The sequence below is a fragment of the Notolepis coatsorum genome (assembly GCF_963971535.1).
Source record: "Notolepis coatsorum genome assembly, chromosome: 20".
In the NCBI taxonomy this organism is placed as follows: domain Eukaryota; kingdom Metazoa; phylum Chordata; class Actinopteri; order Aulopiformes; family Paralepididae; genus Notolepis; species Notolepis coatsorum.
In genome coordinates, this window is record NC_140184.1 from 39509326 (window position 1) to 39653504 (window position 144179).

The window sequence follows — 144179 nt, forward strand, 5'->3', positions numbered from 1 at the left end:
CAATTTTGAAGGTGAGAGGAGTGTCACAGACGTTCAGTTTAACAGTCCATGGCCTATTGGAATCTGTCACGTAGAGGTATTTTGTTTTTATCTCACCAAGGAAGTGTCCTTCACTGTAACTGTCATCCTGCTGCTCCATTGTTGTCAGCTCATTCACTCTTGCAGAGCGGCACACAACGGCAAAGTGTCCAATCTTCTGGCAGTGTCTCCATTTTGCCTGCCTGGCTGGACACTGCACGTTGTTCGGGTGGTCCCTTCCACACCTAAAACACTTTGTTCCTGTAGCACCACCATCGCGATGCCCTGCTGCTTGGAAGCCGCCACTGCCCCGCGCTCTTCCCCGCCCTCTGTTTTGTTTGAAAGGCGCAGCGCGCGCATTGTGTCTGACCTCACTCAGGAATGTAGCATCTCTGCAGTTACAACAGCTGTGTGTGACCTCACTGAGGAATGCTGCATCTCCCGAGCCCGCTCTGGCCTGTTGGCTAACTTGCCCCTTTATCTGCTCAGACTGTCTCACCATCTCGACGGCTTTCTCCAGCGTCAGATCTGCCATTAATTGTAGCTTTTCTGACATCTCTTTATCCAGGATTCCTATCACCAGTTTATCCCGAATATTTTCTATCTTCACCGGACCAAACTGACAGGTCTCGGCCAGCTCGTAGAGCGTCCGGATGTATTCCTCTGCAGACTCGCCCCTCTTTTGCGAGCGGAGGTAAAAACGAGCACGTTCGTGGATAATGTTTACTTTCGGAATGAAATAACTATTCAACTTGTCCAACACAACCTCATAGTTGTCATTGTCATCAACGTCCTCCCCCTCCTCGAAATGCAACGTGTTAAAAACTTGCTCAGCCTCCTTGCCGAGCACATATAGCAACGTGCTAACCTGCACAGGTCCATCCTCCCTGTCTAGCTTTGTGGCTAGCCGGTAGCGTTGGAACCGTTGCCTCCACTCCGGCCACAGTTCTGGGCGAGTGAAATCAAAGTTGTCGGGAGGGTTAAACTTGGCCATCGTCACTGGTTTACTTCTGACACCATGTTCAAGTTATAAACACTCTTGACGACCTTCTTTAACTCCATAGGTTGTTGTGTTTATTTGCTTCTCGTAGACACCCACACACAGCGTTGTTTCGGTAGCATACATGGAATGACCTACTTCCATGCGCATGAGCGCCTAATATGGTCTGGTCTTAGAGACACACACATTCATTCACATGACAAGCAGATAGACGCGAGACTATTGCAGCGCAGCGTTATTGTTAATGTTGTTATTGATTGATTGATGAGTTGGCATTTAATACAGAGGTGCTGTCGGCATTTAATACAGAGGTGCTTCACAGCGCGGCGTTTCCAATATTATAAATACGGAAACAGCTGTTCTGCGAGCAAAAGAGCTGTGCAGCGGCGCATAACACACGTCGATAAGGGGGCGTGTAATAGGGTAGGGTCATGTGGGGTCAGTGGCCAATCAGAGCAACTGCGGAAACGCAGTTCTGTACAGTTACGTTGTAGGTGGCATTCACGCGGCCCGCTCAGCAGCGCCACCCACCCAATGGCTGAATTGCCAATGGCTGAATTGGAGTATTGCACTGTGCGGGATTGATTGATTGATTGAAAACTTTATTAACAGATTGCAGAATGGGTACAGTACAGCTCAATACACACAATTGTTAAGGGGATGCAGACCAGAGAAAGACCTCAATGCAAATGTTACTGTATGTTACATTTGTGACATACAGTAAATATATACAAGGGGGAGGGAACTGTACATTTATGATGAATTGAAAATGGGGGACCCTGATGTAAACAAGATGGAAGTCTTTCTCTGGTCTGCATCCCCTTAACAATTGTGTGTATTGAGCTGTACTGCAGATATATTTCAATTGCCTTACTTATTTACATAAGTATTATAGGCCTACAGCAGTATTGTACAGCCAGTAACTATACTTTTGCTCACACAATATCTTGAATGAATAAGTTTATTTATTTCGAACATAAATTGAAAATAAATAATAATAAAAAACAAGTAATAAACAGATAAAAAAAAAAAAAAATCATGTATAATATTGTAAAATAGCTTAGACATAGCCTACTTGCATATAATAGTCATGTATAATAATTCCTTAATTACCATCATACATACCCACCACATCACATAGACTGTAGCATATAGCAAATGGTTTTACGTGTTTTTTTTAAGTGTTACCCCAAATCTCCACACAGTAGTTCAGATATGGTATACTAGTGAGCAATATAGAATGTACAGTGATTTATCCCTGCAGATGAATGTAACCTTCTGAGTCTTGGCAAATAACACCTCCATGCAGTCTTTGAATGCTTCAATGCTGGAATCTGGAGCTCTGTATGCACAACTGACAATCACGTTTCTCAGATCTCTACTGAGATACAATCCATCAAGTTGTCAATGGTAGTTGACATGCATTCTACAACCTTATATTTGAGGCTATTTTTTATATATAGGGCTACACCCCCACCTCTTTTCCCAATCCTGTTAATATAATTGAGTTCATATCCATTCAACTCAATGTCAACTATTTTCTCAGAGCTAAACCAAGTTTTGGATATTGCTATGATATTGAAAGGTTTATGGAATTTCTCCAAATATTCTTTAATGTTTTGATGGTTAGCATATAAGCTTCTTATATGAATACATTTTCAATTCATCATAAATGTACAGTTCCCTTCCCCTTGTATATATTTACTGTATGTCACAAATGTAACAGTACTGCATTGAGGTCTTTCTCTGGTCTGCATCCCCTTAACAATTGTGTGTATTGAGCTGTACTGTACTGTACCCATTCTGCAAGTTTTCAATCAATCAATCAATCAATCAATCAATCAATCAATCAATCAATCAATCAATCAATCAATCAATATTTAAGTGCAGCGGTCTGTAGCCAATTACATGACCATCGAAGCTCCCCCCTCTGATGGAACAGTCCACATTCATTCGAGCGTCATCTCGCGTCGTCCAGACTCCATGGGCACTCTGCGCATGTCCATGCGGAATAGGTGCTTTAAAATGGGCTTTTTCTCTGCCGATTTAGTTCTGATCGATTAGTTATGGGTCACGCCGTGTTCAGGAGAGCAAGGCGCATAAACGTCTATTCGATCATGTCTCTAGCACCCCCACAGCCGTATCGGCAACCACTTACATCACGGCTCTCGTCCACATTCATTCATTTGACCCCCCGCAATCTCCTCCCTGATTTCAGAATCCCGGAAGTGTTACGGTGGTCTATTGGCAATTCAGCCATTGGGTGGGTGGCGCTGCTGGGAGCGGGCCTGTGACGGTCTCGTGACCCAAATCAGCCATTGGGAGAGAGGGGCCTGAAAGCGTGTGTCTGAAAGCGTGGGTCGTGTGGCCGTGGGAGGAGCCATGGTCTGCCGTTCTGTAGCTAGTATCCAGCTGCAGAGCCGCAGCTCCTAAGATAATAGAGTGTGAAGCATAATAATAGGACAGGTAGTCAGACTCAGCTCTTTGGACGGTAAAACGTGGGGGGGACACTTTCCGATGTCCCCGGCGTCAGGTACGCCCCTGTGTGAAGGAATACATACGTTTACACTTCATCCATCCTACTCCTGCTTGTTTGTTTTTTAATCTGTGTATTACTTGTTTTTTATAATTATTTATTTCAATTTATGTTCGAAATAAATAAACGCATTCATTCAAGATATCTGGCCTGATGCCTCTCGCGGATCTCACAGCTGTGCCCGCACAGTGCAATACTCCAATTCAGCCATTGGGTGGGTGGCGCTGCTGAGCGGTCCTCAGAGCGCCGGTCCGCCTATAACTGTTCCGCAACTGTAAGTTACTTCCGGGGTAGGCCTGATTGGCCCCGACAGGCACGTGACGCGCAACTTTCTCTGCCGCGCGGCACGCTCCGCAGAGCGGAGCGGCAGAGCTTGCGGAATTATGTCACCGCCCTAATCCGCCATGATTTTCATTCTGCGCTTCAGCTCACCTGGCAGAGCAGCGGTCCTGCGGTCCTGCGGTCCGTTCTTGACGAGTTCGAATCCCATCAAAAAAAAATTTTAACGTGATTTTTTTTTTAACGTGTATTCTTTCGCCGGTTAAGGTTAGGCATGGTTAAGGTTAAGGTTAGGCATTGTTTCGGAGTTGGTTAAGGTTAGAACGGTTAAGTTTAGGCGCTGTTAAGGAGCTGGTTAAGGTTAGAGTTTGTGTTAGAGAATGGCAATAGACAGCCTATTTCCGCGCGACAGCTCTCAGCAGCCTCGTTGCGCGTCCTGAGTTTGCCGCGTCACGTGCCTGTCGGGGCCAATCAGGCCTACCCCGGAAGTAACTTACAGTTGCGGAACGGGTACAGGCCGCCGGTCCTGAGGACCTGAGAGCGCCGCTCTGCGGCTCTGCAGCTGCATGCTTCTCCACTGCGACGCGAGCTGCGCTGAGCCACCGAGTCACCAGCCACTACAGTGCGAAACCAAAAGGAGACCGAAAAATGGCGGATCTCAGGAAAATCTATCCTGAGTCTTCTTCGCCATATCATGTCACCGTCTCACGAAAAACGTATTTCCAAGAGAAGCTCTTCATTCTCGTTTGCATACTCTTGGTGGAGTCTGGGGGAGCTACTACCCACTGGGTTGTCACAGAAGATGGAAAGATTCAACAACAAGTATGATAGCTAACTGACCTGCTCAAGCTAATGATGGCTACTTGTGCTAGCTAACACCCCATTGCATTATGATGGTAGCTAACCATAGCTGCTGCTAGCAATAGCTTGCTAGCTTGTTATGATGACCTAGTCAACATTTAAGTTAACATTAAACACTAACTATAACGTTATCCAATGTTAACGTTGTTTCAGTTAACGTCAACCAACTAACCAGCTGATATTTTAGTGTCAACATTAATCAACTTGGCGTTAAATGAACGTTAGTGTTTTAGCCAGCTAACGCAACGTTAGTTAACTGTTAGCTTTTACCTAACGTTACTGACTAAATTATAACATTAGCTAGGTGAAATGCAAAGTCAGCGTTGAACATCTCTTTATCAATCAAATATGGATGTGACAACTGTCAATATTTGGTCACATTAACATTGCAAGGAACATGTGTGAGACTGTTGCAATCCCAGGTCTCTAGCTGTCATGTTCGAAAGCACATCAAAGGGATTTTTGGATAGACAGCGGTATCTATAGTTAACATGTCCTCCACTGCACTGTAAGCGGAATCAAAACATGATATTTAGAAATGTGCCAGATTTAGATTTCTGGGTAAATCCGTTAAAGATGTCCTCAGCATTGAAACGGACGGGGTGTTTCACAATGCTTGCTTTGCACCACTGTCTGACAATCCACATTGATTGGCCCCCTTGTTACAGGTCGACTCTCCTTTGAATCTCAAGCATCCTCACGACGTTGTGATCTTCATGAGACAGGAGACTCGTGTCAACTACCTCAAGAAGCTTGAGGTACGGGTCTGTCATGGCATCGTCGAGGAAGAATCCACAGTGACACAGCAATGTACTGACATCTGACGTTTGACATTTTGACAGCATGGGTGAAATAGACATACATCATGTTCAACACATGGAAGGGAAAACACCACCCAAATTAAGAATTACAATATTGGCGGCTAAGTGGTGCAGTGGGCAAGGCGCTCGTCACTAATGCAGGAGATGCTGGGTTCGAGCCCAGCTCTCGGCATTGCTACCAGCTTGGCTGGTCGTTCATACTAACACAATTGGCAGTGTTAGGGTTGGGAAGCTGGAGGGTGGGGATCGGACGTTGTGGACAGCGACTCCTACAGGTCGGTTGGTGCGCCTGCGCAGCAGAATCAGGAAGCGACGGGGGCGGCGTGCCCCTCCTACGCAGACCCTCGCCGCTGAGAGATCGCGCTGTGCAGGTGAAAAGATGCGACGGCTGCCTCCTCATGTACCGGAGGGGACACGTGATGCAAGGCTTCGTCCACATTGCAGCCGGCTTGTGGGAGGCATGGCCTAACAGCATTCGAGACAGGGGAGGGTAGAATTGGACAATACCGAATTGGGATCATGGGAGAAAAATAGAAAATGGGAGAGAAAGTAGATACAAAAAAAATAAAAAAGTATTACAATATGTTATTTCCATGGTCAAGGCAAGTTCAATCAATATTGAGCTACACTCCCAAAGCCAGAATGAGAGAAGTCAGACTCAAACATGTGATGTCATCAGGAAGACTGATTTCGTAGACCCACCAAATGTTGTGTATGGGTCTGAATGGGATGACAGGAAAGTATAATTAGATGAGGCACATGTAGATGACAAAGCCAGGATATACGGGATAACTTATAATCATTATCCTGACAATTATAGTTTCCGATGTTTATCGTAATTCTAAATATTACCATATAAATACTTACATTTATCTATGTTCTGGATTTTAACTATGCAGATGGATAAAGCGCATAATACATGACAATGAATGATCGGTATAAAGACATTTGACCCGCTGACTGTCCCATAACCGCGTCGATGGAGCCGAATCGTGAATTGAATGGATTGGTTCGGTTCGGCTGGATAGGCGGAACCCTGGGAATAAGGGGCAGACCAGGGTATGAAGAAATTAAGGGGTGCACGTCATAGTGTGTGGGGCTTCCTCCTGATTCCTTTTTGATACACAAATCAGTTATATTCTATAGTAGTGTTCTCAGTTCTGAAACAGAAAACGTACCCATATTCTCAGAACATTGCCATGGGTCCTCTGTGTCATCTCTTTATTATCTTTCTATGTCTATTCTAATCTTCATTGTCTATGGAGCAGCTTCAGACTTTATACCTGATGACACCTGGATGAGTTAACACTTTCGTTTTGGGAAGGAATTGTTTGTGTTCACTAATATTTCTGAATGATCTTAGACTATAGGAATACAATGGGTCTTTGTCATCCTCTCTATAAGTAGCTAACAAAGATGAGGATCACATTCAGCCCCCCCTCCCCTCACCAGAGTATAGAGATACATCCACATCAATCCATCACATACAGTTTTGGCACTTACAGACCAACTTTGAGTGGAAGCAAACTTCTTAGCATATTGGATACTTGTTGTCAATTTGCGTTGCCTTTTCAAATCCATACTGATCCATGTTGGTCCTCTGTCCCTGACTTGGCATGCAGAAGCAGCTGGTGGCTCAGAAGATTCATATAGAGGAGAACGAGGACAGGGACACTGGGCTGGAGCAGAGACATTACAAAGAGGACGCTGACTGCGTCACGGCTAAGGTGCCTCTGGGAGACCTGGACTTGTACGATGGCACCTACATCTCTTTGGAGAGCAAAGACATCAGGTCAGTACAATGCAGAAGAGCCTCTCTTTTCTGAACAGTCTATCCTATTGTCTCCCCATGCAGTGTTTTTTTTCTTGCCTACATAATCTAGGTGGTCCACCTAAGTGTTCCTCTGATCACCATAATGGTCATCTATGTAGGATTTTCTTGACAAATGAGTCAAGCCCTATTGTGTTATAATCGTTGTGCTGACGTTATCAGGTGCTTGTGTTGTTATAATCGTTGTGCTGACTAGGGATGCACCGATCGATCGGCCAGCGATCGGTATCGGCTAGGGGTGGGACGATACATCGATCCAGATCGATATATCGATCTATTATCAATAATCAAATAGGATCGATGCAACGTAAAAAGATCGATTCATTGGGACTGCCCACCAGTTAAGGCATTCTGGAAAGATGTGTCCCAACAATTATCAATACTCGTATTTTGGAATATACCTGTACACCCCGCGGTATTACTATTGAATGATGTTTTTGAGTGTGCAGTGAATCCACAACTAAAAAGATTGGTTTTATCGGGTATCACAGTAGCTAAAAAACTGATCGCATCACGTTGGTTTCAACCGGAAAAAATGTGCCGAAAAGTGTGGTTTCTTACATATCTCGATGTGATATATCAAGAAATATCTACAGCAAGAATTCTGGGGCTCAATGAATCCAAAATGTCAATGTGGGTAGAAGTGGTGGAGAGAATAAAAGCTAGCTTATAATGGTAGTGTCTGGTTAGGAGTGAGGGATAATGGAGGTACTATCCAAGAGGGGGTCCGGGAGGGGGGGGTTTGAGCTGGAGCATATGTGTGTAGGGTTTTTTGAAAATAGGTATTAGGGGTATATTATATACTAACATTTATATAATTGTAATTTCGCTGGATATACACTGTATACGGCTAAAATGTTATTATAGACTATTTTTGTTTTATCCTGTTTCTGTACTTGCATATATTATAACCACCTTTACTGAAAGTTTCATTATGCATTGTGTGTTGAGTACTGACTTTTAATAATTTTTTGTTTTGCAATAATAAAAAAAATATAAAAAAAAAAAAAAAAGATCGATTCATATTGCGATACTCTTATTTTGAAAATCCCCTCGTGAGCATATCCGCCCGGCCGGAACAACAACATAGCTCAGCGCAGCTCCATGTGTAGACGTTAGATAGTATTTCTTCAGAGTCCGCCTATTTTGCCCGAAATAAGTGCCTGTTGTTTTTTTCCCCACAAGGGGTTAAATGCATCTAACATGCTTTCCATCCTCTCCATTCCTTTATGCCCATGTTGCGTTAAATACCGAAATGAACGTTGCGTTAGCGTGAGCTAACTATGCTAAGTAGCTAACCAGGAGAGGAGAGAGGAGAGGGGACTTGGGAAAGAGCAAGGGTGGGGGCACTGGGCAGTCTACCTTTCTGTGGGGGACTGGGTTGAGGGCCATTCTGTGTGTGTGTGTGTGTGTTACTGAGGATGGACAGATAATGTTGATATTTAAACATGAATACATAATGTATTCATGATCATCATGCAACATAAAACAATTGTAGGAAGTTTGGGAGAGGAAAGGGTTTTAGCTTGCGTATTGTGAGTTCCAAAACATTTTACTTAAAGTTTAAAGCTCAATATATAAAAAGTTAACAGGAGGTCTATTTGTATTAAAAACAATAGATTGTTTTTCATTTAAATGTCTGGAAGAGCTCAAAAATAAAAACATCAATTGATATTTCCGTAGCCTTTTTTTAGTTGATCTAAATGTGACTGATTGTGTTAAATGGGCACATAATATCGCCTCATATCGATCGCAGGCACCTGAATCGAATCGTATCGTATCGTGGCAGACTTTGTGATATCGGCAAATATCGTATCGTTGTCCAAAGAATCGATATCGTATCGTATCGTGATGAAACTGGTGATTCCCACCCCTAGTATCGGCCGATATTCAGTATAAATATGAGATTGGTGAATTCCGATAATGCTTTATTTTAGCTGATCGTGAAAACCGATCGAAAAACATGATCCAATTCTTAGCGGAGATCTCACTCGCTGACTTCTGTAGACACAGAGCTGCAAACTGCCGCTCCTCCTCCTCCTCCTCCTGCCCCTCCCTTACCCGTGTAAACATAGAGGAGGCTCCTATTGCCTCGGGCAATAGTCTGCTCTAGTCTAGTGCATGGGACCGTGAGCTAACGTTAGCTACCTAGCTATCGTTACTCTTTAAACAAAATTACCCATTCAACTATTCACTTTTAGTTTAATACATGAGGCATTGTCTAACGGTATCTAGCCGGCTAGCTACTGATAGCTCCTGATATCAACAAATGCTCCAGCAATAGTCTAGTAGTGCATGTTGATACCTCCGTTAGCTCACGTTAGCTCACTGTTCAAAACGAAATGTCCCATTAAACTAAATAGTTCACTGAGGCGTTGTCTTAACGTTATCTAGCCGGCTAGCAGTAGCTACAGATAGCTCCTGATATCAATGTCTTATAACATTGATTCGATGCGTATTCGAGCCCCGGCTTGCATTGCAGTCACGAACGGGGCTAGCTGAGGAAGTAGGGTATATCGGCAGAGCCGCAGATACAGGGGGCGAAATTAACTTTTTGACTCACCGGCCAGTGGCGGGTAGATGGGAAGAATCTACCCGCCAAGCATATTTCTTACCTGCCAACTTTTTTTTGATTAAAAAAATAATAATAATAATTTTATATAATTTTTTTTTAATAAAATATATATATTATATAATCATACTTGTAGTTGTATTATCTGCGAGACATCGCCACCTCGCTGTCTGCAAACAGCTCCACTGTCTGTATATAGTCGAGTGGCCTCCAGCTCCAGCAAGGATTCTCCGGCGCTGCAGCTGGACCCTAAACTCTACATTCAGCATGAAAGGATTATCCTGCGCTGCAGCTGGACCCTATTCAGCAGCCCTCATGTGATGTAAGCCAGGGGCTCGAATACGCATGTTGTAGGACATTGATGTCAGGAGCTATCTGTAGCTACTGCTGGATGGGTGTTGGGACAACGCCTCTGAACTATTTAGTTTACTGGGACATTTCGTAGTGACTAGTGAGCTAACGTGGGCTAACATGAGCTACCTAGCCAATGGAGGTATTATGCACTGGACACTTGCTGGAGCAGTTGTTGATGTCTGGAGCTATCAGTAGCTAGCCGGCTGGATAACGTTACACAATGCCTCATGTATTAAACTAAAAGTGAATAGTTGACTGGGTCATTTTGTAACAGTAGCTAACATTAGCTCACGGAGGTCCCTCTGACTAGACTAACGTCACGGTGACTGTCCTCTGTTTACATGCAGCATACAGAAACAGGTGCGGGAGGGGTAGGAGGAGCAGTGCGCGGTGCGCTGCATGTCTGTGCTGAGACAGCGAGTGAGAACTCCGCTCAGAATTGGATCATGATTTTCGGTTTTCACATGACTATTTGATTGCCCGCCACACGGCGGGCAGACCTCTCAGTGGGAGTCGCCAAACGTAAAAACTGATCGCCAATGGCGCTTGGCGGGCTCTAGTTTCGCCCCCTGCGCAGATACCCTGCTGAGGGCATGCTGAATGTGATTTGACCAAAGCAGAGTATACACACAGACAGTGGAGATAGCGAGCATTTTGACTTGTTGCATGGTGGCGATGTCTCGCAGATAATACAACTACAAGTATAATTATATAATATATATATTTTATATAAAAAAAAGTATATATATTTGTTTACATTTTTTTTTTAATATAAAACCAAAAACGATCGGTATCGGATCGGTATCGGCCGATATGGCTCAAGACGATCGGTGATCGGTATCGGTGGCAAAAAACGTGATCGCGGCATCCCTAGTGCTGACATTATCAGGTGCTTGTGTTGTTATAATCGTTGTGCTGACATTGTCAGGTTAGTGCAAAGTTTCTTGTTTATATGCTTTACTCAGAAGTGTGTGAATTGATTACCGTAATTCCTCTAATAGTAACCGGTATTCAATTAAAAACCGGGTCTCTATTAATGACCGGGTGCGCTGTTGAGCTAAGCAATTATAAGCCGGCCTCCTAATACAAGCCGGGTTTCATGTATATTAGAGGAATTACGGTATTTCCCTCAATGGATTTACCATAGGCAATATATTTTGTTATTGTTGTTATATGCTGGCCTGGCTGTGCAGTAAATACCATATAATGGTATGGTGTTAATGTTTACCAAGAGAGTAAGCCTACCTCAGAATTGTATAAAACGAAGTTATTATTATTATTATTATACCAGTATTGTGATTGCACTATTTTACTTTATTTAACTTTTTTTGACCACCTGTAATTGCACTGTTTACTAGAGTATTTCATACAGTACTTGGTTTCAATAAATGAACCCAGTACATTTTACTGGGTTCAAACTGACACAAAATGTTGATTTATTCATTATGATCTGTTTGAAAATTAGAAATATAGGCCTCTCTCTTATACATGCCTCCTCCTAATACAAACCTGGTATCCGGTACAGTTGAAACAAATACAAGCCGGGGTTACTATTAGAGGAATTACGGTATATGAAGCATCTGTAGTGTAAAAGTCAGTAGCAGCGTGCATACCTCCGCTGCTAGGTACATAATTATAGGGCAGGGGTGGGCAATACATTTTTACAAGGGGCCACAATGAAACCTGAACTGTGTTGGAGGGCCGAACCAATGATAACTTGAACTTAATTCTGCTCAATATTCATTATCTCCCATTGTAAAAATTTACCGTGGGCCGGACACGGACGCCCAAAGGGCCGGAAGTGGCCCGTGGGCCGTAATTGCCCAGGTCTGATATAGGGGAACCACTGATAATTTTGTGACCACAGTGAGGTGCTTTCTTACTTAGTGGAAGTGATTTTGCAGGGAATCAAGCCTGAAAAATTGAAATTGGGCCAAATGAAAGTACAGAGTATAACAGGCTCCTGTTTGCAGCTGTGATGGCATGTTTTTATTAGCATAATGTGTTATTAACACATTCAGCGCCAGCTATTAGACAGGGCCCATTGTAGCAATGCCAACGCTTTAAAAGATAGGAGTGCGTCACCTTGTTTGTAGAGCTAAATCTATATTCTATATTATAGCCATGGATACAATACAATGGTCATTTGACAGTGACTTTCTTCCGGTCAAGATGCAAAAAAGAGATAATTTATCCTGTGGTGATTATAAGTATAATTTCAGAGTGGTCTGGGGTAATTCCCGAAAGGCTGAGTAATAGCCTTATACGTCAAGTCTATTATAAGCATTGGCGTTTCTTGCCTGGGACATGCTACTATTCCCAAATAAAATCTATATAGTAGGTATTATGAATCATGAATGCATGCAGGGGGGGGGGCGGGGGGGGGTCGTTTCTGATTATTTGATTACCAGTAACGGCATTCGTATTGAACACTAATAAAACGCTTATCAGCCCGATCGGTATAAAAGCATTGCACGATCAAGCTAAAATTGGCATCAGATAGTCCTTACCTGTGATCGGGAGTATTCCAAAAATAATATTCCAATTGTTTGATCGCCATCTGGTACATCCGATGTCCATTTGGTCCACGGCATAACCCACCACAACATATGGATCGGGGATATTTGACACGCTTCAATGGAACCGGGAGTACCGCTCGACTGGCCCGACCCAGAAAACTGCGCCCGGTGACATTTGACCGTTGCACAGGCCAAGATATAAGGTTTCAAAGGGTGCTTGATACCGCCGTCTAGCTGGATGCGGCCGGTATTGCACTTTGGCATCCTCAGGATGATTCCCCATGTTAACCCAGAGTCTGTGTGCCTGTAATGAATAGAAATATTGAATAAAATAAATAACAATCAAATAACAAGTATACTCGTTGTTGGCGTTCAAGCGATGGCGCCCAATAACGAGTATAATTGTTGTTGGCGGGGAATGTGTTAAGGCTAAAATCACAGTGATGAATCGACGCAATAATCCTACATGCATCACTTAATGTTAAGCTTTATGATAAGAGCTGGGTATTGATGATACTTTTATCAATGTTGAGACCATAATGATGCCTTTTTAATCATCTACGTACTTACATTATTGGTATTTAAAAAAAACTTTTAATTAGGCTATTTGTATGGCTACATGGAATCTGGGGGTTGAACATTAATTCAGAGAGTTTTCAGACCTTTATAACATGAACATTACCAAGATTGATTCTCTTATCAAAAACTACTACAATGGACACTACTATGTCATATCTAAAAGAACCATACCAGTCTAATTTTGACTTCTCGCCATTACCAGATATTGCCCCTTTCTTTAGCTACATTTCTGTTTGTAGGTGTATACAGTGTGTGTTTTAGCACATCTCTAAATACTAAATGCCATTCACACTGCCATTGATGTTGACATTTTTTGAAAGTCGCTAGTTGTGAATAGCACAGCACAGTCAAACTCGGATGGGTGCGCTTGTTACTCCCAGGTGTTCCAGATTAATGCACAGATTTGAATGGCTTGTTGTAATACAGTAAGACAGTAAGAGGACATAGCTATTTGCACAAATTGATCATGCACACACACACACACACACACACACACACACACACACACACACACACACACACACACACACACACACACACACACACACACACAGGGGTGGGTATTTATTAACATTTACCTTTCATGTAATGATTTACTGTGGTTACTGCTAGCAAACATAGAATGAGATTACACTATACCCAATAAGAACACTGCTAGAATTGCAAAACAACATTTCTCCATTTTCTTAGGGTTTTCTTAATTTTTTTATCAAATTCCTCCAATCATTCTGATCCTGTTTGTTTTGTTACCGTGGTTATCATAATAAAGGTGATTTGTTGTTAATTTGCAGCCCTGAAGATTATGTGGATTCTCGGTCACCTCTTCCCCCGGATCTGGAGAGGCCTGACTGTGCCAAAGTGTTTGAGTTGCCCTACAGCATCCACGCCTTCCAGCATCTCCGTGTAAGTGTAGGCGAAGCTACACAAGGCTTTATGTACTTGGGAAGGGGCAGGGCTTTATGTACTTGGGAAGGGGCAGGCAAGCCTCTATGGATACATATTTTAGTTACAGTGGTATATCATTTGTTCTCAGAGTGGAACGTTTTCTTGTGCAAACTCTTCATCATTTGCCCAAAGTGACATATTTGTCCACCATTGCACAGTCACAATGGTCACACAAATTTTCAGAAGTAAGTGTGTTAAATTAACCTGTTATGAACAATGTACCGTATGCTACTTTGTATTGTTCCTTTTATGCTAGGCATTGTGGAAGTTCCCTTTATGGCCGCTATTCACACTTTCTGTACACCCCCTCCCCATTTACCCCCTTCCTCTCTCCCTTACACCCCTCACCTGTTCATCCCTCCCCCGTCCCCTTTTCCCTGAAAGCTTAACCTCTTAATCCTTTGGGTGCCGTTAACACTTTTTGTGCTGGCCGTATTTTCCTATTTACCCCATTGAATGCCGCCACCCATTTCAATGATAGAGCTCTCATATTTGCGAACGCATAAACGACATCTTAAATTATGGCTATGTGTCTAATGTGGCCGTCGCTTATCAATGACTTGTTTGCAGTCAACATTGTCGAAACGGATTGTTTTTTAATCGGTTCATTTCCGTTTTATTCCATTTTGAAAAACGCTCGTTTCTTGACACTTCCAGAAGATTCTGTGATAATCGGCCTTTACTGTAATACACAAAACACGTTGTCATTTTTCGGCCTATTTATGAATCGTTTTCAAATAAACGCTAGATTATCGATAGTATATGTGTACTTAAGCACGCTATAGAAGCGGGCTGAAAAATCGATTCTCTTATTTCCTGATCGCACACACACACAGACACACAAAAATAAGCTCTGATTATCCCAAGACTGGTAAAATAGATTCCTTACCTCAGATCAGATGTTCTCCAAAAGGATTATTCCAATTCCTGATCGCCATTCCAAATATCGATTGCGTTTATTGATCCAACGCTGGGTGCTCGAACACATTATTCCACGCTGTTCTGCGGGACTGCAATCGGCTCCGGTTACTTGCCTGAGAAGTAAAATGTGGATTCTGGAAAAAAATTTCCCCATGCGTTTCATTCAATCCATTCCAAAGGGCTGCAGTACCATCCGTGAGACAATAGGGGGCGGTATTTTCCCAATGGAGCTCAGAGAGAGTTTGCAGCACTAACGTGAGGCTAGATTGATGAAATATGAATTGAAATCGCTAATAAAAGAAATAATAATATTGATATTAAAATCGAAAAAAAAGAAAAAACGATCAAAAAACTTAATATTACGTGTTTGGCGCCCAACGGTTGTCGAGCAAACACGTAATAATACGTGGCCGGCGCCCAATGAGTTAAGAGGCAATATCACAGAATTGGGGGGGGGGGGGGGTGCTTGATCCTTTCTCCTGGCCAGAGAAAGTCAAGTCCTCTACTGAACTCCTGAAACTAAATTGTGTTTGATTAGTAATGTTTTAAATTTGCATCAACCATTTGACCACGCGCATGATTAACCTCTTCAGTTCCACCACAATGTGTTCAGTCAAATACAGCAACAAAAAGTTGGCAAATTTGAAATGGCTTTTCAGCACAGGTCTGGTGAATCACTGAACAGTTTTATTGAGATCTTTGTTTGTGTTCATGGACACAGAATAGACACACACACATACTCTGACTCCCCTTGTCTTCTGTCCTGTCAGGGTGTGCAGGAGAGGGTGAACCTGACCTCCCCACTGCTCTCTAAGGAGGATCCCATCTTCAGCTCACTATCCCGTAAGCTGGGTCGCAGCATGGATGAAGTGGGCCACCGCATCCACCAGGGCTTACTGAGGGTAAGGCCTGCCTCAGCTACACTCTACCACTATTTTATTTATTTGTACTTTATTTAACCAAGTTTAGTCTCATTGATGTTAGAAACCTCTTTTATATGAGATACTTGGCCAAGAAGACGGCAATTAAGACACTAGCTCAGGGGTGGCCATGTGGCTCTTTGCCCGTCAATGTGTGGCTCTTCCATCCAATAATTTAAATAATTTCTTCTTTTTTTTGTCACTCATTCCATAAGGATGTAGGGTTGGGCGATATGGCCTCTAAAGGATATCGCGATATTTTTTTTGCTATATCACGATACACGATATATATCGCGATATTTGGACATTTACTCTAAAGCACTTAAAAATGCTTGATTTAACCCTTTGATGCATACAGTCATGCCAATACGATGATTATAATAGTCCCTGCAACATGTTTGCTTTAAACCATGAAGATGCTTTAAAAAAATAATTAAATTAAAAGTTTCAAAAAATGTACTAAGACATTGTCTCTACTGACATACTAATACGTTTTCTTTTTTTTTATAAAATTTTTTATAATCTACTGTAAGACCATTTATATAAAAACTCTTGGGTGACTTTTGCACAGTACTGTTTTCTATCCACTTTAGCTAAAAACACACACACACTTTATATATACACACTAGGGGTGTAACGGTACGCGGATGTGGTCCTCCGGTACAGTACGCGCTGTGCACCGAATGATTGTTTTTGCGGAACTTAAATCCCCCCGGCCCTAATATAACGTGCACAACTAACCGGATGTTGTTTGTTCATTCCACGCAGCGCGCAGCTACACTGAACGAGAGCATATTAGCCTTAGTATGGTGAGTCAATACTAACTGACAAGCCAGAGCTATGTCATTGTTCAACTTTATTGCAAACTTTATCACTAATTTGAAACGGCATCACCCGAATGTGAATATCACTGGTACAAGGAAGAAACGGACCCTAGTGCAAACCCAGCTCCCCGTTAGCATCTCGCTATTAATTCAGACCGGGCCAAAGCAATAACAAACGCCATAGGTGTTTTTATAGCAGCAGATCTGCGACCATACTCCGTTGTCGAGAACACTGGGTTTAAGCACATGTTAAAAGTAATAGAGCCCCGCTACCTAGTTCCCTCTCGTCCGTATTTCAGCCAGCAAGTCATACCACCAGCCCTGTATAAACTAGCCCCTTTCGTGACTGTGATGCAAGCCCTGCCCCTGTATTCAAGCATCACAGTCATGAAAGGGGCTATGTATAAACAAGCACATGCTACAGTTGTCCACGACTTATCCTCCAAGGCATCTGCTATATAATAATCTTCAGATTTACTTAAGTGTTATTAATAGGTTACAGCAGTAAGCATTAGTTTGCTCAGTAAATTATGCCCCCCCCCCCCCTCCCCACTGTACCGAAAATAATACCGAACCGTGACTTCAAAACCGAGGTACGTACCGAACCGTGGATTTTGTGTACCGTTACACCCCTACCAGTTAGTATTTATATTGTAACGTGTGGCCACTTTAAATCATTGAGAGCGAGAGCGAGAGAGAGGTTCCTGCTTGCCGCAGGGCTGTATAACAGAATATAGGGAGGACTGGAAATCTATTGTGCTCCCGCCTCCCACTGTCCTGTGGAGGGCAGCAATACGCCTAGACGTGTAGTCCGCCGGAAATATACAAGAATAAGAAGAGAGAGAGAGAGAGATAGAGAGAGAGAGAGAGCGCGTTTGAGCGTTCTGATGCTCCGTAGCTAACCACACCAGGATTGTCAACACAGTTGGAAGCTGGAGGAAGCGATATAAAGAAACTAATTGCCAATAAATGTGAAGTTATCTTTGGACCTGTTGTCAAGCCTCATCAATATACCCCCCCCCCCCCCCCCCATTTCCTCACTAATGGAAATGGTATCGTGGAGTCACGTTAGTTAGATAGTTTAGCGTTAGCTGAGAAGCTAACAGCGGCTAACGTTAGCCAGTTGCTCAATTCAATTCAATTGAAGGTCTGAGCTGGTCTGTGTCTAATGAAATGACAATTGCTCATCATTGAAAGTCCGCATTGGTCTGTGTCTATAATGAAATGAGAGGAAAACGCTGCGCTAAATAAAGCAAGTCGGTCCGTGTTGATAGTTTGTTTTTAGCCGCGGCGGCTAACTGACGGCTAATACTCGATGTTCACGATATAGCAATTTACTACATCTCACGTAGAACAAGCCACGATACATCGAGTATACTCGATATATCGCCCAGCCCTATAAGGACGTAGAATAAACATTCACAGATTTTTTTTTTAAATGGCTATTTGCATGTTCTTGGTATCTGAATCTAGGGACATCTATGGATCTCAGGGAATGTATTCCCAGTGTCAGAAATAGTGTGTCTGTTACTAGGCTTGAGTAAATTGTAATGAACCAAAGGAGAATATCAATTATATTTAAAAAATATTTTTTATCTTTGACTGTGAATAACACCATGCTCAAATTGACCAGACCTGAAAAATCGAAGCAAATGAATAAAGGGAAGATGATTAAACAGGTTTTGTATATACAGTACTGAATTCTGCCATCTTTTTTTATAATGTAAATTTCTCCACCATTTTTCATCATATTGCAACACCGTTTTTTGCTAGACGTTCACAGAAAGGTAGAGAAACTAACTGCGTTCTGTTTTATGGCAATAACGTTCAGGTTTGTGGGAGATAATCCCCAAAAATAAGAGAAATAAAAAAGTAAATCCAGAAGTCAGATGATTGACAGGGGCTGGCGTGAGCTGGGTAGGGTAGTTTTTCGAAATTCGAAAGCCCAGAGTCTCTTCCTTCAAAAGACTACACTCACCTTTGGCTGCTCCACTTCCTCCTGTCAATATGCGCCGATTTCCGACTCAATGCCCTGAGATTTCTATAATCTTATATTTCACTAATAACAGTTAAAATTAGGGATGTCCGATATTATCGGCCGACCGATATTATTGGCCGATATCGGCAGTAAAATGTGATATCGGAAAATATCGGTATCGGTTTAAAAACAAAAAAAAACAATAACAATATTTGTTATATATATATCCAGTGAAATTATTAGTTACCTGAAATTATTCAGTTTTTTGGACGGGGAAACCCTGCATATATCGGTATCGGTTGATATAGGTTGATATCGGTATCGGAAATTAAGAGTTGGACAATATCGGAATATCGGTATCGGTAAAAAAGCCAATATCGAGCATCCCTAGTTAAAATCATTGGTAACAAACGTAATGCTGAAAATATACACTTTTACTGTATATTTCGGGCATAAGAGGTTAACCCTGTGAGGCCCAAATTAAAAAGGCATTAGCAACTTCAGAGGGTGGGACATATAAACACATTTACTATCAAATAGCATTGTGAGGCTGAACAACAGGACCAATTGACTATACATGTGCTTAATATTTTTTAAATAAACATTTACAGACTTTTTTTTTTTTTTTTTAATGGCTAAACATGATTTTGTAATTTTGCAACCGGGGGTCTCACAGGGTACTTTTAACCCTGTGAGGCCCAAATAAAAAAGACATTAGCAACTTCAGAGGCCAGAGGGTGAGACCTATAAACACATGAAGGGTGCCGTGACTGAAAAAAAAAGGTTGAGAAACGCTGTGGTGTGGCTCTTTGTGGTACCGCAGTAATTTTTGTGGCTCTTAATCTCTGACTGGTTGGCCACCCCTGCACTAGCTAGTCCCTCCATGATAGGCCTGCTTTTACTACACTCTATCACTAGCTAGTCCCTCCATGATAGGCCTGCTTTTACTACACTCTACCACTAGCTAGTCCCTCCACGATAGGCCTGCTTTTACTACACTCTACCACTAGCTAGTCCCTCCAGGATAGGCCTGCTTCTACTACACTCTACCACTAGTAGCTAGCTCTCCAGGATAAGCCTGTTTCTACTACACTCTACCACTAGCTAGTCCCTCCAGGATAAGCCTGTTTGTACTACAATCTACCACTAGCTAGTCCCTCCAGGATAGGCCTGCTTCTACTACACTCTACTAGTGTTGTCAAAAATATCGATTTTTCGATACATATCGATTCTGAATATTTTTTTTTGGATCCACTTTTTCTCCCATTTTCTATATTTTCCTCCCATCCCAATTTCGTATCATCCAATTCAACCCTCCCCTGTCACGAACGCTGTTTCTTGCCTCCCACAAGCCGGCTGCAATGTGGACTAAGTCATACATAGCACAAGTCCCCTCCGGTACTTGAGGTAACAGCAGTCGCATCTTTTCACCTGCGCAGCTCGATCCCTCAGTGGCGAGGAGTAACGTGTGGGAGGCTCACGCTGCCCCCGACACTTCCTGATTCTACTGCGCAGGCGCACCAACCGACCTGTAGGAGTCGCTGTCCACAACGCCCGATCCCCACCCATCAGTTTTCCACCCCCTAATACGGCCAATGTGTATTAGTATGGACGGCCAGCTAAACTGAAAGCAATGTGGAGCGCTGGGCTCGAACAGGCAAGCCCAGCGTCTCCGTCATTCGTGGCGAGCGCCTTGCCCACTACGCCACATAGCCACCCCATCGATTCTGAATATTTAAAACAGTTTCAATACTCATTTCCCGCAATATCGATATTTAATTATTCATAATTTTTTTTTAAAAAATATACAACTGTAATACAAACAGTTCAGTTTGTCAGGTACATGCAACACAGATTACAGTGTTTACTTAATTTTATAATTTAAGATTATATCATTTAGTTATTTTTAAATGTGTTAAAAGATAAACAAAGGGTTTTAAAAGTGTTATATTTATCTTCTCTTATAGTACCAGAGAGAAGCTGAGGAGAATCAACCAGCAACAAAAGCAAAATGTTATAGAATATCGATACTTTTTTAGGTATCGTATCGAAGTTTGAAATTCCAGTATCGTGACAACACTACACTCTACCACTAGCTAGTCACTCCAGGATAAGCCTGTTTCTACTACACTCTACCACTAGCTAGTCCCTCCACGATAGGCCTGCTTCTACTACACTACCACTAGCTAGTCACTCCAGGATAAGCCTGTTTCTACTACAATCTACCACTAGCTAGTCCCTCCAGGATAGGCATTCTTCTGCTATACTCACTTGGCTTTCCCTCCCAAGATTTTGCGATCTTGAGATTGCTAGTGTTGTGGAATATTTTAAAGGAGCCAAACAGTGAAACTGTAGAAATTCAGATGAGTAAATGTGTAACACGAGCGTCTGACCAGAAAGTGAGAAAGAGCTCTGGTCAGACTTACAATTAAATACCAGCTGGGAACAGGGGGTGCTGCAGGGGCTGCAGCACCCCCTGTTGGCAGGGAGTTGTAACTGCAAGGTTGTTTAGGCTTTTATTCCATTGTAATACCGTATCCTACTCAATGTCAAAGAGCGGCACTGCAGATTTACCCTACTCTTGGAATTCATTACCGGCCAGATCCTCATAGGGGCGCTGTCTCGATAATGCAGTGTTATTAAAGCAGTGTTAAAGTTATGTGTGTAGCCGATGGCCTGGAAGCGTGTATATTTTCCCTAACGGAGTTGCACTTCCGCGTTCGGTTTGCGCGATCTGAGGGAAGGAGGCCGTTCACGCTAGTGTAGAGGGGTTAGTCGCTCAAATATATATCGTTTTATATATAATTGTACCAACACAGATATTAGGCAGTACACACATTGTCCTGCAATACATGTACAGTGAATGCACAGCTACATACGCCATTTCGCCCTATATTTCTATCGCTGCTGCAGTCTACAGAGAAATGCAATTCATGCCATGAAACTGCCTAAAATATATTATATACAATATATATAATTGTATCAACACCGATGCACTGCATGGCACACATTGTCCTGCAATAAATGTACAGTTGATGCAGCTAATCACTTGTGTTTGACTTGCATGAAAATACCTGAATTGAAAAAGACAAATATATGTTTATATATTTTTTTATTTCGTGCACGTTGTGCAAATGGAGAGGCTGTGCTCTTTGCACACAACCCGTTTCGGGAAACCCAGCCAGGCGTCGGAGCAGCGGTGTCAGCCTCCCCGCTGGCATCACTGTCTTCCTCCTCCTCCTCCTCCTCCACCTCGTCCGAAACCTCCGGAACCTCCGGGACCCAGTCCGCGTCCTCCTCGCCCCCCGAGCCATCGCTGTCTTCCTCCTCCTCCTCCACTAGCGTGAACGGCCTCCTTCCCTCAGATCGAGCCCACTTGTATCACCGGCAGCTGGACAGCAACATCGGAGCACTGTGATTGGTCCCGCCCCTATCTGCTCCCGGCCAATCAGATAGTGCAAACCGAATGCGGAAGTGTTATCTCAGCACCCCCAACTCTGACTGACTTCCCGCGCCCCTGGCAAATTTAACACTTTGGGTGCCATGGGTTAAATTCATGATATACCATAGATTGCCAGCTCTATTTGTCTATGGAGAAGTACCCCTTCTTTGCATGGCTATAACTTTTTAAATTCTATTGCTACATTGCCATTATTAGGGCCCATTCAAAGTCCTATATGTATTGTTCATTGTGTAGCAACGTTAAACTTTTTCATTCACATATTCATAGTAAAGTATGGTCTAATGCAGGGGTTCCCAAACTTTTCAGGCCGGGGCCCAGAAAATAAGGCGTCAGAGAGCCGCGGCCCAATGCACATCGTCTGGCTTTTTTTTTTTTTTTTTTGTCAGGCGACCGATTTTTTAAGCCAAATATCACTTCAATCCTATTAAGTTAGTTCAAGTTAGTTATTCATTTATATGTGCTATTTATGAGAGGGCTAACTTGTTGCAAAATAATAATGATAATAATAATAGCCTCATTAAAATACTATTGTTAAATCATCTCGCGGCCCAAACGTGGCTGTTCGCGGCCCACCTTTGGGTCGCGACCCCGACTTTGGGAACCACTGGTCTAATGTATAAGTATGTTTTCATCTCTTTCTGCAGCTTTCTCCAGAATGTGATCTATAGCCCCAAATGCATTATATTGATGATGAAATACAGTTTGATGGCAATCGGGGCGATATAAAATTTTTCAATTGGACGTACTTCTAGAATGATCTACGTATGATCTGATGATGACCGGATGGGCGGGGGATCGTTTATAATTCCGTGGTCAAAAATAACGCTGAATCTTACCGGATCTTCCTCACGCCGTTGGACGATCAGCGTGGTGTAGACCGTTTAAGATTATCGGATGTTTATCCTGATGAACCATTTCCAGCTTGTATAATACTATATACGTCCAAATCATGTTGTTTATCGAGTTATTGGCAATGGATCGCTATATATTGTGACGAGCCAGAGTGCCGGCAGCCAAACCGAGTGCCCGGAAGTAATATGGCCGATCAGCACAACCTCCACAGCACTTCCTGTTTGGCGATTGCGCCGATCGGCCACCAGATGGCGCTCCTGAACCGCCAGAGAGCTCAGTGGGTCCTCCTGGTGGATCTCAGGCCAGCGGAGGGGAAATATGAATCCGATCACAGATTTTTGAAATATTGATATTAAAGACGCTGTAAAGCGTCTTTCGGCAACTTGAGCATGGCCGGGAATGACGCTGTAAAGCGTTTCCCGGCAGTTAAAGTGTTAAGGTTTAGGGGTTTTGTCGTGTCTGACACAAGACTGGAGACAAGGCCAAAATGGTTTTCCGTGAATAATGTCATACCTAAGTCAAGCTGTCCTGGGCCTTGGGTTGTTGTTTAAAGAACACTGTGTTAGAATGTTTGCTCTATTGCCTGAGTAGCTGTACACTAGTTGAACTATATTAACTAGTCAAGGCTGTACAGATAATATGTATTTAAACAGCTATGAACTAATAGGCCCAGTAAGCTGTACAAATGATGTAATAGGATGGAACATATCATATTTACCATAATACTAGATTTGCTAGATTGCAAATTCAACCAAACTCCACAATATTTGTTTGCAAAGGTGTTTGCAGTTTTCTGGTTCCTGTTACTTTGCAACATTTTAGCAATAAGGAACAATGTTCATATGACATTTCACTTTTCAATCGCAATCGATTCCATGGACTCACAATTTTCACAATATCCTGCAAAGAAGACATCATTGGAGCTTTTGAGAAAAGCCATCACATCAATAATTTTTGGATCTCAATGATCACCAAAAAACTTTAAATCCTGGGTGGGTCTGACTATGTACTGATGTTATGATTTAATCCATACACGTATGGTAAGATTTAAATTGACCCATGTCAAAATGAGGGAAGCAACAGTTCATCTTCATCAAAGAAAAGAGGACAGTGTTTGAGATAGATCAATTGGTACCCAACAAAAAAAGTCTATTTTGTGTATGTGTTCCAGAACTCGTCATCCTGGGTGCTTTACAACTTGGCTTCGTTCTACTGGCGCATGAAGAACGAGCCGCGGAGGGCGGTGGACTGTGTGGTGCGTGCCCTCCACTTCTCTCCCAGGTACTGTTACAATACTCACTAGGAGCTTGTTTCCTCCCTGTGTGAAACTGGGACTCCCTAAACATTTGGTCTAAACCTACCTCTGCCTTAACCTCATTGGACCTCATGTCAGATGCCAAGTTTTTAGCTTTTTGAATCCAGTCTGAGCATGTTAAAGGTCCCATGCATTGCTATTCCTTTCACTATTTGGGCAACTTTACACAATTCCTGTGAGTCTATGGAACACATATGTAAAGTTTCTTTCAAAACAATTCATTGTTTTATATTTTTAATCAAGTCCTCAAAAGCAAAAAATGTCGACCTCAGGATTTCATGCTGTTTGTGCTGGGTGACAGTCACCCACACAGTCTGCGACTGGCAGACAGAGAGAGAGATGGAGAGATTGAGGGGGATACTAATTAATTTCGCCGCGGGGGGGCATAATCCCACGGGACAATCACATTGGTAACTTGTTTCAAATGACAATATATACCTCTGTGAATATTATTGCATGGATCGGAATACGGGCGTTTTGACAGTGATATTGAGTGCTCCCCGCGGCGCACACACATTTACACACACTCCTGCACCGCGGCCCCTCTCTCTCTCTCTCTCTCTCTCTCTCTCTCCCTCTCTCTCTCTATCTCTCCCTCTCTCTCTCTATCTCTCTATCTCTCCCTCTCTCTCTCTCTCCCTCTCTCGCTCGCTCGTTCTCTGCTGTCTGTCGCACCCTCTGTTTGAGGAAGTAATTTCACTGCTCTGCTCTGAGCGAATTGTGGGCGGTGACCAATGTTCCCCCTAAGGTGCACCCGTGCGCGCGCGCGCACATGGCAAAACGCTCCCGCGCACATCTGAAATCTGTCGCGCACAAACGTTTGTGTAAAATATGCATGTAGTTAAATTGACTGGCGCGTTGCACGGAATACTACGGTAACCTGTTGCGTGTGACGTTACCAAGAGAAGCCTCGCTTTCAGTGCCGTGTGGGCGGCGCTACTGCGCGCTCACACAGACACACACAACAGAGCAGGAAGCGGACAGATCCGACCAGCATCGCTGGCTCATCACAATGCCAACGTGAAAATGTACATTACAGATTAACTGCAGAGAAAATTCCCAATTTATCGTCCCAGTCGAGACTAATTGGAAGCAGAGTGCAACGCGTGCAAAGCTTGACCATATGTTTCTGTGTCTAATAAAAGTGGTGGCGATCTCGAAACTCACACGGACACAGAAAAACATTACAAACAAAGCAGTGCGAGGCGAGAGTTTGATGGCAAAGTTGACCGAATTGATTGAAGTATGCAGCTATACAGAGAGAGAGAGAAAATAATTGAAAACTATTTTGATCTTGATTTTGTTATGATACAATCATTCTAATGATTATGTGTGTAATAAATTAGTTTAGTACACTAATTGCAACCAATCTGAAACTGCATAGTGCACTTTTAAATTAGTATCTTTCAGGTTACTGTTTTATAATTTACATTACATTGAAAAGATACAAAGATATATTTTTTAAGCTGGATTTTCTAATACAGAAGAGGTATTATTTAGAACATTACTTCATATTTTTCTTGTTATTTATTTTGTCCAGTAAGACTTGAAAATATATATTATTTTGTCATAGGTTGATTTAGTTATTTTCTTGAGATTTGTCAGATAGATTACTTTAGGCATAATACAGCATGTTGAGTAACTTTGGTTATAGAGAGATATTATTTTGTTATATAAAATAATATAAACAATAATTTTATATCCATACAGAGGAGGCATACCTTAAATATATTATAATGATAAGGCATCTTTGAGTAAACTTTGAGTATCATTAAGTATCTTGAGGCTGAAGGCAGTGTCCTCTTTAAAAAAAAATCACAATATGGTCACCCTTGAAGTCGCATTATAATTCACTTAATAAAATAATGACGAGTCAGCCTCCTAAAAAGACAAAAGTTAGTGACACGACTCACACCGCCGCCGCCAAAGTAAGGACTTTGCTCTGTATCGTCAATCAATGGTTAAATAAATATTTGATTAAGGAATATAATATGCCTTTTTGTATTATTTCTCTGTGTATCAGCTAAATGTATATATTTTTATGTTGGACATTGAGGGAAATTAAGATTCTTTTTACAAACCGCCGCTTATCAACTAACCGGTTAATCGGCAGGTGATGTATGTTGCTCAGTAGTTGCTGATGTCTGCTCAGGAGGTTTAAGTGTTTGCTCAGACAGGAAAAAATTAGAGGGAACATTGGCGGTGACTACAATCAGTATTATTCACGTCAGCAAAACAGTCGAATAAGAATGGCTTAGTTGAGTGAGGGAAGATCTTGTGAACTCGAGACTAGACTGATGAGTCAATATGATAATTAGAGACACAGACCACATTGATGATCCCCCTTCATTGCCAGGTCTTTATTCAATGGATATAGTTTTAGACTGCGACATTTGCGAGTGCTTAAAATATATCTTATATTATATCTATGGGTCTAATAACGCAGTCGACTGTCAGTGAGTTGCTTCCAGTCAACAGGCCCAAAACAGATTGTTTTTTCATCCGTACATTTCCGTTTTATACCGTTTTGAATAGAGTATGGTTTGGGTGCTTTTGAGTAATTCCAGGAAAAAGACTAATCATCTAATCATCCTGAAATCAACGCTAGATTATCATTATTATATCTCGTTGTGCATACATGAAATTACCTTTGTAGCGGGGCGCTCGCCCCCCCCCCCCCCCCCCCCCCCCTCCCCACCGCAGTCAACGGTAATAAGCACATAGTGTATTACACACAGATAGCTGTGATCGCGGTAGAAATAAATATCAGATCAACGATCAAATTTATATATAGTGTTCTTACCTTGTATCTGATGTAATGCAAAAGAAATAATCCAATGATCTGATCGCCATTCCAAATACTGCTCGTGGAGGTCCGTACCACACTACTGACCGTTACATATTGGCAGGCGGGCGGGGTTACTGTTCGATGCCATCGTTGTATAGAACTGGCTCGCCTGAGTATTTAAACCCGCCCGCCCGGCTCAGATCGGCTCCTAAAACACACCTGCCAATTTCCAATGAGATGCACTAGCTCCGCATGGTAGTAGAGGGCGGTGTTGACCGTCTGCCAGCTCAGACAGGGTCTGAAGGGTATACCAGAGGCTGCAGCTATGGATTATGAATAGATAATAGCGAATAAACGAAATAACGATCCCAAAAACGAGTTAACTCGTTTCTGGCGCTGAACGCATGGCGGGCAACAACGAGTTAACTCGTTTCTGGTGCAGATTGTGTTAAAGGGACACACACAAAACATCTGGCACATCAGCATCTCTTTCTACTGCGCGGAAGCAACGCATTGAACTATTGTTTTGACATCAGCATGTTTCTTGCGGCTACGGCTGCAGCGATGAGTCCACGGCAACTAGGGTTGGGCACCGAAAACCGGTTCTAATAGGAACCGGTTCCTAACTTCCGGTTCTGGAATTAATTTGTTAATTAATACCCTAGTTACAGTACAGCAACCAAATTAAACTGTATCAAGTCAACTGAAAATGTTAATAGTATGATTATTTTTTTTTTGTCAAAAAAAAAGTCTCCTGCGAAATAAGCTGTGACCTGTTTTGACCTGCACCTCAAAGAATCGGAATCGAGAATCGTTTAGAACAGGAATCGAAATGGAGAATCGGAATCGGAATCGTTCAAATCCAAACGATGCCCAACCCTAACGGCAACCATGAAATTGAGACTATTTGAACATTCATGACCGACACATCGTATTGTTACTTATGTGCCGTCTTTGCTGTGGAAATGGCAGACGTTCAAAGTCATAACATGCGCAACATGTCATCCAACTAGTGCGCAATGAATGAACGTTCCAAATATAAATAACTTCTCTTAAACCACTGTTCATGATTCTGCCTAAAGCCAGGACTCGAGTCTAAGCTACCCACCATAGACGGTATATTCACAGAGCGGTGCGTCAGCAAGGCACACAGGATCCTGAAAGACCCCAGCCACCCAAACCACAAATAGTTTGAGCTCATGCCGTCTGGCAGATGGTACCGCAGTCTCAGGTCCACATCCAAAAGAACACTGAACAGCTACTTCCACTGGGCAAACAGACTACTGACGGACAGACTCTAAATCATCACACAAGCATACACACAAAAGCACCTTAGAGACTTACATGGCACACAAGCATACTTATTACACGCGCACACACTGCTGCTAACAGATACCTTGTATTGTATACGTTTGTAAAGATAGAATATACGTTGTGTATTACTATTATGTTTAGTTCTATAGTTTAGTTCATAGTTTTATTTTATAGTTATAGCTTATAGTTATAGTTTGTATAGATAGAAATATACGTTGTGTACCATGTTTACAAATGTACTAGGGTTGAGCTGGGAAAAACAAGCATCATGTTTTTCTGAATATGTACATTTAAAAAACTGACAATAAAATCTGAATTTTGAAATGCAATGAGCCTGTTATATGTAACGTTATACTCCCCCCTGTGTGAGATTGTACCAACCTGTTCATCCTAATACCTAATCTTAATACCTACATGTGTGTGTGTGCGTGTGCATGTGTGCGCGTGCGGACCACGCAGGCAGCATAAAGATGTAGCCCTGGTTAACATGGCCAACATCCTTCACCGAGCTCATTTCTCTGCTGATGCTGCCATCTTGGCCCATGCTGCCCTGGACCTGACCTCTGACCTTTTCACTAGCCACTACACCCTGGGCAACATCTATGCCGTGAGTATAAGACTATTCAATTATTTGCAGTAAAACCTGCTATAGTTGAATCTCTGACTTATTAATCAAAATGTAATGAGCATGTGTACCACATACTAGACTTAGTTGGTGTAACCTCCCTATTGATAGATGCAGCCAAAAGCATTTCAACTTCAAATTAGTCTGTAATGAGCCTGAATTAGGGCTGGGCGATATGGCCTAAATATGATATCACGATATTTTCTGACCTTTCGGCGATACACGATACACATCACAATGTTTTTCTTTTTTACCCCAAACAATTCATTATGAGGCTTACCAAGACAGTATTTGATTTTGCAAGCTAACATTAAAGACAAAATAAAATACCCATGCATTTAGCATTTTTATATTATATATTAGATTTAGATTATATATTGCATATATTTAGCAATGAGATATTATATGATTTAGATATGAAATATGATGAATTGAAAATGGGGGACCCTGATGTAAACAAGACTAAAGTCTTTCTCTGGTCTGCATCCCCTTAACAATTGTATGTATTGAGCTGTACTGTACCCATTCTGCAATATGTTAATAAAGTTTTAAATCAATCAATCAATAAATAGCATTTTAGCATTTTTATGAAACTACTGTATATATGTATGTCTCTAAATGTTTTGATGAATTGAAAATGGAGGACCCTTATGTAAAAAAGTCGAAAGTCTTTTTCTGGTCTTCATCCTCCTGTACTGTATTGTACCCATTCTGCAACCCTTTAACAAAGTCTTCACTCATTCATTCTGACGGAAACATAATAATTTTGATTGACAGTCGAGTCTGCCAATTACGTCACAGCGCTTGCACCCGCCCTGCTGTTCTTAGCACCAATCGGCAAGCGCTACTAGTTTTTGACTTCCTGAATGTCCTGTGTGCTGAACAACGTCAACAAAGCTACTAACGTTAGCTCCCCGCGGCCGTCGAGTAGGAGACCAGTGCTCCACAGGATGACTAAATGAGGCATAACGAATGTTATAATAAAAGCCTTTCCATACATCTGTCTGATTGAAAACTTTATTAACAGACCGCGGAATGGGCATATCTCAGCACGGGCTGAGACAGACGGATTGACACGACACAATCCTCTTGGGCAAAACATCACGATATCCACGATACGTTGAAAAAGTGTATCGTTAATGAACTGTACCCGATATTTATATAATATCGTCATATCGCCCAGCCCTAGCCTGAATGTGTCCATTAGAAACCATTCAAGCCATTTGAAAGTAGCATGGCTCCAGAATTTCAGTGTGTATTTCATTCTCACAAAGAGCCTGCACCCCGGAGAGGGTCAGATGTAACTAAAGAGATTTATTTTATATTTAGTGATAAAACAATTGCCCCCCAAAAGGAGATCAATCAGCTACTACCAGGGTTTCCGTTAGCTGGTATTTACTGGCCAATGGCCATCTAGAATTTCAATTGACCCGGCAAATATAAATCTTGATGGTGATCCTGGGCGGTAAAATATATATCTATATTACATTGATTGTGGCGAGTGAATATGCGTTACTGTGTGGTAGGGATGGGTACCGAATTCGGTACTTTTGAGGTACCGAACCGAAACACGTCGGTACTATCGGAGTATCGATTCATTTTTTTCATGTCAACGTTCACACGCACAATATATGCTTACCTAGGATTTGACTTGATTCAACAACAAAGCAGTCGGAGTAGAAAAAGTTTGAGAAGCACTAACTACTCTAACACTTTGAGTGCCAACGACGAGAGATCTCGTTTTTTTTTTATTAGCAATTTGAATTCATATTTCATCAATCTAGCCTCACTGCAAAATAACGCCCCCTATCGTCTCTCCCTGTGGTACTGCACCCCTTTGGAATGGATTGAATGAAACGCATGGGGGAAAAAAATCCTGCTTCCTCATTTTACTTCTCAGGCAAGTCACCCGAGACTATCGGACTCATTCTGGAGCCTCAGAATAGCGTGGAACATATATTTACAGTACCCAGCGTTGGTTCAATAAACGCGATCGATATTTGGAATGGCGATTAGGAATTGGAATAATCTTTTTGGAGAACATCTGATCTGAGGTAAGGAATCTATTTTACCAGTCTTAGGATAATCGGAGCTTTTTTCACAGATATCAACGTGTGCCCTATGTGTGTGTGTGCTGATCAGGAAATGAGATAATCGATTTTTCAGCCCGCTTCTATAGCGTGCATAAGTACACATATACTATCGATAATCTAGCGTTTATTTGAAAACGATTCATAAATAGGCCGAAAAATGACCGTGTTTTGTGTATTCCAGTGTATTCCAGTAAAGGGCGTTTATCACAGAATCTTTATTTTCTTCTGGAACTTTCATAAAACGAGCATTTTTCAAAATGGTATAAAACGGAAATGAACCGATTAAAAAAAAATAAAATAAAAAAAGAATAATCCGTTTCGACAATGTTGACTGCAAACAAGTCATTGATAAGCGACGGCCATATTAGACACATAGCCATAATTTAAGATATAGTTTATGCGTTCGCAAATATGAGAGCTCTATCATTGAAGTGGGTGTTGGCACGCAACAGGGTTCCGGGGCACCGGACCCGTGGCACTCAAAGTGTTAACTTTGACCCGAGGGTGGAGAGGACTTGAATGTGCATGGGGATGGCATTTGTGCGTTTTGTTCCACACTCCAATTTGGGTCCCAAATTGCGGTACAAATCAAGGAGAATGTGTCTCGGGTAGCGGACTCTAGTTATGCCCCTTTTCCACTGCATGGTACCTACTCGACTCTACTCTACTCTACTCGCTTTAGGTACCTGGTACTTCGTTCCTTTTCCACTGCAGGTACTAAGTACTCAGTTTGTGTACGTATGCACGCTGGGGCCGCAATCTGATATCGGATCTGATATATTTCCTGATCGCTCGCACAGCCAAACAGCCATATGACACATAGGGGAAAAGCGTATATTTCCGTGAAAACAGGTCTGATTATCCTAAGACTGGTCAAATAGATTCCTTACCTGAGATCAGATGGTATCCAAAAAGATTATTCCAATTCCTGATTGCCATTCCAAAAATCGATCCTTTTATTGATCCAACGCGTATACTTACTTACTTAGGCCTTTAAATTCCCAAAGGAACATAGGCCATCGACGAAGCTCCTCCATCCTCTTCGGTCTTGTGCCCTCCGCTCCAGATCTTGCCAGGACAGCCCTTCTTTCTTCATCTCCTGTTCTGTGGTTCTTCTCCAGGTGGTTTTCGGTCTGCCTCTCTTCCTCCTGCCCTGTGGGTTCCATATCAGTGCCCACTTTGTGATTGATTGATTTCTTCTGAGTGTGTGACCTATCCACTTCCACTTCCTCCTCCGGATTTGAATTTCTATTGTGTCTAACGCGTATACTAGGGATGCCCCGATCGATCGGCCACCGATCGTTATCGTCCGATAATCAGTATAAATATGCGATCTGTGAATTCCGATAATGAGTCATATTCGCCGATCGCGGAAACCGATCAAGCGGAGATCTCACTCGCTGTCTGTCTCAGACACACAGGACCTGCAAACTGCCGCTGCTCCTCCTCCCTAGCCCCGCCCGCACCCGTGTACAGTTTGTAAACAGAGGACTGAGAGGCGGCTCCTCTGCTCGAGTCTATAGTGCATTCGACCTGAGCTAACGTTAGCTACCTAGCTATCGTTACTGTTTAAACAGAATTACCCAGTCAACTATTCACTTTTAGTAGGCATTCTCTAATGGTATTTAGCCGGCTAGCTACTGATAGCTCCTGATATCAACAAATGCTCCAGCAAGTCTAGTAGTCCATGTTGATACCTTCGTTAACTTGCGTTAGCTGACGTTAGTTCACGGTTCAAAACGAAATGTCCCATTGAACTAAAAAGTTCTGTCTTAACGTCATCTAGCCGGCTAGCAGTAGCTACAGATAGCTCTTGATTAACGTCATCTAGCCGGCTAGCAGTAGCTACAGATAGCTCTTGATATCAATGTCTTATAACATTGATTCAATGCGTATTCGAGCTGAGGGCTTGCTGAATGTGATATGACCAAAGCACAGTAATGTTATCAATAGGGTCCAGCTGCAGTACAGGAGAATCCTTTTTGGAGCTGGAGGCTACTAGAGTACACACAGACAGTGGAGCTGTTTGCAGATAGCGAGCATTTTGACTTGTTGCGTGGTGGCGATGTCTCGCAGATGATACAAGTACAAGTCTAATTATATAATATATATATTTTATAAAAAAAAAAAATGTTATATAAAATCATTTTAATTTCTTTTTAATCAAAAACGATTGGTATCAGATCGGTATCGGCCGATATGGATCACGACGATCGGTGATCGGTATCGGTGGCAAAAAACGTGATCGGGGCATCCCTAGCGTATACTGTAAAACACAGATTACACGCTGTTCGGAGGCTCCACAATGACTGGGATCATCTCTGGTTACATGCGTGAGAAGTAAAATGTCGATTCCGGAATATTTTTTTCTCGTTTGTCGTAGAGACTTGCGGGTTGTGGCATTGTACTCAGTAGGGATATCCTCTTTCATTGGTCTATGTTGACCACGCCCCCATGGTTCGGCTCCTCCCCCTTCAGGGTATTAACCCTTGATCCTTAGGCCATGCCCCATTTTTGTATCTTTTGAACCGTTTGTCGTAGAGACTTGCGGGTTGTGCTATTGTACTCAGTAGGGATATCCTCTTTCATTGGTCTATGTTGACCACGCCCCCATGGTTCGGCTCCTCCCCCTTCAGGCGATTAACCCTTGATCCTTAGGCCATGCCCCCTTTGTGTATCTTTTGAACCGTTTGCCGTAGAGACTTGCGGGTTGTGGCATTGTACTCAGTAGGGACATCCTCTTTCATTGGTCTATGTTGACCACGCCCCCATGGTTCGCCTCCTCCCCCTTCAGGGGATTAACCCTTGATCCTTAGGCCATGCCCCCTTTTTGTATCTTTTGAACCGTTTGTTGTAGAGACTTGCGGGTTGTGTCATTGTACTCAGTAGGGATAAACTCTTTCATTGGTCTATGTTGACCACTCTCCTGATCCTTAGGCCGCGCCCCATTTTTGTATCTTTGAACCGTTTGTCGTAGAGACTTTTTTTTTTTTAAACTTTGGCCATTTCCCTGGCTCTTTTATACGTTTATCGCATTTATACTTGGTCAAGTTCGACCGACAGAAGCAGGCTGAAAGGGTTCAGATGGGGGGGAAGACACTCTGGGAAAGGCACGGCTGCAGTCCGGGATTCGAACTCGCTCAGCCCCAGATCCGCGCGAGCGCGGTTGTCCACGGCGCTGAAATAGCACTTGCGGTACGTGGTGAGCTACTGGAGCTCCCCTTGTCGTAGAGACTTGCAGGATGTGCCATTGTACTCAGTAGGGATATCCTCTTTCATTGGTCTATGTTGACCACTCCCCCGATCCTTAGGCCACACCCCATTTTTGTAACTTTTGAACCTTTTGTTGTAGAGACTTGCGGGTTGTGCCATTGTACTCGGTAGGGATATCCTCTTTCATTGGTCTATGTTGACCACTCCCCCGATCCTTAGGCCGCGCCCCCCTTTTTGATATTTAACCCCAAAATGGCATCTGGTCATAAATCAATATTTTTCAGAGTGTTGCAAAAAAATTTGCGATTTTAAAATCAAACGTATTCAAGTATTAACATCACTAACATGTCACAAAAGCATGTAGAATGTATATTATCATCAATACGTTAGTTTAGCAATTGGTTAAAAGTGCCATTAGATAGTTTTAACTTCTCGATTTGCTGAAGTCTATTGCAAGACGGTTTTTGACAAATATTGAAACGCAGTTAGTTTCTCCTCCCTATTGTTAGCATGTAGCAACAATTAGATCTGAAATTTGTTTCAAAATGGTTGCACTGTGGCGAAAATAAAAAGGTACAGTAAATTACAGTAGATATCATTATCTGTTCTTATGCACGCCTGGTGATACTAAATCCAAATTGAACTCGGGCATTTGAAAGATAATATATGTATATATATTAGGGCTGACCCCTATTAGTCGATTAGTCGACTAATTGGTCTAAAGGAGCCGTAGTCGACTAGCCAACCTCTTAGTCGAATAAAATAAAAATTTTATTTTATTTTTTTATCATTCTTTCCAAAAGAAAAGAGGTCTAGAAGCGTGGCTAATGGCATGCATACCAGAGGCTAACTGCCTATGAAAACAGGCACAGAGGCACTGAAAGAGGATTTCACCCATCTAATGAACACACTGACTAGACTAGACAAATATCAAGATATATCCATCAGTGGACCAATTGCATGCTTTTGCAGAGGACAAGAAGCTTTCAGCCAACTCCTTCAGACATTAAGCACCCCCCACAGCCCAAATGGAATGATACAAAAATAATAATACATTTTTTTTTATAATTTTTTTTTATATATATTATACTTTTCTTTTAGTCGACCAATAGTCGACTAACGGCAAATTTTGGCCAATCATAGTCGACCATCCAAATCCTTAGTCGGGGACAGCCCTAATATATATATATATTAGTGCTGTCAGGCGATTAAAAAAATTAATCTAATTAATTACATGATTTGTAATTAATTAATCTAATTAATCACATTTTAATCGCATAACCATTTTATGCCTGATATTCTATATTATATAATCATATTTCAAATTGCATGTGTCCGGATGGCAGAATGCAGTACTGTATCTACAAAACCTTCTGTTTAATCATCTTCTATCTATTAATTTGCTTAAATTTTTCAGGTCTGGTCAATTTGTGCATGGTGTTATTCACAGTCAAAGATAAAATCTTTTTTTTATTGATATTCTCATTTGGTTCATTACAATTTACTCACGCCTAGTAACAGACACAGTATTTCTGACACTGGGAATACATTCCCTGAGATCCATAGATGTCCCTAGAATCAGATACCAAGAACATGCAAATGGGCCATATAAAAAAAAGGTCTGTAAATGTGTATTCTACGTTCTTATGGAATGAATGAGATACAAAAAAAAATTATATATATTTTATTTTTTTGTAATTAATTTGAGTTAATTTTCATAACGCGATCATTTGCTGTGTAATTAATTAATCTAATTAACGCGATAAACTGACAGCCCTAATATATATATATATATATATATATATATATATATATATATATATATATATATATATATATATATATATATTAGTGCTGTCAGGCGATTAAAAAAATTAATCTAATTAATTACAGGATTTGTAATTAATTAATCTAATTAATCGCATTTTAATCGCATAACTATTTTATGCCTGATATTCTATATTCTATAATCATATTTCAAATTGCATGTGTCCGGATGGCAGAATTCAGTACTGTATCTACAAAACCTTCTGTTTAATCATCGTCCATCTATTAATTTGCTTAGATTTTTCAGGTCTGGTCAATTTGAGCATGGTGTTATTCACAGTCAAAGATTAAAAAAAAATATGTATTGATGTTCTCATTTGGTTCATTACAATTTACTCAAAATAAAATGTTCAATCACAAATTGATTGATTGAATGAAAATGTTATTAACAGATTGCAGAATGGGTACAATACAGTATGGCTCAATACACACGACTGTTAAGAGGATGCAGACCAGAGAAAGACTTTCATCTTGTTTACATCAGGGTCCTCCATTTTCAATTCATAATGAATTGTAAGTAAGGGTGCAACTTGCACCGTGCAATCCATTCTTTGTGAATCTAGCCCACAGTATTTCTGACACTGGGAATACATTCCCTGAGATTCATAGATGTCCCTAGAATCAGATACCAAGAACATGCAAATGGACCATATTAAAAAAGAAATCTGTAAATGTGTATTCTACATTCTTATGGAATGAATGAGATAAAAAAAATAGTATTAAAAAAATAAAAATAAAAATTGTAATTAATTTTGAGTTAATTTTCATAACGCGATAATTTGCTGTATAATTAATTAATCTTATTAACGCGATAAACTGACAGCCCTAATATATATATATAAATGTGCGAATTGGCTATATAAATTACCTTATTAATAATAAGGTAATTTATAAGCATCATATTCTATATTCTATAATAATATTTCAAATTGCATTGGTCCGGATGGGAGAATTGAGTACTGTATCTACAGAACCTTCGGTTTAATCATCTTCCCTTTATTAATTTCCTTAGATTTCTTTTACACATGATCTCAAGAGGGTACTGAACGAGATCAGTGGCAGTTTTTTAACTTTGGTCATTATTATCATGGTGTTATTCACTGTCAAAGATGCAAAGAAAAATCATAATTCATATTCTCCTTTGTTTCATCACAATTTAAGCAAGCCTAGTAATAGACACAATATTCTGACACTGTGAATACATTCCCTGAGGTCCATAGATGTCCCTAGATACCAAGAATATGCAAATGGTCCTTGTAGAAGTGGAGCAATATTCCATTTACCTAGGTATATATTTTAGGCGAAAATATTCCACGGGTGGAACAGGTTATGTTGATCAAGACAAACACTTGAGTGCATTCGATCGCTTTCGAGACGCAAGAATCAATATGCTTTCGGCGTTTATTGCGTCATACAAACGGAAAATGCATCTAGCAGATCGAAATCAAATAATTGGAATTTTTCTTCGCCAGACTCATCGGCCACAGGTAAGAGGAATCTAACGTTAATTCCAGCTTGATTTTCCGATGAAAAAAGTAAAACGTTCCTACATCCTGAACGATAGCTAATCGATGTTGAATGGGCCATAGTAATGTCAATTTAGCAATACAATTTAAAAAGTTATAGCCCTGCAAAGAAGGTGAACATCTCCATAGACTTACAGTACTGGCAGAGAATGGTTTAGGATGATCAAAGTGGTGGCAGAGAATGTGTTAATGGAATATCTACATAGATGTATAGAGGCCCATTTCCAGCAACCATCATTCCAGTCTTCTAATGGTACATTGTGTTTGCTAATCGCGTTAGAAAGCTAATGGATGATTAGAAAAACCTTGAAAACCCTTGTGCAATTACGTTAGCACAGCTGAAAACGGGTTTGCTGGTTAGAGAAGCTATAAAACTAGCCTTCCTTTGAGCTATCTGGAGCATCCCATTTGTGGGTTCTATTATACTCTCAAAATGGCCAGAAAAAGAGAACTTTCATATGAAACTCGACACTCTATTCTTGTTCTTAGAAATTAAGGCTATTCCATGTGAGAAATTGCTAAGAAACTGAACATTTCCTACAACAGTGTGTACTACTCCCTTCAGAGAACAGCACAAACAGGCTCTAATCAGAGTAGAAAGAGAAGTGGCAGGCCCCAGTGCACACCTGAGCAAGAAGACAAGTACATTAGAGTTTCTAGTTTGAGAAATAGACGCCTCACAGGTCCTGAACTGGCAGCTTCATTAAATGGTACCCGCAAAATGCCAGTGTCGACGTCTACAGTGAAGAGGCGACTCTGGGATGCTGGCCTTCTAGGCAGAGTGGCAAAGAAAAAGCCATATCGGAGACTGGCCAATAAAAGGAAAAGATTAATATGGGCAAAAGAACACAGACATTGGACAGAGGAAGATTGGAAAAAAGTGTTATAGACAGACAAATCGAAGTTTGAGGTCTTTGGATCACACAGAAGAACATTTGTGAGACGCAGAACATGTGAAAAGATGCTGGAAGATTTCCAATTTCCTCCTACAACAGGACAATGACCCAAAGCACACCTCCAAATTATGCAAGAACTATTTAGGGAAGAAGCAGGCAGCTGGTATTCTGTCTGTAATGGAGTGACCAGCGCAGTCACCAGATCTCAACCCCATTGAGCTGTATTGGGAGCAGCTTGACCGTATGGTACGCAAGAAGGCACTTCAAGCCAATCCAACTTGTTCAAGTTTCTTTATTAGTTGTCATACAGAAGTACAGAATACTTTTATACAAAATGCGTCTCACTGTTACGCTCCAGAGACTGTGCTAGACAAAAATAGATAAGTATAAAATAAGTATAGCAAGTAAAAAATAGAAGTCACGTACGTGGACACAAGTGTTCAGTATGTACAATGTTCAATGCAGAGTAGAAGTAACTGAGTTACCATACAATATACTATATAGTGCAAAGCAGAAATGGGATGAGGTACAATTTACAGTAAGGTGTAATGAGGTATGGGTTGTAGTGCAAATTCTTTACCAATAAATATAAAGTGTGTTTAGGTGTTCTAAAGTGGGTGCTGCAGTGAGTTGTTTGTTTAAGTGAGTGTGTGCGAGTGGATGTGTGTGCTGTGAGTGCATTTGATGGTTGTTACATAGTGTTATTGTTCGTTGAGCATCCTGATGGCCTGGGGATAGAAGCTTCTTCTGAGTCTTTCTGTGCTTGCCATGAGACTCCGGTATCGCTTGCCTGACCGCAGCAGTTCAAAGAGGCAGTTGTTTGGGTGGCTGGAGTCTTTGATAATTATCTTAGCCTTACCCATGCACCGCTTGTTGTAAATGTTCTGGAGAGTGGGAAGCCCCCCTCCAATTGTGCGTTCGGCTGAACGGGCCACTCTGTAGTCTGCTACGGTCTTGTGCGGTGCTATTCCCAAACCAGGACATGATATTGCCAGTCAGGATGCTCTCTATTGTGCATGAGTAGAAGTTCTTAAGGATCTTCTGACTGACTTGGAACTTCCTTAGGCGCCTGAGGAAGTAGAGGCATTGCCGTGCCTTCTTCACAACACTGTCAATGTGTGTGGTCCATGTCAAGTCCTCGGATATGTGGACTCCGAGGTACTTGGGAGGTGCTTCAGGAAGCGTGGGGTGACATTTCTTCAGATTCCCTCAACAAATTAACAGCTAGAATGCCAAAGGTCTGCATTGCTGTAATTGCTGCAAAGGGAGCATTCTTTAACGAAAGCAAAGTTTGAAGGACAAAATTATTATTTTAAAATAAAAATCATTATTTCTAACCTCGTCAATGTCTTGACTATATTTTCTATTCATTTTGCAACTCATTTGATAAATAAAAGTGAGTTTTCATGGAAAACACGAAATTGTCTGGGTGACTCCAAACTTTTGAGAGGTAGTGTATATATATATATATTTTTTTGTCACTCTTTCCAAAGGCAAAGAGGCCTATAAGCATAACTAACGCTAATGGCGCGCATATCAGCGAGGCTAACTGCCTAAGAAAACAGGCACAGAGGCACTGAACGAGGATTTCACTTGTCTAATGAACACACTAGACAAATATCAAGATGTATCCATCTGGTGGACCAATTGCATGCTTTCGCAGAGGACAAGAAGCATTCAGTCGACTCCTTCAGACATTAAGCACCCCCCAAAATGAATGAATGAAATATAAATATAAAATGAATATATATATTTTTGTTTTATATAAAAAAAAATTATAGTCTAGTTCATAGCAGCGGCGGCCCTGATTCAGCAGTGGATATAAGGGAAACACTGCTCTTTTAAGATCTATAGATCTGTCAGAGTAGATGTCTGCTGTCAGATATTTACATTATGTACACATCTGAAAAACTGCTATTCTTTCACCCACTACTAACATTAACAATGTAGAAGAACAAACCAATGTATGAAGTACACAGGACGAGCTACACTAAACTTGCTAGTTATGTTAATTTTAAATAACATAACTTTAGCAGTATTAACATGAGATTGTCCGAAGCCGAGGAGTCATCTGGCAATCAAGTTACATCAGAGAAAGAATTTATTCACAATGTGACCAATAAGTACTTGATTATTTCCACCTAACTATGTTTTCATACATTTCTTTATGGCTGCACGTGTATTACATGACATGGCTGTTAAATTATAATCTTATCAGCCACATTGGCTGGCCAAACCATTTGCTAGCAGAAACCCTGGCTAGTACTATTAATCCACCTTTTGTCAGTGGCTAACCCACCTATGTGTACTGTGTACCCCCTCTAATCCCCTCTGTGTGTACCCCCGCTTCTCTCCTCTGTGTACCCCCCGCTTCTCTCCTCTGTGTACCCTCTCTTCCCTCCCTGGTGTACCCTCTCTTCCCTCCCTGGTGTACCCTCTCTTCTCTCCTCTGTGTACCCCCGCTTCTCTCCTCTGTACCCCCGCTTCTCCTCTGTGTACCCTCTCTTCGCCCCCTGTTGTACCCTCTCTTCCCTCCCTGGTGTACCCTCTCTTCCCTCCCTGGTGTACCCTCTCTTCCCTCCCTGGTGTACCCCCTCTTCCCTCCCTGGTGTACACCCTCTTCTCTCCTGTGTGTACCCCCTCTTCTCTCCTGTGTGTACCCCCTCGTCTCTCCTGTGTGTGTAACCTCTTCTCTCCTCTGTGTGTACCCCCTCTTCTCTCCTCTGTGTGTACCCCCTCTTCTCTCCTATGTGTGTACCCCCTCTTCTCTCCTCTGTGTGTACCCCCTCTTCTCTCCTCTGTGTGTACCCCCTCTTCTCTCCTCTGTGTGTACCCCCTCTTCTCCTCTGTGTGTACCCCCTCTTCTCTCCTCTGTGTGTAACCCTCTTCTCTCCTCTGTGTGTAACCCCTCTTCTCTCCCTGGTGGCTCCAGATGCTTGGGGAATACAACCACTCTGTGCTGTGCTATGAGCAGGCGCTGCAGGCACAGCCAGGCTGTGACCAGGAGGCCCTGAGGAGGAAGCATGCAGTCCTCTGTCAGCAGAAGCTGGAGCAGCGCCTAGAAGCCCAGCACAGGTAGGCGCCTCAGCTTCACACACAGTGTTTTACTGCATCAACTCCCTAACACCTCCCTCTTTCCTCCTTCTCCTCTTCCAATTTATGGCCCCTACCCTTTGGAACACCCTCCCCCTTTCTTTGCGTTCACTTGACTCCCTATCCACTTTTAACACTTTGAGTGCCAGCAGGGGGCGCACGATTTAGCGCTTGAGTGCCACCACCCACTTCAATGATGGCGCTCTCATATTTGCGAATGCATAAACTACATCTTAAATTATGTATATAATCTGGCCGTCGCTTATCAATGACTTGTTTGCAGTCAACATTGTCGAAACGGATTGTTTTTTAATCAGTTAATTTCCGTTTTATACCATTTTGAAAAACACTTTTTTGAAACTTTCAGGAAAATATAAAGATTCTGTGATAAACACCCTTTACTGGAATATTCTGGAATACACAAAACACGTTGTAATTTTTCGGCTTATTTATGAATCGTTTTCAAATAAACGCTAGATTATCGATAGTATATGTGTACTTATGCACGCTATAGAAGCGGGCTGAAAAATCGATTATCTCATTTCCTGATCAACACACACATGCACACACACACAGGGCACACGTTGATATCTCTGTGAAAAAAGCTCTGATTATCCTAAGACTGGTAAAATTGATTCCTTACCTCAGATCAGATGTTCTCCAAAAAGATTATTCTAATTCCTAATCGCCATTCCAAATATCGATTGCGTTTATTGATCCAACGCTGGGTACTGGAAATATGTATTCCACGCTGTTCTGGGGCTCGGCAATGAATCCGATCGTCTCGGGTGACTTGTCTGACAAGTAAAATGAGGAAACAGGATTTTTCCCCCCCCCATGCGTTTCATTCAATCCATTCTAAAGGGGTCCAGTACCACAGGGAGAGACGATAGGGGGCGGTATTTTCCCAATGGAGCTCAGAGAGAGTTTGCAGCACTAACGTGAGGCTAGATTGATGAAATATGATTTCAAATTGCTAATAATAAAAAAATACGAGATTTCTCGTCCGTGGTACTCAACGGTCGGCATGAAATAACGAGAATTCTCGTCCGTGGCACTCAAAGTGTTAAGGAACAGTTGAAAACGTTTTTATTCAGACAGGGTTTTAATTAATTTGAATAAATTCCTGGTTGTATACTTTGTTTATTTATTTATAATTGTTGTTTTGTTTTTAGGACGGACATTTATATTGCACTCATATTTAGTTATTTAATTTACTTATGTTATGCCTATGCTTACGTTGTGTCAGAATTGTTTTGTGTAGTGCGTTTATCTCTATGTAACTGTTGCTATGTTTTACTTCTGTGAAGCACTTTGTGATTTTTATCTGTGAAAGGTGCTATACAAATAACGTTTACTTACCGGAATTTTCGGACTATAAGCCGCTCCTGTTCCCCCCATTTTTCGACCCTGCGGCTTATATAACGGTGCGGCTTATATGTGACTCGATGTGACCAAACCCGAAAATGTAAAAATCGAAATATTGCTTTTTTGACTGCATTGAAATGTTATTTATCTGTTCCCTTATTTGCTAAACTTAATACAACTTGTAAATGAGTTAATTCTTGTTATTTGTCCGACAGTATTGTGTCCCAATGCTAATTACATATGGTAATTAAACATTAAAACACCTGCGTCTTATAGTCCAGTGCGGCTTATATATGTACACATCATTCAATTTAGCTGCTGCGGTTTATATTCAGGTGCGCCTTATAGTGCGAAAATTACGGTACTTACTCTTGCTTCTCCACACCGCTAGGTCTCTGCAGCGCACACTGAATGAGCTGAAGGAGTACCAGAGGCAGCATGATCACTACCTGCGCCAGCAGGAGGCGCTAGACAAACACAAACTGCTGCAGGAGGAACAGATTCTACGCAACATCATCCACGAGACCCAGATGGCCAAGGAGGCTCAGCTAGGTAAGGTGCAAATAGGATTTAGAATAGTTTTTTGTTAAAAAAAGAGAGAAATGGTTGAGTTGCCACACATTTACATATTGCAGTCTTGCACTTCTAAACACAATGTACAAGTTAACTGATAATGTCTCACAGCATAGCCACACATTGTTGCACAGACATGGACATCTTGAGACCTGTATGCTGAACAGTAACTGCTCTCCAGGGAACCACCAGATGTGCCGTCTGGGTCAGCAGCAGCACAGCCTCTTCTGTCCCTTTGACCTTCCTGTGCGCTATCACCGCGGAGACCTGTTTGAACATGTCCACTATGTCCAGGTGACTCTCTCAGCCACTGTTGATGTTGATGATGACTGTACAACTCAGTACAGGGTGTGTTAACTTGTACTAAAAGGATAAGAACCTGGGTCTTATATGTTATCCAAGTTTCATTCAATGTTTAGGTTTCATCAAACACTTGAAAGACAAAAGGAAGTCTAAAAGAAACGCCATGCTAGCGTTTCAGGAAGGCTTTGGTTTCTTTGTTCAAACAGGAGCAAACGAATCTTTCTCAGTCTCTCTTATTTTCTCTCTAAATCTCTAGTTTGGGGAGGAGGTTTCTGTGGCGTCTAGCGTGCCTCTGATATCAGATCGCAGCTCCAACCAGACAGCAGCCAGTCCACAGCTTCACCCCTCTGTGTCTGGAGACCAGGACCCTGCCACTGTGCTCTGGGGCCATGACCAGGACCACACACCGGTAAGACCTGGGGGACGGGAGCTCCCGTAGCTCACCGCATATCTCGGAGCTATTTCTGCGTTGGGGAAAACCGCGCTCGTCACGGATCTGGGGGACACGAGTTCGATTCCCGGACCCGCCGTCATTTCTCAGAATGTCTTCCCCTGCTCTACATCCCATTTCAACCTGTTTCTGTCGGTCATGCTTGACCAGAAAAGCGATAAACGCTAAAAAACAAAGTTTAAAAAAAAGACCTGGGGGACCACATACCAGTTGGTTGACTCTGTGTGTGTGTTAGGGCTGAGCCCAAACGTTCGAACATTCGGACCCTCGTTCATTACGTTGGCATTAAATTCTTAATGAATGGGTTCGAACCTCTGCTTATTTTTTTTTTTCAATTTCCGTTTTTTTATTTTTATTTATTTTACACTAAAAATATATATCAGAATATCACAGTACTATGTTGTGTTTACAATCATTTGAAAGTCACGCGCGAACACAGGTCACAACAACACAGTCTAGTCGGGATGAGGAGGGGTCCCCGTCATACATTATCAGGAAATAAATCAATCATGAAAAAAAGAGAGTTGAGTGACTCGCAGGCAACGTGTCCGAATGGACGTTTGGATTAAACAAAGTGTATGCAGTTGTACCGATACCAGTATCGGAAATGCCGCCTGTAACTGAGGGGTTACAAAACCCTGACTGTATTAAAGATTGTGATAGATTAAACCACTACTACATATTATTATTACTTGCCAGACAGTACAGTTAAATATGGCAGACACTCAATAGACGGCACGGTGACAAAGAGATAACGTTTACAGTATTTTATTATGAATGTCAAATATACAACTGAGAATTATTTGGTCGCTCTTTTATGGCGAATGATATTAGAATGTCAGAGTATCAAAGTCAGTGGGAATGAATAATTCCTAGGCTAAGGATACTAGACCGGAACGCTGCATGGTGTGAGATGGCGATATAGGGGGGCAAACGAGGGTATAGCTGGAGACTGGTGATTTCCCCCACGGAGTGGTAAGCTCCAGAGGATTGAAGAATAGACGGATACTCCGGCTGGTCACTGGAGAAAGGGGGTCTCATACGGATCCGGTCCTTGTAATCCAAGTGCTCGATAGCAGGGTAATGGCTCTTAATCCAAAGCCCGACGGCAGTGATGATAGCTAGCTAGCTTCGTCCTCGAAGCTAGCCCGATGCAGATCTTCAGGGTAGTTAAATCCAAACGACAATGGTATTAACGATGCTCTTCTCCACGGTACTACGTTTCCACAATTCACTATAATCCACCAACAATGGTTCTACAATATCAAGGTCGTATCTAAGGAGCTACTAGTTATCCGTAACGATACACCGCGGGTAGGTTCCACTGCTCACATGTCCAATAGTTCTGCTGCTAGGTTCACCTCGTGTTCTGATACTAATTACGTTAAGTCCACACACACTTGCTAAGGTTCACACTAGTTACTAGGTTCACGCTTCACTCTGCTACTAGACGAACTTTACTGCTGCATTAGATTAGGTCGAACTGCTGCTACTTGCGCCTTCCACAATATATACTTAGAGTGCTTTCTAGGGCGCAACCGAATCTCTTGTCCGTAATCAATGCGCTGGCCAAGGGCATGTCTCAACTTGTCCGAACTCGTCTTTGAACTTGTCTGGGGGGCGCGACAGTTGGCGCCGCCAGTGTCAAGGGCGTTGTCCAATGAGGAAAGCGAATAATGCTATGATTCAAACGGAGGCTTAAAGGGATATAGCTTATATATATAAATAATATACAAGTTATATAAATAATAAAACGTAGATTCTCAGTGTTAATCTGGCCCTTCACAACACCGCCGATACTGCCTAAAATGCTGGTATCGGTATCGGCAAATACCCTCTAATTTTGCGCTCCGATACCACGTAATTTATCAACAACACTGCGGTCTGCTGTGAGCATTATAAAACAAACGTGTGTTTAACCGACCGTGAATTAAAGTGTCAATGCTGTTTGTCATTTCAACAGCAGATACTTTCTTAAATGCCATCCTCCCGACAGAGCGGTGTTGACGGGGAGCTCTGATGGGTTCATTTGGTTGTGTTATTAGCATTGAACAGCTAACCGAAAGCTAGCGTTAACTAACGTTAAAGGTTTAGCCATAACGTTACCTTGGCTAAAGTTGGGGCTATTCATAATCCAGCAATAATGGCTGCAGACCTGCAAGCAAAGTACAGCAAGTTGGCAAAGGAGTATTCCAACGTAAATCACATTTTCACCAGTAACGTTAGTCTTTCCATCTCCCGGTAGCTCATGCTAGCTAACCTAGCTCACGTTAGCGTCGTCACTGAACCACCTCGCGTACACAATTAATGACATGTTGCGGACAGCCATATCGGTGACTGTTTAGCTTTTAGTGCCAAATGATAAGAGTCTGAGGCGGAGTCTCAAAAGAGAATGTTGAATATTTATTGTGAAAAAATCACAACAGATCCTCTGCTACTTCAACGGAGCCTTCTGGAAGCAAGTGCAGCAACGAATAATGTCCGTGTGGATCATTGGAGTAGGGTATATCTGCAGTGCTGCAGCCCCATACTCATTGATTAATGATACTAATACAAATCTATACAATCACCTGTTGTTGAATAAATACCATTACTTTCTAGTTATTACTAAAAAACAGTATATATAAAACAGTAGCTGTATAAAAAAATTAAATAAAAAATTATAATTTATATAATTTTATTATTTTTTTATTTTTTTATTTTTTTTAATGTATGCACTGGTATCGGATCAGTATCGGTATCGGTCGATACCCAAAAGCTTAGGTATCGGAATCGGATCGGAAAGGAAAAAATGGTATCGGAACATCTGCAGTGATGCTGATGCTTTCCCAGCGGAACACAAGTAAGTTATGTTATGCACGTTAATTATGCACAGTGCAGCCCTTTAGCTGTAGCTTGCTAACGTTAAGGTAGCAGGAGCCGTCGGCCAACAAAGTTGTTTCAACAAATGTATTCACAAAATGGATTATCATCCAAATGTTATTGAAGCCTCCTGTGACCAGTAAGTAGGTACTACTACTCAACCGCAGCAATGTGCGCTATGTGCCTAAAGTCAAGACTCGATAGTAACGGAATATAGACCAATCTCAGTCACTCTTATTGTCTGAGACCAAATTCGGTCACGCCCCATTTTGCACGACATCCAGGCTTTTTTTTACAGTCTGCGTTTGGGAATTTCATGTCGACAGGTAGATGAAGTGAAATTATACTTATTTTAGAATATATATATATCAAATTTCATGAGTATTCATCTATATTTAGTCATCTAAAGACTATTAGATATGAACCTATGTACCAGTAAAAAGTGGGAATCTCTAGAATGTGTTTTGGGCGACAGTGTTTACGGAAGTGCGGGTAGCCTCTCAGGTTGATGATACACAACACTTTCTGTTGTCAGTAGATGGCAGCATTGGTTTAAAATTAAAAGGTGAAAATGTTATGACTACAACATGAATACAATTCCCAAGACCTTTAGCGCCTAGTGTAGTTCACAGGTCACAGGTCACTGGCCAGGAAAACGCGATCTGAACAGCGTTAAACTATTAATGAGACCTGAGTACAGTGATCGAGAATGGTCACCCAATTATCATAACAAAAGTGCATCATTAGCATTATGTTTGTTGTCTAAACGGGAACATAATGGTACAATTTAAGATTTGAATGTTATCCGCATATAAAGGACAAATAAAACATTGTTAGTTTGTAAGAAACCTCAATGAAAACGGTGCAGGGTAAGTTATATTCGCTATTGTTATGAAAATGTGATCGAATCCTATAAAAATGTGGACGCATTTGGTCACTGTGACGTTACTGAACTAGAAAAAGTATTTTGGAGAATTTCTTTTGCACGATTAAAAACGATGGTTCGATCGTCCGTTCGAAAAAACCCTGGCGAATGTTCGAATCCCAAAAACAGTCTTGGGGACAGCTCTAGTGTGTGTGTTGTGTGTGTGAGAGAAAACCCTTACGATAATCAGCCTTTCCCATTGCCAGCTTGTGTGGACCATGAGGATGGCCTGCTTGACTGAATCTCTAGTCTAATCAATAGAGCGTCACTCTATTGCAAACTATTGAAATGTTCAAATATTCTTTTAATCCATTGAAATGGAGGCGCAAATGGGTTTGAAATGTGAAAGAAGCAAGACAAATAACACAGTGGACAGGACTTTTGGGAAACGTTAGTGTGATGCAGTGAGTATGAAGTATGTATGTTTTCTCTCCAGGACATCCAGAAGAGGCTGTGGCCTCGGAGGGCCGACTGTGCTCACGAGTTCCCCAGTGTCCCTCCTGCCCACCTGCTGCCCACCTTCTACCTCCCACCTGAAACACAGGGCCTCAGGTCAGTGCAGATAGCTGGATGGGAGCATTCGTGTGTCTACCATGCCTTGTCTCTTTGCTATTAACAAAAGATTTCCAGGTTAGTGAGGTTTATAGATATTGACTTAACTGGCCAACATTATTGAAATAGCACAATGTAAATTCTGTTTTTGGGTAGATTTTCCCTGTAATGCCATTTCAGCTATCTAGATAGCTAACCTGCAAAACACTCCAGTTTCTGGTGTTCTCTCTGTCCTCTAGTTTAGTAATTTCTCCCGTTAATCTCCTGTGTATCAAAGCATTTCATTGCAGCCATTACTTGAACTGGTGATTTGCATCGCCAGTACCTGGTAGGAAATATTTCTGGGTAAATAATTGTCTAACTCCAGCAATCATCCGAGGAAATTGACTAGATCCATTATGACAATAGACTGCCTCATGGCAAAAGTCAGTAGTGTAAAAAAAAAACTGTAAATCATCATGATCTCAAGTGTACTAAAAAATTGTGGCATTAAAAGGTCTTAAAAAGTCTTAGATTTAACTTGATGATACCTGTAGACACACTGTGAATGTGTGTTTGTGTCTCCAGCCCTGTTGCAGCTGTCCTCTATGGCAGCAGTGGTCCCTCTCAGACTGTAGCCCTGCCGGACTGTGGTCCCATCCCCCAACTGCCCCTGGCCCTCCTCCCTGACTCACTGGACTGGCCCCTGGAGGACAAGGAGCTGCCTGACCATTTTGCCACACAGGTACATGTGTGTATGCAGGGCTGTACCTTAACTGTTTTTGCACACACTGGTGCTACAGAGGTTGATAGTTTTGTAGCACATGCCAAAATATTGTAGCACGAGTATAAAATGTGTTACATTTGTAACAGTCACAAATGTGCCTATTGTATTTGTGTTGTTATTTAGTTGCAGTGCCATGTTTGGTCACTAAGTGGTGCTCCATTGTTTGTACCTGATAAGCTGCTACAGGCTTAATTTGATTTAACCTGATGCAGTGACTTCTTCACTTCCTGTTCCACCTGACGTCCGACAGCAGCGTCAAGCGTCAACTTGTTATAGTAGTTTCTCTAGTAACGATGTGGTTAATAGTTGTTTTAATATACCGGTAGTTGTGTATATTGAATAATGCCGATGCCGTCTGACCAGGCATCGTATGGCCATAGTCCTTATTGTATATTTTTGTAAATAATAAATGGGTTTGTGCCAAATCCCAGAAGCGACAATGTCTGTTAAGCTATTGTGCTGATGTAACCCAGGTTTCAGATTCATAACTATTTAGTTATAAACATAAATAGTTAATGCTATTGTATAAGAACTTGAACAGTTAATGCTAATTGGTTATATGTATATTCATGTGAGGTTAACAACGTTTTGACCAAATCCTTTGAATTGCCTCACTGCCCCTTTAAGTGATCTCAGAACGCTAGTAGGTGAGCAGTTTGTGCCTTACGCCAGATGAGATCAGAGATTGGCGGAGACTGACGCAGATACAGAATACTAATAGAACTGGCATGAACTAGCACCATGATAATAGTTATCAAACAGTCATAAAAGATTCCCCCAGTTACAAATCCGAAGAGGGTGTTGCTGTTAAAGAACCTACCACTTCCCAAGATTTCCCAGGAGTCCGACGACCGACCACCGCTCATCACGTGTGCGCACGCAGGACGAGGCAGTTTGTCGGACCGACACAAGATGGCGAGCCAACCCTAAGAACCTCAGATATACAGTAGCCCAGGTGTCTGATCTGTCACCCCTGTTACCGCATACAAACTGCCCGGACTGTTGCCTCAACAATCGGGTAGGATTGTGAATTGCCTTTCTCACTCCCAGTGAGGAAGTGGATCAGGGATTAACGAACTAATTCGAAAGGAGCCGTAGTCGACTAGCCAACCTCTTAGTCGAATACAAAAAAAATATTATAATTCTTTATTATTATTTTTTTTTTTTTATTATTCTTTCCAAAAGAAAAGAGGCCTAGAAGCGTGGCTAACGCTAATGGCACGCATACCAGAGGCTAACTGCCTACGAAAACAGGCACAGAGGCACTGAAAGAGGATTTCACCCAGCAGCGTAGTCCTCTAGGTCAGTGGTTCCCAAAGTCGGGGTCGCGACCCAAAGGTGGGCCGCGAGCAGCCACGGATGGGCCGCGAGATGATTTAAAAAAAACAAAAAAATAAAAAAAAAAAAACATTTTTTTTTTTTTTTTTTTTTTTTTTTTTTGTCAGGCCACTGAACTTAGAAGCAGGCCAGGACAGTGTTTCTAGTTGTATTCTAAAATTCTATTCTATTGTATTCTAAAATGTGACTATATGGTTTTATATTAACTTAATAAATAAACAAAAACGAAAAATCTACTTATTTCAACGAACATTTCAAACTAAATAACAGATTATGCACATAAAACGCTGAAAACAACCGAAGCAACAATAGTATTTTAATGAGGCTATTATTATTATCATTATTATTTTGCAACAAGTTAGCCCTCTCATAAATAGCACATATAAATGAAGAACTAACTTAATAGGATTGAAGTGATATTTGGCTTAAAAAATCGGTCGCCTGACAAAAAAAAAAAAAAAAAGACAGACGATGTGCATTGGGCCGCGGCTCTCTGACGCCTTATTTTTTGGGCCCCGGCCTGAAAAGTTTGGGAACCCCTGCTCTAGGTAAGGAGGTGGCTGACGTCTGCGCTGCGGGCGTTCTAGCTTAGGAGAGCCGTTTGTGGAGTGTTCACCGCTGGCCATGGTTAATATCAATATTATATTTAGATATTACACTGATATTCCTCCGGCTTGAAGGACCAATTGTAACTGAGGGTACAATTCCCTGACTGTATTGAGAGTATGGTATCATTAAACCACTACTTAGTTATGTACTTTAATTACTGGCCATACAGTACACGGTATATCTGGTGAACACCCACACAAGAATACGGCTTAACAAAGAAAGTTATATTTAGAAGTATTTATTATTAGAGCAGCAACAATAGGTTACAATATTGAGAATTATGAATTGCGCTTATATGGCGAAGAACACTTAAGTAGGTCAAGAGCGTAAGTCCATGACCATATTAAGATGGGTATAACTGACACCACCTGTAGCATAAGAATTACATAAGGCACACTCGTAGTCGGCTGGAGATACTAAGGGGGTTCCCTCCGGTTGTAAGCCAGCAGGGGAGAGGAATGGTCGGGAGCAAAGTCTGGATCAACAAGGAATAAAGAGACTCCAGATACAGGAGACAGTGCAATAATCCTTTGGTCCGTAGACAAAGCAACAGCTATACTCCGGTATGCAAGACAGCATGGATGAAAGCTAGCCAGCCTCTGTGGGTCCTAGAGGCGGGCTCGATGGTGCTCCTCACAGGGTAGATCCCACACAGCAGTGGGGTAGACGGTTCTCTGCTCCAGCAGCCACAGTACCAAAGCAATATAATCCAGCCGGAAAAGGCTCTGCATTCGCCGGTGTAGGTTCTCCGGTGTACATATCCAACGGTTCTCGTCTAGGACTCCTCGGATGGCGGCACGAGTTTAGGCCGCCTAGCCTGGATAAGTGCACTAGCTCGGTACGACGAACCGGTGGTAATGCTGGTCACTGTAGAACGGTAGCCGCATGATACACTATAAATAATAGACTATTACTTTACAATAGAATAAGTCGAACTCGACGATACAGCGTTAAACTCTGACACTTTAGCTATCTATTCGCACGCGGTTCTCAAGGCTCTATTTAGGGGCAAAAGGGGCCCACTTCACGGCACGTTGTATCGTGGTGAAGGCTTCAACGTTTTGGGTCAACTCACTTTTAGGCTAAGTGCTTCTGTATCCACCTGCGACGTATTTATACGTAAGGTGAATAATCTAGTGCCAACCTCAGTTCTGTCTCGTATTACTGCGCAAACCTGGACATGTTGAGACATGTCTTAGCGGTAGCTTTGAACTTGCCATTGGGGGTATGGCCGTTGGCGCCTAGGGGTCGCTGTCCAATAGGAGAACGAATATTATGGTCTGGCCTGTACCTAGGTAAAGGGATATTCCGTGTATATATACAAAGAATATACAAGGGATATCAGACGATATACAAATATTATACAATATATCTCAAGTAATAAATATATATATTCGGTTTAATCTGACCCTTTGTAACACTTAGACTGGTGGCAGTGATCATACATTGATGGATAGAAGCGTGGCAGGGAATGTGTTAAGAAGTTAAAACAATAAGGCATCTTTGAGTAAACTTTGAGTAGAGATTCAGGATTCAAGAGGTTTATTCATCACATACATACACAAGACATATAGTGAAATGAAGGTGGCCATGCCCGCTTCGATTGTGCAAAGTATCATTAAGTATCTCGAGGCTGGGGCCAGCATGTCCTCTTTTTTGGAAATCAAAATATGGTCACCCTAGCGTAGAGCCTGTATATAGTAATAATAATAACGCATGGCGATATACTAAAAAGCTATTTCAAATTTTTGGCTGGTAAAAAAATCTGCCTGGCTGGTAGTTTTTTTTATCTACCAGCCACCTTGGCTGGTAAGCCAAAAAGTTAATTTTGTTCCCTGGGTGGGAATCACCAGTTTCATCACGATACGACACGATATTGATTCTTTGGACAACGATACGATATTTGCCGATATCACGAAGTCGGCCACGATACGATACGATGCAGGTGTCTGCGATCGATACGAGACGATATCATATGCCCATTTAACACAATCGGTAACATTTAGATCAACTCAAAAAAGGTAGCGAAAATATAATTTGGAAAAAAAATTTAGCTCTTCCAGACATTTAAATGAAAAACAATCTATTGTTTTTAATACAAATAGACCTCCTGTTCACTGTAAAGTGCCACGTTTTGATATATTGAGCTTTAAACTTGAAATAACTACGTTTAATTTTTTGAAACACACAACCTAAAACCCCTCCCTCTCCCAAACCGTTCCTAATTGTTTTTTATGTTGCATGATCATGTATACATTTATTATGTATTATGCTTTAATTGCATATTAATAAAAAAAAATACATATTATACTGTATTGTACGTAGGGATGGGAATTGATACGATTTTATCGATACGATTCCATTATCGATTCTTTTTATCGATTCCTGATACATTTATCATTTAAATAAATAAATTGGAAATGCAACAGAACTAAGCTGGCTAGAATAACAACATGCAACTTGAGATTTTTTTTTTTATTATCTTATTCCCCCTCCTTTTTTCCGATTCTTCTCCCATCCCACTGTTAGTCGTTATGCCAATTCCCAACCGCCTTCCTGGTTGTTGCGCACTTTCCCCTACTGTTGGTCCGAGAGGCCGGAGACTGTCACATGCTTTCCTCGGACGCATGTGCAGCCAGCCGGCAGCCAGCCTGGCCGCGCAGATTCTCACTGGGAGAGTGTAACGTGTGGGAGGCCGCACTACCTCTCACCAGATCCTACCTTCGCTGAGCAGGCGCCCTGACCGAACTGTAGGGGTCGCTGTCCACAACGCCCAGGACCCACCCACGGCTCCCCTCCCCCTAACTCAGCCAAACGAGTTAGTATAGCGATCAGCCCGAGCCAAGGCAATGCTGACTCTCCGGGAGTCGAGACCGCAGCCTCTTGCATTGGTGACGAGCACAATCTCCGCTACGCCACCTGACCGCCCGCAACTTGAGATTTCTGATTGTCATTTATCATTTATTGTTGAGCCCCCATGTCAGAAAAATACAAAAACTGTAAAAGATAAATTAACTATACACTTAAATAAAATAATGTATTTGAGAACTAATTTAATCTATTGAACTGTAGTTGCATTCAACAGGTCGTTATTGCAAAAGAGAATTTGTTAGCAATAACCTACCTGTATAAATAAAGGCCAGCTCAGTGTTCTCTCTCTGTCTCTCTGCAATGAGCATGGCTATTTAGCTAGTTAGCGGCTAACGTTAATTTACCATGTAAATGAATGACTAGGATGCAAAGCACTTTCAGTTTTCACTGCACACACAAAACGGTCGCAATATCAAGCCCTTTAGGTTTTCCTAGTCAAGGAATCAAATAGTCTGCTATGGCTGCATGCGTGACGCTAACGTTATTGTTTTTAAATGCGCAACTGTCGGAAAAACATGGCATCGATAAGAGGAATCGATAGTCACACAGGCATGCGATTCCAGGAATCTGACAATTAGGAACCGGTTCCCAATTGATTCCGATTCTCGATTCCCATCCCTAATTGTACGTTATATCATGTTACATTATATAATCATATAATTAATTTGTATATTATATTAAACTATATTTACACTATATACTATTATATTATGGTACTATATTATATTGTATATATCATGTACTATATATCTCATATCACATTATATATGTTGTATACACTATTATGTACTATATACTATTATATATACTATTATATACTGCAGGTATACTATACTGTAATGTGTACTGTAATGTGTACTATATGTATGAGTATCGATATGAACCGAATGCCTATCGCACGGGTGCTAGTGCAGTAAATTCATTCATCGCACAGACCATTTTTCATAGCACATGCAACATATATGTCGCACTGTACAGCCCTGGTGTATGAGAGATGGTGCACAATGGGCATGTCCGTACTTCAGTGAGGGAGAGATGAACAATACCAGTCAAATGTGAAGAATCTTGAACATGGTTTGTCTGTGTTTGTTTGTTTCCAGGTGCTGCAATCTCGTAGTGCAGGCTGGACCTTGGAGCAGATGGGCTCCAGTATAGCTCAAGCTATGAAACAAGTAAGAGAGCAGCTCACATTTTTCTCCCATCACTCCTACCATTGAAATATGGACACCATGATACGTGTTCCATAATCTCACTGGGCCTGGGATGAAGTCAGACCTTGGTCATATAGTATAGTGTTTCATATCATGCACACACACACACACACACACACAGAAAGGGAGAATGGCTTATATCAGACTTAATGATTTTAGAATTTTTCAGCTAATGAAGTTAAATGTTTATTATCATCAACTATCTAGTTCGTTTTTATAGTGTAACGTTTTGCTACTTAAAATCATTGAAGAGAGAGAGACCTCCCCCTTTCCTCACTAATGGAACTCTGTTTTCTCTATGCCTCTGAGCAGGGTTATCTTAGGTAGCGTAAGCAGCTAACGTTAATTTAGGTATTTAACGCGATGTGGGCATAAAGGAATGGCGAGGATGCAAAGCATGTTAGATGCATTTGAGCTGTGTGGGGGGGAAAAGCAGGGGCTTATTTCTGGTTGCAAAATGCGACCAAATAGGCACACTCTGGAGCCCTGCTGTAACGTCTACACACACAGGCGTTTCACATGCTGTTGTTGTTGGGCGTATAGCCATCCCGCTAACCTGACTCTGTCAGATGGTTTGTTTTCACATCTCACGTGATGATCTTGCGCGAATCCAGCTGCCGGAGCTGCGCTTGGGCATAATGCGACTTGCCACGGGATTTCGATATGAACCGCTTTCTTTTACGTTGCATCGATCCTATTGGATCATTGATAATTAGATCGATGTATCGATCTGGATTGATGTATCGTCCCACCCCTACCATTTTATATCATACTGTATACCGTTTCATATCATACAGTATACAGTTTTATATCATACACTATACCGTTTCATATCATACAGGGCTATTTGCTGCAACTTAAAAACATTATTTCAATAAAATTGCGAACAAAAGTTCCAATTTTTTTTTTATTTAACCTCTTTAGCCCGAGCGGTCCATCGGCGGACCGCAAATGACATCACATCATAAATCAATCTCTCTAGACTGTATGACATTAAGTAGTTTTCCCAAATGTATCCAGCAGTCATAGTGTATATTTTCAGCAATACGTTTGTTTACCAATAGGTTAAAGTGTTATTAGTGAGATTTTAGTTTATGGAATGTCTTTATTATTTAGCGAATATCCGCCATTTTGAATTAGCAAAATGCCGCCAGTTGTCATATGAGCAGAGGGCATCCAGAGCTCTCAATGAGCGTTGACATTTCGAAAAACTACAGTACCCAGCCGATTCTAGCTTCCTGCAAGCAAATTACTTGTGTATGATTTTTAGATAAGATAAGATATTCCTTTATTGATCCCCTTGGGGAAATTCAGGGAAGATGTGGGCAGGACATGCGACAAATGCACTATGCGGTGCGCCACAAAGGCCATTTTTGTTAATTTCTCTGGATTCTCTACCACAAAACTGAATGTTATTGGCATAGATTGGATCGCAGTTAGTGTGTCTACCTTCTGTGAACATTTAGCAACAATCCGCGTTGGAAATAGATTCAAATTGGCGGAGCCATATCCATTATTAGAATGGAACTGTACATACAGTAGATTTCATTCACGGTTCTTCAGTGCACGCCTGGAGATACTAAATCCAAATTGAACTCTGCCATTTGAAATAGGAGATTTGGCCCGATCCATAGATGTGCGAGTTGTTTTTTAGTTTTTATTTTTATTTTTTTTAAACAACAGATGTATGTTTATATTGCAGCAATTCTTTGTCGTTGCCACCATCTTTAGTGTTACAGCCCCTCAATCTCCAGTCTGGTGTGCTTTTTGTGAATCTATGAATTGTGTGCTGGACTGGTGTTTTTCTCTGGTCTGCATCCCCTTAACAATTGTGTGTATGGGCTAGCCCATTCTGCAGTGTGTTAGTGGAGTTTTCGTTAATTTATTCATTTACCCCTTCATGGGTGCACACCACAGTGGAGGTTGCTGCATTCCTACTAGTGAGGCAGTGCTTCACTAGTAGTAGTCTTTTGTCTGCAGCCACCACTGGTGCTCCGTGCTTGTGAAGCAGGTGGCATCAGTCCTTTGCCTCTGACATGGTGTCCCGCCCGGCCGACGCCATGAGGCGAGTCGGCCCGGCAGGTGGCTGGTGGGCTGTTAAAGCCTATACCGCCCAGGGTTTCCGTTAGAAAAAATTGTTGCCGGTCTCCGTGACCTGCAAGATTTCAACTACCGGACAAATGAGATTAATTCCGGTCATAGTTTATTAAGCTTTAAAACAATTGATAGGCAGGCTATATAAAGAATGTCATCCTCAAGGCATGTAGATTTATAATATTATTACTTAAAACTAGGCTACTTTTGCGTATACAGTCATTAATATATTCCAAATAAAATAAGTCCCTCGATACTCCGTCTCCGTGCTGCTGCTGACTTGAAATAAAATAGACCGCGTATGTGGCAGTCGGTCCGACAATAAACAGCAGTCTGTTATAATCACATTTTTATGAGCTAACGAATTCCGTTATATTGGACATTTGTATTAATTATATCAAGCGAAGAACTGAGAAAGCAGAGAGACGGCAACATTATTGTGGTTTGCGTGACTACTCTCTCCACCTCAATGTCACGCGGTCGAAAAGGGCGCTTGTCTATTGGACAGTGGAAATGTGTGTGTGGCTGCGATCCTGTGTGTGCGCGCGCGCGTGTGTGTGTGTCTGTGTGTGTACTGCGGAGCCCAGATCAGCGGAGCCGAGTTTTGACATGGCATTGATCCATTGTTCTATTGAAGCACATTACCAGTACACCATCCTCTCGCTAAACAACTTGTAGACCACAGTGTTTTTATGAGTGCCCACAAGTAGCCGTTTTAATAATATAATAAGCCGCGCGCCTCGGTAATAATAATAAGCCGCGTTTTTTCTTCCTTCTTCCCAAGATGCACAGACATAGATAGATAGAGAGATAGATAGATAGATAGATAGATAGATAGATAGATAGATAGAGAGATTAGATGCAGTGTGCTTGTTTTGCAGTGAGTGCTGCGAGCAGTGGTAATAATAATCACTTCCTATATTTGGTTCGCGTTTGGTCCGATGAAGCGAACCGAGACCTACGTTTTTAAAGCTCTCGCTGACAACGTCGTTGTCATTATTAGAAGCAACGAGGAAACAAATGTAATGATCGTTTCGTTCATCGCATAGGCTATTTAATTTTAGCCTATTTTAATACAATTCAAATAATCAAATTGTGCTTAGACTCAGGGAATTATTTTCACCGGACATTAAGACCGGAGAAATTAAATATGTCGGACTTCAAGAGATTTTGCCGGACAAATACCGGTAATTACCGGCTAACGGAAACGCTGATACCGCCGCGGTATAGAATTAGTAGCGACTAGCGACATTGTTTGAATTGCTGTTTTTTCTGTCAAAAATGGTGTCGGGTGGTGGGGCCTTAGGGCCAGCCGACGTTGAAACATCGCGCAAGGTTTTGAGGTTATTAGCTTTTGACCTAGCCGCAAGCTATAACCGCAGGGAGGGCTAGGATGCTGTCAACGCTTGTTTACAGACATCTTTGGTTGGATCAGTCTCCCCTTGAGGAGGAGAGCAGTTTTTTCCCTCCTCAGGGCTCCCCTCTCCGCAGAGGGACTTTGGTCTTTCCGCAGAAGCGCGGTCGGTATTTGACCTAGGTCCCACACCGCGCAGCCAGAGGTGAGGGCGTGGCCTCGCCAGTGGCTGTGGCGAGGCCCCCAACCAGCGGCCATGTTTCCCCCGCCTGAGGTACCCTGGACACAAAGACAACAGGTGATCACAAGGCCGACAGCCTTGGCGGCCGAGGGATCGGCTACATTAGATGAGCACGCCCTAAAAAACCGTTGCCGTCTAGCTGTGTCTAGCTCGCTCTCCGGTCACTCCCCCCCCCCCTCCCCAACACCAGCGGGATACGGGCTCTGATTTGCTCCCTTTGGCTGCGGGCCGCGTGCCTTCAGTGAAGCACGAGCGGCCCCACGTTTCGCTTCTCATGGGGACAGGGGCTGACACCCAGTTGCTGGCTAGGCCTGGGTCTGTCCGTGAGAATGCTGTGCTGTAGGGCTGTAACGATTAGTCGACATAATCGACGATGTCGATTATAAAAATTGTTGAGAAATTGTTGCGCCGATTAGTAATTTTTTTATTTATTTTTTGCACTACCTATCTTTGTGAGAGTGGCTTCTCAGGGTTCCAGACAACATCATAACATGATGATCCCATAGCAAATTTTGGACATTGAAAACATTGTTCCCCTGCAGGAGATGATGATCAGACTAGACACACAATACATTACACACGCACTCCTCTCACTCACACACAGCGATCAGAGTAAGACACACACATACACACTCCTCTCACTCACACACAGCGATCAGAGTAAGACACACACACATACACACTCCTCTCACTCACACACAGCGATCAGAGTAAGACACACACACATTCACACTCCTCTCTCTCACACACAGCGATCAGAGTAAGACACACACACATTCACACTCCTCTCACTCACACACAGCAATCAGAGTAAGACACACACACATACACAAATTACACAGTACACACCTCTCACTCACACAGCGATCAGAGTAAGACACACACACATACACACACGGACTCCTCTCACACACAGCAAACAAAAGACCTAGAAGTCTGTCTGATCTGACTCATCCCCCTCTCCCCTTACAGCTGTTCCACGTCACCCTCCTGGTCCTGGACCAAGTTACAGCCCCATCAGCCGCGGTGCTGGGGGCAGATGCTGATAGTTATTTCTTTTTTATTATTATTTTTTTAAGTTATTTAAAGTACACTTCCACTTTATTTTGTATATTTAATTTATTTATCTTGTTATGAGTGATTGCTGTATTGTTCTTCAAATACATTTTCATTTAAAGTGGCTTAAGATCCAAATTCAAATGTTTCATGAGTCATTATTTTAATTTGCTATGGGATCATCATGTTATGATGTTGTTGTTTGGTCCTGACAAGAGTCTCAAAGTCTGGGGTGATGGTAGACAAGCAACTCTGAGGTCATGCTCAATGTCCAATCTGTTCCTCTGCTCTGTCTTCAGCTGGACCAGAGCTGAGAAGCCACTTTCACAAAGATAGGTACCGGTAGTTAAAAAAAAAAAAAAAAAAAAAAAAAAAAAATTGTTTTGTTTTTTTGTTTGTTTACATAATTGGTTTTCGATTAGTCGATTAATCGAAAAAATAATCGACAGATTAGTCGACTACCAAATTAGTCATTAGTTGCAGCCCTACTGTGCTGTCACGCGGCTCCCACGCCACACGTGTGTTTGGTGAGCCTGGTGTTGTCTGTCAACGACGAAGGTTGTCAGCGGGGGAACTCGAGGCCCAGGGGGTCGCAGCGCGAGTTCCCCCAGCCCCGCCCTCGCCAGGCCGGGTATCACGTTAGTGCCTCCCACGGCCGGAAGACCGGCGAAGCTCAGTCAGGCGCGTGTGATTTGGGTGGTAGTAATATCACTGCAGGGCTACGGTGTGTAGGAACCCACCCTATCGGGCAGTGTGGGGACCTCACGCCTTGCATGTCCAGCTGTAGAACAGTTCCTCAGCAATCCATGCCGGGGAGGTGTTCAGTGGGGGAGCTTTTGTCACCCAGTGTGATGTCAGCTTCCCCCGTATCAAACCGGCCCTTTCTGTCGGGGTCCCCCCTTGGGTGCAATTGCCTCGTGTCAGGGTGCGATATCCCAGTTCCACGAGACGCCCTGCTCGCACGGTTGGTGAGTCCAGGGTTGGCAACGCACAGTGGGTGGGACCGGGCCGCCTATCTACGGTTCCTGGCGGACCAGCGCCAAGTGGCGGCGGGTGCGCTTGGGATTATCATCACATATGGCTACAGCAGTGCCATATGTCGAGGTGGATGGAGAGAACGCTGAGGCAGGGACTTGTGTTGCAGTTTGCACAACCCCACCCTCCGTTTTCAGGTTTGGTACAGACCCTATTGTCAGGGTCAACAGCAGTGACAGCTCTGGCCGACGAGATCCAATCTCTGTTGGCGAAGCAAGCCATCGTCGTGGTCCCAAAGGAGGACGCGATGCGTGGCGTTTCCTCCCGGTATTCTCTGGTGCCCGAAAAATTGGGGGGGGGGGGGGGGGGTCAGACCCATACTGGACCTGTCCCATGGAAGGTTCAGAATGTTGACCGTCTCCCGCCTGTTAGACGCTGTCAGGTGGGGGACTGGTTCACCTCCATAGACCTGTAGGATGCGTGTTCGCATCCCGATCTTCCATCCTAGGGCTTACCTACACTTTCTTTGCAGGGTTTAGCATACGGGTACCAGAGGCTGCCGTTCGGCTACTATTTGGATCCCGCATCTTCACCAAGTGCGTGGAGACCGAGCTGGGGCCTCTGCGTCGTCGGGGGTTACGAATTGTATTCTGCCCTGGATGACGTTCTGGTCCTTTGGCCGGTCAGGGTAGATCGCCAGCTATCATAGAGTGTTTATAAAAAAAAATAAAGATTGTTTAGAAAATGTTCAGGTTTATTTCTTAACACTTTGATTGCCAGGCAGCAGGGGGCACTGGGCCTTCAGTGCCAGCGTTCTATTCAATGGAGAGAATGGCATGTTTGCAGTGCTAAAAACTATATTTTATATTATAGCTATGGATCTAATAACGCCGTCAATTGTCAGTGGGTTTCTTCCGGTCAACGTGCAAAAAACGGATAATTTTTTCATCTATACATTTCCGTTTTATACCGTGGTGAATATGAGTATATTGGTAGTGTTCCTCTGTAATTCCAGGGAACTCCGTCAAAACAGCCCTTTAGTCAAATCCACTTAGCACGTTGCCATTTTTCCGCCTGATTATTTAATCATCCTGAAATCAACGCTAGATTATTGGCATTATGTCTCCTCGTGCACGCATGAAATGGGGCTTGGAGCGGGGCCGTCTGCGATCCCAGACACACTCAGAATAGCCTGCACAGGCTGCCCCGATGAATTATGAATGGCAATAGCGAATAAAAGGAAAACTGAAACAGAAACGTAGTACGTTTCTGTGATGTGTCCGGCACTCAAGCGTTGGGCCACAGACACGTAGATCTCCGTTTTCGGCAACCAAAGGGTTAAGGCGCAATCACATCCCTGAACATAATACCTATTATATACAGTAGTAGCCCCCGACCCCCTCCCTGGGGAAGCACTTAAGTTAAGTACCCTTCCTTTGTTTACGTTTTGACCCAGCCACCAACTCCCGAAAATTAACACCTGAGTGCTAGTTCTAAAGTGACAGAGGAGTGGCAGAAGGGACTTTAATCTGAAGGGCTTCATCTGTAGCAGAATTCACGTAGCGCCCTATAACTCAGCTTTTCAGTAATTATCCCGGATCACTCCTAAACTATACAATATTCCCCACGAGATATACATGAAAATGTTTCTCTTTTTTGCATGTTCGACGGAAGAAAGTGACTGTCAAATGACCATAGTATTGTCTCCATAGCTATAATATAGAATATAGATATAGCTCTCCAAACATAGTGACGCACAGTGAAAGTAGGCTATGGAAACCTGGCGCGTTAGCTACAAGGATAAAGGTAATGGCTGGCGCTGAAATTGTTAAGAGGTTAATATGGACTGTATTGATCTATTTGTGATGTGAAATAAATCTCGGCCCGATCGGGCTTAACACTTTCCGTGCCGGAGCTCGATGCCCCGGAACCTCCTTGAATGCCGCGACTAGGGATGCACCGAATGGGAAATTCTTGGCCGAAACCGATACCGAAAATAGAAAACGGTTGGCCGAAAACCGAAAGGCCGAAAATGATTCATAGAATAGATTTTTTTTACCAATGTTGTGGAACATTATGATTATGGAAAAATATATGATTATGGCGAAACTTAACTTAAATAATAAATAATCACTATTATGGGTCCATAAAACATTTATTCAGCACTTCTGAATGCATATAGTACATTAATTCCATCTTTTCTCTGGCTGCCGCAGCGGACATCTGTGCTCTACTGAGCGCACCTTTCTAGTCCCCAGATGAATGTGCTCTCTTGACTTTGGCACAGTAGACGCGCGACAGACAGACAGCATCAATGTGAGAAACACAATCCCCCCCCCCCTCTCGCTCTGAATAATATGCATATTAGATCACTCGGTGATTAACCGCGACGGGCATATAGTAAATAAGGATATAAAACCATGTTAAAGACGTATTTATTGGACGCGTTGCGCGCAGAGTTTACATAGAAACAGCGCGACTCCCGACAGCGCGACATCATCACAACAACACGCGTTAGGTTACAGGTTGTTTCTGTTTCGGTGATATATTTTCGGTGAAAAAACTCTTTCGGCCGAAAACTTTCGGTGGCCGAAATTTCGGTGCATCCTTAGCCGCGACCCACTTCAATGTTAGCATTAAAAACGCCTAATCTATGTTTTAAATTATGGCTATGTGTCTAATCTGCCCGTCGCTTATCAATGACTCGTTTTCCAGTCAACATTGTCGAAGCGGATTGTTTTTTTATCGGCTCATTTTCGTTTTATAGCATTTTGAAAAGCCCTCGTTTTCAATGAAAATATAAAGATTCCATGATAAAAGACATTTACTGGAATATTCTAGAATACACAAACGTTGTCATTTTTCGGCCTATATATGAATCGTTTTCAAATAAACGCTAGATTATCGATAGTATGTGTACGTATGCACGCTATAGAGGCGATCTGAAAAATCGATTCTCTTATTTCCTCACCAGCGATCACGCACAAACAGACGCATCACACATAGGGCAAACGCTGAGATCTCAGCGAATACAACTCTGATTATCCCAAGACTGGTAAAATAGATTCCTTACCTCAGATCAGATGTTCTCCAAAAAGATCATTCCAATTCCTGATCGCCATTCCAAATATCGATCACGCTTATTGATTGAGTATTGGCTGCTGTAAATATATATTCCAGGCTGATTCCCGTCCCGCGATGACTTCCATGTTGATCAGACTGCTCGCCAGCACAAGGAACCAGCTGGCTCCGCCCCTACATATATATCTACAGATCCCAGGTCAGTCTAAGCGACTGACCTGCAGTTACACAGGGATAGACGAAATGGGGCGCTTTTTCCATTCTGAGCTCCTGTAGGGGCTGCTGTACCAACGGGAGACTCGGTTGATGAAATATGATTTCAGATCGCTAATAAAACAATAAAACTATATTTGTCGTCATCGGCACTCAGTGGGGGGGGGCTAATAAAACGAGATATGACGTCCCTGGCACTGAAAGTGTTAAGAGGTGAAGTGTAGCAAAGTTCTAACATTGGTGTTAACATGTGTTTCTGATGGCTCACTTTGGACGTCAAGGACGTGAGGGCGTAACTAAAGTGCATAAGGCAAAGTAAACATTCCCTCCTCTGGTTCTCCCTGCAGGGTGGTGTCCCCCGCTGGCTGGCCCTCAATGAAGCAGCTCTGTTCTGGCGGGCCAAAGGTAACGGCAGCTGTGCCCTGCAGTGTCTGCACCAGGCCCTGGGCTCTGCCCCACCCCCCCACCGCCACCTGGTCTACAGCAACGCCGCCAACCTGTTGCTACACCATGGCATGGCCGCCCCTGCACTCATAATGCTGGAGCAGGCACTGGTGCTCAATGCTTCAGAGGTATACAAACGCACCAGGGTTTCCATCAATTGTCCGGCAAATATAAATCTTGATGGCCATCGTGGACGGCATATAAATATTTGGACATTCACACAACTTTCACAATTTTGGCTCTGTACACCACCTCAATGGACCTGAAATGAAACAATCAATATGTGCTTTAAGTGCAGACTTTCAGCTTTAATTTGATCAAATCAGGTGAATAATGTAGGAATTACAACAGTTTCTACATGTGCACCCCCTTTTTTTAACTCTTTCAGTGCCACGCCTGGTTTTCCGTTTTACCGCTTGAATGCCACCATCGGCGCCAATGTTAACGTTAATATCGCCTAATCTATGTTTTAAATTATGGCTATGTGTCTAATCTGCCCATCGCATTATCAAAGACTATTTTCCAGTCAGTGCTGTGAAGGCAGATTGTTTTTTTATCGCGTCGTTTCCGTTTCAGAGCAGTTAGAAAAGCCCCCGTTTTGATATAAAAAACAGCTCATTCTGGAGCATTCTATGAAAATCGTCTTTTAGTGGAATATTCCACAACGTTGATATTCGTCTGCCTTTTTATGAATCGTTTTCAAATAAACACTAGATGATCAATATTATACGTGCACGCAAGCACATTACGGCCGCGCACTGATAATCGCTCCGTTGATTTCCTCACAGACTTTTACAGTGAAACCGAAAGAAGACATTTCACAAAACAGCTTATAACTTCATCAAACTTACTCCGATTATCCTACCACTGATAACATAGAGTCCTTACCTGACATCAGATGGTATCCAACTGGTATATTCCAATTCCTGATCACCATTCGAAAAAATCGATACGTGTATGGATCCAACGCGACACTGTAGATCTCCATGTTCCGCGGGGATCTGAGGCTCCAGAATGAACTCTGGTAACCCCGGCTGGATCAGTGAACTGGAAAATGTGGAGTACCGGATTTTTTTCCCCATTCATTTTCATTGAGTCCATTCCAAAATCACTTATGTCATCTGGGAGACGACAGGGGGCGCTTTTTTCCACAGTGATCACCGGCGCAGCTCGGCTATACTCGGGTAGGCTTGGGTGATGCAATAATTTTTCAGATCGCAAAAAAAAATAATAATAATAATTCCGAGAAATCTCGTGAGTGGCACGCAACCACCTATAAAAAAACCCGAGAAATCTCGTGAGTGGCACTGAAAGAGTTAAGGGACCAAAAGTAATTGGAAAAACCATAAATAAAATGGTCACTTTTAATTAGGGATGAAAATCGAAAACCGGTTCCCGTTGGGAGCCGGTTCCTAATTGTCCGATTCCTGGAATTGCATGCCTCCGTGACTATCGATTCCTCTTATCACTGCCATGTTTTTCCGACAGTTGCACATTTTAAAACAATAACGTTAGCGCCACGCACGCAGCCATATAGCAGAATATTTTATTCATTACGGGCTCGAAATTGCCTGGGTTTTGGTCGCATATGCTCCCGAAATGCTCCCGCTGTTTGACTGTTTCTATGTGCAGTGAAAACTACTCCAATGCTTTGCAACCTAGTCATTCATTTAATTCGGGGTAAACTAGCATTAGCCGCGGAGCTAACGCTAGCTTTAAGGGCTCGAAATTGCCTGGGCTTTGGTCGCATATGCTCCCGAAATGCTCCCGCTCTTTGACTGTTTCTATGTGCAGTGAAAACTACTCCAATGCTTTGCAACCTAGTCATTCATTTAATTCGGGGTAAACTAGCGTTAGCCGCGGAGCTACCGCTAGCTAACCTTGCTCATACTGTACACACACACACACACACACACACACACACACACACACACACACACACACACACACACACACACACAGAGAGAACAGCTGATCTGACTAGAAAGGGTGGGGGCGAGCGGGGAGGGAGCCCTTTGTGTGTGTGTGGGACAGAGGTCTAAGAGTCAGAGGAATAACGACCTGTTGAATGCAACTACAGTTCAATAGATTAAATTAGTTTAAAATAATCTCAAATACATTATTTTATTTAAGTGTATAGTTCATATTATTATTTTTTTTACAGTTTTTGTATTTTTCTGACATGGGGGCTCAACAATAAATTACAATCAGAAATGTCAAGTTGCATGTTGTTATTCTAACCAGCTTAGTTCTGTTGCATTTCTAATTTATTAATTTAAATTAGGGCTGTCAGTTTATCGCGTTAATTAGATTCATTAATTACACAGCAAATTATCGCGTTATGAAAATTAACTTAAATGGTCCATTTGCATGTTCTTGGTATCTGATTCTAGGGACATCTATGGATCTCAGGGAATGTATTCCCAGTGTCAGAAATACGGTGTCTGTTACTAGGCTTGAGTAAATTGTAATGAACCAAATGAGAATATCAATTCAATTATTTTATTTATTTTTTTGTTTTACTGTGAATACGGTAAACACAATGCAAACATTTACCAGACCTGAAAAATCTAAGCAAATGAATAAAGGGAAGATGATTAAACAGAAGGTTTTGTAGATAATAGGGCTGTCCCTGACTTAAGGATTTGTATTGTCGACTTGTAGTCGCTGATAGTCGACTATTAGTCGACTATGAGAAAAAGGGAAAAAAAAAGTATAAATATTTTTTTATTATTATTATTTCTTTTTTTATTATTCCATTTGGGCTGTGTGGGGGTGCTTAATGTCTGAAGGAGTCGACGGAAGGCTTCTTGTTCTCTGCGAAAGCATGCAATTGGTCCACTGATGGATACATCTTGATATTGTCTAGTCTAGTGTGTTCATTAAATGGGTGAAATCCTCTTTCAGTGCCTCTGTGCCTGTTTTCTTAGGCAGTTAGCCTCTGGTATGCGCGCCATTAGCGTTAGCCACACTTCTAGGCCTCTTTGCTTTTGGAAAGAATGATAAAAAAAATAAAGTATAAAAAAATAATTATTTAAAAAAATAAAATGCAGTCGACTACGGCTCCTTTCGATCGATTAGTCGACTATTCGACTAATGGGGGTCAGCCCTAGTATGATCAGTTCCTTTCCTTCTCCATACTCTTCTCTTCTCGTCATTCTGGTACAAGTTGATCTTTGTCTCATCTGTCTATATAGGATGTTGTTCCAGAACTGTACAGGTTTTCTTTAGCCTGGTCTTCCTGTTTTTGAGGCTCACCAATGGTTTACATCTTGTCTTGTGGTGAACCCTCTGTATTCACTCTGGTGAAGTCCTCTCTTGATTGTTGACTTTGACACAGATATGCCTGCCTACCTCCTGGAGAGTGTTTTTGATCTGGCCGATTGTTGTGAAGGGGTTTTTCTTCACCAGGGAAAGAATTCTTCTGTCATCCTGACTTACTTACTTACTTACTTACTTGACTTAAAGTGGAGATGAAGCAGTGAGCAATGTGATCCTAGTTTGTTTGTTGTGTACCTTGTGTAAGACAGGGTTCTATAATCAAATGTGAAATCTATCTTATTTGTCTGAAAAATATAATATAATATCCCTGTTTTCAACATGGGCGCCGCCATTTTGTTGCTGACGTCATACCGTGGCTTGGGTGTATACACTCTGGTTAGCTGCCTATATTGAATGGGTCGGTCAGCAAATAAAATGTTGCCTACAAAACAACGGGACCGCGGTGGTTCTGTTTGTATTGCTCCTGGCTGTTCAAACTAATTTTACCATGTGAGAGAGAGGAAAGTTGGTTAATTTCCACAAACTACCAGTGAAAAAAACAGTGTTGTTGACATGTTGGCTCGGGCTGCCTGCACCCAGACGGCGCGACCAGCCTGTTGTACAGGGAAGGAGGATCTGCAGCGAACACTTCATTGCCTCGGATTATGTTGTTGGGGTGGGATGTTTGTCCAGAAGACCACTAATCAGCTGAAGCCGGACGCGGTTCCCTCGGTCTTCGACAGACAGACCGGCGTTAGCTCTCGGGAGCTAGTTGGCACCAGCCGGGGCCAGGCGTTAGCTCTCGCTAGCTAGCGTTAGCAACCGGAGCGTCGCGGAGCATTCAGCCTGCTGGCTACCTAGACCCACTTCAACCAGCGTCGCGGAGCATTCAGCCTGCTGGCTACCTAGACCCACTTCAACCAGCGTCGCGGAGCATTCAGCCTGCTGGCTACACAAGCAGGCTGAATGCTCCGCGACGCTCCGGTTGCTAACGCTAGCTAGCGAGAGCTAACGCCGGGCCCCGAGAGCTAACGCCGGTCTGTCTGTCGAAGACCGAGGGAACCGCGTCCGGCTTCAGCTGATTAGTGGTCTTCTGGACAAACATCCCACCCCAACAACATAATCCGAGGCAATGAAGTGTTCGCTGCAGATCCTCCTTCCCTGTACAACAGGCTGGTCGCGCCGTCTGGGTGCAGGCAGCCCGAGCCAACATGTCAACAACACTGTTTTTTTCACTGGTAGTTTGTGGAAATTAACCAACTTTCCTCTCTCTCACATGGTAAAATTAGTTTGAACAGCCAGGAGCAATACAAACAGAACCACCGCGGTCCCGTTGTTTTGTAGGCAACATTTTATTTGCTGACCGACCCATTCAATATAGGCAGCTAACCAGAGTGTATACACCCAAGCCACGGTATGACGTCAGCAACAAAATGGCCGCGCCCATAATGCTAAATGCTTCAGAAATGTACACAACAAATCGTTTTTTCTTAGAAACTGCTTATTTTTATAACGTGACTTCTTCTGTGGCTTATCTAAATACTAATGTGATGCTATGAATATGTATTTATGCTCACTGCTTCATTTCCACTTTAAGCCTTTGCACTCCCTGCAGAGCATTGGCCACTGACGATTTCTTTCCATGTTGCACGTTTTTGGCCTCTTCGGTCATCCACCACAGTTCTTTCCTGTGGTCTTCCGGGTCTTTTGGTGTTGCTCAGCTCACCAGTGCGTTTCTTTTTAGAATTTACAAAACAGTTGATATGGCTACAGTGCCACACCTAATGTTTTTGCTATCTCTGTGATGGGTTTGTTTTGGTTTTTCAGCATAATGATAGCTTGCTTCACTGATAGTGACAGCTCCTTGGAACTCTTATTGAGAGGTGACAGCAACAGATTCCAAATGCAAATACCACACTTTAAATGAACTCTAGACCTTTTATTTGCTTCTTGTAAATGGAATAATGAGGGAATAAAACACACCTAGCCATTGAACAGATGAGCAGCCAATTGTCCAATTACTTTTGGTCCCTTAAAAAGGAGGAGGGACATATAGAAATTGTTGTAATTCCTACACCGTTCACTGCCACCAGTGTAAAATGTTAGTCTTAAGCCCTGCATTTAGTTGCTGTTTGTTGTCCTTTGACTAATGTTTCTGTGTGTCTCTCTTCTACACCACCCCAGCCCCACACCCTGCTCAGCATGGTCAGCGTGCAGTTGGCCCATGGCAATGTGACTGGTGCCTTGGCCCTCTTCCGCCACACCCTGGAGGTGGTCCTCTCTTCTACCTCACCCTCGGCCAGCTGTGACCAGTGTCGTGTCAGCCTACCCCTGCTCCGCTGCCTGCAGTTCTACCCCTTTCTATACAACCTTTCACACCGGCAACCCTGCCCACGTAAGCACTGGAACACACACACACACACACACATACATTTGAATGATGTAATTATGATCAAACAGACAAGGGACATAAACTATAGAAATGCATTCAAATATGTAGTCACCTTTCAGTTAGATTTGTGCTCAACTGACTATCAGGGTGTTGCATACACCACAATTCGGCAGACAGCACAATGACATCGAGATTTTTTCAATAATATAACAGGCAACCTCTCTTCCACACTGCAACTGCAAATGAAGGTAGATACCAAACATTACCGTGCCAACAACAGCTTGACTGTCCTCATATTGAGACCAGCTGTCTGAAAGCCTCTTATAACTAACCATACATGACCCAGACTACCAAATATGAAAACCAGGAGTTTACACCTGTAACCTAGCAGGGAAATGGTTCTGCTCGAGCTGTCTGTTCTTTCTGCTTGTTTAGGCTCTAAACGTCTCTAAACGGCCTCAGACAAAGTTGAGTAGTTTCTTGTGATATATCACATTCACACTCCCAAGTGACTTAGATTAACTTCACATCACAAAAAAAGATGCTAGGTTCAATTAATGATTCATTTTCACCCAGAAACCCCCTGAAAATTTTACATTTTCATTTAAGTCTACTTTTAAGTCAAATTTTTCCAACGAATGCACTCTGAAATCAAGATAAAGCACGTTAATACTTTCAGAGCCGGCCGTGTTTTCCTTTTTACCCCCTTGAATGCCCAGCACCACTTCAATGTTAACGTTAATATCGCCTAATCTATGTTTTAAATTATGGCTATGTGTCTAAGCTGCCCGTCGCATTATCAATGACCCATTTCCAGTCAACATTGTCGAAGCGGATTGTTTTTTTATCAGTTCATTTCCGTTTTATATCATTTTGAAAAGCCCTAGTTTTCACGGAAAAAATAAGAGATTCCATGATAATCGCCCTGTACTGGAATATTCTAGAACGTTGTCATTTTTCTGCCTATTTATGAATCGTTTTCAAATAAACGCTAGATTATCGATAGTATATGTGTATGTGTGCACGCTGGTGCCGTGCGCTGAAAATCGATTCTCTCAGTTCCTGATCGCTTTTACAGTCAAACAGCCATATCACATTATAGGGGGAAAGCTTATATCTCCGTGAAAACGGGTCTGATTATCCTAATACTGGTAAAATAGATTCCTTACCTGAGATCAGATGGTATCCAAATGGATTATTCCAATTCCTGATCGCCATTCTGAAAATCGATCCTTTTATTGAACCACCGTGTATACTGTAAAACACATAATCCCTGCTGCTCTGAGGGTCCAGAATGAAGCTGATCGACTCTGGTCACATGCGTGAGAAGTAAAATGTGGAGTCCGGGTTTTTTTTTCTCATGCCTTTTCATTGAGTCCAATCCAAAAGGGTGAATTACCATCTGGGAGACGATAGGGGGAGCTTTTTTCACATCTGAGCGCCTGGAGTGGCTGATTTACCAACGGTAGACTCGGTTGATGAAATATGAATTCTGATCGCTAATAAAAAAATAAACGAGAAAAAAACGAATATTGGGCATCCAAAGTGTTAACAGGGTCTTTTTAGAACATTTTGAATAATCTCAGTGCTTCTGAAATTCTTCTTCTTTTGTATTTCCAGACTAGACACATTGTAACATTTAACTGCCATCAATGAAATGTTTAGAAGTAGGGGTGGGCAATATGACTATATTAAATAAATATAGGGTACAGTTCATTAACGATACACTTTTTAAACGTATCGTGGACATCGTGATGTTTTGCACAAACCCTCATCCATACAGTATATATGTGTGTTTTTGGCTAAAGTGGATAGAAAACACAGTACTGTGCAAAAGTCTTAGGCACCCAAGAGTTTTTATATAAATTGTCTTGGATGTTAATACATTTTTTTCCAGTATTAGTGTGCCAGTAGACTAATTTTGAAACCTTTCATTTAATTATTTTTGAAAGCATCTTCATCGTTTAATGCAGACATATGTTGCAGGGAGGGACTATTATAATCATCATATTTGCGTGACCGTATCCATCAATGGGTTAAATCAAGCATTTTTAAGCGCTTTAGAGGAAATGTCAAAATATTGCAATATATAAAATTTCGTGTATCGTGATGGAGCCAAAAAATATCGTGATATCATTTAGAGGCATCAATGCAGTAATTTTTATATTTTTTTTTATTTGTTATTTGTACAGCCTACCTGCACAATGAAACACTGAGCTCCTCCTGAACAACAGAATACGTCAAAATCATCATTACTAATAAATTAGGGATGTTCGATATTGGCTTTTTTACCGATACCGATATACCAATATTGTCCAACTCTTAATTTCCGATACAGAGCGCTATTGACCAATCACAATCAAGCATTTTGGCGAATGTTAAAACGCCATGTAATAACGGCCGATAATATCGGACATCCCTATAATAAATCATGAATATTCATGGTTTAACAGTGGAATGCTTAGCATTATAGATTATTAGAAACTACCGGTAGATGCAATGCTCTTTGCACACACAAACACAAGTAGATTTTTGCAAAACCAGTCACCAACCTTCATTAACCCGTTATTAACAGTTAACTAATGATCCTAAAATCTGCTAGAAACCAATGGACTCTCACATCTGTGATGTCTGATTAAAAATGTAATTAATGTTATTTTTTTTTCAATCAGTTTAAGACGGTCCCTAATAGGGGTGTAACAAAAACCACGGTACGGTACGGATTTTCCGTACAGTGGGGGAAAGTTTGGCTTTCCATGTTCCACTCAGGGGTGATGTAGTGTGCAGTAACTAATTGTACTTGTAGGGCAGTCAACGAATATTCTTTTTTTGATCCCCTTTTTCTCCTCCTGTTTTTCTCAGATTTTCTCCCATCCCAATTATTTTGTCGTTATGCCAATTCCCCCCTCCCCTTCCTGGTTGTTGATCGCATGTGCCCCCCACTGGTCGGTCTAGGGAGTCCTGAAGTCTATCGGATGCTCCCTCCGTCACATAGGAGACAGCCAGCAACCTCTTTTTCACCTGCCAGCGCGGACTCTCATTGGTGAAGTGTAACGCGTGGGAGGTCATACTACCTTCACTATATCTCTTCTTCGCTGTGCAGGCGCCCTGACCGACCTGAATACCGACCAGAATACCACCCCACTGGCTTCCCTCCCGCTGACTCTGCCAATTGAGCCAGTATGACGGCCGGCCAAGCCGGAGGCAACGCTGACAGCCGGATTCGATACCGGTGTCTCTTGCGTTGGTGACGAGCGCTTAGACCGCTGCGCCACCCGGCCGCCTGTCAACGAATATTCTATATTGAAATTAATAATCGACTTGTACAAATAATAATAATTATATTAGATTGTGAAAAAAACAGCCCCCGGTGGGCGGTCGTTAGTGGTTAACATACCGTTGTATTCGTTCTGTACACTACACAGCCGTTCGGTACGGTACACACTGAAATGGTTCGGTTCGGTACGGATACGTGTACCTTTACACCCCTAGTCCCTAATGTATCACTTGCCTGGCTTCGCATGCTCATCGGTCTTTATGAATGAATGTGTTTAATCCATTTTTTAAACAAATCACTTACCCTAAACGTGACGTTATTAAATGTACCACAGAGCAGTTCACCCTGTATAGCAGTTTATACATTGATTTTACAATCGCTACAACTGGAGAAACTTAAAGGGGAACTATTTTACTATTTCTTTCACTATTTGGGCACTTTTACACAATTCCTGTGAGTCTATGGAACACCTCTGTAATATATATATTTTTTTTATTCATTGTTTTGTATTTCTAATCAAGTCCTCAAAAACAGCATTTTTCTACCTCAAGATCTCGAGCCGTTTTGAGCTAATGTGGACTGGGGTGCAGGGGCCTGTGTGCAGCTGTTCTTGTATCTCAACATTAACATGCAGCGGTGTCTTTCTGACATCACATATCGCGCACATTTTCAAATGACTCAGTTCAGTGAGGGTGAATATTGTGAGAGGAGAATTGGAAGAATGCGCCAATATGAGAATTTTGAGACATAGATCATATTAATATAAGTTCACATAGCTAGGAAACAATGCTAAACACTCAAAAAGGCCATTTATAAGATAGTTCCCCTTTAAGAGAATGTTATGATTTGGCAAAGCACAATTTTCAATATAGCTCTTGTTTTTAGATGTGAAGCATGTCTATAACCGACAATGTCACTCACTCACTCACTCACTCACTCACTCACTCACTCACTCACTCACTCACTCACTCACTCACTCACTCACGCACTCACTCACTCACTCACTCACTCACTCACTCACTCACTCACTCACTCACTCACTCACTCACTCACTCACTCACTCACTCACTCACTCACTCACTCACTCACTCACACTTAGCCACCCTGCCCCCTAGTGGCAATTTGCATGCATGGCATTTTGTGTAAGACCAGTTCAATCTGAGTGTTTTGCATCTATGACACTGTGTGTCCTTGTTAGAGGATGACATATTTTCGGGATTCCCGCGGGATGGGAGTCAATTTCACTTAGAATCCCGTGATTGGGCAGGACCGGGAGTAAAAGTCAACGGGAGCAGAAGGGAGTGGGAACTATGACAACAAAATCAACAGGATTTGGACGGGAGTGATACATCGGTGCATCACTAATGTAAATGTTTGGTGGTTTTATATTTAACTAAGGCAGACATCAGGGCTGTACAGCGTGCTATGAAAAAATCGGTCTGTGCGATGAATGAATTTACTGCACTAGCAACCGTGCGATAGGCATTCGGTTCATATCGATACTCTTATTTTGAAAATCCTGTGGCAGGTCTCATTTCCGCCCAAGCGCATCTCCAGCCATAATATCTATGGCTCCGGCAGCTAACAACGTTCGGTTCATATCGATACTCTTATTTTGAAAATCCTGTGGCAAGTCTCAGTAATTTCCTCCCAAGCGCAGCTCCGGCAGCCCAACAACAACAGCGTGCTATGTTATGTTAGAGTGCGCATTTTGCGACCAGGAAATAAGCCCCTGCCTGTTTTTCCCCGCAACGCTTCCAATGCATCTTGCATGCTTTGCATTCTCACCAAAACTAACTAGTTAGCTGCTACCGGTAACTAAGCTAAGCTAACCCGGCTCAGAGGCAGAGAAAACAGTGAGGAAAGGGGGGGGGGGGGGGGGGGGGGGGCGGTAAAGCCTCAGCCTCTCTCTGTCCCTCTCTCTACGTCAATGATTTTAAGTAGGTGAGGTCAAAGTGAATACCACAACCACTACACCAGAGGAAGCTCAACAAATCATGTTGAACCCAGATTCGGATCAAACAAGGGACTAAACACGTTTCGCAATTATGCCACAACAATGTGGAATGCCCTACCCAAAGCTGTAAAGGAATGTGAATCCCTGCCCACATTCAAAACCGCTCTTAAAGAGCACCTACGGGAGGCTGCAATTCGAAACTGGCCACCGTAAATGCCCAAAACCCCCACCACCTCCTAATAGACAGTCTCCTCCCCACCGCATGTATATATTCCCTCCCCGCCGTATGTATATTTCTCTCCCACCCACCCACCCCCTCCTAATGTACAGTCCCCTCCCCATCACATGTATATACTCTGTCAGGATCTAGGGGTAACTACTGTATATTTGAATACCGTTTGTCACAAATGTATCGGTACTAAATATCTATATGTCCCTATGCCATAAATGTCATGTATGTTGTGTATGTCATAAATGTCTATATGAATTGAAAATGGGGGACCCTGATGGAAACAAGACAAACGTCTTTCTCAGGTCTGCATCCCCTTAACAATTGTATGTATTGAGTCGTACTGTATTGTACCCATTCTGCAATCTGTTAAATAAAGTTTTCATTCATTCATTCATTCATTCAAAGGAGTTTGATAGTATTTACTGAGGATGGCCAGATAATGTTGATATTTAAACATAACAAATATAATACATAATAAATGTATACATGATCATGCAACATAAAAAAAAAATAGGAACTGTTTGGGAGAGGGAGGTAGGGAGGGGTTTTAGGTTGTGAGTTCCAAAAAAATTTACTTAGTTATTTCAAGTTTAAAGCTCAATATATCAAAACGTGGCACTTTACAGTGAACAGGAGGTCTATTTGTATTAAAAACAATAGATTGTTTTTCATTTAAATGTCTGGAAGAGCTAAATTGATTTTTTTCAAATTATATTTTCGTTACCTTTTTTGAGTTGATCTAAATGTTACTGATTGTGTTAAATGGGCTTATGATATCGTCTCATATCGATTGCAGGCATCGTATCGTATCGTGGCAGACTTTGTGATATCGGCAAATATCGTATCGTTGTCCAAAGAATCGATATCGTATCGTATCGTGATGAAACTGGTGATTCTAGTAGAGTCCATACATCCAACACCAAATCCCATAATTCCTTACATGTAACATGTCTGGCTGTGTGACGTCAACTTGTTAGCATGAATATGACAGCCAAACATGGCACTGCAACTAAATAACACAAATACAATAGGCACACGTTTTATACTTGTGCTACAAGATTTCGGCCTGTGCTACAAAACTATCAACCTCTGTAGTTGATAGTTAACATACAGCCCTACAGACATGATGTGACCCATGTAACGCATATTTTATACTGAGGAAGAAAAACAGAGCAGGATTAGTAAACGGGAGTGGGATGGGAGTGGGAGTGGGATTCTATAAAAGTTTGGCTCGGGATTGGGACGGGATTGGGATCAGTCCTCTGTGGGAATGGGAGGGAGTGGGATTTTTTCGAAACTCTCACTTGGGATTGGGATGGGATGGGATTATTTCTGTGGGAGTGGGAAGGAGCGGGAGTCAAAATCCACTCGCATGTCAGCCTCTAGTCCTTGTCAATGAGAGAAAGTGTCACGCCTCTCGCACAATATACATTGCTTTGTGTTTTTAACTGAATTTAGGATTAGTCTGTCAAAATCCTGACAGTTAATGGTTTAGCCATTGCCATCCCTAATATGCACAGTCATATTGGAACTGTAAACATCTTATTCCAGTTCCTCCTCTCTTGCTTTCATCTAGTCTGTAGTTTTCCATTCTATCCTCCCCCTTGCATAGTTCTGCATCTCTGCTCCTCTGGGTCTCTCTTCCTCTTCCCCCTCTCCATACTATCTCTCTTTCTTTATCTTTCTCCTACTCTTTTACTCTCTCTTTACTCGCTCTTTTCTTCTCTTCCCATCTGTCTCAGCCTTACTCTCTTTTCCATCCTGCACCCTCCCTCCCTCCATGTTTCCGCCTAGCATGGGGAGTGAAGGGGAAAGTGCTTTGAAGTGGAGAAATCTTGCTGCTCAATAATTTAAGCTGCTGGAAATAGCTGCTGCCTAATTTAGAAGGCTCTATATTTTTACCCACCAAAGCTAAATATTGCTCCCATTATGCACACGGATTACCAAGAGTACAAACACACTCATGTGAGAGAAACACACACACACACACACACACACACACACACACACACACACACACACACACACACACACACACACACACACACACACACACACACATATATACAGACACATGCACAAACAGACACACACACACACACAAATTGGGGCTAAGGGTGAAATACACGGATGCACACAGGTAATGGTATGAATAATGGAAACACCAGCAGTTTCCTAGCAGTGACATATTTTGGTGGCTGGTATAGAATGAATTTCACATCACGTCTTATATCTGTATGTGTGTTTATCCAGAAGGTGCTGCCTGCATGCAGGAGGAGGACCTGGGCATACAGCTGGATGAATGGGAGACCAGTAGTGAGGAGAAACCGGACCCTATAGGTTTTCAAACACCGCCTGTTTCCACCATGGAAGAGTCCCTGCTTTTTGAGAGTAAGAATCACTGAAGCAGTGCACAAAGCATTCAGGATTAACCCCATAGTCACATAACCAGCTAAATTAAATTAAATACCAGGATTCTTGTGCAGTATGGCTAACAAGGAACTTACAAACATCTTTGTCAAGTTTGGTAGAAATTGGACAGTGCGCCACTTATCACTTCCTGTTTACCACGCGTTTAATTGGATCTGGTGGTCAAATGGTTTGGCCAATCAATGATCTAAATCACACATTTCCAGATGTTAGTTTCCAGATTGGTGCACACAGTAAGTTTGGTGAGAATCAGGTGAACAGGTTAAGGGAGTAGGGAAATACAAATAAAAAAAATGGCGGAAATTCCAATATGCCAGTCCTGATGGCAAATGTGTTGCCCATGAGTAGATACATCTCTGGATATCAGTTTCATGACTGTATGGTAATGGATCATGATATACACTAATTTGAGTTTGGCCTGATGGTGGCACTGGAGGAAAAGTCAGTCTTCCTCTAGGGGTCATGAATGAGCACAGCAAATTGTATAAGATTCAAATGAAAGCTACTCCAGTTATCACGTTCACACTTAGGATCTGCTGCAGCAGCGCTGGACACTGTTGTTCAGGTATATAATAATGAGGTTCATTCAAGGGCATCCCATCGCGCTACTCAACCCATAAGTGCTAATACAACAAAAGCAATATTTTATTTGCAGTTGACTTTTTATTGATTATATTCCAGAACGACAGTGTCAGAGATGGTATGGATTTACCCTGACCCCGCCGCAGCAGATCCTACGTGTGAACGCCATAACGCATCAGCTTTCAAATTCTGGCTTTCTGCTGTTGGCTCACAAATGCTTGGTGATTCGACCACAAAGTTTAATCACAAAGCACTCGGAGTCGGATCATAAAGCACAGTAACACTACGAACTGAAGCATGATGTGTGGTGCTACTACATTTTGTACTGTTGCTACTAAATGTTTCAGTAGTGAGACTAGTGGAAGAAGTTACATTTAGTCATTTAGCTGACTCTTTTATCCAAAGCGACTTACAAGTTCTGTACAACAAGTCAGCAGGAAGGGTATAACTCTGGCAGCTAAGGGTAAGTAACATTGTTACAACATAACTAGGGCTACAGACTTGAGTGCATATTAGCATAGTAGGTAATAACATAGGCCAGGTAGATTCCTTAGTAGGAGAGTGCATACTAGTAAAAAACAGTACGAATAGTTAGTCTGGAGCCCTGTGGTTTAGTTTAATACTCTAGCAGTCTGCTAGATGTGCTTTTAGCTTAATGTACAGTAGTTTACTTCTCCTTCATCTCATCTTCCTTTTTACCCATCCTTGCTCCCCTCTCTTTCTCAGAGGTTGTCCTGGACAGCAACGGTTCAGGTGAGGCAGCTGGACAACAGCGGGCATCTCCCTCTGCTGCTGGGGTGGCGAAAACCTCCTCCTCAGTAGGAGGTGGAGGAGGAGAGGGGGAGGAGGATGACTGGCAGCTGAAGGAGGAACTGATGGGAGCCTTTGAAGGGGCTCTGGATGTTGGGGGAAAACGTGGGGACCTACGCGGCATCCGTGTTCTCAAGAACGACCGTGTCATGGGGGCCCGCACTGGTGGAGGGCCCTGTTTTGGAAACTGTGAAGACGATGAAGGGGCAGAATGGGTATGTGTTCTTATGCCTCATTGTTGTGATTCAAATGTGGGATTTGGCTTTGTAGTAGTGTCATGTACGAAGGTCTAACGACCGCACCGAATAGTATCTGGAGCAGGCTGTACATGAACAGAAACAGCCTCTCTCAGTAAATGCTTTCAAAATAGTCCCGGGCAGGTAGGTAATAATAAACACAAGACGTTGTTCCGAAAATAGTAAATTATATTTATTATGCCGGGTAGGAATTGAAACCTCCACTGATGTTTAGATAGGCAACAAAGGGAAAAAACAACCCACAAACAATTAACAAACAGGGAGAAGGTTAAGGGGAGAACAGACAAGGTAAATATAATAATCACAAACAATTAACAACCAGGGAGAAGGGTAAGGGGAGAACAAACAAGGTAAGTATAATAATAAAGTAAACTAGATAAGCGCCCACAGACACTCACCAACCAGCCAGAGGTTGGTACTGGGAAACCCCCAACAAAGGTACCAAAGGTACAATTCCACACTCAGTGGGATTTAGGCCTAAAGCCAACAAGAGAATACTTACTCCAATGGAGGAGTGGCGCAGAGGCCAACAATATCTATATACATATACTAGTACTTTAGTCCACCCGAAGCAGTAGCTAAGCACAGTATCAATTCCACCACAGTGGCAAGCAATGGCAACCTCACTCTTCTCTGGTCACTGGCAATTGACAGAATGAGGCGCCCAGACGTGTGTGTGCTGTCAGGTATTTGGCTACCCATCCCTCTCGAGGTGATTGCCATCAGCTGTCATTCATTAGGCAATCAGCACTCTTCAGTAGGGATGGGCAGCACCTGACAGGGAGAGAAAAGAGACAGCATTAGCTCTCATTTTTTTTGATCCACTTTTTCTCCCATTTTTCCATATTTTCTCCCATCCCAATTTCGTATCATCCAATTCAACCCTCCCCTGTCACGAACGCTGTTTCTTGCCTCCCACAAGCCGGCTGCAATGTGGACTAAGTCATACATAGCACAAGTCCCCTCCGGTACTTGAGGTAACAGCAGTCGCATCTTTTCACCTGCGCAGCTCGTTCTCTCAGTGTCGAGGAGTAACGCGTGGGAGGCTCACGCTGCCCCCGACACTTCCTGATTTTACTGCGCAGGCGCACCAACCGACTTGTAGGAGTCGCTTGTTCACAACGTTCGATCCCCACCCTTCAGTTTTCCCTCCCCGTAATACGGCCAATGTGTATTACTGCGGACGACCAGCCAAACTGAAAAACAATGTGGAGAGCTGGATTCGAACACGCGAATCCTAGCGTCTCCACACTGGTGGCGAGTGACTTGTCCACTACACCACCTAGCCGCCCCCCAGCATTAGCTCTCATATTCACACACACACACATCACAACACATTAAATATACTAACCTGATGTTCAGAAGGTGTCATAAATACAGTAATAATGGTAATGACCAACCCACGTACCCAGGTACGTCACAAGTAGTACAACAGGTAGAAACATGCAGTCAGAGTCATCTTCAGTGCTCAGCATGTCGCCACTTGTTTCTGATGATCTTGCAAATCCAAAATTAAATAGCTCATTGACATGGAGGCCTGATTATCTACCCAATGTCAGAATAACACAAATAAATTAAAGGGTTTGACCGATGATTCAAAGAATGTGAAAAAGGTATTTCTAATGTAAAAATACATTATCACAAATTTACATTTACATTGTAAAAATTGAGCTATTCAAAGTTATTGTTTTGCTTTCAGTGAATATTGGCCTCATATTGTCTCTGAATTTGTTGTTAGCCATTTAACAACAACTCATTTGTTGTTAGTAACTGCGATTACAACCATTCATCTCTAGGAGAAGAAAAAGAATGACCAGCTTTGTGGTGCATTCCTTGGCACTCAATTTAGACGCAAGAGTCTTTTCACAGAGATTATTTTATTGATACTTGAAAACATAGCACCCTAATTCAACATTATCATATATTTAAAGAAGAAAAAAATATCTTAAGGAATCCAGTGTGTATTGCTAAGAGTGTTCTCTGTCATGGCCGGTCAGATCACATTCCAGGTGAAGCGGGTGAGGAAGGCCAAGGTGGATGGCTTAGAGAGTGGTGCCAGCTCTGAGGACACCCAGCAGGGGGAGCCATTGTCTGGGGGACACTCTGTCCTGGAGATCAGTGGGCCAACCATCCCCTCACCTGGACCGTCAGGTAAAAAAAATATACACCTGTATTTATTTATATACATTGAGACGGTGCCTGTAGCATGTGAACACTTTGAGTCTGTTTACATACACGTTGATATTCCGGATATGTCATCATATGGCATAGGTTAAGGTCTTAAATTGGATGAGGTGTTATATACTCATATATAGTTACATACTTATGTATATACTTTTTCCAATCCCGATTACAATTATGCACATATATATAAAGAAACAGAATATTACGAGTTTTACCATGGAAACAGAACTTTAACAGAACACAAAACCCAACCATAAACAGGATGAGGTGTTTACATACGGTACCTCTTATGTCCCAGCTAAAATCTGCACATCCGAGCATCATATTCAGGTTTCAGTGGGGATATGACCTTATCCTGGCTGCGTCTATTCTTTTACCAACGGATTTCCAGTTCCGTGTTCTGCGTTCTGATTGGCCACTGACGTTTCTGGTGCGATCTGATTGGCCACTAACGTTTCTGGTCATGTGACATGTGCGCCCAATCACGTGACGCGCCCATTTCCGCCTCGAACAGCAGCAAACTACCTAACGCCTAGTTTATCACTGGTGAGAGATTTGGGGTGCTTTTTCAATGTATGTGATGTATAGATTGGGGGAAGATGGTAGCATCTAACGGTGCCAGGTCAGAGAGGGCAGAAATGTGTTTGGCTTAGCAGAGCACCACACTGCCAGCGAGAGAATGTTTGTTGACATTCCTTGTGAGAACATCTGAGATAAGAGCGGTTTATTTTAATGAAACAGTAGAAACTGCATTTTAATGTGTGAAAGGTTAGCAGTTGTCATGACAACTCGGCACATGACAACGCGGCACATGACAACCAGAAAGGGGTGGGCTATCGTTGCTACGGCGAGGATCTATGAGTCGAACGGTGTTTTCGGGTGTAAGGCAGACTAGAATCGGACCAAGAGCGAGTAGGACTGAGATCACGCTTCCGTGAGTCTGCCTCAGGGCAGCTCTGGCTGCAATTGTAGCTTACCACCACCGGTATGACTGTGTATGAACGAATAATGGGCTCTGTGAAGCGCTCTGAGTCAGAGCAACAGTCAGTCAGAGAAGAGCGCTATATAAATCCAATCCATTATTATTATTATCACACGAAGACACTCTCTCCTCTCATTGAGAGGGGGGGGGGGGGAGGAAGAATGCCACATCAGCATTAGCTTCGGCTACCACGAGGATGGTCTCGGCTAACGAACAGGCCTGACCACTATTGGACTGAATAACAAAAGGACGATAGACGGACACACCGAAAGATCATTAGAATAGACTCTTCAAGGACGATACAATTTGATAACATCTGATTATGAGGTTCTGTTTATAGCAATAAAACAACGCTTTTCCTCATAAGGTATTTCACGGTGACGAAGTGTCGAATTCTTACGGAGGTGGAGAATTAGTATGGTTTATGGATTGCACTAACGGGGGAGATAAGGATCTTATCAGCCAGTATCAGAGACGTCAGGACCATTAAAAGTATACAACGCAGAGGAATTGGATGGAGAGCCAAACAGACGAAGACGTGATACTGGCCAGTTTGATCAGGATCTTACAGTTGGTGCCGTGACCCGGATTATTGCTTGCTTTGAAGTTGCTTGAAAGGAAGAGACTGTGCAGTGCCGAGGCGTGAAGGGGTAGCCGTGGACGCGAGCCAAGCCAGCGAGCGAGCAAGGCCAGCGCCATGGACCCAGCGAGCGAGCCGAGCAAGGCCGGAGAGATAAACAGTGCCATGGACCAGAACAACTGACGGTGAAAAGATAAAGTGAGTCTCAACAACTTCACAAGCCAATAAGAAAACGAACAATAGTGTATCCGTAAATGTAATTAGTTTGACACAGAGAATGCCAGCTGTAATAGTGTGTTTGAATAACAGCAGAGCGGCACCGGTTTTTGTTTTGAAAATCGAGAGTCTTATCTACAGAGCACAGAAGCCACTGTATAGGAGATGGGAAGGGAGGCAAAGGGGAGATGTTCATTCAGTTAAAGGGGCAACATCGTATTTAGTTTGATTACTGTTCAAAACGCAGAAAGCGGGAAGCGGGACTGTGACGTGAAGGGAGCAGTGAACAAACGTTACGGGTGTGGTCGGTAGCGAGAGAATGTTCGAGGCATTAAAGGGACGGTGAAAAAAAAAAAAAAGGAAAAACAGCAGACGGCGGGGCCCTAATTGTTATGAGTCTATTTTTGTGTATAATTAATTGAAAAACCAAGTAGTCTTATGATTCTGAAGGTTGATTAAGAATCAAAGGGGGGAATGAGAGATTTGGGGTGCTTTTTCAATGTATGTGATGTATAGACTGGGGGAAGATGGTAGCATCTAACGGTGCCAGGTCAGAGAGGGCAGAAATGTGTTTGGCTTAGCAGAGCACCACACTGCCAGCGAGAGAATGTTTGTTGACATTCCTTGTGAGAACATCTGAGATAAGAGCAAGTGTCTCCCAGAGCGAGGGAGAGCGGTTTATTTTAATGAAACAGTAGAAACTGCATTTTAATGTGTGAAAGGTTAGCAGTTGTCATGACAACGCAGCACATGACAACGCGGCACATGACAACCAGAAAGGGGTGGGCTATCGTTGCTACGGCGAGGATCTATGAGTCGAACGGTGTTTTCGGGTGTAAGGCAGACTAGAATCGGACCAAGAGCGAGTAGGACTGAGATCACACGAAGACACTCTCTCCTCTCATTGAGAGGGGGGGGGGGGGGGAGGAAGAATGCCACATCAGCATTAGCTTCGGCTACCACGAGGATGGTCTCGGCTAACGAACAGGCCTGACCACTATTGGACTGAATAACAAAAGGACGATAGACGGACACACCGAAAGATCATTAGAATAGACTCTTCAAGGACGATACAATTTGATAACATCTGATAATGAGGTTCTGTTTATAGCAATAAAACAACGCTTTTCCTCATAAGGTATTTCACGGTGTCGAAGTGTCGAATTCTTATGGAGGTGGAGAATTAGTATGGTTTATGGATTGCACTAACGGGGGAGATACGGATCTTATCAGCCAGTATCGGAGACGTCAGGACCATTAAAAGTACACAACGCAGAGGAATTGGATGGAGAGCCAAACAGACGAAGACGTGATACTGGCCAGTTTGATCAGGATCTTACACTGGTTAAGCTTAGGCGACTCTTTCGAAGTTGGTTAAGGTTAGAGTATGGAATCAGGGCTGGTGTTCTATCGCCCTGCTCTAAGACAAACTCTAACCATAACCAACTTCGAAAGAGTGCCTAAGCTTAACCGGTGAAATAAACAGGCGTCACGCGATTGGCGCGACCATAAACGTCAGTGGCCAATCAGAGCGCAGAACGCGAACGCGGAACTGGAAATCCATTGGTAAAAGTATTCAGGCATCATAAACAAGATATGTGGTTTATCAAAAAGAGGATATGGAGAGGGCTACAGCGTTCTTGGTTTTGTGTTTCAATAGGTGCTCTTTGGATTAAATTCGGGGTAGGATCCGTTATAGTTATAAAAAAAAGTAGAAGTCCAAGGCAGCTCTACACATTTTAAAAAGCCTTTATTTAATGGCTCACATTATTTAGAAACCAACATGTTTCGGCCTACATAGGGCCTTCATCAGGGTATAGATAACTAAGACCAAACAAAACTCTGACTAATATAGAGAATCCAGAACTCTGGGAGCGTCTAATTACAATTAGAGACAGCTGGTGCTAAATGAATGGAGGCACAGCATATACATAATAGTTAGAAAGGGTCAGCAAAGATACAATCCACTTAATGGTAGGCTATGTCAAAAATATGTCACTGTGGAAGGAATATACAATAATACTAAATATATATAAAATAAAAGATGAATACATTATATAATTATATATACACACTCAAAGTATTGAATCAACATAAGGAAATGAGTCAAATCAAACAATAGAATAGAAAAAAATAATAAAGAAAATATCAAAAATATCAATGTAAGAGCAATGAGCAATGCAAAAAAATATACAAAGAATACTATATAATAAAGTAACAAGATATGTGGTTTATATGGGCCAGCTCAAATACAGACTACTCGACTATCCTGAACAATGTTGGGAAGTGTTATTAGTGAAATATGAGGGCATCGAGTCAAAAAAATGCGACGATTGATGCTAGGGATGGGCGTGAGTAATCTAATCGATTACTCGTAGCTATGAGAAAAATCGATCTTAAATTATTAATCATTTGTATGAAATAATGTTTTTAAATGTTTATTTTACATATTTGTTTCACATGTATGTGTAAGATTACAACTGTTTGTTGGTTTCCTTAAACATATACGTGAATGATCAAAATTAAGTAAAAAAAAAAAAAAGTAATACACGATCACTCGAGTATAGCATGCGATCAATCGATCTGGATTTTTATTTAAAATGCGCATCCCTAATTGACACAAGGATTTGGCGCAACCTAACTTGAGTGTAGTGTAGTCTTTTGAGAGAAGAGACCCAGGGCTTTCGATGGGCTTTCAAATTGAAAAAAACTACCAGCTCACTGTCTAATCTTTTTCATTTTCCTCTTTATTTTCGGGATCGTATCTCTCGGGTGAAACAAACCTCAGCGTTATTGTCATAAATTACAACGCAGTTAGTTTCTCTACCTTTCTGTGAACGTCTAGCAAAAAACTACGTTGCAATCTGATCTGAGATCCATAGATACAAAGAACATGCAAATGGTCCTTGTAGAAGTGGAGCAATCTTCCATTTACTTAGGTATGTATTTTTAGGCGGATTTTCTGAAAATAGGGCTAGGGCTTAAAAGGTTAAATGCTGACCACCAGGATTAACAGTCTCAACTCCAAAACAGGCCAAAGATGTTAGAGTGCAGACTCAGGAACATTTCAGTATAATTTGATCTGCACTCGCAAAGGTATATTTCAATGCTATTAATGCAGCTGTTGTGTATTGAAACTCATTGAAATGTACCTACCTTATGAGTGTGGACAATCATATTGTACTTTACATGCTGGCCTCCGGCAAGCTGAGGAAGGTGTCTGTGACATGTGGGCTGTGTGCAGGACACTGGAGGGACTACACCAGTCTGGGCTGGCCTGGGCCTGAGGAGTGCCAACGAACAAGAAGGGTGGATCTGACCACGGTAGCCAGCACCTGGCTGGCTGTCTCCGCTAAGAACATTGAGTAAGATCCACATTACTTCCCTCATCATATTGTATTTTCACTGATAAGGACTTGTGTCCTTTCTAGGAGGATTAATTAAACGGGCTATGTATAGGGCTTTCTCTTTAATTTATCACTGTTAAATTGTTTGTGACGATGCATTCTAATGCTAGCTAAATACAACACAGTGGTTTCCATTACAATATGGACCCTCAATGATCTCCTTCATGCTTCCAATTGCTCTAATTTGCAAGTGCACAGGCTCAAATCCCTACTAAATTTCCCCTGTGGCCTCTTAATGATGCCACTATATCACAAACAACTCATATGGGGCTGTAGACCATCCATAGCTCTAAAACTCCACATCACAATTAATTTCATACAGTGAACTTATTGTTCAAATTGAGCTTTACTTATAAGAGTTCTATAATGGAGTCATCACTAATTTTAGCCTTAATAGTTTGAACAGTGTTTTTGAGATGTATACCATCAGTATTATTTATCCCTCTCTCCATGTTGTCTACCCTCTCAGTATCACCGAACACATAGACTTTGCCACTCCGCTGCAGGAGCCAGCCGCTGAACCTTTATGCAACGCCAACCTAGCTGCCAGCATGCACACCCTGGACCACCTAGTAGGGGTGGCCAACCGTGCTGCCATACACTACACTGGAGAGAGCCAACTTAAAGAGGTAAGGGGAATGGAGCCAATTGGTTGAACCATACTTTCTGTATTTTGGCATATTTACTGTTTAAATTACAGTAAATTGTAGTTTGAACTGAATGCTGAGATTTGTAATTGTAAACCTGCAGTATAGTGTGATGTCTTTCTGTATTAAAGGTCCCTTGTCTTATAAATTGCCTTTTCCAGTGTTTAGCATTGTTTTCTAGCAATGTGGGGTTGTACCAACACTGATTTGATGTGAAATCTCTAGCTACTCCCGTTTCTTCAGTTCAGCTCAGACAAGAACCTCCCCCACAGAACCAAGCCAAACTTAAAACTAGGCTACTTTTGCGTATATACAGTCTTTAATATATTCCAAATAAAATAAGTCCCTCGAGACTTCGTGCTGCTGCCGACTTGAGGTGTCGGTTGGCAGTCTGCCAGACATTAATAAACAGCAGTCTGTTATAATCACATTTTTATGAGCTAACGAATTCCGTTATATTGGACATTTGTATTAATTATATCAAGCGAAGAACTGAGAAATTTGGCAGAGAGAGACGGCAACATTATCGTGGGTTTGCGTGATGTATATCTCCACCTCCCAACGACTTGGTGCTGGTCATAATGTCCGGTGAAAATAATTCCCTCTAAGCACAATTTGATTATTTGAATTGTATTAAAATAGGCTAAAATTAAATAGCCTATGCGATGAATGAAACATTTGTTTCATCGTTGCTTCACCAAGCAGCTTGTCTAATAATGACAACGCTGTTGTCAGCGCGAGCTTGCTGCTGCTAGATTTGCGAGAAGTATCCAGCTGCAGACCCGCAGAGCAGCGGTGTTTTCAGGTCCGGTCTGGGGACCGCTCAGCAGCGCCCCCCACCCAACAGCTGAATTGCCAATGGCTGAATTGGAGTAATGCACTGTGCCGGCAAAGCTGGTGGGTTCTGTGGGTCTGCAGCTGCATGCTTTTCGCAAATCTAGCAGCAAGCTCTCGCTGACACAGCGGTGTCATTATTAGACCGGCTGCTTGGTGAAGCAACGATGAAACAAATGTAATGATTGTTTCGTTCATCGCATAGGCTATTTAATTTTAGCCTATTTTAATACAATTCAAATAATCAAATTGTGCTTAGAGGGAATTATTTTCACCGGACATTATGACCGGAGAGATTAAATATGTCGGACTTCAACAGATTTTGCCGGTCAAATACCGGTAATTACCGGTAACGGAAACGCTGGCACACACACGCACACACACACACACACACACACTCTCGCACCCACCACTGCACTTTGTATCAGTCATTAGGATGGTCCTCTCTGTACCAAAGAAGACAATCACACATGTTGATTTTTATCCTTACGTCATTGCTAGGTAAGCTGCCCTTATATATCTCCAGACTTCTGTCCTTTTATACTTGCTTTTTTAATACCAGACGAGCAGCAAATGGGATGCTTTTAAATGTTCCTTTGATGCAGTCAGAGCTTGGTAAAGCTGCATTCTCCCACTATGCTCCCTTTTTATGGAATACGCTGCAAGTAAAACTTTGTCTAGAGGCACTTCCTACTGTGAATGCTTTTAAAGGTATGCTACGATTAGCCCTTTATGAAACATGTAACTGTTTTACCTGATGCTATTGCTGATCTGATTATGCTCCTTGCCACTGCACAAATGGCCTTCTGTATTTATATTTGAATTGTATGTTTTTTGTTTAATGCCCTGTTTTATGTTGAAACTTGTTGTGTGCCGTGTTGGTCAGGACTCCCTGGAAGAAGAGATCTTGTATCTCAATGGGACATTCCTGGATAAATAAAGGATACATAATTTTTTTTTATAAAAAACCTTCATTAACCAGTTATTAACAGTTAACTGATGAGTTTAAAATCTGCTACAAAGGACTCACATCTGCGATGTCAGATTGTAAATCATTTTAAGACGGTCCTAATGTATGATGCTTCAGATGCTCATCAGTCTTTAGCATATTCCCTATAAAATCTGTATAAAACCAACTGACAATGCAGCTGACATTGCTATCTTTTGGAGGCTGTATCGGGCTCAGTTTTAAAGCTAGAGCTATGATAGAGGTATCATCTGAAACAAGGAAACTGAGGAATCTGTAGATACGATCGATTCCATAGCTTACTCGAAAACAGGTGGAAATGTTTGCAATTATAACACAATTTTGATTGGGAAAATGGGTATGGCCATCTATAATGGGGTCCATTGTTCTTTCTTTAAGATCTTAGGTGATGCCTCTGTCTTTGCTCTAGCTTTAGAATTAAGCCCACGGTCCCACCTCTGAAATACAGTAATGTCGACTGAATAGCCGGAAAGTCAACCAGTTCTATTGGGCTTTGTCACCTTAGGTGGTACAGAAATCTGGTCTGACCCATAGACTATAAGGGGTAAAAAAAAATGCAGAGACCCAGTCACTATGCTCTAGTCTGGCACCCGCACCCGACATACAATAGATTTTTCAAAGTGGTCCACTTGATAATCTAGTTAAGTATCCCTTGCATGCAGTATCATTGTGCTTCATAAAAGGTTGGTTATGTTAACTCATTCAGCGTCAGTCACGAGTAAAGTCGGGTTAACTCGCCAACCGTTCAGCGCCAATCACGAGTAAAGTCGGGTTTTAATCGTTATTTCTTTTATTAGCTATATCCATACATTTTTCATCCATCCAGCCTGATGTTATCATTGGGAATGGGTCTGAGCTTGCAAAAGGGCAAATACCGCCGCCTACGCCTTCCAGCCGGTATTGCACATCATTGAAATCCCTTCCCCTTCGGCTGTACGCTGATCTAAGAAGTCCGGTCCAGGTTTTCCTTCTCGGGCAAGAGTAATGTTTATAACACATGGACTGGGGAGACTGGGAGCAGCGTGGATTATGTCTTTCAGACATATAACGTTGGATCAATAAACGCGATCAATATTTGGAAGGGCGATCAGGAATTGGATTAATCTTTTTGCAGGACATCAGATGTGAGGTAACAACTCTGTTACGAATCTTGGGTTAATCCGATGTTCTGACGTTGGCTGCAGGCAAAGCACTGAGAAGCAATTTTTCAGCCCCCGCTTCTGTTCGCGCATGATGACACATATAATACCGATAATCTAGTGTTATTTTCAGAACGATTCATAAATCAAGTGACAAATGGCACGATTTCTAAGGAAATACATTGAAGCGCCGTTTGCTTGAGTTTCTTGAGATTAGACAGAATGCTCTGGAAATATACTCGTATTCACCACGGTATAAAACGGAAATGTACGGATGAAAAAACAATCTGTTTCATGCATGTTGACTGGAAGCAGCTCACTGACAATCGATGGGTGTATTAGACCCATAGCTATAATATAAGATATATTTTAAGCACTCGCAAATGTCGCAGTCCCCCCCATTGATTAAAGCGATGGCCCTCTAGCTCCCTCTGGCGCCCCGACCCGTGGCGCTGAATGAGTTCATATCTATCATGTGCTATATATATATATATATATATATATATATATATATATATATATATATATAGAAGAGAAGTTGAGATCCAAGGCAGCTCTACACATTTTTAAAAGCATTTATTAGTTGGCTTACATTATTTAATTTTTTTTTTTTAAACCGACATGTTTCGGCCTATACATGGCCTTCTTCAGGGTGTAGGCCATGTATAGGCTGAAACATGTCGGTTTTTAAAAAAAAATCTAAATAATGTAAGCCAACTAATAAAGGCTTTTTAAAATTTGTAGAGCTGCCTTGGATCTCAACTTCTCTTCTATAAACGAATCCTACCCCGGATTTAATCCAAAGAGCACCTACCGAAACAAAACAAGAACGCTGAAGCCCTCTCCATATCCTCTTTTTTTATATATATATATGATGTCAGGTTTGAATCCAGCTCACAACCTTCAAATTCCCTCTTCTTCCTATCTTTCTTTTCACTTTTCACTCATATTTCTCACTTGAGTCTCTTATTGTTATTCTCCAGGTCCTGCAGAACCTCGGTAAAGACAAGTACCCCCCTCAGTCCTTTGAGCAGGTGGGCACACGCATCGCCAAGGTGTTAGAGAAGGTAAGGACCGCTGCTTCCTTTGAGGTAGAGTTGTATAGTATAGATTTATTGTTTATTATAGTTGTTATATAGAGATTGATAGAGAAAAAGCAACAGCTCAGTGTATTGAGGTATCAACTGCTCATAAAAAAGCAGGAATGTGGAGAAATGTGTGTAATTATATATTTTTTCTCACTCAGCAAAACTTTGTTACATCAATAATGTGCTGTCTGAGCCGTACCGTGCTAACCGGAGACTAAACAAAATGGTGCTGCCCAATAACCAAAACAATGATTGATTGATTGATTGAAAACTTTATTAACAGATTGCACAATGGGTACTGTAACTGAGGGGTACAATTCCCTGACTGTATTGAGAGTATGGTATTATTAAACCACTACTTAGTTATGTACTTTAATTACTGGCCATACAGTACACGGTATATATGGTGAACACCCACACAAGAATACAACAATGACACCTAAAGTTCTAGTGAGAGGGATTTATTATTATAGCAACGATAGGTTACAGAATGAGAATTATGAATGCGCTTATATGGCGAAGAACACTTAAGTAAGTCAAGAGCGTAAGTCCATGAGCATATTACGATGGGTATAATTAATACCACCTGTAGCATAAGAATTATATAAGGCACAATGGTAGTCAGCTGGAGATACTAAGGGGGTTCCCTCCGGTTGTAAGCCAGCAGGGGAGAGGAATGTTCGGATGCAAAAGTCTGGATCAACGAGGAATCAATAAGCTCCAGCTACGGGAGGCGGTACATATACTCCCCTCGATCGGCAGACAAAAGCAGCAGCTATAATCCTGGTCGGCGCGACAGCATGGATGAAAGCCAGCCAGCCTCTTCCTAGAGACGGGCTCGAGTGATGCTCCTCACGGGTAGATCCCACACAGCAGTGGGGTAGACGGTTCTCTGCTCCAGCAGCCACAGTACCAAAAGCAATATAATCCAGCCGGAAAAGGCTCTGCATTCGCCGGTGTAGATTCTCCTGTGCACGGTACTTCACATTAACTAGGTCGAACTTGACGTTATTTCACTAAGCTCTGACACTTTTACTATCCTATTCGCACGCGGTTCTAAGTGCTCTATTTAGACGCAAGGTTGCTCACTTCACTTGGTCGTTGACTCGTGATGAAGGCTTTAACGTTGGATAAGACGATACGTTACTTTGAACGAATGATGAACTGAACGAACTGTGGACTAAGTGCTGCTGTATCCACCTGCGACGTATTTATACGTAAGGTGAATTATCTAGTGCCAACCTCAGTTCTGTCTCGTATTACTGCGCAAACCTGGACATGTTGAGACATGCCTTGGCGGTGGCTTTGAACTCGAACTTGGGGGTATGGTCGTTGGCGCCTAGGGGTCGCTGTCCAATAGGAGAACGAATATTATGGTCTGGCTTGTACCTAGGTAAAGGGATATTCCGTGTATATATACAAAGAATATACAAGGGATATCAGACGACATACAAATATTATACATGGGATCTCAAGCAATAAATATATATATTCGGTTTAATCTGACCCTTTGTAACAGGTACAGTACGGCTCAATACACAAAATTGTTAAGGGGATTCAGACCAGAGAAAGACTTTCGTCTTGTTTACATCAGGGTCCCCCATTTTCAATTCATAATGACATTTATGACATACACAACATACAGATATACAGATATATATCATGACATTTATGACATACAGGTATATAGTACTGTTACATTTGTGACATACAAGATAAGCAAATATACAGTACTGTTAAACAGAGATTGCAATGCTTCTTAAAGTGACTGTGTCTTCCTAACACAGAAAGGCACACAATTTAACTGCTTGTGCAAAACTTACAACAAACCACTGATTATGGTGAATTATGTCCATGAAGTCTGCTAGATTCAATAATAATAACTGAACATGCTAAAGCCATAACCGAACATCATTGCTGTTGTAGCAAACACACCAAAGTCAAGCACTTTGATATACTGTATGCTATGTTGTCTGTTTAATAAAGTGCAATAAATGTTTTCATTATTGAAAAAATAAGAATTGTATGAGAGAATCGTGATCTCTATCCTTAGGGAGAGAAATTGGGATTCCTATTTTAGCAAGAATCATGCAGCCCTAATAGGAAGGGTGATGGGATGCCTGTTAGAAACGGGTTCCAAGCAAAAGGGGACAGGGCTTATTTCAATGGACAGTGATGGAAATTGATTATTGCATACATTTATTTTGGCATAGGTATACGATAATAGGTTCACTATAGAATTTCCATGTTATAAACAGGGGCCAAAGAGCTGATTCCCTGAGGCTAGGAGCAGTGAACCTGTGTCTTATCGCCCTCTTGTGTTCAAAAGGTGTAACTTCATATTGAATCTACTGTATTTCAATGGCCAATGATGGAAATTAATGCAAATAAAATACTTGTAGTTGACCGATGTGCAACATTTCATGCACCTCAGCCTTTTAGTTGGTGAGATATGCCGCTCACACACACACACACACACACACACACACACACACACACACACACACACACACACACACACACACACACACACACACACACACACTCACTGACAGATGCAACCTATTCTGCCTGGTGGTGATAAAAATGTCTAGCTGGTAGAACGAGACTTAGTGTATAGTATTGTATATTTGTACAGGCCAGGGTAGACTTTTCTTATTATTCTGCCAGTACCCCTCGTCTCCTGTTACTGCATTGCTGACACCCACAGGGATGAATAGAGATCCATCTTATCTTATAAACTTACTGCCACCAGCGAGTGCTCTGGGAGGCCTGGCTTGGCCTGGACTTTCTGCAGCTTCCGTCTCCTCCAATGGCATGAGATGTTCTCTCATGGCGTTGATTTAGCGACAAACTCCCAGGGCACAGTCTGTGTGCACTTTTTCTGTCTTGTCAACAGTGTTGGACCTAGCAAGGTTCAGATTGTCCCCAAAGCAGCACAACCAGGGCCAGCCTAAATTACGAACATGTTTATGTTACGAACATGTTTATGTTGCTTCCAATGTCGGTCATGAGACAGGACACCTTAGCCTATTTTAAGCCCCATTAATGCAGAGCCTCCTACAAGTTGTGGTGTGGTCCTCTGGCAAAAAACTTGATTGCAGGCATTTGGATACCAAGGTCCATTCTGTGTCAATGAAATGTAAAGTCAGTATTTGAGTGTAATTTTTAGCTGGATAACATGTCTGTTGTGAGGGGAAATTACTCGACTGTTGAGATAGTCTAATGCAGTTCACTGTGGAAACGGGTGTAGGCGTGTGGGAAGTCTGCCCTGGTACCTCATACTGGCGGTTGAGTGTGTTCTACAAAGGAACTGGCGGTTCCTTTTCAACTGTGTTGAACAACATAATTTCCTTGCAGATATATTTGGTCAGTGCTTCAGTGCATGTGTTAAACCTCATACTGTCCTTATATTTAGTGGATCGCACAAACGCAGCTATTGGGTGCTGTGTCTGCCTTCTCCTGTCAAGTTTTGCCGCTATTTGGCCCATCTTGGCAGCCTCACTCTTGTGGTGCATGAAGGTGTGTAGATTAGAGGTATTGCCTCCTGATGCTGCCACTAGGGTTGCAATGATGAGTCAACGTTGTCGATGAATATAAATAACTTTAAAAACTCTTAAAACCACTGTTCCTAATTCTGCCTAAAGCCAGGACTCGACAGGGCACGTTTCACTCACGATAAGTTTTGTTTTTGACATCAACTCCAGCTGCAACAGTGAGAAATGGGAGGGGCTGAGCTAGGGCTGGGCGATATGACCAAAAACGTTATCGCGATAAAATTATAAAATTATTTTCATATAACTCGATATCGATAATTATCGTCGATATAATGTCTGTCAAGTTTAATTAACTTATTATGCCCGGCGCCGATACGCGGGCTGACTTGTTTTGCTGCTGTGAATGTCTCGAGAGTCGAGTTGATGTCGTCATCAGTCCGCGCACGTTAGCAGTTAGCCAAAGCAAGCGGAGTATTTCATGACGATGTACTAAAAAATGACCCTAAAATACTCTGTTCCGCCCAATTCATTGCAACGACGTCCACCGTATACCCCACACTACTATAACAGTTACCCTCAGAATTCAAAACACACACCAACTCGGCAGGTAACCTGTGAAATAGCGCCATGCAAGCTAATTAGCCATAGCCAGCCTCGTTTCCGAGCGGAGTATTTCATGACAATGTACTAAAAAATGACCCTAAAATACTCTGTTCCGCCCAATTCATTGCAACAACGTCCACCGTATACCCCACACTACTATAACGGTTACCCTCAGAATTCAAAACAAACTCGGCAGGTAACCTGTGAAATAGCGCCGTGCAAGCTAATTAGCCATAGCCAGCCTCGTTTCCGAGCAGAGTATTTCATGACAATGTACTAAAAAATGACCCTAAAATACTCTGTTCCGCCCAATTCATTGCAACGACGTCCACCGTATACCCCACACTACTATAACAGTTACCCTCAGAATTCAAAACACACACCAACTCGGCAGGTAACCTGTGAAATAGTGCCGTGCAAGCTAATTAGCCATAGCCAGCCTTGTTTACTGTGTCCTACCTCCGCGCCTCTTTCCGGGTCTCCTTCCGCTATCGGCCATCTCCTTCACTGATTGGTTGTTAGTGCGTGTGTTCATATCCAAGCTTGGAAAATTGATATATCGAAACTTTGCGACCACGTTTCATGTTTATTTCGAGGAAATAATTTATCGCGATAGTTATCGTTATCGTTTTATCGCCCAGCCCTAGGCTGAGCCCGATACCCCCCCTCTCTCTCCCTACATTCAATGGTTTGAAGTTGCCAAACGTTACACTATAAAAACTGGATAGTTGATGATAATAAATATTGCACTTCATTAGCAGAAATATTCTTAACTCATTACGTCAGCTATAAACTACTCCCTCTTTTTCTGTGTGTGTACATTTACTATAGGCTACTCTTTTTGACATGGATTAGGCTAATTAGCTTTAACAATCAGGATTCCTGAGCCAATTGTATTCAAAAGGAAGATATTGATTTACATATGTATATATATTGTCTTTTTTATAATCTTATCTCCATTACCATAGCGTGGAGTGGAGAGATAACATATAATATACTATATACTATATATATATATATATATATATATATATATATATATATATATATATATATATATATATATATAATAACTAGGGCTGGGACTCGCATTAATTTCTATTAATTAACTACAGAAAGAATTAAAAGTAAAAAAAGAATGTATGCATTTAATCGCATGATGATTTTTCTTTATTGTGTAAGAATGTTACCTTTCAAAGGAGACCAGACTCATACATGTGCTATAAGTATAAAGTATAATACATTGCAAATTACTTTTTTTCTTAGTCTGGTTTGTTCATAAAAAAAATAAAATAAGAGAAATTTAGCTCAATCAAGAGTCGTCCCCCCTTGAAAGTACTGCGTTTTACTTTTACCTCGAAAGTGCGTGAGTTTACAAAAGGTCCTTTGCGCTATATACCGTACTTTTCACACTATAAGCCGCACCTGACTATAAGCCGCAGCACCTAAATTGAATGATGTGTACATATATAAGCCGCACTGGACTATAAGCCGCAGGTGTTTTAATGTTTAATTACCATATGTAATTAGCATTGGGACACAATACTGTCGGACAAATAACAAGAATTAACTCATTTACAAGTTGTATTAAGTTTAGCAAATAAGGGAACAGATAAATAACATTTCAATGCAGTCAAAAAAGCAATATTTAGATTTTTACATTTTCGTGTTTGGTCACGTCGAGTCACATATAAGCCGCACCGTTATATAAGCCGCAGGGTCGAAAAATGGGGGGAAAAGCCGCGGCTTATAGTCCGAAAAGTACGGTATATATTATTCCAAAAATGTATTCACTTTGTTAAAAATTGCATTGATCTGTTGGTCTGTGTAGTAGCTAAAACAGGATTTTGCTGCTTAAACGTATGACTGTATAATGTATATTCATTGATTCACTTGTATACCAAAATTCATTTGAATTGAATGTTGCTTTTCGCATCAAATATTGATATGCGATTAAAATGTGATTCATTTAGATTAATTAACTATAAAGTCTTGAATTAATTTGATACATTTTTAATCAAGTCCCACCACTAATAATAACACATACTAAAATACAAAAAAGCTATAACATTTTTGGCAGATAATACTCTGGTTGGTCGTTTTTTAAATATAAAACCCAAAAGTAATTTTTTTACAGATTAATCTATAACAGAATAATCTTTAGTTGCAGCCCTAGCTGCCACCTTCATCATACACAGTTTACAGATTGCCTTGTTAATGTTAGCAGGATCCCCTATTAGCATTGGGTTTAAATCTGGTATTATTTCAAAATAGGCCTTTTTGCTGTTGGCTTTGACACCAAATTCTCCTCAGCTATAGTTGTGTTGTGAAGTGAAATCTACTCCACTCTATGGAGTAAACACTTTAGGTCTATAATTATGTTGTCTGACTAAGTATTGATAACATGTTTAGTATATTAGATCTCCTGGCCGTGCCAGGTGGGCACAGTGAGCAAGTAAGGTACTCTGTGGATGGTTGAACATAGAGTAGCACCGACTACCCCAGCAAGCCTACTTCAAACCAGTAATAGAGGAAAGACATTGAAGTGCCTCAGGTCTGCTCACTTTCCACTACTGATGTCATGCACACCATTTTCCGAAGATTGCTAGGAGACACGAGGGGCATTGCCAAAAAACAATTGCCTTTTTGAAAACTCAAACTATTAGCTTTTTCTTTAAGGGCCAATCATAGTCCACACGTAGCATACACAGCCTGAACTCTGCTAGGATCCACGTTGGACTAAAATTATGCAATAGCAGACCTCAGCATATGTCCGCATAGGCATCAAGTAATGTATAATAGGAGAGCGGACTTTCTGACCACATAGTGTTTGTGCTCTGTACTTATAACACCATTCTGCCTGTTTTTTCCACCAACGTTATCACCTAATGTAACCAGAGGATGCTCCAGGTTTGCACATTATAATCAGTACATACAGTATTTAGGCTAATGTTACTCCCTTGCCCTTCCACATTTTCTGGTTTATTTAAGAGATTAGTGACAAATTGCATAACTTCTCACTGAATTCTTGCAGAACCAAACATCGTGGGTGTTATCCAGCATGGCTGCCCTGTACTGGAGAGTGAAGGGCCAGGGCAAGAGAGCCATCGACTGCCTGCGCCAGGCCCTCAACTATGCCCCTCATCACATGAAGGCAAGTTGACTCAACAAAGCCAACCACTGAAACCTGTCTCAGGCCCAGGTTACACGAGGGGAAAACAGCAACGTTGTATTTTCGAATGATTTCGTTTGCATGTCCAAGTTAAATGGCAACAGCGTTTTAGCTGGCATTTTCGTTCTTCTAGCGGCAACGCTCCAAGGGGGTTTTCATTCTCAAAGTCCCTTGAAATGGTGCCATGTAACCTTGCGCGATCCAGAGCCGTTCACGACCAACGCCCATGCGCACTAGACACCGACGTCCGCATGCCCTCACCAACGTCCGGTGAGAACAGGATCCAGCCATATTTTTCCAGCACTGGATTAGTCAACATGAACGGCCAAGTAGCTCAGGTGTTCGCGGCCTTTATTCATTTTAACTTCTTTAATTCACATTTCTTTAGTTTGCAATAATGCAACTGCAAGCCAATGTTCCGAGACATATTTACTTGTAATTGTTAGGCTATTTGAATCCATTTAGGGCTAAACGGTGTATTCAAATAGCCTAACAAATAAGTAAGGGATAATGTATAGCTACGAGGTCATTGTCGCAAAATAATTGACCGACACGTAGTTTAAAATACCGAGCCGCTTCGGCGAGGTGTTTTAAACGTCAGTGAAGGGCAATTATTTTGCGACAATGACCGAGTAAAGCTATACATTATCCCGCTTATTACATGGCTAACTTACTAACAATATACCTAATTCATTTGACAAATCGCAGTTGTTCTGTGGCTCTGTCAGCCCAAATAAAGTGATTATTATTATCGCGGGCAGCTGTTCTGGCTCCGCTGACACTCCGCTGTCAGTGCAGCGCTATACATTATCCCGCTTATTACATGGCTAACTTACTAACAATATACCTAATTCATTTGACAAATCGCAGTTCTGTGGCTCTGTCAGCCCAAATAAAGTGATTATTATTATCGCGGGCAGCTGTTCTGGCTCCGCTGACACTCCGCTGTCAGTGCAGCGCTATACATTATCCCGCTTATTACATGGCTAACTTACTAACAATATACCTAATTCATTTGACAAATCGCAGTTGTTCTGTGGCTCTGTCAGCCCAAATAAAGTGATTATTATTATTATCGCGGGCAGCTGTTCTGGCTCCGCTGACACTCCGCTGTCAGTGCGCGGCAGGTGTGTCTGATTTGCTGCACTGATGTGGGCTTGATTGCCAACAGCTGCGCACTGCGGTCATTATTGAAAAAACAGCGGTCATTATTGAAAAATAATGACCGCTGTCGGGGGGCTATTGACCAATCACAAGCAAGCATTTCGGCGAATGTGAAAACGCCATGTAATAAAAGGTAATATGTCTCGGAATATTGGCTTGCAGTTGCATTATTGCAAACTAAAGAAATGTGAATTCAAGAAGTTAAAACGAAGTTTAGCCTATTCAATTGTTTTAGAAGCCTATAGTCAATGTTCTGAGGCAAACTGGAGTTAGACAAGAAGATGCATACCTTTTTTGTCTCTGTGCGGAGCTAACCAACAAACACAGAACCGGGCGGACACTAAAGCAGATAACGAGGGTAATAGCTTCCGGTCGGGGGGGGGGGGGGGGGGGGGGGGGGGTTTCAAAATAAAAGAGCGACGTCTATAGCAGCGGAAATACGTTTATTTTGTACATTATCTAACATTAACATGAACCTAAACTAACTTTAGGTTAGTTGTAACGTTAGTTTAGGTTCGTGTTAACGTTAGATAATGTACAAAATAAACGTATTTCCGCTGCTAATAGACGCTCTTTTATTTTGGAACCCCCCGACCGGAAGTTAGCCTAGTTATCTGCTTTAGTGTCCGCCCGGTTCTGTGTTTGTTGGTTAGCTCCGTTAGCTAGCAGCCTATCAAGACCAGCCATTGGAATACTGTTTTCTAAATTTGGGAGGCTTTTAATCGTCAAGGTAAGAGGATTTTAAGTCATGGTATCCATAAACTTCAATCTGTTCGGATCCTTTGAATGAATGAGAATGTAAACAAACATGGCGTCACGTTGAAATCACTGACTGCGCCCAGAGAGGAGTGGTTAGGCAAAAAATTGTTCCGAGTATATTTGCTTAGAAAACGTAATTGTCGAATTCAATTATTTTTTATTTCTCCACGTGGTAAATACACAGGTCACAACATGTCTACAGGAACGTTTTGGAGTGTATTTCGTGACTGTAGGGCACTGTAGGGAACGTCAGGGTACAAGTCTGACCAACTTCCAGTGATGAAGCTAAGCTACGCTAACGGAGCGGCTGTTCTCTAAGCCTAATGCATGCACAGAGACAAAAAAGGTATGTATCTTCTTGTCTAACTCCAGGGAAGATGTTAAATAAGCTAATTTCCCAAAATGTTGGAGTTTTCCTTTAAGTCAAAAGCACACGGCAGGCCACAGATAATAAACTATCGATTTATATGGAATTCGTTAAATGTATCCGTTGTCTTATTTATTATTAAACGTATTATTTATTTCTCCCAAATGAAGGTTCCGAAAGTCTGTCTCCGTCACAAGCGTAATGTAGGATAGACCGGTCTATCCTACATTACGCGCAACCAATGAGTCTATCGAGAGAGAGAGAGATAGACCGGTCTATTACGCTTGTGACGGAGACAGACTTTTCGGAACCTTCATTTGGGAGAAATAAATAATACTTTTAATAATAAGTAAGACAACGGATAAGTTTAACGAATTCCATATAAATCGATAGTTTATTACGGAGCTGCCACACCTTATTAAACCGTCCGTGGCCACCAGTTAGACTCATTGGTTGCGCGTAATGTAGGATAGACCGGTCTATCAAGAGAGCGAGATAGACCGGTCTATTAAAAATGATTAATTAACAAACAATTTAAATAAATAACGTTAGGGCGGCCGGGTAGCGCAGCGGACTAAGCGTCTGTCTACCACCGCAAAGACAGTGGGATCGAATCCAGTTGCGGTACCTCTGGCTTGGTCGGCCGTCCATACTGACACAATTGGCAGTGTCAGCGGGTGGGAAAGCCGGTGGGGTGGGTCCTGGTCATTGTAAACAGCGACTCCTACAGTTCGGTTGGGGCGTCTGCACAGCGAGGGAAGGATCTGGGGGAGGTAGTGTGACCCTTCCACACGTTACACTCCCCCAGTGAGAGTCCGCGCTGCCAGGTGAAAAGTGCGGTGGGCTGGCTACACATGTGTCGGAGGAAGCATGTGATATTGTGATAGTCTCCGCCCTCCCAGACCGACGGTAGGGGGTAGAGTGCGCAACAACCAGGAAGGGGATTGGGAATTGGCATAACGACGGAAAAAGGAGGGGGGAAAAGATTAAAAAAAAAAATAAAAACGTTTGTTGGAGAAGGTGTAGTCGCCGCTTGTCAACACATTGTGCGCCAAAATCGCTTTCCAGCATTATTGGCCACCATGCGTTGAGCGCCAGACCACGCTGTCCAGTGATATTGAGCTCAATAATTAATTTTTTCGCCATGGCATTCATAATTCATATATACACCCTGCACGCTGCAGCTGGACCCTATAGGTGACGGCAACGACGGCTCAATACCGCCGCCTTGTGGATGGTCGGGCGAGTTACACTCGCCTACAGGATGTGGCCGATGTGCGTCGATGAAAATCATCCGGCCGTCACATATCGTTGCGGGACTCCCGACAGACATTATGTACATAATGGATCGCTTTCTAAACTTAATAATCGATATGATTTTGGCGTTTATTGCGACATACAAACCGGAAATGGACCTAGGCGATCGGCGTAGTGTACTTGGGATATTTCACCGCCAGTCTCATTGACCCACGGTAAGAGGAATATAACGTTATTTTCAACCCGATTGTGAGTTTCCTTGTGAGTAAACCGATCTGATCAATATATCACCCAACCTAAATAAAGCATTTACTGATGATCGGGGAATTATAAACGACCCCCCCCCCCTTTCCTTCACGCATGATGAAGCATAACGTATACCGATCATATACATTTGAATTTTTTAATATAGCGTGTATAGGGAAGAAACGCCAATCGATAATATATATGCGTTTGGGCCTATAACTCACGTTCTAGGAATTACTGCAGAAAACGATAAAAACATACTTATATTCTAGAAGGTATTTTTGTATGAATGAAAAAGTATAACGTTCCCACATCCTGAACGATAGATAATCGATGTTGAATGGGCCATAGTAATGTCAATATAGCAATACAATTTAAAAAGTTATAGCCCTGCAAAGAAGGTAAACATCTCCATAGGCTTACAGCGCTGGCAGAGAGGAGCATTAGATGGGCATAACCCCCGGCGGGCAATGTGTTAAGTAATAAATGGACAATGCACCACAATGCACCTACTTGTATTGTTTTTATACTCGGATAACAAAAGAAGTTGTGGATGTTGACAGAGTTGAATGTCCAGGCTGCAACTGATGTAGTTTGTAAGGTTTATTGTCCAAAGAAAATGATGGTTGAGAACAGAACAGTTTGCGTCTTCCGTGAAAAAACTCTCTCTCAGCAGGTGCCAGGCCACGTGAGCGGATCGGCGCGGCTGAGAAATCCGCTCTTCGCTCTTTAAAGCTTGGTCCGCTCCGCTAATCGCTCATGTTGACCCCGCCCCCAAGTCGCTCTCCACTCGCTCCCCGCTCACCCTGAATCGAGCACTCCCCGCTCCCCGCGCCAGATCGCTCGGCAGTTTTTCTTTTTCTTTTTTGGAGCATGGTGTAAATTAGCTCAAACTACAACAGTCTACACCCCCTGGGCCCCTTAACAATTGTTTGTATTGAGCCGCATTGTAATTGTACCCATTCTGCAATGTTAAATAACGTTGTTTATCCATTCACTAGCTCTATTAAGCGATGATAGGCTAGCCGAGCCACAATGCTATGGTCGCTGCCATTAACGTTAGCATGTAAGCTAACGTCAACAACAATGGCGTCGATACTTTTTCTAACAGGAGTGAGTGAAGGAGGAGGAGTGAAGCCTGAACAGGATATCACAGGTTCACCCTTCTCATTGGTTGAAAATGGCCTTCATGTTTGTACATCGCCATCTGTTGCTTTGGCATTGTACTGCATGTATATTACATCAACAGTGTTAAACCACTGAGCGACCTGGAGTGGATTGGAGCGGAGGAGAACTCTCGCTCCGGACGTCGCGCCGACTCATTTTAAAACCCACTCCTCGCTCACGTCAAAACCGGCCGCTCCGCGCCCCGCGCCGCTCACGCTCCGATCCGCTCACATGCACTGGCAGGTGCATAACATTACTTGTCCAATCTGTGATAGTGAACGTATTGTAGCGATCTGTCGTGCAGTAATGTCAGGAAGAATGAGGAGAGGTTGTATTCGTATATGGTGGTTTAATTCCAGCTCAATATGGATTTTACAGCTTAATACTTTCCCTTGTAAATGTAATGCACAACACAGCTACCTGCTCGCTTCACGACAACCTAACGTCTGGTCCGTCCTCCCATATCTCCCGGGGGGAAACAACACCCCCAGCTAAACAGAGCGACACATATAGCTTATTATACCTGAACAGCCGTGTCTGGTGTGGGGTACTAAGCGAGCGACAGCTTAACCCCCGAGCTTGCGCGTTTGTGCACGCGACAAATACCTCCTGCGCATGCTCAGTGTTGAATTCAGTGACGAGATCCGTTGCTGTCTGACCACGCCTAGCTTCTGACAACGAAAATAATTCAGGAGACAAACGTTGTCTAATCTGACTGTGATTACGCAACGTTCTGAAAAGTGAAAATGAAACGTTCCTGTCTTCCCTTCGTGTAACTTCAGCCTCAGATGACACAAAGATACCTTGAAGTACCCCAACTGCAAGTCTCAAACTAATTATGTCAGTTGTGATTTACATTATGTAGTGTCGAGGAATCCTTTTGGTTGCCCCAAACAATGGTTTAGTTCACACTACGGCCCCCACCCCTCTCTACTTAAACTCTTTGTCTCCTTCTCTTCCTAAGTGTTTTATAGTGGGCCACGATGAGAGCACTCTTCTTAGCCAAGCTCATTTAACCTACATGTACTTTGTACTTTGTATTAATTGTTTTTACTATTAACCTCTTAAGCCCTAGCCATATTTTCTGAGAATTCGCCTAAAAGTACATACCCAAGTAAATGGAAGATTGCTCCACTTCTACAAGTACCATTTGCATGTTCTTGGGCTATGGCCCTCAGGGAATGTATTCCCAGTGTTAGAAATAGTGTGTCTCTTTACTATGCTTGAGTAAATTGTAATGAACCAAAGGAGAATATAAATATATATTTTAGTTTTCATCTTTGATGGTGAATAACACTATGCTAACATTGGGTCTCATTCTCCAACGGACTTACGACAAAAAGGGCTTTCTCTTAGGGCCATTTGAGACCTTTTCGGGCAAGACATGAATATAGACAATATATTATAATATAATATTAATTATATATGTTTTATTGGGACGGTTGGTGAATCCCAAAATCGGCCCGAAAAGGTCTCAAATGGCCCTAAGAGAAAGCCCTTTTTGTCGTAAGTCCTTGGAGAATGAGACCCATTGACCAGACATGAAAAACTACCACTGAGCTCATTCAGCACCTTCTTGTGATACATACATCTATGGATCGGGCCAAATCTCCTCTTTCCAATGGCAGAGTTAAATCTGGATTTAGTACCACCAGGCGCCCGTTACAGGGCAGCAAAGACCGTGAATGAAATCTACTGTAAGTACAGTTATTTTTGTATAATGTCCATAGCTCTGCCATTTTTTACCAGATTGCAACACGTTTATTCACAGAAATGTAAAGAAACAATACACTTATTTTATTGCAATAATGTTAAGGTTTGTTCGAACTGTGAGATATAATCACGAAAATAATGTCAGAATTTTTCACATCGAATATTTTCAGCAGCTTTGACAGAGGCTAGTGTGAGCTGGGTAGTGTAGTTTTATGAAATTGCGACATCCATCGAAAGCCCTGGGTCTCTTTCTTAGGACTACAACGATTTCGTGACGCTGTAATTTCCTCACGTCTAATTCATCCGGTTTACGATGCAATGCTGAAAATCTGCCTAAAATACATACCTAAGTAAATGGTATATTGCTCCACTTCTACAAGGTCCATTTGCATGGACCTCAGTGAATGTATTCCCAGTGTCAGAAATATTGTGTCTATTACTAGGCTTGCTTAAATTGTGATGAAACAAAGGAGAATATGAATTATGATTTTTCTTTGCATCTTTGACAGTGAATAACACCATGCTATGACCAGACATGAAAAACTGCCACTGATCTCGTTCAGTACCTTCTTGAGATCACGTGTACAAATAATCTAAGGAAATGAATAAAGGGAAGATGATTAAACAAGGTTTTGTAGATACAGTACTGAATTCTCCCATCCGGACCAATGCAATTTGAAATATTATAGAATATAGAATAGCAGGCTGATAAATTACCTTATTATAGCCAATTCGCACATTTATGGATTGTGCCAAAGCTTATCTTTCAAATGGCCGAATTCAATTTGGATTTAGTATCACCAGGCGTGCATAAGAACAGATAATGAAATCTACTGTATGTACACTACAGTAGGTTTATTATTATGGCCAGAGTGCCGCCATTTTTAAACAAATTTCAAATATGATTGTTGCTACATGCTAATAGGGAAGATAAACTAACTGCACTCCAATATATCTCAATAACGTTAGGTTTTGTGGTTTATTATCCCGAGTAATAAGAGATATTAAAAAAATTCATACAGAAGTAATTTGCTTGAAGCCCCATAGAGGCCTTTGGGAAGTGTTGTTCGGAAAAATTCCAACTCTCATTCAAAGCTCTCGATGTCCTCTTCAAAATGACGTAAAAATACGTAAAGAATACAATTCCCATCGGTAAACTAACGTATTGATTATAATATACATTTGAACTGCTGTTGTGACATGGTTATGATGTTTATACTTGAATACGTTTGACAAAAAACACGATACTTTTGTCAGTCTGGAGAGGTTGATTTATGACGTGATGTCATTTGCGGTCCGCCCCCGGACCGCACAGGCGGAAGAGGTTAAGGGGTTAAACCTATTTTGATCAGAAGATCTGTCTATGGTATAATTGATAAATCATAATCCACCACAGTAGTGATGCCTTCGTAAGGTAAACCCAAAGTACCCAATTTATGAAAAATGTTATACATGTGTAGGGAATTGAAGAGGCTGATGGTGTTTTTGGTCTTCCTCCTCTAATATTCTCTTCCCTCCGGTCTGTTGAACTAGGACGTGCCCCTGATCAGTCTGGCCAACATTTTCCAGAATGCCCGGCTGTGGGAGGATGCCCTTACTGTGGCCCGCATGGCCGTTGAGATAGCCCCGCACTTTGTCGTAAACCACTTCACCCTTGCCAACGTCTACATAGCAATGGTGAGAGACAAGACATCTAAAGTGTGAGAGACATGGTTTTTGTTAAGTGAGGTTGTGTGCACAAGTATTAACTCTTTGGGCGCCACGCTCTTTCCCCATCTGTACTCAATGGCGCCAGCGTTATTGACCATTTTAGCGATGTTTGCAGACCCATCGTTTGTTCTGTATTATAGCTATGGAGACAATAGTATGGCTCATTTGACAGGCATTGTTCATAGTCCATCACTGACTAATCAGTTCATTTCTACATACTGTAGTTTGTGCGCTATTACACGCTAAACATTGCCCCATTCCAAAATAATCCAGTCTTTTTTCATAGATCGCGAGATGCAATATGCCCAAATCGTTCTGGTTGATCGTCTGAAACTCCAAATACTTCCAAATAGTTTTAACTAGAAACTGCGATTGTGTTTGTCGAGCATGTTTTACGTCCGGTATGCTAAACTCTCATTGACTGTCCCCTCACGTGCACCATGCACCTTACCTGGACTTGATAACTGATAATCTATTATGTTTACCGCTCATCATGCACTTTAAAATATTTCTGTTATATGTACAGTGTTATGTTATGTGTTGCATGTATGGTTGTACTACGGTCATGTGGGAGCTCCCCTGAAATTTCGTTGTATACTTGTGTGCAATGACAATTAAAAGTCTATTCTCTAAAACACAACACTGTGATCGGTACAGAAGCATGTTTTACGTAAAAAAAAATACCAGCAGGTTACCTAAGATAGACCTTACCTCAGTCAGAAATGACTCAAATGAATAAATCCCAGTCGATCCCATGCCGATCACAATTACTTGTGTACATTGGGCATGGCTACCATACGGGAAAATATAGCTCTGAGGCACCAAATCTTCCACCGATTGCTATGTTGTGATCCACTTCTAGGCGGAAACAGTCGGAGGTAAACCTCAGTACTGGGGACAAATGATATCCCCAGTTCAAAAGGTAGGTGATACTGCCACCTGGTGAGATTCTATCATCATTGCAATTCCAACGTAGATGAGCCAGGGAGTCCTAGGGAGCTCCGGCTGAGTGTTTAGAACGGGGATCAAAGGGAAAAGATCAAAGGGTCTAAAAGCGAGATATTGCGTTTTTGGCCCTCAAGCGTTGGCGGCGAAACACGAGATATTACATTTTTGGCGCCCAATGAGTTAACTCTTTGAGCGCCACAAACTTTCCCCATCTGCACTGGCTAGCGCCAGCTTTTCTTGACCATTTTCACGATATTTCACGATCTTTGCGGAGCTATTGTATATTCTATAATGGAGACAATAGTATGGCTCATTTGACAGACACTATTTCAAGTCCAACATGTAAAAGAAATAAGTTTCTACACCCTGTAGTTTGTAGTTTATTACACGCTAAACATCACCCATTTCCAAAATAATCCAGTATTTTTCCATAGATCGCGAGATAAGACGCGTTATATGCAATAAGCCCAAGTTGATCCCCTGAAACCCCAAATACTCCCAAATCAAAGGTATATACCATGTACATATGTGACTTCACAAAATCATCAAGATTGGGGGGTGGGGGAGTCTTACCCCGAAAATGCGATCGTTACAAAATGCTTGGTTTAGGTCCGGTAAAATAAGACACTGTGATTGTTACAGAAACTTGTTTCAGGTTCGGTAAAATAGACATAGAATATACCTTACCTTAGCCAGAAGGTACTCCAAAAAGAATAAATCCAATGATCCCATCTGCGATCGCGATTACTCGTTTACGTTTCGTTTATATGTAATTACTCGTGTTTATGGGAAACTATAGATTTTGAGGCGAGCAGATCTCTTAGCGATTGCTCTGCAAGAGCTCCTCCCCCTCAGAGCGAGTCTTGACAGAAAGGGATCATTAGAGACAATGGCTGAACTGGACTATCAGAGTTCAAAAGGTAGGCGATACTGCCACCTGGTGAGATTCAATCGGCATTGCAATTCCAACGTAGGCAAATGAGCCAGGGACACCTAGGGCGGAATCCACAGAGAATGTATTGCACGAAGCAAATTGCATCCGCGGAGCCTGCTCTGCGTCTGGGAGCTATCCACAAAAGGACATTGCTCGATGAGATACCAGCGCAGAAACGCCCAATATGTGTGGCTCGCGAGCAGTCTGCACTCTGAACCCCTGACAGCGCTCTTGGCAGAAATGTGTGTCAAAATGTAGCGCGCTGTCAAGTTTAGCGCGCTGTCCAAAAAAAGAAAAAGAAATTAGAAATCAAGATGGAAAGCAGTAAAAATAAACTTGCAGTTAAAACCAAGAATGGCAAACGACACATGCCGTTCCTTCGAATGCGGAGAGATCTAATTCTGTATTTTAATCTGTATTTAACCTTTATCTATTCGGTGAAGACCAGTTATTCTAATTAAAGAATTTACATTATCTATCTGTCCCACTTTGTCCCACCAAAATCTGACTGTTGCCCCCCCCCCCCACTCCATCCATTAACTCAACTGGACTGTCATACTATTTATTTGCACTAGCACTATTGCACTTGGGACATTGATATTATATTATTGATATTATTATTTTGTACATGCTATATTCAGTATGTTTGTATGTGGTGATGCTCTAAACTCAATTTCATTGGCCAACAATGACAATAAAGATTCTATTCTTTTGCACTCCTCTATACATTACGAAGTAAATTAAATACAATACAAAATGAACGGAATACTAAAGAAAATGGATATGAGTTATGAACAGTATCTAACTTGTTAGAGAAATATAAAGCTGCGTGCCAATAGCTTTCGCAACGCGTGATTTATAAATAAGGCTATAGCTGACATTTCAAATCCTTGGTTCTGAGATGAGCAATACAGTAAACATTTATTTCTGATATAGGTGCTGATCAGCAGTAATGCAATGTCATGATTATTATTATTCAGAAGTTATTATTATTATTAAATAAAAAATGTATTAATGAATTAATAAGAACTCCTCTCCTTCACTAATCTAATTATGAAATCAGATATAGGCCAGGGCTTATACTTAATATAAGAGATTGAATATAAATGGGATAGAAACTAAATTAAATGTATACCAATATAATTAGAGCACTATATAATTTCATTGTATATGGTATACATTTAATTTAGTTTCTATCCCATTTAATATATATTCAATCTCTTTATTAAGTTGTAAAGCCCTGGCCTATATCTGATTTCATAATTAGATTATAGTGAAGGAGAGGAGTTCTTATTAATTCATTATTAATAAATTTTTTATTTAATAATAAAAATAATAACTTCAGAATAATAATAATCATGACATTGCATTACCGCATGAGCAACCTAATTTCACTAATTTGAGAGCGAGATGCACCGGCTCTGCTTCGGAAAAAGCAGCGCAAAGCCTTTGAGGATTCCGCCCCTAGAGTGATCCGGGTGACCGTTAACACATCCGGTGCCGTTAACGTAGAACTACGTTTCTGTCGCCAAATCGTTGAGTGCCGGAAACGTAGATCTACGTTTTTCTCACGGTATTTCTTTTAATCGCTATTGCCATTCATAATTCAGCAGGGCACCTTGTGCATACTGTTCTGAGTGTGTCTGAGCTGGCAGACAGTCTTATACCGCCCTCTAACGCCTTCGGCCATTATTGCACCCAGTTAGAAACGGGTTTGTTTCTTTTCTCTACCGAGCTGCGGCGTGGGGGTGGGTCCTAAACACTCCGGCAAAACACACGCTTGTAGGGATGGTTTGGACTACTGACCCTGCCCGCCCGTTGAAGTGCAGTGCCCAACAACGTCGGAAACAGGATCGCTGTGGATAACTGGAATGGCGATCAGATAATTGGATTCTTTTTTTTTTCTCATTACATCAGATACCAGATAAGGACACTTATCAGCTTGCGTTGATCTGATATTTATTTCTACCGCGATTGAAGCTATCTGTGTTTTATGTGTGTGGCTGTTGGGTTGCAGGAGGGGGGGTGCCGGTCTAAACCACATTGCATGCTTGCACGAGGAAGGATAATAATGATCTAGCGTTGATTTCAGGAAGATCCGATAATCAGGCGAAAAATTACAATGTGTAATTTTCCCTGGAATTACTCAGAAGCAACCAAACTATATTCATATTCAAAGCGGTATAAAACGGAAATGTACGGATGAAGAAATCAGTTTTTTGCACGTTGACTGGAAGCAACTCACTGAGACTCGACGGCGTTATTATACCCATAGCTATACTATAAAATATAGGTTTAGCTCTACAAACTACAACTATGTTTACATGGGGTTAATGGACGGCAAGGCCAGGTCACTTCCCAGAAGGGGCGTGGCACTCAATGTGTTAAGAACGGGGATCAAAGGAAAAATATCAAAGGATCTAAAAACGAGATATTATACTTTTGGCGCTCAAGCGTTGGCCGTGAAACACAAGATATTACGTGTTTGGCCGTCAATTTCTTTTTAACTTGAACTTGAGGACTGCATACCTTTTTAGCATGAGCCTGGTCTCTTTTGAAAGATAACATTCTGAAGTTACTAATTCAAAAAAGGAAAATCACTTTTAGTGCTAATGAAATAGTGTAACAGAGGTCTGAACTTGAGTTGAACTTGTGTACTCACATTTTTCTGTAGTGGTTGCAATATCCTAAATAAATATATATAAATAAAATAGGTATAAGCTGGAAAACACAGCGGATCCATAGCCTTAAGTCTTATGTAGTACAGGTTTGATACAAATCTGTTAAAAAATTGCTCTTTGAGAGAGATCTGGGTAAACCGTGCGCCAAAAAAAAAGCTCTCCAGAATTCCATTTCCTCGTCCACAGCCATTCATTAAAAAAAAATTCACTTCTGGTTTTCGCTTGTCAACTTTCACCTAGATCCCTTATTCGCACCCCCCCACGTTGGGTATCATTGGGAAGCTACACTATAGGGCTGTCGCGGTATGATATTTTCTCACCACGGTTGTGTGTGTGGCTAATTACTGCGGGATGCGGTGGTACCGCACTTCTACATTTCTTTATTTTCTTTTTATTCATTTTTTTATTATACTTTTTTTATATACCTGTATATATATATTTTTATTATTAAGACATGCGAGTTTACCCTGGTGATTAGATAAAAAATCTAAGGCCGTAGGAGTCCCGAAACTATTTTAAACATGTTTGATAATCTATCCATTTGTCCCTCAACATTCTGAAATGTGATTAGGGTGTTGCCTGCTCCTTTAAGTTTCAAGTTTCTTTAATAGTTGTCATACAGAAGTACAGAATACTTTTATACTAAATGCTTCTTACTGTTACGCTCCAGAGACTGTGCAAGACAAGATAAGTATGAAATAAAATAACATAGTATCGCATGTAAATGTAAAGTCATGTAAAGAGTGATGCGTTGTGGGATATATATATATGCCCTTCTCCAACTTAAAACAAACGTTATTTGCGTGAACATTTAACGTTATTATAACACTATTTTAACGTTAGTGAATTTGAATGCACATACATAGCTAGTTAAATATCACAACTTGTGTCATCATTGGGGGAAACTAAGTGCTGCCTCTCCGCCGTCCCCGCCACACTCGGGACCACACCAACGTTATAGATAGCTAGCCTATAGCTAACGTCGGGACCACACAAACGTTATAGATAGCTAGCCTATAGCTAACGTCGGGACCACGGCAGAGAGAGGCAGCACCCAATCTGCGTGTAACGTTAGTCACTAACATGAATTAATGAAGTAAGTAGTAATTCACATCAAATTAGGTCTCACACACAAGATAGTTCAAAATACAGGTCCGAAATATCTATCCAATTACTTTAATCGATTCCGTGACAATCATTCATACTCCACTAGAAGGAGCAGTACGGATTTTATTCTGCCAAAATTCAACTCACTAATGGGCACAAATACTTTTTTATATTCTGCAGCACTGGAGTGGAACAAGCTTCCAGTGGCCCTGAAAAACATCGAAGAGGGGGGAAGCTTTAGACGTGCCACAAAGAAATAGCTAGCCAGTCAAGTATAGAATAGCTACGTCTAGGAAGGAGAGGGTAGGGAGTGTTTTATGGGGTTGCTATATGTTTTATTATGATGCTCTGTTTTTTATTATGATGCTCTGTTTTATTATGATGCTCTGTTTTATTATGATGCTCTATGTTTTATGATGTCTGTCCATGTCCAAAATCAGGGATCATGATTGAAATAAGTGCTTGCACTTTCTCATGTTTTTATCCCTTGGATGCTGTCTTTTACTCCACAATAAAAATCAATCAATCAATCAATGAGAGCTGCAAACGGAAATAAACGCCCAGTCCTTGAGAGAACGGTTGTCTGGTTTACAGAGGGAATTACCCCGAAGTCCGGCTAGTTATAACAAGCACGTTACATGACCGGCACTTCGGCCTGGGATAGTTAGGAGAACGCTCCCCTGTACTCTACTACGGTTCAGATTAATACAGGAAAAGGTATACATTGGGGGCTTGTGTCCGGGATGCCTATTGCTTATTAACAGCGGAGGAGTGCTGCCGAGTGCTTCCGCGTTTTCCCTGATTGGCTGCGACACGCCCCGCGGCAGGCGCAGAGCGGAGCGGCAGAGCTTGCGGCATTATGTAGCCGTAATCCGCCATGATTTTCATTCGAAGCTTAGCTTACCTGGCAGCGCTGCGGTCCTGCGATCCTGCGGTCCGTTGGTGACAAGTTCGAATCCCATCATTTTTTTTTTTTTTTTTAATAAACGTGTATTCTTTCGCCGGTTAAGGTTGGGCATGGTTAAGGTTAGGCATTGTTTCGGAGTTGGTTAAGGTTAGAAGGGTTAAGTTTAGGCGCTGTTAAGGAGCTGGTTAAGGTTAGAGTTTGTCTTAGAGAATGGCAATATTCTTTCTATGGTTAAGGTTAAGGTTAGGCATGGTTAAGGTTAAAGGATAACTCCACTTTTTTTTTAAATTAGCTTATTTAACATCTTCCCTGGAGTTAGACAAGAAGATGCATACCTTTTTTGTCTCTGTGCGTGCATTTTAGCTTTGGGAATAGACGCTCCGTTAGCATAGCTTAGCTTCATCACTGGAAGTGGGGGAGGACAGTAGCCTTACAGTGCCTTACAGTGTATTGCAAGGTCTGACATTGACCAAACTTGATATGCATGACCTTGGTGGGCTCTAGGTCAACTCCTGAAAAGGGGGTCAATGTCAGACTTTGCAATCAAAAGTTAGGGGGCTAATAACCCTTGCCATAATTTCAGTGCGCCCCTAACTTTTGATTGCAAGGTCTGACATTGACCCCCTTTTCAGGAGTTGACCTAGAGCCCACCAAGGTCATGCATATCAAGTTTGGTCAATGTCAGACCTTGCAATACACTGTAAGGCACTGTAAGGCTACTGTCCTCCCCCACTTCCAGTGATGAAGCTAAGCTATGCTAACGGAGCGTCTATTCCCAAAGCTAAAATGCACGCACAGAGACAAAAAAGGTATGCATCTTCTTGTCTAACTCCAGGGAAGATGTTAAATAAGCTAATTTAAAAAAAAAGTGGCGTTATCCTTTAAGGTTAGGCATTGTTTCGGAGTTGGTTAAGGTTAGAAGGGTTAAGTTTAGGCGCTGTTAAGGAGCTGGTTAAGGTTAGCGTTTGTCTTAGAGAATGGCAATAGACAGCCTATTTCTCTCTCGCGCTGCCGCGGTCACATGGTCACATTGTCATATTCTTGCACTCCGCTGTTAAAAAGCAACACGCGTCCGGGATATGAAAATAAATCCTGATTTCATCTATGAGTTGTAAACTGTATGGAAACGTGAAGTTAGCTCATGCTACTGGAAAACGGACGCCTCGTCATTAAATGAACAGTTAAAAATGATGATGCCCCTTTTATTTTACCACGGTTGACGCGGTTGTCTGTTCTACAACCGCGGGTGCCTTGACACACCGCGGGATTGCGGTGATGCGATTACCGCGCAGCCCTACTACACTATGCGTTCCGGTGCACGTTAAGAGGTTAATCAATGGTGTAACACAAGGTGCTCATGCTTACTGACAAACATGATACCTAAATTGCATTGTAAATTGAATACATTAATAAAATATCATCAGAAATCTTGGATAGTGCTGGAAAACCAAAAGGGCTACAGGTAAGTTTTTCAGAAGTTACCAGAAATGGGCTTATAGAAAATATCCTTTGACCCTAAAGTAATAATGATCTCCCTGAATTGATCCACATTTATCTTAAGCAACATAATTAGATTAGATTGACACTTTTTCTTTTTAAATGGCACCACTGCATCCAAATCTTCCATCCTTTATGACAATCCTGGTAAATCCAAATAGTGTTTTATTAATGTGTCCAGTTAATAACGTGTCTTTTCCGCTTCTTGACGGTAGGAGGAGTTTGAGAAGGCCATGCGTTGGTACGAGTCCACTCTCAAGCTGCAGCCAGAGTTCGCCCCGGCCAAGGACCGCCTGAGGACCATCCAGTGTTATCTGCTCACCAAGAAGGACCGTCGCCAGCCTTAAGCTGATCCCAGGAGTAGCCTGCGCATACACACACACACACACACACACACACACACACACACACACACACACACACACACACACACACACACACACCTACACACCTACACACCTACACACACACACACAGAGACACATATCAGTAGACCACACTTTGGTTACGCACAAGAAACCAGAAGAGTGTGTCAATTATTTTTGTTTCGAATGTGATTTCATACGTTGAAGGGGATTTTGTAATTCCTTGTTAAGTATTGACACCTGTCTGGAGACTTAAAACCCTTGAAAAATAGATGAAAATGTTGCGAACTGAAGCTGTAGATAATTTTGTCTCACAGCACTTCCATCACATGGATGAACTTTATTGTGCAACTGTCAACATGTTGTAACTATAAAACAACTTTGCAGTCTTACTCAATGTTCACTTTACTGCCTGTAGAATGAAAGGGAAAGACTTGGCAAAATACTCGTTCAGAAGCTTTCATTTAACTTAAAAGTGTACATCCTTCCTCCCTCATTTCCTCATAGCCTTCAATCCAAAGTTGGATACAGCGGAAACCCTTTTAGATACAAATTTTAAAGATTGGAAGAATAGCAGTTAATTTGTAGTATTGGAGCTGTACATTTTTTAAGACGGTTTAGCATTATCCTGTATGGATAACCTAAGGAAATAATGGTATCGTTTTTTATCACTACATTTGAGGACAATACTGCAGTTTTTTTTTTTTCTGTCATATGACATATGTCCAGGAGATCGTGACATCTTTTAATTTAATGTTTAATTTTTTTTATACATTTGCTTTTTTTATTTAGAAATCTTTGCTGAGATGGTCATTGATGTTGCTTATTATCTCAAGATCTCAAGTATTGGGGGTCAAGTTGAATAATTACCCCCCCTCCCATTGTGCTTGCTTCATAAAATGAATTGGAGTTTTCAGATTTTGCACTTTTTTGTTTCTATCTTAGATCATTCCTATTTATGTGGGACCTAGGAATTATTTGATTTTGCTCAAAGCAAAGTTAAGTACATTTCAAAAATAATAATTTTAAATATGCTATTGCGTTTGCTACTTAATTTGTGGAAATCATCTGGCAGAGGAAGATATCAGTTGTTGACCATCTTTAAAAATGAAATTGAAATTCGAATGTCCAGTGTATAGTATTAAGGCAGTGTGTGAATATAATTTCATCAATTCATCATTTCAGTGTATCATTGTCTCTTTTGGAAATAAAAGCAAGGTGTGTTGATGCCTTGAAGGTTAAATTGAACAATATTCAATGTTTGACTTTTAATTTATACTTTACACACACAATGCATGAATCGAAACATTGTCATGACATGTAGGCTACATATTGCAAATTGATGTTGCACCTCCTACATGTACACTGTCAAAACAAGTCCTAAAGGGGGCAGTGTCTCCCATTATTTGACTATGCAGTAGGAAATAGTCTTCACACATTCAGAAGATTTGCCAACACACATGTACCAAAACCAACTAAGCTTTACACCTCCACCCAAAATATGTATAAGCCTAATGCTTGAGATGGATATACTTTATCAGTATCACCATTGCAAGATAATGGATCTAAACTTTATACTTATAGATTATATATACTTATAACATAAGGGAAATATACAGATATATAAGTACAAACATGATGAGCAGTAATAGTCAGGTGTAAGCAGTGCAAGTCGGCTAATTATGTGCATACATGATATGTCTAGGTAATTATAGATTATGAAAACTGACATTAAAACTAGTCTGGTATGTACAGAGTATGAACATCTACTGATGATTAGAATGTGCAGGTGTTGAACTATAGTACAATATGCCAGAATATACAGGTTCCTAGTGGAAATAATGAGAATGTACATTTGAATAAATAAAAAGAGCACATGTCCCGATTACAGTCAATATGCAGGTGGTGGATAGTAGTACACCAGTGACTAGCAGCCTCCCAGTTGGCTGAGAGTTGACATCAGCACAGGTGGACGTATCATAATAGCAAATGGCAATTGGCACAAAGGAATGCCTGAACCGCTCCTTGTTACACCTAGCTGGCGGTGGAAGTTCATCATATGGGATGGGAGACCTGGATGGAGGTAATGTTACCATCCTTTCCTGAACCTGGAGTGTCCAGAGACCAGCCTAGTGATTGAGCAGGCCTTTCTAACAGGTTTATTCAACCTGCTAGCGCCATCCTTTTTGATGTTGCCACCCAGCAAACAAATTTTCTACAGATGTAGCAAATGCATGTACAGTACATCTGAAGGCATTCTAACAAATAAGTCACTTTCTACTAGATATCATGAATGAAGCTCTGCATTAACTAAATGGTTAGGAGCATTGCAGTTCAGCAGAAAACCAGAGGCTAAAGTAGAGCATGGCCATTTACTTGGATTAAAAGGTATTGTCTATGAAGCATCGTCATCACAATAGAAATGACATGCAAAGAGATGGATAAAATATGCATCTACATATCTGAGGAAAGGCATTGTTTTCCAGTTGCAAGTGCCAGAAATATGAGCACAGTGCAGCTTGCTATTTTTAGAAGCCTGTGAAGGAACAAGACATGTTGCAAAGAAGCCTGAGCACATACATGGTCTGCTATAAATACCAACACAACACATGAGAAGACAAATTTGCACATATGCATGTTTCCCCCTCCCTCCAGGTTCAGTACCACGGAGAGTGAGCGGCCTGCTGCGCTTGATTGATTGATTGAAACTTTTATTAACAGATTGCGGAATGGGTACAATACAGTACAGCTCAATACAAACAACTGCTAATAGGATGCAGACCAGAAAAATACTTTCGTCTTGTTTACATCAGGGTCCTCCATTTTCAATTCATCAAGACATTTATGACATCCAAGACATACAAATCTGCTCCAATGGATCACCACCTTAACGCGTTGGGGCAGTTTGTGCGTCTCAATGACCCCTAGAGCTATGTCGGCAGGAGTCTTGTACTCCTAGCAGGGTCACCCAAGCCGAACAGGTCGAAGGAGAGAGACCAGACGAAGAGTGATCCAACTGGTCCTCCAGGTTGGGGGTTGGGCTAAGGGCCGATAACCCGCTCCCGGAAAAACACTTTATTACAGAAACAGAGCAAATTCACACAATCTTCGAGACGCTATAGCCAGTCCTTCTTGCAACAGGAGAGACACCATGACACCCAAGGGCCAAAGCCGAGAGGACGCCTTTGGGCCGAATAGGGCACTAGTGCATCCGAAGGAAACCATGAAAATTGGGAATTGGAACGTACGAACACTGTACAGGAGCGGCAACATTGCCATAGTAGCAAGAGAGATGATAACCAGAGGAATCCACATCATAGGAATCAGCTAAACACACTGGACGGGGCAAGGAAAAGTGGAGCTTGCAACCGGAGAATCCATAATTTACTCACGGATGACAACCATAGACAAGGGATGGGCATAGTGATGTCTAAAAAAGCAGCAAGAGCACTGATAGATTGGACACCAGTCAGTGAAAGGATCATTCAAGCTAGGTACCATTCCCAACACATCAAGCTCACAGTTGTCCACATCTATGCACCCACAGAAGATGCAGAGGATCAAGTAAAAAATTAGTTCTACAGGAGACTGCAAGACGTCCTAGACAGCAGGAACATACACGACATGCTGATCATCACCAGGGTTATGAACGCCAAAGTGGGAGATGAAAACCATGGCTACGAAAGAGTGATGGGCAAGCACGGGATCGGAAAGCGTAACGACAACGGAGAAAGACTGTGTGAAATGTCTGACATGAACGAGCTAGTCATTACTGGAACACTATTCCCACATAAGAATATACACAAGGCAGGGCGGTTAGGTGGCCGAGCGGAGATTGCGTTCGTCACCAGCCCCGGAGCTGTGAGCTCGATTCGCCTGTTCGAATCCAGCTCACAGCTCCGGGGTTGTCACCAGCTTGGCTGGCCGTCTGCACTGATACAATTGGCTGTATCAGAGGGTGGGAGAAGCTGGCGGGGTGGGTCCGGGTCGTTGTAAATAGCGACTCCTACAGTTCGGTCGGGGCGCCTGCTAAGCGCGGATTGGACGTGAGGGGGATAGTGTGGTCCTCCCACACGCTACGCCCTCTCAATGAGAATCCGCGCTGCCAGGTGAAAAGAAGCGGTGATTGGCTGGACGTGTGTCGGAGGAAGCACGTGGTAGCCTCCACTCTCCCAGATGATCTGACTGTGGGGGGTAAGTGCGCAGCGATCAGGAAGGGACTGGGAATTGGCATACGACTAACATTGGGATGGGAGAAAATCGGAGGAAAATGGAGGGGGAAAAAGACCAATAAAAAAAAATATATATATATACACAAGGCCACGTGGGTATCTCTGGACGGGAAGACCAAGAACCAGATAGACCATGTGCTAATTAACAAACGATTCAGGAACTCAGTGAAAGACAAGAGTATGCAGATCTGCAGACATTGGAAGCGACCACTACCTCGTGTGCACAACGGTCAAGTTAAGACTGAAGACGAAGCAGAAGGAAAAGAAAAGCACCAGAGTCAAGTACAACACAACAAAGCTGAAAGATGAAGCCATCCTGAAGACTTTTACCATCAACCTGAGAAACAGGTTTCAGGTGCTGGAAGATGAAGGGCGAGGAATAGAAGACAACGAAGAGGTGGAGTGTGACTCTCAGGTTCTGGAGAAAGCCTACACAGAAGTCGCTGAAGCAATCCTGGGTAGACCACGGAAGAATAAGAAGCCATGGATCAGTGAAAAATCATGGAACCTTGTAGACCAGCGGGAAACAATAAGCAAGAGGATCCTTGGCACACACTCTGAAAGAATCAAGAAACAGCTAAAAGCAAAGTACACAGAGAAGGATAGAGAAACAAAGAGAAGTATAAAGACAGACAAAAATAAATGGATGGAGAACATTGCAAGTGAAGCAGAAGAAGCTGCAAGGAAACAACAAATGAAGACACTGTACGGTCTTACGAAGGCACTGTGCAACAAGAGACCTAGACAGAGCACAGCAGTACTGGACAAGAATGGCAACCTCATCAGCGGAAAAGATGGCAAGGTGGACAGAACACTTCAAGGAAGTACTGAATAGGGAACCACCAGAAAACCCAATAACTGATGAGGAAGAATGTGAACTCACTAACATGATTGAAGAGATTCCTGTACATGAACCTGTACATGAACCTGATTCCTGTATTTGTGTATTTTATAGGACATTGATTTTATGCTTTGACTGTACTGTACAGCACTTTGGTTGGCTCTCAAGCTTTTAAATGTGCTCTATAAATAAATTACTTGACTTGACTTGACTTGACTTGACTTGACTTGAACCAACACTAAGTGAAGTAAAGGAAGTGATTAAAGGACTTCAGAATGGGAAAGCACCAGGAATCGACAACATCACAGCCGAGTTATTAAAAGCAGACATCGAGTTTTCAGCAAAGAAGGTACATCAATTGTTGGAAAAAATATGGAGGCAGGAGAAGATCCCGAAGAACTGGAAGAGGGGGCTTATCATCAAACTAGCAAAGAAAGAAAACCTGAAAGAATGCAAGAACTCAAGAGGCATCACCCTACTTCCAGTCGTAGGGAAGATACTTGGCAGGATTATCATTGACCGAATCAGAATTGGAATCGACTCACGGCTAAGAAAAGAACAAGCCGGTTACAGAAGAGGAAGAGGAACAACAGAACAAGTCTTCATACTGCGGAACATCATTGAGCAAGTAAACGAGTGGCAAGCAACACTCCACCTGAACTTTGTGGATTTTGAAAAGGCTTTCGACTCAGTCCACCATGAAAGCCTATGGCTAATTATGAAGAAATATGGAATCCCAGAGAAGATTGTCCAGATAGTGAAAATATTGTGTGCAGTAGAAGACCAAGGAGAAATATGCGAGTGGTTTAACATCAACAGCGGTGTCAAACAAGGATGCAACATGTCAGGTTTTTTATTCTTAATGATCATGGATTGGATAATGAGAAGAACAGTTGGACAAGGCGAGAATGGAATCAGATGGAAGTTGACATCAAAACTCGACGATCTGGATTTTGCAGATGATGTAGCATTACTCTCCTCTACCAAACACCAAATCCAGGAAAAAACGACAAGAATGGAGAGAGAAGCCAGAGGAGTGGGACTCAAGATTAACACCGGAAAGACAAAAACCATGAGAATTAATGCAAGAAACCATGACAAAATCAACATCAACGACCAAGAGATTGAGGATGTAGACCAATTCACATACTTGGGAGCCACCGTCTGTAAAGAGGGAGGAGGTATAAAAGACCTAAAGAATAGGTGGTGCAGTGGGCAAGGCGCTCACCACAAATGCAGGAGACGCTGGCTTCGAGCCCAGCTCTCCGCATTGCTATCAGCTTGGCTGGTCGTTCATACTAATACAATTGGCAGTATTAGGGGGTGGGAAGCTGATGGGTGGGGATCGGACGTTGTGGACAGCGACTCCTACAGGTCGGTTGGTGCGCCTGCGCAGCAGAATCAGGAAGCGACGGGGGCGGCGTGTCCCTCCCACGCAGACCCCCCGACGCTGAGAGATTGCGCTGTGCAGGTGAAAAGATGCAACGGCTGCTTCCTCGAGTACCGGAGGGGACACGTGATGTAAGGCTTCGTCCACATTGCAGCCGGCTTGTGGGAGGCATGGCCTAACAGCGTTCGAGACAGGGGAGGGTAGAATTGGACGATACAAAATTGGGATGGGAGAAAAAATAGAAAAATTGGAGAAAAGGTAGATAAAAAAAAAATACCTAAAGAACAGACTCTCCAAAGCAAGAGGTGCATTCATCAAACTCAAAAAGATCTGGTACTCCAACAGCATCTCAAGAAGAACAAAGCTGAGATTGTACAAAACACTGGTTGTGCCAGTCCTACTGTATAGATGTGAAACATGGAAGATGAACAAGGGAGACAACAAATCAGTCGACGTGTTCCATAACAGATGCCTCAGAAGAATCCTCATAATCCAGTGGCAAGACCGCATCAGCACCGTAGAGCTACTAGAAAGAGCCGACATGAAGCCGTTGAGCAAGGAAGTGAAGTGGCGAAGATGGAAGATGATAGGACACATACTGAGGCAAGACCACAACAACGACTGCAACATATCAATGACTTGGGCACCAGAAGGGAAAAGAAGAAAAGGAAGACCAAAGACTACCTGGAGACGCACAGTAGAGAAAGAAAGAAAAGAGGCAGGGTGGAGCTCATGGCCTGAAGCAAGAACAACGGCAGCTGACCGGGAGAAGTGGAAACGCTCTGTGAAGGCCTTATGTGCCACTAGGCACGAAGTGGATAGGTAACAGGTAACAGACATACAAATACAGTACTGTTTCAGAAAAAGATCATAAAAAGAAATATATACATTCGAAGGGGAAGAAACTACATTGGAGGGGGTTGGGTGGGGGAGGTAGCTGCGTAGCTAATGGTCAATATTTTTGTTAGGCCTATAGTCTATATTCCTGTCTCACAGAACCCACTTCCCCACTATGTTTTGGAATGTTTCTCAATGAATAATTAACTAGAGTGATATTTTTTGACCAGCCACATCTTGGTACGGTATATAAATAGCTTATGTGCAGCAAAGCGTGCATTGATTTGTCAGGGCGCTAGGACTGGGCGTAGGAGCCTTGTTATGTAACAGGCATGTGAGTGAGCAGTCACCACAGACACTGCATTGAATGGGTGTGTGTAAGAGACTGCCCATTAAGCATTCAAGAGAGAGTGTGTGTGTGTGTGTAAGATACTTTACCCATTAAGCCTTTGAGGGTGAGGGTATACTCTGAGGGAGTCCTTTGTAGAGCCTAGTGCGGCTGGGGCTGTTATCACAAGAATGGAACAATTACAAAGGTTTGCCAATTTCAGGAAATGCTGGAAAATGTACAACAAGGACACATAGTGTCATACACCAGATTTAAAATGTTCTTACATACATAGAGCTGGGACGACAGTGGCTCAGAACTTAGAGCAGTCACCTGGTAATTGGAAGGTTCCTGGTTCGATTCAGGCTTCTCCCGGCTGTGTGTCGAAGGGTCCTTGAGCAAGACACCGACCCCCTAACTGCTCCCGATGAGCAGGTTACCTCCGCCGTCGGTGTGAGTGAATGTGAGACATGAATTATAAAGCTCTTTGGATAAAAGAAATATATGAATGCAGTCCATTGTAGCTGGTCTTACACAAAGTGCCATGCCTATGAGCCACCACTTGGGGAAGAGTAGTTAACCGTGTGAGTTAGTGACAGTCAGTCATAAAGGAGCTTCACATCTAAAATCAAGAAAAAAACTAATATTAAATAATTTGGAATGAGGATCATGTACACTCAACCACGACAAAAAATGTGGAATAAAAAGGAAAATAAATTGTAATGCCACTTAGATTCACGCGTTAAATGATGTGCTTTGGATCACAATGTCGTACATTTGCCAATAAGCTAGCATAAAATGGTACTAATGAAATCATCAAGGTGTCTTATTTCTAGCTGTAAAACTGCGGGGGTTCTGTTTGTTCTGGTTCTGTAGACCTGCTCTACTATACCCTCTCCCCCAGATGATTAATTTGTGTAGTGTTCAACATTTATATGGCATAGGCTACAATTGCCTGGGGACAAGATTAGCAGATAGACTTTTCTTAGCAGATAATGGCAGTGGAATATACTGTACAGTACATAATCGGTCTTGGTATCTGATGTCATATACTACTTTACTACAATATGCCCTGAGACCTGTTGGAGAAATCAACAAACAAACACCTGCAGACCCCTCAGACATGCTTTTAGTACTAACTCAAAATGGTAAGCACTCTAAAATGGCAGATCAAAGTTGACATTTCAGGCCCCGTTTTGGAAAATGTAAAAAGAAATTCTGAATACAAGACAAGGCAAATGTATACATGCAAGTAGGCACTCTCAAAAAGATTATAGCAAAATAGCTATAGCGAGACAGGCAAAAACCAATAAGCATTTGAAATATCTTCAAAGATGTAGACCCAGCCATAAAATTACATTTACATCTTGTCATTTAGCTGACGCTTTGAGTGCTGCAGCGTTGAGTACATAGTAGTAGAGACATATTATTATATTAGGAAGAGTCCATGATAGAAGACAGTAAGAAGGTTAGTGTTTGTTTTAGTTTTAAAGATTTCATTTCAGATATTGATTGAAGAAGTGTGTTTTTAGTCAACAGCGAAATATTGGTTGGGTTTCGACTGTCGTTCCACCATTGTGGAGCAAGGACCGATAATAGGCGGCTTCTCTTTGATGACCCTCCTGGAGCTCGGATAGGAGTCGGTCTGAGGCAGCCAGAAGATGTAGAGCGGAGGGGTCTTGAGGGTATGTAGTTAGAGACCATTGACCGGAGGTAGGCGTGAGCCGTTCCCTTCGCTGCGCGATATGCCAGGTCGATGACCTTAAAGCGGATTTGTGAAGTGATGGGAAGCCAGTGCAGCTCTGTAAGAAGTGGGGTAACATGGGCTGACTTTGGTAGGTTGGAGATCTGCGTTCTGAATGAGTTGAAGTGGCTTGGTGGCGGTGGTCAGTAGACCAGCAAGCAGTGCATTGCAGTAGTCGAGGCGAGACATGACTGTTCATTGCACAAAGAGTTGAGTGGCTTCTTTTGTCAGGAAGGGGCGGATCCTTCTGACATTGCTCAGGAGGAATCTGCGGGTTCTGGTTGTTGTGGCGATGTGAGCGGAGAAGTTCAGCCGGTCGTCAAGGACAACACCAAGGTTCTTGACGGTTGGGGATGAGGCCACGGCTACATTCTCCACTGTGCTGGAAGGGTCGTCAGTGGGAAGGATTTGGCTGGCAGGTGAAGCAATTCTGTTTTGCTTAGGTTCAGTTTGAGGTGGTTGGTCGTCATCCAGGCGGAGATGTCGGACACACAGGCCGAGATCCGCTCTGTGCAGTGTGCAAGAATACAGGGGAAAAGAGAAAGGAAAGGTGTTTATTTTGGTAATGAATTGAATGTTGTTTATATTGTCCATGAAATGAGTTAAGTAACGAAGTAATTGATATTATGAAGTACAAAAAAAGAAGAAAAAAATATTTTTTATACTTTTTATTTTGAGTTTATGAATATTAAAATGTTTGATTATGGTATGTACGGTATCGAGGGTTGTACGGTGGTTTATAACCACCGAAGAGTGGTTTGTAGTATAATTTGGCCGTTAAATTATACATATTAACTCCCAATTTGGAATTCAGGAGGAAGCCATTTAGAGAAAATCCTCTAGTGACCTTAACTAGGAAAACATTAAATGGGACCATTTGTCTGTGGCCATGCAAGGCAGCTGTGCCTACGAAGACAATGAAATGGTAATAATAAAACCTTGGTCACCTAGCAACAAAATTTTGAACAGTAGGCTATTTGAATTTCTGGATTAAAGTACACACGTACCGGAGCTTCAAAGCCTTTGGAACAAAGAAGACCAGTTGGTCATGTCAATGAGTAGTTTCAGGCCAGGATGTGAAATTAAGGTTTGTGTTGTGAAGGGCCAGATTAAACCGAATATATATATTTATTTATATATATATATTTAATTGTATTTGTATATTCTCTAATATTCCCTGATATCCCTTGTATATTCCTTGTACAATATGCATTGAATATCCATTCTAGCCTACTGAACATCCCATAATAGTCTCCATTCTACTATTGGTCGAGACCTTGGTGCCAGGCTGCCATACCCCTCAGACCCAGTTCAAACGTACCGCTCCACATGTACGAACAAGTCCTAGTTCCGCGTAGGAATCTGGCTACCGCACCACTAATGGGACTATTTGTTCATAGTGCGTATATATACTGCGCTACTAAAGTAGGACTTTCTTTTCAGTCCAGTTTCTTACCCTCCAATAGAGTCACAGACGTAAAGCCTCCCCGCGACGCCACGTGTGGGAGTAAGGCCAAGTTCGGCCTACCATCGGTATTGAGACATCGTGTATATTAATATTTGAATAGTCATATTTGGCACTATATCGTCGAGTTGGACGTAGTCTATTAAGCTAATAATAGTCTGTTAATATATAGTGCTTCGTGCGGTGAGAATACTACCGTAGTCAGTACCCCATCGTTTCGGGCAGAGAACTGGCTGCTTACCCAGGGTGGTTGACCCCATGTGAAGCTGCACCCGAGGAGCCCCAGAGCCGACAAGCGAGTGGACCTGTATACCGGATTATTCTACCGACGACAGCCCGCCTTCCCAGGCACGGATTATGCTTTGTATACTTTGATTATTCCATGGATAAAGACCCCCGACACTGCCGTGTGTTGGAACCCCCCCCCCTGGAGAGGACGCAAGGTGAGGAGACGCTCTGCAAGACGAGGTCGCTTCACGTCTCTCCCCCGTGGACCGGAGAGAGCCGGCCCACAAAGAGTCCACCTGCTTTCATCTGTGGTCCAAGGATCGCCGGCGCATTGAACGGCACTACAGTGGGTTCACCTGGGATACCCTTGGCCGGACGAGGCAGCCGGATTCTACCCCCCCCCCCCTCCTACTCCTGTCGGCTTACAAGCGACCGGATTAACCCCCTCTAGTGTATCTAGTATATAATCATTAAAGTATCATTGCTGTTATTCCTTAACTATTCCAGGTCGTATATTTACCACCTGCGCCTTCAGAGATTGGACATTCTCTATTGATATACCGACGAATACTCTTTGCCATAAAAGTGCATACTATTTCAATTCATAAATGTAATTAAGTGATTAAGTGCTTGTTCTACACACCATCGCTGTGTAGAAATAAAGACCTGTTTCGACTTCGTACATTTGTGTTGGATCCGTTTCATCTACGTGAGAGTGTTTATGATAATATATTTATGCCGTGTACTGGGTGGCCGAATATTAAGTACAAAGGTAGTGGTAGTAAGTATCATATCTAGTAATACAGTCAGGGAATTGTACCCCTCAGTTACAGTTTGAGTAAAGAAAGTCTTCAAGAAATAACATCAAAAACAATACATCTTCAAATTATATGTGTTAAAAGTAAATCTGGTGTAGAAACTGTTTATACTAAAGAAGACCAAGTGTTAATATTAGAATGCATATTCTATGATGGGAAATGTTTTTAAATGTATTTTTACAGGGATATGTGTGAGGGCTGGCCCAGTACTGCGCGCTTCCAGGTGCCAATTACCATCACGCACCTGAGAGGAGTTACCAATCAGCTTGACGGGAGCCCTCTTATACACGGTTTGCTGAACATTCAGTGTCGGGTCGTTTTGGTCACCACCAGCTACTGCTTGTGCCTCTTGTGTGTTTCCTCCAGTACGCCCTTGGACATTGCTGCTGTTTCCTCTCTCTGCCTCCGTGGACCCGTGCCTCGTATTTACACTTTGCCCTTAGTGAGTTTTTGGATATCTATTTTTGATTAACTAATTTCCTCGTTTTATCCTGGACTCAAGAAGACAATACCTTCATCTGTTTTTGTAATTTTTCAGTCTCTAGCATTGTATTATAGTAATAGGAGTTCGTATCAATGTGTTTTAGTGTCTAAATACCATATTGGCGGATTGCTCTGTTTCAGCTCAGCCCCTTTCCTTCTCCAGTAAATCAGGCCATTTTGATTTGAACGGCCGATATACGTCATACCGCCGCTGGGTGATGCGATTGGCTCTGTGGTTGGAGCTAATGCCCGCCCCCATTCTACCTAGACTAGACAGCGAGTGGAAGAAGCCACTTCCTCAGCTGCGAGGCGGAGTGGGGCCCGTGCGCTCTGGAGGGAGAGAAAGGAAGAGAGATGGAGAAAGAGGGGGCACTTGGGGTCGGGGGGGGGGGGGTACCTGCCGGCCGCGCGTCACACACCCCCTCCCTCTCTCTCTCTCTCTCTGCCGCGCGCGGACTCATCAACGAGAGGGAGAGAAAGAGGGAGAGAGGGGGCCTTGTCAATAACGGCCTCTTTTTTTTTTCTCTCTCTCTCTCTCTCTCTCTCCCACCCCCTCCCTCTCTCTCTCTCTCTCTCTCTGCCGCGTGCGGACTCATCACCGAGAGGGAGAGAAAGGAAGAGAGAGGGAGAGAGGGGGCCTTGTCAATAACGGCCTTTTTTTTTTCTCTCTCTCTCTCTCTCTCTCTCTCTCTCTCTCTCTCTCTCTCTCTCTCTCTCTCTCTCTCTCTCTCTCTCTTCCCCCCTCCCTCCCTCCCTCTACCAGTGCAGACTGTGGACTGACTGTCACTCAAAGTGCTTATGGGCGGAGCCAGGCCATAACAGCCTGATTTCTTGAGGCTGAAAAATTATGGTTTTGAGTACTTGATTAGAAATATAAAACAATGCATTTTTTTGAAAAAAACCTTACAAATGTCTTCAATAGACTAACAGGAATTGTGTAAAGTTGCCCAAATAGTGCTAGGAATAGCAGTACATAGCCCCTTTAACACTGAAGAATTGTCACTTTGTTTTGTTACCAGACTCTGTCTTGTTACTGGACTCTGCCTCGTAGATTTCTACGTTTCTATTACTGACATTCTCCGTTTTCTTTTTCTCCACAAGTGGATTATTATCCAGCTGCAGAGCCGCAGAGCCCTACTCGGCTAAAAGGATTATCAAGCTGCAGAGCCGCAGAGCCCTACTCGGCTAAAGGATTCTCCTCGGATGGATTTACTTTATTGTTGCCCATTTCTGTTGTGAAATAAATACGCCCATCGTTTTTGGCTAACTCTGAACTACCTGTCTGTGTCGTACTGTTGGGGTTGTTTACAAACCATAACAATATGATTCACCCCCGAAGACTCAAACAATGATTCGGCCAATGACGGTGTTAACATTCAAATCACATGTATATGTGATAAACAGCTATATCAACACAGTGTTGTGTGAGCAGGTAGGCTGCTCTTGAAAATCACTTAAAATATAATCATGAAATAAATCATGGCCTGAGCTTCTGGTTGAATCAAGCCTTTTAAAAAGCTAACTTAAAGCATTACATCTTCAAAGTATTATGTGGGAAAAAGTATATATCTTTTAAGAATAACTCATTCTGTAACTAAGAAATACAAGTAATCAGAAAATGCTGTGAGTAGCTGGAAAGGGAGACCAAAGTATTTGCATACAAGCAGGCTCACAGCTGTTTCTCTCAGAGGTGTGAAAAGCTCAAACTTCTGCTGGGGCACAAAGATAGACAGGAGGAGGAAGGAGATAATGTTTAGTAATTAGGACACATTAGAAATGTATTTTTCTATATTAAATTTAAACCAGATTAAACTACAATTATCACTGAAATTATGTGTTTAACCAGGGAAACATTTTGATAGTAAACTTGGAGTGGATTATAGCCAAATATACAAGATTAAGGGAAGATCATTTTCAAATAGCTAATACGAGTGTTAAATAAATGTAATTATTTAGAAAGGCATGGTTTAAGACTTTAATGAATCTAGGTAAACAAGTTGAATAAGTCAAATAATATGAAATGCCGTATAAATACACTGGATTGGAAATAACTCATGTGAATGTCAGCTTGGTGGTTTACTCTGGGACAAAACTGTTAACATTTGTGGCTAGGGGAGATGTGTAGAAACGATAGGTTATGTAGATAACCTAGTTATATTAGTATTGGCTGAGCGTCCCGCTCTGAGCCTTATGAGATACCCCTTATCTCCTATGATACCTACTGTATCCCCAACGAACAACTACATGCACCCACACCTGTATGGGGCCCCGCCCCTATGGAGGCGTAGCCCATATAACCATGACTCTGGTCACCAAACACCCTTCCTCGCCAAATCCCGTTCAAGGAAAAGATCCCTCAAGAGGGAACTCAGGGCCGCGCAGAGCGGGACGCTCAGCCAATACTAATATAATATAATATATATATATCGTTATATATCGTATTTGCTTATCGCGTCCCGCTCTGAGCCCCTTGAACACACCGTACAGGCGGAACCACGTGTGACTCAACACACTGTGGCCCATACCCATACACTCCTGCTACCCGACCAAGGACGGGAAGCAGGAAAGGCCACAGACCCCAGAACCGCCTGGGAGACAGAACCCCCGGTCATGTCCATGAGGTAAAACCTTACAAAGGGACCCGGGGAGGACCATGAAGCTGCAGCACAGATGTCCTCCACCGAGGCCCCACCCAGGAGAGCGGCAGAAGCAGCCACCCCACGAGTGGAGTGCGCCCTGACGCCCCCAGGGGGATCCTGCCCAGCCAACGTGTAGCAGAGGGTAATGCCCTCGCACAACCAATGGGACAGGCGCTGCTTCGACAGTGCCTTACCAGCACGAGCCCCACCGTAACAGACAAAAAGCTGGTCGGTAACCCTGAAGTCCTGAGTATGGCTGAGGTAAATCCCCAAAGCACGGACTGGACATGACAGGTGAAGGCCCGCATCTAACTCACTAGTGTGAGGAGGAGGACGAAACGCCTGAACCACAATATCCCGGGAGCGGAAGGAACTCCGGATATTCTTAGGCACGAAAGCAGGACTAGGTCGCAGAGTGGCACCGCAATCGGTCCGAAAAGACAGGCACTCTGGACGTACCGAGAGAGCACAGAGCTCACCTACGCGTTTAGCGGAAGTGACAGCCAGTAGGAACGCGGTCTTGAAGGACAGCTATCCCAACGGCGCCTGCTCGAGCGGCTCAAACGGGGCCAAGGACAACCGACCGAGGACCAATTGAAGATCCCAAGTCGGAGCCAAGGAGCGTTGCACCGGCTTAACGCGTCGAGCGCCAAGCAGGAAACGCTTCACAAGAGGGTGGCTGAACAAGACATCCCCTCAAACCCCTCATGATAGGAGGATATAGCTGCTGCATATACCCTCACCGTCGAAGCCGACAGTCTATCAAGGAGAGACTGGAGGTAACTAAGGACAGCATCCAGGGGGCAGGAGACTGAGTCCCGGCCCCCCGCCTTACACCACACTTGGAACATACGTCATCTGCCCGCGTAAGCGCGACAGTGGAGGGAGCATGCGCATTCCAGACGGTAACACCATCAGGATCAAGAACCTGCGCCCCTCAACGTACCCGTCCCAACAACTGACCTAACAGATGTATGGGGAAGAATCCCTGGCGGCACGGCATCGGTCCCAGACCTGCCTGGCCATGTCCAGACGTAATCCTCACCCGTCAGGATGAGGACCGCCCCGCGACAGTACACCTGCACCCACATTCTCCCTGCCGGGGATGTGGGGAGCCCTCAGGCCGCGCAGATGGAGGACGCCCATAGCCAGCCGCCCGCCGCCTGGTGCAGACAGGGGGAGCGTACTCCTCCCTGTCTGTCGATACACGACACTGACGTCGTATCGTCCGTCCTGATCAACACCATTTGTGGACCAGAAGGACCGCTTTCAACACCAACACATTGAACGTAGCGCAGACCGGGCAGCATGGTTTGCCAGCCGCCCCCTACTGCGTTGGCCCGACGCGTCACCAGCGAGGGAGGCGTCGGTGAAAACGCGACGTGAGACAGTGCCGTAACCGTCCTAGGACGGAACCTCCAGAGCGTGTTGACAACACGCTCTGAGATGGATGCCCATAGCCCTCCAACCGTTGACTGGGAAGAGGAGTACTCTACATCCAGTCTACAGCAACCCCAGGCTGGTAGAGACCTGCCTGGTACGAGACCTGACGATCCACCTTGACCGCGAAGGACCAGAACGTCATCAGGGCAGAACACTCCGTAACCCCTGACGACGCAGAGGCCCCAGTGCGGCCTCCACGCACTTGGTGAAGATGCAGGGAGCCAGAGAAAACCGAACGGCAGCCTCTGGTACTCATACGCTAACCCTGCAAAGGAAGCGTAGGTAAGCCCTAGGATGGAAGATCGGAGATGCGCATACGCATCCTACAGGTCTATGGAGGAGAACCAGACCCCCACCTGACAGTGTTCAACAGGTAGGAGACGATCCAAAAAATGCTGAACCTTCCCATGGGACAGGTCCAGCCTGGGTCTTACACCCCTCCCTCCCGACTTCTCAGGCAGAGAACACCGGGAGGAGAACGCCACGACGATGGCTTGCTTCGTCCACAGAGATTGGATCTCGTTGACCAGAGCTGTCACTGCTGGAGACCCTGACAATAGGGTCTGTACCAAACCTGAAAACGGGTGGGGTTGTGTAAACACAAGTCCCCGCCTCAGCGTTCTCTCCATCCACCTCGACATATGGTACTGCCGTAGTCATATGTGACGACACTCCCAACGCACCGGCCGTCACGTGGCGCAGGTCCGCCAGGAACTGTAGATAGTTGGCCCGGTCCCCCCGCTGTGCGTAGCCAACCCTGGAACCGTGCGAGCAGCGCGTTCCGCGTCGGAACATCTGACCCTGACACCACCCACGAGGCAATCGCACCCAAGGGGGAACCCCGACAGAAAGGGCCGGTCTGATACGGGGGGCTTCCGATGAAAAAAGCCCCCCCACTGAACACCCCTCCAGAACATGCTGAGGAGTTGTTCTGCAGCCGGACATGCAAGGTGTAAGGCCCCCATGGGTTCCTACACACCGTAGCCCTGCAGTGATATTACTACCACCCCAAATCACGTGTGCCTGCGACCACTTGCCAATATTTCAGGAGTGGGAGGCACCAACATGATACCTGGCCTGGCGAAGGCGAGGCCGGGGAAGCCCGCACTGTGTGCCTCAAAAGGTTTCGAGCCCCCCTGCTGACAACACTTAAGTTGACAGACGTAACACCAGGCTCAACCAACACAGCTCAAGGTGTGGGAGCCGCTTGACAGCACAACATTCTCACGGACAGACCCAGGCTCAGCCATCAACTGGGTGTCAGCCCCTGTCCCCATGAGAAGCGAAAGGGGGGCCGCCCGCGCATCAACGAAGGCACGCGGCCCGCAGCCAAAGGAAACAATCAGAGCCCACTTTTTCCGCTGGTGTTGGGGAAGGGAGTGATCGGAGAGCGGGCTGCTCGCGGCAGCACGGTGACGGCTTGTTTGTTCAAGCCGAACCCATCCTACATGGCCGATCCCTCGGCCGCCAAGGCTGTCGGCCTTGTGGACACCCGTCGAATCAACGCCCAGGATACCTCCGGCGGGGGAAAACATGGCCGCCTGTCGAGGGCCTCGTCATCGCCGCTGACGAGGCCGTGCTCTCTCTTCTTCTGGCTGCGCGGTGTGAGGCGGTGTAGGGCCTAGGACAATACCGCCCGCGCTCCAGCAGAAGACCAAAATCCCCTGCGGAGAGGGGAACCCTGAGCGGTTATAGCTTGCGGCTGGATCAAAGCTAATAACGTCAACAACCTCGCGCGATGTGTCGACGTCGGCTGGCCCTCAAGAAAAAAACAGCAATTCGAACACAGTTCTAATCGTTGCCAATTCCATACCGTGGCGGTACAAGCTTTAACAGCCCACCAGCCACTCGCCAGGCCGACCCACCCATGGTGTCGGCCGGGCGGGGCACTGTTTCAATATGTCAAAAACAAAGGACTGATGTTAACACGGAGCACCAGTGGTGGTTGCAAACAGCAACCTCCACTGTGGTGTGCACCATGAAAGGGTTAAATGAATAAAAGAACTAAACCACAAAATACTGTAGAATGAGCAAACCCATACACACAACGTTAAGGGGAGGCGGACCAGAGCGAACTAGTCCCGCCTTCATTCAAAATATTCACAACAGCACACCAGCCCTAGCTTAGCCCATTTACCAAAAAAGGTAAACAAAGCCCCCCCCGCACTACTCCCCCAGTATACCGATTGACCGTCAGTATGAATGGTTGAGAGGAGAGAAAACTGTAGCAAGACAGACCTTCTCATAGCAGAGTGACAGAACGAAACAATAGCCCACTACACAGGGCCGCCTCAGGGGGTGGGGGGCCTCGCGTTTAAATTCGCACAGGGCCTCACATTTCTCCCAGGCGGCCCTGCCCCTATACTACTACAGCCTAGCGTGAGGCGATGTGGGACCCAGATCAACAACCGCCTGCGCACAGACACGCAACATGTTTACCATGTCAGCTGGACCCATAGCCCCACTACCCGACGCCAATGTGGATAGGAACTAGCCGTTAAGTCCCATCCTGCAGTAATATAGCTCTACTGCTACACCGCCGAGCTCACGCATCGCCCCAGATGGGGACACCGTTCCATAGACCCCGCCGGAACACAAGGTAACATACCTGGCTAGGCTACCTAGCCACGGCCTACCCTGTTGTCAACCCATTTACCCGAAAAAAGGTAAATAGGACTCAGCAAAAAAAACCACAACAGCTACCGACTGACCTTCATTGATGAACCGGGCAAGAGGAGGGAGAAGTGACAACATCTCACGGCGGAGACATTAGAACAGCGTAGCAGTTAGCAGTAGTGATAGCATGCGGCATTAGCGATAGCATGTAGCATAGCATTAGATGTTTAGTAGCACGCCCAAGACAGCTTGGAAACCGTTCCCTGCAGTGAACGTTCACCAAACCATCCTGCCCCCGGCGCCAACACACAACATGGTTGTGTAACAAAACAAACCAGCATTACTAACACTAATACCCATGCCCATGGCCGCCTAGTTATAGTTGAAAGTGGGGGTGCAAGTATTTTTTTTATTCTTTTTTTAAAATTTTTTTTTTTTTTTTTTTTTTTGCAAGGGGTGGTTTGGAGGGGGTCCGGCACGACCCCCTCCACGGCAGATTTTTTTACATTTAATGAACACCTGTATGTGCAATTTCCTGCAATATAGAGCCTTCAATCTTGACCAAAATAAAGCTGCTCTTTTCACTATAAAACTCAGTTTATATTGCAGTATGATAGCTATAATAACTTCACTGCGAGGGCTCTTTTAGCTAACGCTAGCTAGGCACGTATGATAGCCAATTACTATTATAATAATAATAATAATAATAACTTTAAGATAAGATAAGATAAGATATTCCTTTATTGATCCCCTTGGGGAAATTCAGGCATCATAGCAGCATGGGGGGAGGGGGGAGGGGTACAGGTAGTAAAACAAAACAGTATACAGGTAGTAAAAGACAACACAGGCAGTGTAAACAATTTGATCAATATGGTCAATATAATTTACTAACTGACTAGCTGAGGAATATTCACATTATTCACAGTGTCACATGAGGTGCAGTATGCAAGAGGTGGTGTTATAATAATTTACTATCTACTGAGTATACATTAATCAAAGTACCAGGGTAGTCTACTTTGTCCCCCTTGGGTTCCTATAAGTCCCAGGTCAATGTCTGGTAGCAGTCGCTGTCGCTGCCCCCTGTTGTGGGGCCTGGAGGCTGCTAGTCGCTGCCCACTGTTGTGGAGCCTGATGGCCGCTGGTATGAAGGACTGTCCGAGGCGGTTAGTTGAGTGTCGGGGGGGGATGAGTCTGTGGCTGAACGAGCTTCTCATCTTGACTAGCTCGTCGTAGAGGGGGTGGTAGGGGTTCTCCATGATGGCATCCAGCTTCCTTATCATCCCCCTCTCTACCATCACCTCAAGTCTAGGTAGCTCGACTCCCACCACGGAGCTAGCCTTCCTCACCAGCTTGTTGAGCTTGTTGGTGTCCCTTGAGTTGATGTAGCCTCCCCAGCATGCCACAGCATAGAAGAGGATGCTGGCCACAACAGACTGGTAAAAAGACTGCAGCAGTTTGTTGCACACATTGAAGGACCTGAGTCTCCTCAGGAAGAACAGCCTGCTCTGTCCCTTCCTGTAGAGGGCCTCTGTGTTGTCCGACCAGTCCAGTTTATTGTTCAGGTGTTCAGGTTTCCCATCCTCCCAAAGCCCCTCCAGCCCCATTCACATCCGCCGCACCAACAACAAGTAACAACAACAACTAATTGACGCTATCAATAGCCCCAGTGAGCGCGGCGGCTGAATGAATGAAAACTTTATTTAACAGATTGCAGAATGGGTAAAATACAGTACGGCTCAATACACACAATTGTTAAGGGGATGCAGACCAGAGAAAGACGTTTGTCTTGTTTACATCAGGGTCTGTGCTGCACCGAGTGAATCCACAGTCACTTGCTCCTCAATGGGAAACCAACCTAGATTTACCATGAAGGACTGGTTCTGGCCGAACCGTTCGTTATACAAGTATCACAGAGACATTACAAAGGTGCTCACAGTTGCACGAGGGGTTCGCACAGAGATACGGGATGGTTTGAAAGCTCGGCGTTGCTAATAAATATTTTTTATATTTTTTTTATAAACTGCTCAAAGCGGCATTATTTCCGTCGTTGGGTGATCACAGCGCCTGCGCAGTGCGCACCATCCCGTATCTCTGGATTCACTCGGTTCAGCGCCGAGGCTCACCATACGAGAAATATTCAGTTTCAATCTGTTTGCGCATTTAGTATACAGTCACAGTGTTCGACTTACGTGATGATTTGCTCCATTTTAATGTAAACGCCGAAGAATAATCCTCACGAGTCACAATGTTATCCAATATCCAGCCTGAATTTCGAAAAAGGTTCGAAAAAGCCGCCTCCCCCAACATGTCGTATACGTCATGCCGACAAACGCCCGTGGGCACTGGATCAAACCATTAAAGTGGGGGGTCACACAATCTTTGGAAACTTAAAAACTTGCTATTAAGTGTCATTGCGTATTATTAATTTGATTGAAATTACGTAGTTATGGTTCGATAAGATTTATAAATTGGGGGGGGATATTTATATCATATGATATGATCAAAAAGTGAGGGAGCAAAAAGACAAGCTTGCTCCCCCAAGTTCAATAGTCCTAGAGCACCCGCATCTTCTGCTCCATTAAGTGGGCGCCTATGCCCATGCCTGAAGACACAGGGCCTACCTGGGTACAAGCTGGCCCGACAGCCAATCTTGTACAGCTGAACCTCGATCTGCTGTCATCAGACGAGGAACATCAACATAGGCCCGTCGTGTCGCCGAAAACATGCGTCGAAGATGCCAGGGGCCAGCAACCTCCGGTAAGCTTTCAACATTATGACTCTGATCTTTTTCATCCTGCTAGTTACGTATGGTGCATGCAGCCAGTACGCTGGAACGAAAATAGAGGAAGGGTGTTTGGTGACCAGAGTCATGGTTATATGGGCTACGCCTCCATAGGGGCGGGGCCCCATACAGGTGTGGGTGCATGTAGTTGTTCGTTGGGGATACAGTAGGTATCATAGGAGATAAGGGGTATCTCATAAGGCTCAGAGCGGGACGCGATAAGCAAATACGATATATAACCCAAATGCTGGACAGTGGAGGGTGAGAGAGACGAGGCACGAGTCGACGTTGTAATTGACAAGGCTTTACTGCGCAGTAGTAGTAAACAGGGAACATTACAGGGGAAAACAAAACCGAACTTGAAAACACAGGAAAGCAAACCTCAGCAACGCTGGAAAACATGAACTACAAATACGGGAACGGACTCACGAGGAAATACAGGAAATACAGGTTTTCACGAGGGGAACACAAGGTAGGCAGAACAGCACGGGAAGGTACTGACACAGGAGACAAAACAATGGCGCGACACTGGTAGACAGGGGGCGTAAGCTAGTGGTAGAGAACGAGCCTACACTGAGCCTCCTAACAGAAGAAACCCTTGACTTAGATGTGGGGGCGGGTCCTACTAATCACCCCAAAGTACCAGAAAATACCAGAAAATACCCCAAAATACCCCAAAATACCCTAAAATACCCCAAAGTATACCCCAAAGTACCAGAAAATACCAGAAAATACCCCAAAATACCCCAAAATACCCTAAAATACCCCAAAGTATACCCCAAAGTACCAGAAAATACCCCAAAATACCCCAAAGTATACCCCAAAGTACCAGAAAATACCAGAAAATACCCCAAAATACCTCAAAGTATACCCCAAAGTAGGGCTGGGCGATATGACCAAAAACGTTATCGCGATAAAATTATAAAATTATTTTCATATAACTCGATATCGATAATTATCGTCGATATAATGTCTGTCAAGTTTAATTAACTTATTATGCCCGGCGCCGATATGCGAAAATGGAGAAAAACAAAAACCACCATATGCTGCGATATATACAAAGATGCTTTAACTGCTTATAATAAAACCATCCGCTTAGCAAGGAAAGATTACTTCTCTAAAATCATTACAGAAAATGCTGGAAACTCCAGAATCCTCTTTTCCACTATTAATGTACTACTCAACACACTTTTTGTAATTTTTTTTTGTCATTTTTTTATGGCTTTTGCCTCTTCATAGTTCTCTTTTTTTTTTTTGGCGCCCCCCTTTGGGTGGCGCTCTAGGCGACCGCCTATATCGCCTGTAGGAAGGTCCGCCCCTGCCTACACCTCCTCAGTCATCAACGGTTAAGTGTGAAGAACTTGCACTATTCTTTAACAACAAAATAACCTTGATCAGGGCCAGCATTACTCATGATGGAAATAAAGTTGATTGCGGCAAACTGTGCAATGTAACTGTTACGACCCCTGTGAGTCTAAGGGTAAAGGGCTGTAACATAACAGTTGGTTGACAGAAAAGATGGACCACGTTTGTAAACAACAATGATATTTATTGAAAGATGCAAAGGAAGCACATGTAGCTCAGGGGTGAGCCCAGGCCAAAACAACAAACAAACACCACTATACTCCAAATAAACCCAAATCTAATCTATGGTAAAAGAGATTACATTACCTAAACTACTCTTACCTAACCAAAACAGGAGAAAACAATATCCAAAGGAAATGGCAGCTCACCCCATCTGTGCTTCCTGAGAAAGAGAGAAAAAACACATCAATTATACAGAAACAAAGGCAGAATATATACAAAAACAAACTATAACTAACTGTATCCTATATAATTGTATTTGAATTCACCTTGTTTTTCTGTTTTTCTGTTTATTTACATTGAGTACAGCTTGTGTTATATTACGTTTTATTGTATTTTCTTGTATTTTTCTTTTTTTATGGCCATCTTGGTCTATGTCATTTGTTAAGTAATTGGTAAAGTATATTATTATATACTTATTGTTATGTGTCTTGTAAGCCCATATGGGCTGGGCATACATCTGTATGTAAGACACGAAAATAAAAAATATCAAATCAAAAAAAAAAACTAACAATGCTCTCTCTGTGGCCATACACACACAAGGAAATTTCTACTAAGCACCAAAGGCCAATAAACGAAATGCAATACTGTCAAAGTTACAGGTTTACAAAATCACAACAGGCCTAGCCTCATGCCAGAGAGAGAGAAAGACTGAAGTGAGAAGCCATGTTTTAACAGGCGTGGGGTGATCCATGATTGGGTGGTGTGGATTGAGTGTTGGAGTCTGGGAAGCCATCCACCAATCGGTGCTGTGTTGCTATAATGGAAGGGCAGGCCTGGCAGGGACCAATGGTGAAGGGAACAATGGCTGGAGGGAGGAAACAAAATGGAGAACACACACACATGGAGACACACACTGGGGAATATATACATTGGGATGTAACAGTAACCATGAGAAGTTTCACATGCATCACATTAGATGTACTCTGCAAAACTGTCTCAGAATGTAACTCCTCCACCTCAGACATTGACCCTATACCTACAGCTTTCTTCAAACGGGTATTTAATAGTGTTTCAAGCCCTGTGCTAGATATCATAAACACTTCCCTTAGGACTGGTATTTTCCCGGATGCCTTTAAAACAGCAGTTGTAAAGCCATTACTAAAAAAACCTAACTTGGATAGTAATGAAATGGCAAATTATCGTCCAATATCCAACCTACCATTCATTAGTAAAGTACTTGAAAAGATAGTTTCAGTTCAAATAAATTCCTTTCTTGAAGAAAACAACATCTTAGAAGAATTTCAGTCAGGATTCAGAAAATATCATAGCACTGAAACTGCCCTCACCAAAATAATCAGTGACCTCAGACTAAACTCTGACGAGAATAAGATCTCCATCCTTATCCTGTTAGATCTCAGTGCAGCATTTGATACAATCGATCACGATATTCTAATCGATCGTCTTGAAAACCATGTCGGTTTCTCAGACCATGTGCTGGGCTGGTTTAAAACATACATCAGAGGGAGGAAATTCTATGTTAAACTAGGCGATCACATGTCTGATATATACGACAACAACTATGGAGTTGCACAAGTGAGTTGCTTAGGTCCTTTACTCTTCTCCCTTTACATGTTACCGCTGGGTGATATCATCAGAGAACATAATGTAGATTTCCATAGCTATGCGGATGATACACAACTGTACATATCTGCTGAACCAAATGATACAGCGATTAGCTCCATTACAGACTGCTTACTGGCAATAAATAAATGGATGAGTAAGAACTTCCTGAAACTAAACGAGAACAAAACTGAAATTCTAATTATCGGCTCCAAAACTAAAAAAGAAACATTAATAAAGAACCTGGGGGGACTAACCCCTTGGATCAAATCTGAGGTCACTAGTCTTGGGGTTATCATAGATTCAGAACTGAACTTCAATTCTCATATTAGCAAAGTGACGAAAACATCGTTCTTCCATCTCAGAAATATAGCAAAAGTACGACCATTTATTAATCAGAACGATGCTGAGAAGCTAATTCATGCATTCATATCTAGCCGGTTAGACTACTGTAATGCACTTTTCACAGGTCTCCCTAAGAAAACCACAGAGAGGCTTCAGCTAATCCAAAACTCTGCAGCCCGACTGCTAACTAGAACCAAAAGGAGAGAGCACATTAGTCCAGTCCTAGCCGCTTTACACTGGCTTCCTGTAACATTTAGAATTGACTTTAAGATCCTTCTCCTTACATACAAAGCTCTAAATGGACAGGGACCTAGCTACATCGCCAACACTCTAATAAATTACACACCAGCAAGAACACTGCGATCATCAGCTGCTGGACTACTAGAGGCTCCCAGAAGCAGTCAAAAGAGGATCGGTAATGCAGCCTTTATCAACTATGCCCCAAAACTATGGAACAAACTACCCCAAAACATCAGGGAAGCCAACTCGCTAGACATCTTTAAAAGACAGCTTAAAACCTATCTCTTTGCTCAGGCATTTCACTGATAGATATCTGCTACCACCTAGTGGCAAGAGGAAACATCAGGGATATCCTGACACAACTTGTATTTATTCTTACCCTGCCTACTCTTTTACACTGCCTATCAAATTCATGTGTCGGTTATTGCACTTTTTACTTCTTACTGATGACTATTTTTAAACTGAATCATTTTAAACTATTCTTATTATTTGCTAGATCCAAATGTGAAACACTGTGATTATTTGTTCATGAATTACAGGAGTATTACTGAATAGAGAGCACTTTTTACTTCTTACTGATGACTATTTTTAAACTGAATCATTTTATTCTTATTATTTGCTAGATCCAAATGTGAAACACTGTGATTATTTGTTCATGAATTACAGGAGTATTACTGAATAGAGAGCCTATTAGGATGCTAGATCCTAATGTGAAACACTGTGATTTGCCATATCTTGCTATGCTCGCTCATGCCTGTATTTTTTATGTCCGTTCTATTTTATAATTTTTTGACTATTTTTAAACTGAATCATTTTAAACTATTTTTACTATTTGTGTTACTGAAAACTGTAAGCGGAGAGCCTATTGGGATGCTAGATCCTAATGTGAAACACTGTGATTCTACCTGTCTATCTTTTTATGCTCGCTTATGCCTGTATTTTTTGCTGTTGTGAAGCACTTTGAACTGCAACCTCTGTATGAAAAGTGCTATACAAATAAAGTTATTATTATTATTACACTATTACACACTATTACACTATTACACTATTACACACTATTACACTATTACACACTAGCACACTATTACACTATTACACTAGCACACTATTACACACTATTACACTATTACACTATTACACACTATTACACTATTACACTAGCACACTATTACACACTATTACACTATTACACTATTACACACTATTACACAAAATTACACTATTACACACTATTACACTATTACACACTATTACACTATTACACTATTACACACTATTACACTATTACACACTATTACACTATTACACTATTACACTAGCACACTAGCACACTATTACACACTATTACACTATTACACTATTACACACTAGCACACTATTACACTAGCACACTATTACACTATTACACACTATTACACACTATTACACTATTACACTATTACACACTATTACACTATTACACTATTACACACTATTACACACTATTACAGTATTACAGTATTACACTATTACACACTATTACACTATTACACACTATTACACAATAGACCTATCTCAAACCCTGCCCCTTTTCTTGATCCTCCAATCACAGCTGTCGCGTACGAGGAAGTCCGAGGTAAGCGACAGCTGTGATTGGAGGATCAAGAAAAGAGGGCAGGGTTTGAGATAGGTCCATTACACAAAATGTGCAAATTTTTGTTTTTCATTTTGGGATATGTTGGGGTACTTTGGGGTATTTTGGGGTACTGTGGGATATTTTGGGGTATACTTTGGGGTACTTTGGGGTGTTTTGGAGTACTTTGGGGTATTTTGGGGTATACTTTGGGGTACTTTGGGGTATTTTCTGGTATTTTGGGGTATACTTTGGGGTATTTTAGGGTATTTGGGGGTGTTTTCTGGTATTTTCTGGTACTTTGGGGTATACTTTGGGGTATTTTGGGGTATACTTTGGGCTATTTTCTGGTATTTTGGGGTATTTACTGGTACTTTGGGGT

General features: G+C 42.6%; 1 protein-coding gene across 2 annotated transcripts; it reads left to right on the forward strand.

Moving 5' to 3' along the window:
* The first annotated feature begins 4465 nt into the window (after positions 1–4465).
* ttc17 (tetratricopeptide repeat domain 17) lies at positions 4466–117819 on the forward strand. 2 transcript variants are annotated; one of them, XM_084337481.1, is made up of 25 exons: positions 4466–4655; positions 5363–5452; positions 7138–7307; positions 14162–14273; positions 16007–16138; positions 24445–24554; positions 29150–29297; positions 41803–41945; positions 43723–43883; positions 44086–44198; positions 44464–44616; positions 48882–48997; positions 49565–49721; positions 55682–55753; positions 65154–65378; positions 70696–70906; positions 78623–78760; positions 80108–80406; positions 82446–82599; positions 87655–87775; positions 88287–88446; positions 92409–92492; positions 99648–99767; positions 107992–108135; positions 116458–117819. In XM_084337481.1, the coding sequence occupies exons 1-25, from the start codon at positions 4482–4484 to the stop codon at positions 116587–116589; spliced, it is 3639 nt and encodes a 1212-aa protein (XP_084193607.1). In that variant the 5' UTR covers positions 4466–4481; the 3' UTR covers positions 116590–117819. The 2 variants fall into 2 exon arrangements, with proteins under 2 accessions (XP_084193607.1, XP_084193608.1); XM_084337482.1 differs by having other exon boundaries at positions 78626–78760.
* The last annotated feature ends 26360 nt before the right edge of the window (positions 117820–144179 follow it).

Bases quoted from the DNA above. Each gene is read 5' to 3' on its own strand.
- ttc17 (XM_084337481.1), top strand. From the start codon at position 4,482: ATGGCGGATCTCAGGAAAATCTATCCTGAGTCTTCTTCGCCATATCAT. The intron at 44,617-48,881 runs GTAAGACCTGGG...TTTTCTCTCCAG, and splicing joins ATGACCAGGACCACACACCG to GACATCCAGAAGAGGCTGTG. The intron at 92,493-99,647 runs GTAAGGACCGCT...GAATTCTTGCAG, and splicing joins TCGCCAAGGTGTTAGAGAAG to AACCAAACATCGTGGGTGTT.